Raw genomic sequence first — 144,179 nt, forward strand, 5'->3', positions numbered from 1 at the left:
CGGTGTGATTCGAACGATTTCGACAGCATGTTCGATACTCTGACTTTGCACTGCACCCCATCCATAATGACCTTCAACAGCCGTACCACCCTCCCTGGGAATCAGTACTGCTGCATGGTGTTCCATAGTTCGGTCCGATCTATGATGTTGTACGCTGTTTTGAAGTCAACCAACAGATGGTGCGTAGGGATCTGGTGCTCTCGGCGCTACTTGAGGATCTGCCGTTGAGTAAAGATTTGGTAGTTTCCGACGAAATCTGTAGCAAGGGGCGCAAGTCTGCAGAAGAGTATTCTGGACAGGGTCTTGTAGGCAGGATTCAGGAGTGCGATGGCTCGGAACTTAGTATAGTCCAGCCTGTCGCCTTTTTTGTACGCTGGGTGTATGACAACCACTCGTTTCCACTCGTCCGGTAGTTCTTCCTGGTCCCAAATCCTTACGATCAGCCGATGCCTAATGACGGCCCGGGTCTCCTGGTCCATCTCTTAGGCCAACTGGTATAAGTTGTGAAAATATTCAAATGGATGTAACTCCGTTTAAAAACAAATATTTGCATAATGATAATGAAGGTCTTTAATTGTAATTTGCAGAGTGGCAAATTTTCTACCTTTTTCCACCAGTTTTTTGTCAAACTTTGAATCACATTTGTTGACCTGTGCAAGGAGCTAAATTTAAGATTGAAGTTTTTTTAAAGGGAACGTAAATCTATGTTACAGAACAACAAACAATACATATAAGTTGTGCTGTATCGCATCGTTGTATCGCTAAACTTTATATGAATCGTTACTCGCAACGGGCAAACCAAAATGTAAAACAGTTTCACACAATTTACCCCATTTTACATCACTTTCATTACAAGCAAAATCGTGAACAAAACGATCAACTGCAAGCAATCAAAAACATGCAATAGAGCGAAAACAGAAGGAATTAAAGTTTTAATTGCTGAAGCTTCGCGGTGTGTGTGTGTGTGTATGCGAATGTATTTTTTCACTCCTTTTTTTCCTTACCTTTTCCCCCCGAAAGCTCACCGAACGGGCAACTCATTATGGGAGGGACGATTTACCGAAATCTGCAAATACCACGCAAAAGGTGAAACCGGGTGGGGATGGCCATGGCAATGGCGTAAAGAAAAACCAAAAACACAAGTGAAGTTTTTCATTTAAACTATTTCACTTTTGACTGTTACCCCTTGGTTTGCACGTTTGGCCTGCTAAAACCCCGGAACAAAGCAAAGTTTTTACCACCGAAGGCTTCTCAATCTCGTTTGTATCGTTCAGTTTTGTTCTTCCCTACTGCTGCTGCCTGTATCTGTCTCAGCACATCACTGTTTCTTTCTATTGCTTTCTCTTTTTATCTTTCACTAAAGCACACACACACACACACACACATTTACATATTCACACTCCTTTTCCCCGGCTCGGATAAGTAAAAGTTTGTGATGTTTCGTTAAGCACTGCTTAAAACCGCTTCGTCTTCAATTTCCATCGCTCCGATTATCGGCGCGGTTCCTTGGGCGATTATGTTCGAGTTCGGTACTGCAGCTGCCACTTCCGCTGTGCGTTTCATTTTGATGAGATTTTTTTTTTGTTTTCTTCGGAAGACGTAAAGTTTTCTGTGTCTAGTGTCGTAGTTTTTTTTGTTGCTCTGTTTCCTTTTCCGTTTTGCTGCGTCCCACTTCCTTTAGCCGGAATCGGGCACAGGCTGAGCGTAACTTAGAACGTTTCGGCCCGGAAAAGCTTCGTCTCAGCTTTAGCACGCGCGTGTTTTTTTTGGCTGAAGAGCAAATGGGCGACGGGCCTTTGATTTTTCCTTAGCCGCTGGACGATGTTTCGGGATTAAATGTGTCTTAATTTCTTTTCCATCGACCGGATAATGGAAACAGTTTGCCATCGTATAAAGCAATAATTAGTTTTAAGCTCATGGCTTTATGTTATCCACCACGGCGCGTAAGGCGTAAGATTTCGCATCCTGTCCCGTGATGCTATATTTGTGACAACAGCAAAAAAAACAGGGAAGACGAAGTACAACAAGGGATTTGGAAATTTGATTTATATGTACTGTGTAAGGGAGACTGATTAAATAAGCATCGTAAAATTAAAGCACCAAAGTACGATGATTTTATTTGGTATTAATTTAAGGGAGAAAAAGCGTTCGTCAATAAAAAATGATAGTTGTTTTAATAAAATTATTATTCATAATTAAACTTTTAACGTTGCTTTTTTCCATAAATCAAAGTTTTTACAGAGTTTTTCAGTTAATGCTAGAAATTAAGGGCTTATTTTCAAGTTAAAGTAAAATTTGTGTAAGTAGATGTGTGAATCTTTCTCTTATTTTGTTCAATATAAAAATGATATATTGTACATCAGATTTATCAACTGACACATAATGCATATCGGAAAGCTTTGTACAATATTGATTTGGTTTAAGTAAGCTTCGAGGAAGATTGCCGGATTCCACTCTGAAGAAACAATTCCTGTTCAACATGTTTTTTTCTTGAGAGCCAAATTTTTTTTATTTTTTTATAAATAATTCAGAGATCTGATGTTCGTTTAGTCGGGTTTTGATGGTGTACGAGCCTAAAAGCCTTGCCTTAAAAACTGAATAGTAAAATTCTAATTAAAGTAGTTAAAATGCGTATTAAATTATCTGCATATTGTCAATAACAGATCGTTGAACAATGCTTCAGTTTCGTATATACTCATTGTGCAGAATTCTTCGTTGTCTATGAGTTCTAGCTGTTGCTGTATATACTAACAAACACACTTTTTGTGCATTTTTCCTTCGATGCTCCAGATGCCAAGCAAAAGACACCGAGCAGTCGGACATATTGAGTTTGTCTTTCCAAGGCGGGATGGGTTCTATTTATTTACCCATTTCGACTGTTTGAGGGCATCATTCAAAACCAATAACAATCAGAAGTATAAAGCTTTTAAACTTGGAAGATCTCCGAATTCAGTAGATTGTCGTATTACCTAGCATCCTATTTGTTCTGTCAATTTTAAATGTATGTCTTGAAGGTTAATTTTTCGTCTAATTCTACACCAAGTTTCTTGTCAATCGTTTTACAATGCCACACATTTAATTTTACGTGGCAATTGTGCTAGAAGGAAGTTCTTTTAAACGTTGTAAGGAAATTCTAAAACACCTTTCGATTGATATTTTGTTATCGTTGTCAGATCATCACAAACGAATTATTTCTTACGTTGTAAAAAAAAAAATTCTTATGTTGTAAACATATAGCAGGCAAGAAATCATTGATATAAATAATAAAGGGTCCAAGATTACTGTCCTGTGGTACGCCTGAGTGACAATGAATTAGCGAGGAAACCGTGAATTTAACTCTGTAACGTCGGTCCACAAAGATACGATCCGGAGGAAAGGAGATAAACTGAGGTGATGTAAATCTAATTTGACAAACTTCGCTAGAAGGAGTCGATGATCTACTGTTTATGATAATGTTTCATTACATTTTTATTATGGAAATTTAAAATCAAATTACTTTTTTATGACTTTTTACCATGCTGAACAGTTTCCACGTTGAAGGTAACCAGAAGACTGACCATTAAAGCAGATATTCATGCCAATTTCAAATCATACTGTAAAAGCGCTGTAAAGTCCTCAAATCGTCTTAGGGCTTATATATAAATCTAAGAGAAAACATTGCGTGTCAAGATTTACAAATCTTGTTTTTTACTAAGATTAAGATCAATAAAAGTTAATCTTAATAATTCATTTACTCATAGTGAGGCCTGCAGGACTTCGCATCTTATGATCATTTCTTTACCATTGGAATTAATTATATTTATCTAAATTTTTTAACGGTCCGTGTAATCGTAATTTGAATATAATATTGATATTTTAAATGAAATTTTTTATGCTGGATACTTTAAATAGCATTTTACTGTAGTAGTATTATTATTTTAGTACAACATTCATTAAAGAAAATTCTTGTACATAGACGTAAGAATGATAAAACTTAAAATGTTATCTGGACATTTACGAGTGCAACTTGAAGAAAATCGAGAAATGTCGCTTTACTATCTAACTAATAAAAACACCCTTTAAATCATTGTTTCATGCAAGTTCTCATTATAGAACAACATACAATACCACGAAAACCAAAAGGGAAACAAATCCACATATGACGCAATGTTCCCCCAATGTTCCGAAACGGTTGTTTCTCCTAACAAAATTGTTGAATTTGATTTGAATAGATAAAATGGATTCATTTACCCAATATCAATATCAATTACCCATGCCCATACCAACCATTGATCAATAAATGCAATTAAATATTCGCCCATAGTATATGGTGTACAATATTTTTTCGAAAAGTAAATTAAATTTGTTTTTTGTTATAGAACGTTCGTGTGCTGTGGTCCCGTGGAGCTGGAGTCGATTTAATTGCAATATCCTGTCAGTATGAATCGAGTGCACCTGGTTCGTTTTACCACCGCTGCCAATATCGATAAATTATCCTTATGTGCGCGGTATGCAGAAACGAAACGGAGGGCAGGCCAAAAGATAGAAGAAGCATAAGAAAAAAAAGTAAGAAAAAATATATCTAAAAAGAAAATCGGAAAAATCTTGTTGCAATTTTGGGGACGTCGCTCGGGAAGCTGTGTGGTAAAAAAAAATTCTTTCGTTCAACCATCCCTTTCACTGACGGTGGTTTGGAAGTTAGCTTTAATTTAAAGATTACTGAGCACACTGCTATCGATGGTACGATGGGGTTTTCCGCGCATCGGGAAAATGTCAGGCAAAACCAGGGATAAGGACCAGACGAAGGTTTCCGGGTAGGCTGGTGTAGCTTCAAAAAGCGACATTAAGCCCCGGCAACCCATGATTAGTACTAACATTGGAAGCAAGGCGAATGTGAGTCGAAGGAACTGCAAAAAAAAAACCCCAACGCAGATGCTTCCGTGGAGAGGAAAAGTTGCGATTAATGTCAAAAGGAAATGCGCGAGCGAGGAGAATGATAAATGAAAAGCAGATAATCGAAACTGCTAGTAATAGAATGAACCACACTCTCTTGGTTGGTTGGAGGGAAGAAGGCAGTGAAGCGAATCTTCGAGAAAAGAAACCAAAAGGTACAACGTGGTACGAAATTTCGTCCCAAACTCTAGACCATAGGGTAGGGGATATTTAATTTATTGCTCCGGCTAGCAAGTGCACCCAACCCCGTTCAGTGTGCGTTTCTGGGGGGTGGGGATGGAGGTGGGGTGGGAGGTTGCTTTTTCGCCTTCGGTTATGGCTTAATTTTCCCTGCCGTGTCGTTTTATTCCACCGCTCGCTCTGTGCGTCCACAGCACCTTTTTTTTGGTGGATGCGTGTCATAGCAACCTGGTGTCGAAAGATGAACTCATCGAAGCAGGCGCAAAGGCATGGCAAAGCACGGCGAAAGCTTCTGCTCGGGTCACTATTGAAAGCGTCGGAAAAGCTTGAAGAGAGAGGAAGGTGGAAGGACAAGAGAGGTTGGGGAGGGAGATGTTTGTGAGGTGTATTCTTCGCCTCTTTCGCTTCCTTTTCTGCACCACTGACGATGGGTTGGCGTGTTTGGTGATAGTGAAAATGTAATCCCCTGATTACGGGGACCCGGGTGAAATGAATCGCATAACCGTGAATTGACGTAGGATGGTCCAAGGGGTTTGGCCAGGGAAGGCCGAAAGCCAAAGCCAAAGCTGGAAACAGCTGGAACAGTATGAACATTCAATTTAGAAAGTACGCTCCCTGTCCAGTTTTCCCAACACTGCCGGACCTTCAGCAAGTTTCGCTTCAGTTCTCGTACGGGTTTTTCAGCGCCCGCCAGAAAAACGGGTTATTTAGTGCTCGATAATTTGATTTACGATCACCGGGTCTTTGCCTCGGGCGGAACAGGTAGAAGGATGCTTGAGAGGACGATGGGAAGCCCTTCGGGTAAGCATGTTCGGTAGCTTCATGTACGCTGGAAGAAAAACAGCATCTTAAAGCTTTTCAACCTTGAAGGTGAAATTCGCAAGCCTGGTTTTCGGTTTGCTGGCCATTTTGTATGAAGAGCGGACAAGCAGCTTTACAGACAGTGTACTGTGTAGTAGCTGTTCTGATAATGTTTTCTTTTTTTTGCGTTCCGAGCTAAGTTTCATGATATGTATTAAATTATCATTATGGAAGATTAATATAGTTTTTGCGAATGGCTGTACGACGCAGTATCTGGCTGGTGGCAGTTATGTTTGGATGGTTTTTGTTCTTTTGTGTGCGGTGTACTCGAACAGTTGTGAAATATTTACATCGAGCAAAGAAATTCGATTTCAAAATTGAAGCATGTAAATAATAAATGTGTTAATAACAATATCAGACAAATTGAATTAATGAATAATGTAGTAGAAAGTTTTGATTTGATATATTTTTTTTACTGATATTTATTATATTCTGAATCGTTTATGTGTTGTAATACGCTTCGCTGCTTGAAAAAACCGCAAAGTAATTAAATAATAAGTTAAATAATAAGCTGCCCATACAAAATTTCATTTGAATTGTGTATAGCATTGATTTTCATTAATCGTTTTTATTCGCAGGAATTTCATAAAAAACGTTAAAAACAAGCGATATGAAACATGAAATTCTTTCACTTAATTAAAGATAAATATTTAAGTTTCATTAAAAAGGAAAAATGCTATCAAACTAAAAAAGTTATATCAATTTGAATAGTTTGAAAGCTACGTCAAGCAACGATAAAATAAACTCTCTCTAAATCTTCTTGGCTTAACGATCTTATACTAGACTTATTTTTACCACATAGCCGGATAATCAGTTCTTGCTAAGCACTTTGGGCAAATGTCTTCAATCAATTGACCGAGTTTTATAATGTTGACGTTTTTGGACATGTTTTTACATACTTTTCACTTCTAATCAATGTGTTGATAATATAATTTTTTCCCGCCTTAAACATTACGAAAAACCAAATGAAGTTCCTGCTATTCTCAGAAATATTGTGTTAGATAATGAAAATAATTATGTTTGCAAACTAGTTCACTCTTTTTTCATTTATCATATGAAAGACTAACATTTTTACTATATGTTTTCGTTTTAATTGGTTGCGACCATGCGCGATCGTGAAAAATATTTAAGTATTTCTGGAAAACCGAGAGCGTATTATGATTTCGACGCCATTCTCCAAACGACTAGAATTTGATTGATAATTCATTATTTTATATAAAATTTAGTAAATATTACTTATTTAGTTGTTTCTTAATAATGAATTATTTTTTTACGTTTAAAACCTTCCTTGTTTGTTCAATTTAGTGTTCCTTAATTGAAGTCAAACTCCACTAGTTTCTTTCATCATACTAGTTCCTATTTATACTAATTATTGAAAACTTTATTATTCGAGAAAAATTGTGAACAATTATATAATCACACATTTTTTAGTCATAACAAATTTATTTGATGAAAATAACCACAAGAGTTTATGAAATGAATTTTATCCCGACATGTGTATGGCCGTTGTGCACTGTGCTACTGGGGAACGGTCCGGATGGAATTTGATGCCCGTTCCTGTCGTGTGGGATCTGCGCCGTTTATCACATACCACTGGGCTGCCCCTTCCAACCACCCAAAGAACTAACATTGATGCAGTACAGCTATGTTAGCACTTTTTGGGAATGAGCTCTGTTTTATAACGGATGACGCGGTGGTTTTGAAACAAATGAAAAGAAAAATGCTTTATCATTAGAAGTAATTAAAAGATAATTTAAATGTAATTTTTGTATCACTTTTGAGTTTTAACGACTATTAGTTTCTACCCCATGGAAAGTGTTGTGATTTATTTTTCTCCTCCTATACCTAAACGTATTTAGACAAAACTAACAAACTAACTGACAACCTTTCGCCATCACCCTCTGGTTAGTGGAGAGTTGGTAGAGCTAAAGTCTGCTTTAGCTTAGATTTAAAAAAATTGAATAAAACCAAAGCATTCACTATGATTGAAATAAAATATTAATAAAAATAATGTATAGAATGCTACATTTTAATTTAAACTGTTATAATTATTGACTAAACTTGAAACATCAAGATTGAACTAGATTCGTGTATTTCTCCTCCATACGATCCATTTGTTGCACACGATTTCATTAATACCATTATAATATTGTACTACACTGTCAAAATAGATGAGTAAGCTGCATAAAGTGCCTGAAAGCTTATCATCTAGATTCACCCTACAGCTTAACTAGCCTCCTATGGGGCGGCCCTTTAATATATGTAATAAACGGCGCAGTTTACGCACGAAAGGACTGGGTATTAAATCCCATCTAAACCATGATCTCCTAGCCATGATTGACGAACTGGATATCTGGTAAAAATAAGTGTTGTAAGCCAGAAATGATCGGCATGACTCTAGAGGTCGTTAAGTTAAGAAAAGAGAAAGAGAGCTTAATTAGATGCATGATTGATCCAAAAACATCATTTTTCCCAAATATCAATTGCAAACCATCGGATACACTGCAGGTTATTAGTTTATTTGAATTGCTTAAATTTTAAACAGCAAATTGAAAAGTTAGTCAAAAAACGTTAAAGTAACACGTTTTATCTACTCCTTTAAACTTAATCAGATAATTTTTGTTTCGCTTCCATGTGTTCCTGTAATTTAATGGTTTCCTGGAATGAAGGAATTAGTTTCAGTAGTTTGCATCTTTAAAGACTATTTCTGTAAATACCGGGAAAGGATAAGGATTACACAAATCTGATCCCTTTTGCAATGCAGCCGCAGATGTTTTAACATGCTCTTCAGTTGGTCAGTATCATCGTCCATGCTTTCACATTCCATTGATTCATGCGAACAAATCGAAATTGAATGAGTAGGGTAATAAGTGGATGAACGGAAACGTTGAGCGGGAGGGGAGAGAAACAAAATCAAACACAATCCCCACAGCACAGTGGCAAACGTGAACGGAAGGCGTTGAAAGCGCACCAAAGATGAAAAGAAACTATATATGTATATTTATACAGCGCAACACAAACAAAACAAGGAGCAAGCAAGGAGAAGGTGGGAGAAAGAAGGGAGAGTCTTACAGCAAAGCGAAACGCAAATGACCGCCTCCACACGGTCAAATCACAGCTACCGATAGTCGATCCTGTCGTTTTTGGTAGGGCAATGGGCAAAAGGAAGAAACAAATACGCATTGGAATGGTAAACCCCATGAAGGGTGGGGCTGGATACGACAAGTCCAATGTGGTAGCTACCACAGTCGACACAGCATCAACGGCGGTGAATAGCGTTATTATGTTTATGGCACAGCATAAATAAACGCCTCATGTTTACTACGCGCCACGGGTACTAAGGGTCATGACCCGTTTTCCACGGACCAACCCACGGATCCCTCTTGATCCTGTTACGCGTCCATTTTTCGGCCGGCATTTCATCATTGGTTTAGTCGGTGTTCACCTGGTTCTCTGGCACCCGGATGGTTGCGGTGATGGAATGTTAAGAGCAGGGCAGAGCGACTTCAGGTTTTGCTTAGGTTTCGACACGGTAAGAAGGGAGGCAAGACACGGAAATCAACCAGTCCCGTGTAGGCATGTAACGCAATCATTTCCTTTCCCATTTCAAGCGGTTAGAAGGAAGAGAACGAAAAAAGCACACACACCCAAGCAGAGGCAGTTCTTCGGTTCCCCCCATCCGGATAAGGTTCAGGTAGGATTTTTTTCTCGCTCGATGGTTCGTTTGCATCTTTCTCGGGTGAAAATAGTAGTTTGCTCAACCTTTTGCAACTGGTGGCACCGAGTGTGGTGGCCCAAAAGTGGGTAGCCAGCTACCTACCTACCCCGTGCCACCACTGCAAAGGGTTGTTGACGGGTGCGAAGAGCAATTTCCCTTTCTTGTTATGGAAAGTGGCGCCCTAGCGAAAAGGTGTAAGTCAACCACCGCTCTTACACTTTCTCTTTTTTGAGGCAGGAACCAATATTCCTGCCCTTCATTTTGTACCAACGGGTGTAATGGGATAAATCGGGCGGGAAACCGGGGGTGGCCTCGGAGACGGAGGCAGTCGTCGTATACGTATTCGCTTTAATAAAGTTGTTTGTCGTGGCTTGTCGGTTCCGTGCTAATGAAGGCGGAAATTTGATTAAGGTATTCGTCGTTCCGAGCCGATTGAACGAATGGTGAACACATTTGTCGCGTGTGATTGAATCAATGAAATCGGGGCTCGCACACACAGACACACCGCCCGCGATCATGGCGCGTACGTCAAAGGTGAATGCAAAGAGGAAGCAAAGGAAGAAAACACACACGAAAACGGAACGGTAGATCGGAATCGGAGGTTGAATGGAACAGGGTTTCGCGTACATGGTGAGCTACCTACAGATCGATGGAAAACTGTGATGGCCCTTTTTGGCGTGGTAGGTGTAAAACGTAAAATTCCATTCTCATTACCTTCAGACGATAGGGATCTTTTGCAGCAAATACGACGCATTTCAATATGTTAAAGGTGGATTGTGCTTTTTACTTTTCCTCTTTTTTTCACCCATTTACATCACCCAATATGTGTGCGTGTGTTTGTGTGAAAACATGGGAAAAATATGAAATGATCAAACAAAGCTCTTCTCCGAGTGGTTCGGTTTTACGCATGCAAAACTATGCGATAGAATAATTCAATTTATCGAATGGATAAATTTTATTTTATTTCACTCACAACAATCAAGCCAAACACCATCGATGGTCCATCAAAGCGTACCCATCAAAGGGGGGAGGGAAACAGTTTGCGAGCGCATCAAAAAGCAAATGTAAATTAAATCATTTGATGCGGATCCAATGAAATGATGAAAAAAAGGCGGATGAATCGACGAATTATTTGTTACATGCGGTACGGTGCGTTTTAATTTTTTAAAATGATTTGCTCTGAAATTCGGTATTATATAAGTGCATAAAGCTGAGCAATAAGATAAAGTTTGCAAATAAAAGAAATGGAACAATTTTTTTTACCCAACGAAATGTACGGGCATCAGCTCTATTTTAATCTATTTAATCAGTTTCAAATAAAAAAAAAAATTGAAAGTTTTGGATTGTAGTGGTAAAACAAGTATTAACAGCACTTTTCCCATTTTTTTCTGTTGTTTATATTTGTCAAAATATATGATATTGACTTTGTATAGTGAATATCAGGTGCCGAATTACATACCGAGCAATAATGTTTAGCTTCGACTGAAATTCTTTTAATAAATATTTAAAGAAAGAGTACGCAAGGCATTTTCACACAAGAAAATGAATCTTTGTGTGAAAACTGTTTTCTAGATTGCTCTGACAAAGTGGCCCGAAAATCCTTCAAACTGTTATACCTTATTTTTCTTCAGAAAGACGTCAAGATCGTTGAAACACAAATTTAACTATTATTATTTTTATTTTTATTTTATTATTATTATTATTATTATTTTTATAGCTTTATAGACTTATATTTTATAGACTTATAGCTAAACACAGTAAAACTAATGATAACAAAAATAACAACTTAAGTAATTAGGCTTAGAAACTCTCCTGAACTGAAGATACTGTGGAAAAAAGAAAGATAAAAAAGAATCAACGAGAGGAGTGGAGACGAGCACAAAGAGATGATAGAAAAAGTGGAAATCAAAAAGGTGAGAGGAGGCATTGAGTAGATGACAAGAGGAATACATTATCCAATGAAACAAAGGATACTCGGAGTTAAATGATAGTTATTTTAATTTGGATTTTAAATTGATGATAATTTAACAGGAAACCCAGTTTAAAAGGGATAACCTATTTGATGTTAATTTCCCAGGAAATAGGAAATCTTGCATAACATTGAATTGAAAAGAAGACCTGTCCTTTAGTTCGGACACCGAAGACAGTGGAAAACAGTTGAAAATTTCATTTTAAAAATTGTTTGACGAGTTTCAGCCTACAGCAAACAATCTCTTGATGAAACTAGCTGTTTTTGGTGGTTTGGTTTCAAGCTGAAAATTGTAAGCAAATGTTTCAAAAGTATGCCTACAAGATTTTTCCAAGCATTCTTAATTCCTTCTTCACCATTCATTAAAATTATAGAACGTGCCGGAAAACTAAATAATTATTAAAAGACAGAAAGTGAATTTGGTTAGATGTGTTCCAATAATTTCTTTTTTATATCAAATTTTAGCCATTTTTAAATTTATTTCTAAATGTTACCCACGTCACTTATAACCAACTAACTCTTTAGGATGACGAGTTCAATCACAAAAACAAAATCTAAAACCTCGTGCCAGATTTTACACCGTCAGCAATCAATCCTTCGTAGCCAGTACTTGTGCATATCGATGCCAATTTTACGATAACCACTAGCCGACCGTATCCATGTGAGGTCACACAGTATACGGAGATGAAAATATTAATTAATCGCGTATAATTATTCTTTCCAATCGTCCCATATACAAGCCCAAATGGCCTGTGGGTATTTCGATGAATAAATTGACCTCAAACACGATTTACCGGTGACGATACCGAAATGTGTAATAATCGAAAAAGGCTTATTGCAATGACAGTTTTTTTTCCTTGGTTTTGTTTTGTTTTGTTTCTAGAGCGTCATGTTTTATGCAACGGTCATTGATTTGGATCAGATATTAATGGGATCAAATTACCGATTTCACCGTGCAGAATCGACCTGCAAGCAGCAGTGGTTGTGATCGAATGCAAAACGGTTTATTTATAAGCAAATGGATCACCGGGGTAGTGTTGCTAGGCAACGGATTGATTACCTTTTTGGATTTGCTATGGGAAAAATATTAAAAATTTACAAAAACTTTGTTTAAGGTAAAACAAGTTTGTTAACAGATACAGATAAACAGATACAGATAGTTTATAAAATTTGCTAAAAATGTCATGGAATCGTACCTTGCTAGGCAACGGATTGATTAGGTTTAGGCTGGGAAAAGATTTTAATAATTTTACAATTTTTTTGTTTTATTAACAAAAAAGTTATATTTTTAATATTTAAATTTATTTATGATGGAGATGCCTGGTGTTTCTTATTATTGTCATTAAAAATTTTGTCATTAGTAAAATAAAGCTTTTTACGAATTTAATTTCATATATTTACACATGTAATGAGTTTATTAAATTGCTGCAAAATGGCATGGCATCGTATCTCCAATCAAGCCTAGCAGCATAATCTGCGCTTTTGCAGCTATAATACCTTATCGGAGAAATTTTGGCCTACGCAGTGCAGGGCAATGTGGACACGGTAACGGTTGTAGCGCGTGTCATGTTGTTGCGGGATTAGGATGAAATTTAAGTAGTTTATCATTTTCCAGCCCGTTATCTCACAACAATTGGCTTGAGCGTGTAGGTTTTTCACACGGCGGTGGAGGCTTGATTGTTGAATATTAATAACCAAAAACCGGGCACGTTGTCCAGATCTCGGGTACGGGTAAATGTACGCCTTTCCACGGTATCCGCACTAGAACGAGTTGCCATCGAAAAGCTTCAACTAGCACCACCTACACAAGTGGGCTTGGTACTTTACGCTTTCACTTCAGCCAGCCTAGGCGTGAGCTGAATTCAACCTTTTCCACGAAAAATATAGTCATCCGGCTTCATCCACCCAGTGGACCAGGGTGGTCGATAAATGTGACGCGCGGCAGTGACCCCGTCGGCATAAAGTTACCGAGCTTGGGAGGTGTTGGAATGGAAGCATCTGGCCATGGAAGGAAGATGAGGTAATTTCTCTAAAATTGCGATCATAACCGGTTGGCTAGATCATAATCTAGCGAAGTGGTTCGTTTCAAACCGGGAAACCCTGCCTCCTCCTAGCCCCCTCTGGATGATGGGTGAATCTGCGTGGTGCGCAACTGAAACTTGCGTCAAAATAAATGATAAATAATTAATTAATTACGTACCCTTTGGAGCGCTATCGAGGCTGTTGCTGCTGCTGTTCGCTAAAAAGGTGTGCCGGACGTTAGTTGTATCGTGGGATAGGAAATGCGTCCAGTCGACCGTTAGGTAATGAAGCAGCTAGGGAAGACAGGTATAGAAATAGGATTATGATGAGATCTGTGGGGAATAGTTGTGTATAAAATAAATGAAAACCTGCTAAAAAGTGATTAAAGAATCCCAAAAAGTATGACAAAGTTTTTTTTGGCGCTACTAATGCAAAATGTTGAACCAATGTATTAAAAATGATGTTTAGAATCATTTTCTAAAACATTAGTTGACACAAAAAAATTATTATAGTTAATAATTATTTCAAAGTATTTTAAACCTTGAATGTAAATGATATTTTGAAACATTTTCCAATAGTTTGTACTACAACAAGAAAGCAACTTGTTTTGAGAATAAAATAAAAAGATAGATTTAGATTATAAGATTAATGTTATATAACGTTTTTTAAGTTAAAAAAGAAACTTTTTTTACGGATCTATCCATATTTTGAGACATACTTAAATAAATTTTAAATCATGATGAATGTGACTAGAGCGACAAGTTTGTGTTTCCAACATGTATAATTAAAAATTAAAAATAATTTAAGTTAAGGCACCTAGAAAAGCGGAAAAATATTTTCATTTGATCACCTGAAACTTGATTACGCTAAATTAATTCACGTTTCTCGAGATGTGCTGGATAGACTGTGAGATGAATAAAAAAAACTTCTCCATTACAGTTATTAGGAAACATTTTTATTACATTACATTACATTTACGTCGGGTTTTTAAAGTTCCCGATGCATTTGAAGCATTTTACATTGCAAGTAGGTCAATTGCTATCCTCATTTATTTTTTTCCTGTACATGTTTTGGACATAACTATCACCGAAAAATATAAGTTTAATGTTTTGTATTTTGTATGTTTATTAAATTAATTTATTTAATGTTAATGAAAGCATTTATTAATGAAAGTATTTATTACGGTTAATATAAGTATTTATTGAACAAAAAACTATTTAATAAGTGAATATCAAAACAAAATCACTAAAACTTAGCTAAAAATAACAAAATAAAAGAAATCTTGGTTCAAATTTTAGGTAACTGTTTGGCAAAGCCAGTTAAACTTAAAGTAAGTATTCAAAAATAAATATCTCCGAATCAAAATGGTTTTAAATTAAATTACCATTTTGGTAATATCTTGCTTAAGTATTATTAGTCTTTTCGATTTCTGTTTGTTACTTTTCAACTTCAACTTTTCCTTTTAATCTCATAAAGTTGGGTAACAAACCGTAGTAAACAACTTTGAGAAACTTAAACACATAAGCAAAAAAACGCAATTTAATCTGATACGGAGTTTAAATGACTGGAAAATTTGCAAACGATTCGATAAAGACAAAAAGCACGTATTCGTATCTCAGTGTAACTCATGCTGCCATAATAACCACACCCACACAGATACACTGTTACATCGAACTGCAATGTAATCTCCGTACATTCGCCTTTTTCGCCTCACTGAGAAGAGAGAAAAAAGCCGTCCCACCATAATCCTATTGTACGCATCGTATCGGCAAAAAACCGAATCTCAAGTACTTAATAGCTTCTTTCTTCTTATCAGCAGCAAGTTCCTCCCTTGCAGGGCGCGTCCCGTTCCGGTACAACCTTTAACCCGGTGTGCCAGCAAACATCGGCGGGAAAGGCGGTAGGGGTGGTTTCCAGTTTTTGTGTGTGGTTAATTATTTCGAACGTTACCATCCGCGCCGTTACCAGTTTTTACGATTCATTTTGCAATGCTGATCGGTTCGGATGAAAACACGAATCCCACAGCAGTGAAAGTTCACTTGAAAAGAATATTGCGGTGAACTGGGCTGTTGTTGTTGCGCTACTACTGTTGCCTGTAACCGCAGGCAGAACCGTATAACAAGAGTCCCAGCAATATGCCCATGGCCAATGGAGAACAGAAACCAAGAGGAAAAAAAAAACACTTCGCAACAGAAATAATACCATTTTAATGAATGAGAACCTATTTTTGCTGTCGTTTGGTTTGGGGGTTTTTTTTGGGGCTTTTGTTTTTGCCCGTGTTACAGTGTTGTTTCAAGCACCGTCTTTACAGTGTTGTCGATCATAGGCACACAGGAAAAAAACATGGTGATCCAATTTATGTATCCAGTGTCATAAAATTGCCAACACTAGTAGGGCGAGTATGGGGCGGTTTGCTTTCCAAGGCATAAAATATGGTAACAAGTGACAAATTTGCAACTCAAATTGATTTAAATCTACATCTCTTTCTTCGGTTCCTGAAACAACGAAAAAAAAAAGAAAAAAAACAAGGAATGTAGAAGAATAAACTCACCACCCGTTACTGTGTATTATGTGCTTGGAATTGAGTGAAAGTCTGGTAAGAGGTTAAGTATAGAGTGCTGGCAAAAAAAAAAACAGAAGCAAAATTGTTCCAGTGCGTGCCAGTACGGAGCAAACAAAATGAAACAATCAAAGAAAAAAAAAACGTAAAACCTAAGGCACAAAATAACGAACTCTTTACGAAACACCATCATATGGGTGGATAACCTGGTGGCAAACAAGGGCCCGTACAAAACACAGCCATCGCAGTTTGAGTATAAAAATTTCGTTCCTCAAGCTCGAGTGGTGCAAAGAAACAAAAGCGATACACCAAAAAATGAAGAAGAACAGCAACAACAACAAAAAATAGGCCCAAAGTACAAAGTAACTGCAAAATGAAAGTAGGAAAAAAGAAGCGAAGCACAAAACTGGTAAGATAAAATAAAAATCATGTACATAAAAACATTAGCTACGATAAATCATTAAATATTTATGAGTATTGCGCGTGTACGCAAGGCATGGTAAGGGGCAGCCGGGCGAGGGATGTGGGGTCAGCAATGTGGAAATCGTGGTAATATTATGTACGCACACTCCTACTACTATTACCCCGGTGCTTTTGGTGCTTACGCGTACCACCACCACTACCACCAGTTTGCTTACGGAGCGCAACAAACAAAGCGCAAGTAGCAGCACACGCAAGATGGAAGCAGCCGGCTCGAGTGATAGAAGCCCGCCAGTCGACCAAAATCAAACAGCAGAAACATAATGAAATAATGTTGTGCCAGCTTTTGGGGTGGCAGCTATTTTTTTTTTCGCGCGCGCACACCCGCTCGTTTCGGTTCCTTACATGCAACGCACAAGCGTGCTTGCGTCGTAATCGGAATCCCGTTTGCAAAAGGTTGCGCTGCACGCAAACATTGTGCGGGAGAAGAAGGTAACAGAAAAAAAACATAGCTGCATGAACAAACCACTCGGAAAAGCTCCTTTGTGTGTGTGTGTGGGAGGGAGGGAGGGAAGAGGAAGTGTTGAAGTGTTTTTGTTTCTCTCGTGTAAACGGAACGGTTTTTGGGTTGTGGAATGTCCACATGGCTACTTACCGTAAAAACCTTTTACCGAAAAGTATATCCAAATATTGAGCATTTGCTATTTCGAGTGCGTTGAATAATTACTGCCTTGGAGTGTGTGTGTGTGTCTGTATGGGTGGGGTGAGCTTTCTTATTTCAGTTTTTTTCCGTTGTCCGGCAAGCAATTAAGCGATTCCTACCAACAGTAACTCTATTTCATTAGGTACTGGATTTAGTCCAGTTTTTCTTCTATTTTATTATTTCTACTTCTACAAAAAGTAATCAACATAAGGTACCGGAAAAAAAGCTTACCAAAAACCATAACCGATGACTTCAGTTGAGGCACTGGAAAATACAATTAAATTAATTAAACCAGCAGCTTCCGTAGTCACGTGGGACACATTGAGCGCAAAATCCGGTTTTTCCGGTCGAAATTGATTTACGCGTCTTTTTTTTTCTCTCCCTCTCTATTTTCTTCTTTCCACACCGTGTTCTTACACAGCTAGAATGTAAGTGAAAGCGTCTTGGGACACGATAAGGAATGAAAAATCCCGAAACAAAGAAACAATAAAACAAAAAAAAAAGATAAAATCCTGCTCATCGCATCTTCGATCGAACAGAGAGAACGATTTCCACGAACGGTTCGGTTTCCAAGATGTGCTCCCCTTAGCACATCCGCCATCATCTCTAAGGCATGCTTTTGCGCAATTATGAAGCTTCCGGATCGATCGTTGTTGAGTTGTTGTATGAAAGCTTAACCAGCTTTAAAAGCTGGACTGCTCTTCGTTTTTTGGGGAAGCAGGGGGAGCAAAAGTTGAATGATTGGCATTTGATGGCAGCAGAAGGGTTTTTGGGGTAGAATGTTGAAGAATGAAAGCAGTTTTGCAAAATTTTCCTCAATTTTCCGCCGCCTCCAGGCTTTGGCGCGTTCCAAAAAGTGGAAGTTAAAGCCCCTCCTGTCTTGGGTCAACATTTACACGGCAATGGCAGCGGAAAAGTATGCATGGATAATGTGCGCAAGGAAATTTTAAACCTCGCTCAATTATTCAACATAAAGTTGGCGCACTCCAGTACCCGGGTTCGGTGAATGGGTCCGATCCAAACACTGGCCGACATTCGGTAATGGTCCCTTGGTTTGGCCACACTTCCGTGTTTGCTAATGTAACCGAAAGTTTCATTTTACTGCTGTAATTTACAGAAGTGACCCACGCTTTACGGAACAAACTACGGGGCACGGAACGAGATGGTCGAGCTGGATGGTAGTGAATTGTTCGATCGAATGTGTTAAATTTCACCATTTTTGGTTTGTTTTGTTTCGTTTTGTGTGTGCCCAGTATCATTTATTTAGATAATTTTTGCTCTACGTACCATGAGGAAAACTTTTAAACGAACCTTTTCAAAATTTTCAGAACATTTTAAACCCAAAGTATAAAATAACTGTGGGGTTTATAATGTAAATGAGCTAAATAGTTGAGCACTACAACGACCTACCGGCCATTTCGACTGCTAGGACATATTGAAACTTTCATTACTTATCGAGGTAAAATAATTTAAATTCTATTTTTTATTCTTCTTGGCTTAAGGACTTATTAGGTTCGTGCCTGTCAAAGCTGATTTGATAAATTTATTTCTACCATCAAGTCAAAGAGACAGTTCCGGGTCTTTGGTGGATTTGTAGTCCGGATAGGATATGGTATTTTGACAAAAAAAATTTCACACTATTGCAGTATTTTTATATTGTTGAATTAATTCGTCTGCTTTGCTTATAATGCATTGTGAAGCTAAAAAAACAGCTTATAATATAAAAGTGTTCATTAAAAATATCCTAGAAAATAGTTTCGGCAATGAATGGAAAACATTAGGATGACGGGGATGACGTACAGGGATTACAAAGAACATTTAAGGATTGTCACATCAATCACAGCATTGTTGTTTTCAACAATGTGGATGATGTAATTTGCAAACAAATGTAGGATAAGAGTCCTCTTACTTGAACTAATGTTACTTAAGACAGGTTAATTTAAAAAATAGTATATGCAAATTATCGAATTAGGGCGGTCCGGTGGTGCATGTGATAAACGGCGCCGGTCTACACGGCAGGACCGAGTTCAAATCCCATCCGGATCGTTCCCCCGTAGCAAGGACTGACTATCCGGCAACGTGATAAAATAAGTCTAGTAAGCCAGAAATGGCCGGCGTGACCTGTAAGGTCGTTATAATAGCCAAATAATTAACAGTAACTATACAGTCACTATATCTTTCGTTTGGGGCTTTTTTATATGAATTCCGTTGATTTTAAAACATGAAAACCTAATATAGTAAAAAACAAACCACCCTCTGCGAATTTGCGTATTTCTGCTAAACTGTTTGCTATCGCTTTTAACGGGAATAGCGAAATAACTAGCAAAATTTGTTTGTGATTCTCATGAATCACTGTTTTTTTTAACTTAATACAAAAATCACCTTACGAAACACAGTACGAAAATTACAATGTATGCCCTAAAACAAGCATTTTATTTAATGCTGCTCTCTATAATGTTAATTTCGTTCAAATAAATATGTAAAACGCACATTTCAGAGGGAAATTATGGAGTTCAGAAAAGATAAAATCAATGATACATTTATTAATAAAAATATAATGTAACAGAGACAACTATGTTTCATATCTAACCTTGTTCTTTCCAACGATTACCATCTTATTTATCCTATTGCTTATTGTATCTACAAGGGAGCATTCTGTGCGAGGCGTGATCCTTGGTTCATTTTCGCCTTTAGGTCTCTCTGAGCTAAGTTGTTGTGGGTCACCAGATGAAGAATAGATCTCTGTACGGATGAAAGCCGCCAAGACATGATGTTGGCCCGAACTTATCGACAGCTTATTTTTGGGAATTCTTGCTCTATCTTGGTTGTCAGGAAGCCTCTCAACTAGCCTCTCCGGCGAAGTGCTCAGGCGGTAATGTTGGAGATTGTGCCCGGGATGTATGCTGGTTGCATGACAACCTTCTTGAGACATGGATACGTCGATGGTATAGGAGTTATGAGGGGCACGACATGTGTCTCCAGACACTCCTTTTCAGCGGCATATCTGCTGGTGAGCTATATCCAGGACATGCAGGTTTAGTCCTCCACGGTTTCGGGACCATGGTAGGAGGTTCAGCGGCACACGTATGCCTCCGGATCCTTCCGGACAGGAATGGACCAATAGTCACCGACATCTTGGCTATGTCTATGACTCTGATACCACATACAGAAGCCGCATACTCTAGCTTAGGCAGAAGAAAACCATTCAGGAGGGTTATCTTCTGCACGAGGTTTAAATCTCTCATCCTTCGGACCAAACGTCGGAGTTAATTCATAATAATATCCCAGTTATGCCCCATCACTTCACGAACATTGTTGGGAAAAAGGATGCCAAGCAATCGCAATCTCTCTACTACCCTCAACCAATGTAATAGTAATGGTGTTGTGTACCTTGAGATGTCCCACGTCAAGTGCTTCGTTTTTTCCAAGTGTGGCACCGGAAAGCATCAATAGCTCCTCTGATCCGCTCGATTTTTTCGGGGGATTTAGTCACCATGGAGATATCGTTGGCATACGTATTGACCAAGTCGTCTAGATCAGTGCTCCCCAACCTTTTTAGTACGGCGGACCACTTTTTGTTCGACATAAGTATATCGTGGCCCACATGTGCTGTCTTTGAAAGGACTCGTAATGTATGTATACCGTTGTTGAGGCAATTTTTTTAAATGAAACATTAGCAAACATTATAATTGTCCACAATCTGACATATCGAGAAGCGTAGAATGATTTCGTCACATATAATTGCTTGAAATGGTAAACAAAAAGTTTAACACTTTTCCAACGGTCCAACGACCGAAAATTTCTTCCGCGAACCACTTCTCCTTAAGCCACGGATCACAAGTGGTCCGAGGACCATAGGTTGGGGACCAATGCTCTGGATCACTAGATATGCTTTCTAGTCTCGTGATGAAAGGTTGTAGGTAAAGGATTGAAAGGTGCATTTAAAGAGGATCACCCTGACGTACTGGTGGTCTGTTCAGGTTGTTCAAGTAATAAATCATAATAGAGGGTGTAGAGGGTGTAAGGGGCGGCTCGGTGGTGCATGTGATAAACGGCGCCAGTCCACACGGCCGGACCGGGTTCAAATCCCATCCGGACCGTCCCCCCGTAGCAAGGACTGACTATCCGGCTACGTGGTAAAATAAGTCTAGTAAACCAGAAATGGCCGGCGTGACCTGTGTAAGGTCGTTAAGCCAAGAAGAAGAAGAAGAAGAGGGTGTACTGATGGCTAAATTATAACAGTTTTTTTGGCTTTAAGTTTAAATAAAAATTAAGTGAAGGAATCATTCTGATACAACACAAATTTTGCTTGTTTTTTTTGCTTTTTACGGGTAGTTTTCCGATTGTTTTTAAATACTCATTGAAAATGCAAAAATTTCTTTGCATTTTTTTTAATCTGGACTTTTTAACCTCAAAAAGAAATAAAAACAAGATGTGGCTATCATTTTGGGACGCACTGTTTAAAAACCGGTTCGATTGAGTTATATTGACTAAGGTATTTACAAATTTTATTAATGTTTGACTAGAGCGCTATCTCTCAATTGGTTTCATTTTGTTTGGTTGCTAAAATACAGGCCAATTTCCAGTTAAAAGCTACCGTTTTAATTTCAAACATTTGCCATAGATCGTAATTTTTGAAATTCTATACCTCAATGTTTGAAGCATTTGCTTTCGAAATAATTTATTTATGATGACCAATGATGAAATGCCACTGTATGTATCACTTATTTTGGTGTTTTTTGTGTTGTGTGTGTGTTTTTATCATATTTTTTTATATTTTCAAATGAAAATCCAAACAAACTAGTAGTTTGATGTAGTAGGCTTATTAAAAAAGCACAAAAATGACCTTTATTCGAGCTTCTTTTGAATCTTTTAACAAAATCAACCATATTTAGATCATTTAACTAATCAATAAAACATTTAGAATGCTATTGTACATCATGCATTACATTACATTTGGAATCTATTTAACCATCTCACGCTTCATCAGTGAGGCCGATAGCCTTTTATTACTTGCGGTTCGAATTGCTTCCCTATTTGTTTGCAGCTATAGTTACCAATGCGGTTGATGAGTAGCTACGCAACCAGTATTTCCATCTGGCGGCCATTTAAAAAAAACACACGGCCATTGACCGAGTGCACCATTGAAAGTAGCTAACCTTTGCCACGACTAATACCTACCAAGAAGAAAGAAAACCCCAGATTAGTGCATAGCTCGTGAAGCAAATATTAAAGCATACAGCCGTGCATGTGGACAACAGTTGCTAGAAAAATGTACCCAAACGATACCATTTTCTCGCTTTTTGTGTGTTTGAGACAAAACACACGCACACACACAAATGCCCCAAAGCATGGTCGGGCACAATGAATGCTGGGTGGAATGAATGCTGGCCGCCCTTTTTCCGGAAGGTCGAAGCCGACCGAACCGAAGGAAGCTAATGGAGGATTCGCTTGGAATACATCAAGCATGCGAATGTTCGCTTTTCTTGCCACCGTTTCGGTAAAATAATTCTTCAACCAGCACCGCCACCACCGTTGCCCACTGGCTCCCCTCTTCACCTACCCCCCCCTCCACGCTATTTGCTGTAGCACTGTGTTTTCGATTCGTTATCCGGCACCGGAACTCATTATTTTGCATCGTGCCGCTGGAGCAAAAAAAAAAAAGGGACGCGGACGCCACGATGGAGCGAGGAAATCCGGAAAGAGCAGTGAATGGTTGTAGTGTGTGTAGGTTCATGATAATTTAAGCCCGCGCTGGCCTCGCAGCAGCATTCAGCTGCCCCATTTTGGATTAGGCACTGTCCTCTGATCCTTCAAAGCGGAGGAGCAACAGAAACGAAAGCAAAGCAAAGCAAAACAAAACAAAAAACGGCGCAGCTTTATGGCAGCTACCAAACACTTGCATGCATGGGAAACAAAAACGGAATACTTAAGGAAAACCGATCCTTCAGGATGATGTTACTAGTCTTGTTTTCCATCTCTGCAGCAGGAAGATTATCATCATCAGAGAGTCATCGGTTTCCGTGGCCTACCATCGGAGCGAATGAACATCATCCTGAACGGAATCAAACGCAACTCGCCGCCTTGTGTCGCGGCCTCCATTTGTGCCCTGGCCCAATGTGCAATGTGCCACCAGTTTCTGCCCCGTTGTACACGATTTTATCATATCACTCTCGCACACAGTAAAAGGGAATGGATGAAGAAAAAAGGGAAGCGAAAAAAGGTGAATGTTTTATTCATGGCTTACTGGTGCATTGGAAATTGCAGAGAGAAGACGAGTAAAGGGAAATGAGAAAAAAAAAAGAAAATACATACCCAACATGCACCACCCTGCTGGCTGGCTATAACGGTAGGCGGAAGTTTTCTCTTCCCTTGAATTGCCGCTGGGGTCAGGCGTGCACGTTTGTTCTTTTTTTTCTACTCATCTTTCCGTTATGCAAATCCAGCACTGGAGAGGCGAACGTTACGCCAGGCATGATTGTTACCCACGCCGGCGACCATACACAGCTTCCGGTCAAAGATGCCAAGCATTATTCGAGGTATTAAAATGTGAACAATGTGAAACACTCTTTTTTTCTTCTTTTCTCTTTGTCCCTAATGCCGCCTGACCGTCCCATTCGCACACACACACACACTCGGTGATGAATATCACATGTTTACAAAAGTGTAACGTATACGCGGGGCGGAAAAGTGCAGAAAGCGTATTAAGCTATGCAAAGTTAAACATTGTGTGTTGGTGTGTGCTACTCATATTTATACTATATGTAAACGCGGTAGAGCATGTTTGTGAAGTAATCGAAAATTTACTGCTGGTTTGTAATATTACATTTGCAATTTAGCCTACGCAAACTAGGATGCATAAAATTTAAGCACTCCTTCAGAACTCGAATGTGGTGAAAAAAAAGAAAAAAAAAAACAGGACAAAAATGTGGAAATTTTTCTCTTTCGAGTTGCGGTGCGAACGAACACACTCTTCAGCGCCGCCGACTACGGCTGGTACGCTTTGCACTACGCGAACGAGCACGAGCCGAACGGGCGCGAGTTCGTGAACGGGACGATGCACGGCTACGACTGCGACGACGCGATTGGCTTCGGGAACTTCCGGTACGACTCTTGGCAGCTGATCGTGATCGGCTTCGTCCTCGCCGTTGACGCATCGGTGAAGTTTCCGATTCCGCTTCCCGTTGTTGAGCAGCTTTGGATTGCTGCATAGCCATCCGACGTCGACGGGACTGTGAACGGGCCCTGGAACGACTCCGTCCCATTGGTTCGCTTGCATCGGTAGGTGTTTTCGTGTTCGTTCGATGGGGAGTAGTACTTCTAGCCAAATTGGTTAGCGTATCGCTCGGGAAAGAAAAGATGCTCGGTTGAACGGGAAGATGAGCCTGCACGAAACATTAGGCGTAACGGTAAGATGTTCCAATGTAATGGAGGGTTAGATACTCCGTACAAACGAAAACTTACATCCATGTCTTCGATTTCGGGATCCATGACGGTTTCAAGTGTGTAGAGAAATATTAAAAAAATATAAAGATGACTTGAAGGCTTCTTCTTCAGCTGTAGGTTCGTTGGAGTTGAACTGGGAGACACACTTACACGGTAACACTACTATTACTGAAGCAAACACGTCCGTACGAACCAAAAGCTGCCTTCGTAATAAATGGGTGTATCAACGTTTGCCGTGTTCTGGAATGCAAATGTGCACTATGATCGATACTTCGATGAAAAGCTCGGTATGCAGACTACAGCTGCTATGATATTCAATCCGGAAGACCTACTAAGATTTGTTATTAGTAGACTATTCTCGAGATTTTAGTTTTTTATTCAAAATGATTTGAAAAAAAAACATGTTTAAAATTATTTTACTAGTATTTCGCATGTTTCCACAAAATTACTTATTTCTCAACAAAAAAAATAAAATAAAATACAAAGCTCTTCCAGAACAGGAGAAGCTGATTGGGAGATTCTCCTTCATTAGTTTACCAATTTCAATGATCTTGTTAATGGTGGGTCATATCAAACAAGAAGACATGCAAATCCTTTTTGGCATGAAATTTTTTGATGCATATAACAATTTCTTGAAGAACTTTTCCTGATCTCCATCTCATATCTCCGTAATCTCAAGGAAAGATCTTGTATTGATAACATCTGAATTCTCCATAACTCCTCAAGGAAAGTACATTTCCTTTTCGCTGATCATCAAACGTCGAAGAATCCGTTTAAGAAACATGATACAAGATTCTTCGATATACAATGGAGACCAATAAGTACTCAGACCTCAAGTCAGCCGTTAATTTTGATTCTCGCAAGTACATATTTTCAAAAGTCGCAATACCTGAATGATATTCGCTGATCAGATCCGATCTGGCACGAGTAACTCTTTTGTATATCGAGGTCTATCTTATCCAGTAATGTCTTCAATATTAAAGATGAACGTTTCCCTTGATCTTCAGATTCTGCTCTCCTTGAAAATCATGTAGTTCTTCAATCTCCAATGCAGTAGATGGATAAGTTTACTCTAAATCTAAAGATCATATTACTGTAGATCAATTGGAAGATCTGATACGAACACGTCTTTACGTTCATCTTTGGATGGTTACGAATTTGTAAATAAAATTACTTTGTTCGGTCCATTTTTCTAATGAATCAGTTATTGTTTTTTTAATTTACTTACCATCTTGTTTTGAAACTTTTCTTTGCTACACTTTTGGTGCGTAAAAGCCAAAAAGTCGATTAATTAATATTCGTTTACATAGTTTATTCGAATCTGGTTTGGTTTGACCCATCGTGTACGGGTATTAATATTTACTTACATCATATTTTACAACTCACCTTCTGCCCTTCTGCCATTCTGTTGTGTTACATTGATTCACTATAGTTACGTTCGTAATTTGTTGCCAAAAACACACACGCAACATTTTGCGCTTCCGTGTACTCTCGTTTTCGTTTGCTAACCATTGTTTCATTGAATTTGTCTTAAATTTCTTGTTTACGTTTTCCGTATTTTGTTTTTGAAATATCCTATCTGTAGCCCCGTCCCTTATTTTCTTCTCCTCGGATCGAACAGGAAACACTGGGCTGGGGTATCTATGCGTGTTGCCTTTAAAAGTCTTATGCTCCCATGTCTCACGGTAGTTCTCGGTAGTTTTCGTATGACGTTGTATGGAATTGGTAACATTTTGGCTCCAGCAAACTTTGGTCGCAAGTCCAAATTTGCTGGCCATTATGTGTTCCGATGTAAGTGTTTGTTTCCCAGCTTAATGTGTAAGTTTTGAAGTAACATTGAACGCTGTGATGGGTTCATGGGCTAGTCGGTTTAGGAGCTTCGGTCCCTGTTGTATATTTAACTTTCCTTGAAGCTTCATATTTGTACAGGTATAAATCGTTTACTACCGTATCGTATCAGCATTGCTGCAACACATGTCTAACCTTTGTGAAACGAACAGCACTAGTGATGTGTACATCGTGATGGAAATAAAACATTCTTTTCACCCAACTTTTTTTTTCCATCATTACCGTTTCAGACCGTGACGATGCCGTGTTAACGATGATGGGCGACGACGGTGCCCGAATGGTCGACGCCATGAAGGTATGTATAATGGTTACCCTTGTTTTTTTTTGTTTAATCTATACTATAGTGTAAATTAACAACTGTCGTATCAATCCTGTTCGGTGCGTTTTTTTTGTTGTTGTCAAAAGCCCTACTTTTGACGTGTTGCGTGCGCATCAAGGGATGAAGTTAGTTGAAGAATTATCCTACACATTACAATGTACAACGGTTTTTGTTTGTCTGTGGTTACTGTTCTGTTTGCTCTTACCAACACTCGGTTTGAAAATGTTGTGCAAATGTTGCTCTTGCCCATTGGTCATATGTGGCAAACGCACGGTCGACGTGATTCTCTGATTCGATTTTGATTGCATGTGACTTTTTTTTATTTTTTGCTCAAACATTTTATCTCACAATCGGGAAACGGCTTTTTGTGTATTGCGTTACATATCAATGTTACACAAAGTGGATAGGAAATGGGATAGTGTTTTGTATAATGTTTCACATTATAAAGGGTGTACAAAAAAACAAAAGGTACATGTAATAAGCGCCATGTGTCGTGTGGGCGAATCAAGTGTTTGTTTCAGCTTGGTTGATTTAATCAATGTATTCAGTGTTACTATTTGATTGAAAATGAATTAGCTGCTATTTGCGATGTTGCATTGTTAGTAGCTTCCTCTGATTATGCTATTGATTGGCTTAAGTGTTTCAATTTATTGCTAGATTTTTTTTTGTAAATAAAATAAAACTTTTAACTTGTATAAATTTAAGTGAGTAAATTTTATTTAAGGAATTTAAACTAATTTCAATTATAAAAATTTAATGTCATTCATACAAAAAATTGTTTTCAACTGCCAAAAAATAAAAGAATAAAACCTTAAACAAGCTAGTTTTGAAAATAGGTAAAACTCTTTTAACCATGTCGAAGGAATTCATTGGAAAATGTAAAATGTTGACAAAATCAATTATCAATTTGTTATGCGAGAAAGCAACTACTTACGGTTTGTCTTTACATTCACTCTTCGACTGAAAATTGACATCCCGTTTGAAGAGTGTTGTGTGTGAGAGACTTTTGAAACTTTCCGTCAAATTATGTGCGGAAAAGCTTCCGCACAGTGTAGGTGTTTACGAAAAGTGACAAGTTTTAAGTGGCGAAGTTTGGAGAGCTTTCGAGGGAAGTTTAAAACGTAAATAGTTGATCGATGTGTACCATCAGTCCATCCTACAAAACACAGAAACGTAAAACTAATGCATGTGTACCATGTTATTGATTTTTGTTGTTGTTGTTTTATAAGCATATAAGTGAGTAAGTAAATAAAATAACTCAATATATAGTAGAGTTAACAAAAAAAATCAATTAGGGTAAGTAGTCGTGGCTACGGTCTGTACGGGAATTGAGCTTATGTGGCAACATATTAAAGGAAGAAAATAAAGCTTAACGCTGATTGATTGACGCGATACGCACCCACAAAGCGGTCGGTTTTTGGTGACTGGTTGATGACTGATAGGGTAAGGAATTATGTTAATCCCGCCTCCGTGACATGTATGTCGAGTTAGCGAAGTGCGTTTGGGGTTGTTTTTTTTTGGGAAACATGTGGGAGGAAGGGAGAGAGAAGGGGACATTAACGCGATCGATGATGAGCAAAAGCGTGTGAGTGAGAGTTTTTTTGTTGTGCATTTTGTCATACCGTACCACCAAAAACCCTTGGAAAGATAATGCTGGAAGAGCTAGTACCCGCGTCAAGATCAGTGTGAGCTGATCCATCTTGATCGATCCCTTTTCAGTGGCGGCATTCAGTACAACAGCATGCAAAATTGAAACCCCGGTCGGCCAGATTGTGGCCAGTTTCATACGAACCAACGGGTTTATCTGTGCCATTTTGTCGCGCACATCCGGCTATGTAGGGCATAAAATCGTTCGAACAGTGCGGGTCACTAGCGGAAAAGCCGCAAACCATCGTCTCAGACTAAATCACCGCAATCGGTATGCAATCAGACCCGCATCTCGCTCATCGCGGCATGGGGCAACTGTGGGGGACAGACGTTGTTCTTGAGATTTTGGGATTTTAATTGTGTTAGACTATCTTGATGTTGCTGCTGCTGCTGCCCGTGCTGACCGTGATGTGAATGGTGATGGGAATGGCCCGAAGCGGCCATTTGTTGCTGCTGGGAGTGCTGTGTGTGCAGGGGACGGTTTTCCGGCGAGCCGCTCGTACAGGTTTGGGACGCCCGCATGTGGATGCCGATGGCGGTCCCATTTGGTGGTAATTTAATTTGCTGCAAATCTAGAAAAGCAATCGAATAATGGGAAATGTAAAATTTTAGTTTGCCATACCACTGTTTGCCGAACGGAGGTGCGTTTGCTGTTCCGTCCACGGTTGTCCGGATGTAGGTCTGTGTGTATGGTTGTGTTTGTTTAAAGTTGTTTAAAAGTGAGATGAAGCGAATGGTTGTGGCATGGTATGAGTGCCGTGTCGTATTTGTTGTCGGATCAGATCAGATTAGTTTCGTGTTAGCGTGTGACCGCTTTTACGGTTGTTTACGCTGCGAATTAAAACCGGTGAAGAAGGCGTCAAATTCCACGTGGTTAAGTAAACCACCGCCCGTTGGGAGTAGTGGCCGCCCTTTTAAAATAATCTGCTCATCCTCCCATCCAATCTCTCCCTTTCCCGTCCTCTCCAACCGGACACGTTAGCCGAGCTGGTGACACAAATTTATAAACCATGTTCCATTGTGTTTACAAGCCGCTTCGAACTAATCCGAACGATGTAAATTGGGTTAACAATAAAAACTAACACAACCAAACAGGTGTTGAAATGTGTTTGTGTGTGTGTATCCGCACAATTGCGGAAACGATGAGTGGATACAACATGCAAAATGCGTGATAAGGGGAAACTTAATAATCTTTAATTGGTAATTATCAAATTCGATTACTCAATCGTGGGTGAAACGAACGTACGAAGCCCGTGGGTTTTTGGTGTGTTAGAACTGTACCGGCACTGTTTGCAAAACTGGTACAAACACAATCCGGTCGGGCATTGGGCTGAGCTACATAGATACAAAGCAACAGGAATGTTCGGTGCTAATTGAGCAGGACGGATGCTTATCAATAAATCAATCAAAATAATGAAGTACACTGTGGCTGTATATCGGGCAGGTTAGTGCTACAGTGGTGGGCTTAAGCACACAGCAGTTATCCCGGGATTGTCGAGGTAGAAAATAATATCAAATTAAACGAATCAATTAATTGATGCATCCAGTGCAATGACTGATGAAGATCACCGATGCTGACGTGCGGGTGCGTGTGTTTACAATTTTGCGATAAAGTAATTAATTAATGTATCAGCATGTTTTCATTCGCACTGACCCTTGGAATGATTGCCTGGATGGATGCACGTGTGCACGCTACTTGCGTTGAATGTTATTTGGTTTATGAGATCAAGCTTTCCTTTTTTTCTTTGCTTCTCATGAATACATGGTTTTAATTTAATGACGCAAATTAATTAGTTCGTAGTTTTTTTTTTTCATTAGTGGAAAACGTCTCAGATCATTTTTCTTGTTATTTACTATGTAATAAAATTATATGAAGGGAAAATTTTCGTATTTCACATAATAGAATGGTTGGTGTATCATTGAGATTTGCAAATGCTTTAAACACTACCTGATATTATGTTGCAAATATGCATCCCAGTGAAAATGATTGTTACTGCTTGTAAAAGCATTCTATTTTAAATATTTCTATCAAGCAAAACTTAAATATAAGGCATAAAAAATAGTTTTTGCATACATTTATGCATTATTCAATACGTCTGTGGAATACTTTAAGAGATATTAAAAACTTATGCTAACTACGTAATTAAAAAAATAGCAATTCATGGGAATAAAAATCATTTTCATTGGTAAAATGGTTCTAAAAACGGTCAACATGCCCAGCTTTTTATTTGTTTGAAATAAATGGAGGCGCCTGATACTTCATATAAACACGTGGCAAAACTATGAATGGAGGCGCCTGGTACTTCATATAAACACGTGGCAAAACGATGAATGGAGGCGCCTGGTACTTCATATAAACATGTGGTAAAACAAAGTTTACGAGTTTTGATAGCATTGATGTACGTAAGAATTTGTGTTGTTTTCTTTTCTTGTAAATAGAAGAGTGAACTTATTGCTTCATTGTTTGAAATTACTTATATAGCATACAATTTAAAAAACCTTAAATAATAAATAGACTGAATTGTACAACGATAAACTGATTAAAGCATTTTTCTCAGTTGTATTTACTTCTTTTGTATTTATTTCTGGCAAACTTACAGCATACACATAAAATGCTTGAAATAAAAGCATACGTTCCCAAGCCGTAAGCATCAAAGTGATTAAATTTCATAGAAATGTATTCATTTCTTTAGGTGGTTGTCGTTCATCGAAAACACAATAAAAACGTTTCGGAATCATAAATTAAGCTTTCACTCTTGCGCAAAACATTGAATTGCGGGTGACGAAATGAAGGAAACGATCGAGTAGGGAATGACATTTCCCCCAGAGATACAACGGCCCAGATACGCTCGAGTGTGTACTTGAGTTGGTTCGGCATCGAAACAAAAATCACACAAAGTACACGTCAGGTATCGTTGAAAGGTAGAAATTTGATTGTGTGTTTGGGATATGGTTTTATTTTTTTTGTTGCTCCAACCAATTTTTGCTACATCAACAAGCAAACAAGCACATACAGTTGAACTTGAAGATAAGCACAATCATTTCAAGGCGCACTTTCGCCCATCGCCAGTGCTTCACGTTTAAAGGTAACAAGTTTACCACACCGGTACAGACCATTCGTATGCTTTGCCGAATTGCCTCGAGAGTCTCGATTTTATCGCACTTGAAGTATTTAAAACAAAACAAAACAAAAATACCACCAAACCGTTTAGCATAGGCAAAAAGGTTGGGCTGGTGATGGCGGCGAGGAGTCATAATTCACCGCAAGAGAGCAAAAGCAGAGAAGAAAAAAAAACCAAACACACACACACATCGGGCGACATTCGTCGCGATCGTACACAGTACGCCAGTTTCGGCCACACCCAGAAAGAAAAAGCCCTCGAGACAAACGGCTTGCCTTGTGTGGGCTTTGCCACCCTTAATCCGGCTCCATATACAAGGGATGAGATAGGAGAACGGGAAGGCGCACGTTCTAGAGAGAGAGAGAGAGGATCGGTTAGGATATGACATTGCCAAACGTGGCGCTCGCGTGTGCCAATGTTTTAGATGGTACTGTTGTTGTTGTAGTACCGTTTTTTTTTCGTTGTTTTTATTTCTTCCTGTTAGCATCGCTTTGCTCGGAAAAGGAAATTATGTGTGCTTAAAACTGTACAAGCTAGCCGCCAAGTGCCGTAGTACACATGGGTGCTGGCCCACTGGGAAGAAGGCCACAGATGTCGGAGCAAGTGTTTTATTTTTGTTTTTGTTTTTACCCAACCAGGCACCATTAGGGGTTGCAGGGCGCGTCTCCCATATTGGGTGGGAGAAGCAACCACTTCTAAAAATTGCTGTCATGTTGTGGTAGTACGCTTCGTAACAGAAAGCGGGCAAAATGGGGCCGGTATGGGAGGTGAGATAATGGGACATCGGTACCATGGGTTGAGTGGTATAGAAAAAGGGGTAAAATATGAAGAGAGAGAGTTAGAGGGAGGGAGGATGTATTTAATTTGCCTTTTGCACGAGTTTCGTACGCTTCCGGCGTCGACGAAGCCATTCGCTAATCACTTTATCTTTCGCGGTCGCCGGAAAAGCTGCCGGAAGCGGAAGCGGCATCGTTTAAGGATTTCCTGCCCTTCATTTCCACGCTTTATCCACCCCGGCCACCCCAAATGGTTTTCTCGTTCAGCTGTTTGTGGGATGTGTTCCCGACTGGCGTGTATATGCGGACGTATGCGTGTACTGTTAGTCAATAGTACGCTCAGTGGCATTGTGTGCAACTCACGCTCCGATTATAGTGAAATAGTGATTTGAATGTGTAAAGGCACACCCGTACCGTAAGGGGGCCGTGTAATCCCTTGTGCGGAGGAATGTTTTCTTTCACAAGCCAGGCCAAGAATGCAAAACATTTGCTGTACGGTATGACGGGGTGACAACCGTACGCCTCGAGCCAAATGTATATATTATTGCGTATAATTGATACAAAATAATCGTCTTAACGAATGGCGCCCACCACCGTCCTAGTGACTCCCTCCTTGGGAGGCTTTCTCACTGTAAGTAGCGCACAGTTGCTGTAAGTCGTCTGAGAGAGAGAGAGAGAGAGAGAGAGAAAAAAAAGCGGAAAAAGCACAATGGTAACAAGCGGCACATATCATGACACTCCTGCAAGCGACAATTGTACACACGCGCCCTGCGTGTTAAGCGGTGTTTAATTTGATTCCGGCGTTCGGGGTAGATTGTTTAACACGGTTGTCCCACTAAAAGCATTCACCAGTACTGCTGCCGTTTTAATACGCTTGTAGTGCGCACAGTCGGTGAATGGTGGGTGCTGCCTTTTTGAAAAGATATTACCGTGCAATGAACGACTTCCCGCAGCGATGTGTAGCGGGCGAGACGCTGTTGTTTGAGGTTTGAAGAATTGTTAATAAATAGTTCGACACTACCCGAAAGGGAAGCAATGTGTTACGTTGTAACGTTGGAAAATAAGCGCAATGCTTGCAAAGTGGTCTCGGCCATTGTGTTTTGTGTGGGGATTGTGGGTTAATGCCTGGGACGCTGTTATTATTGTTGTTGTTTCGTCATTGCCCCAGGAGCCGGAATGGGATTATGGTAACCGAACCGGTCTCGACTTATTGACCAGAAAGATGAACATGATGGACGTACTTTACGCTACCATAAATGGGCGGGAAATGGTGTGGGGGAAAAATATGAACATGGTGTACGATAATGGTACCGCTTGTGGGCCAACAATCAATCAAGATTAAAGTAGCTGATCTCATTGAATTTCAACGGGCTCAATAATGTGTGTGTGGTTTTTCGTTTGCGTTTGCTTATTCAATAAATCATTTCCACCCTGAAGGAAAACATGCGCTTCATTAATATTAACCAAAAAAAACTTACATACAAAAATGTACATTGCTGGAGGAATGCAATAAAAATGGCTTTCCATTGTTTGGTGGAAAGTTATTGTTTAATCAGAAAGAGAGGTTGGATTTTTTTGGTTTATAATTGTCAAATTTGCTAAATTAAAAAAAATTAAATAATAAAGAGAAAAATAATTCTATCCTAAAAATATCTATCGAGTTAAAAAAAAAAATACAAAATTAAAGTACCGTGAGGCCATCCTGCCGTGTCATTTCGGAACGAGCAAAAAACTCGCAAAAAAGCGTGTAAGATTGAAACGTTTTGTCTTCGTGTTTATTTACTGATATATGTTTTTTTCCTTCCCGTATAGGTACACGGTTTCCTTAGCTTTTGTAACACGTTTTGTTCTTTTGTTTTTTATTCGACTTTTAGTTTTACAGTGCAGATCGTTTACTTTAACACATCTTCGTTCCTTATCTCCTAGTTTCGTTCCACTGCCGGTATGCTCGTTTAAACTATCCCACATACTACACATCTTAACATCTCGAAACACCCGTGTCCGTATGTGTGTGTGGGCTACAAACACAAACGCAAACGTAACGAAAACAACGAACAAATTGTGCACAACATAACGAACCTTTTTCTTGCCTTTTTTTACTCTACAATCGAATTGCACGTGTTTGCTCCAATGTTGGTGCTTGATTGGTGAGGAACCAAATAGCAAGACGAGGAGTGGAATTGGGCGCGAAACGCGAATCTTGTCTTGCACCTTTTCACTAGACGTGTAAGCACCAGGTCATCCTCACTAACAATCAATCAGATAACGGATAATGAGAAAGCATAACGAATGGAACAATGGGGGCGTCCTTTTTGCGAGCAAGCAAGTAAAGACGGACACCGGCAGACAGCGAAGGAAAACACATACAGACAGCGAACAGAACGAACGTTTCGCTTTGTCGTACCCGGCCCGGATCGGGATCCGGAGAAATGGTGCTTAGATCGTGTTCGGTCTTTTGCTATCGAGTAAGAATCATAATCGTCCTAATGTGTGTTCGGCCCCTTCCGGAACGTGTCCCTAATTGGGAACAAGCAAAAAGGAACACTAAAGCTAGTGTTCTTACGTATTGGACAATGAAATAATGAGTCGCCAGGGTGGATTGAGGTACCGATGGGCAGAGGGAATAACCTGTCTGTCTAATAGAGCAGAATTATCGGGTGGAAGTGGGCTCAGACAATTCTGAGATACTTATGCACAATTCTACCGAAAGTGGGCGAGAGAAGAAGCTTAAAGAAAACAAAACCCCGGAATAGCTGGCTGGACACGTGGAAGCTTCTTTCGGCGTTCTGATTGATAAGCGTGCTCTTCGTGGTCATGATTTGTGTGCAAAAGGTGAGATACAGTCATGGTGTTTAGTGGCGGTAGTAGTGGTAGTGGTCCGTTTTTTTTCATATCGGTGTGGTCATGAAATCTAGTCTCGGTTTACCTGCATTCGGTCCGGCGGAATTTGCACTCAGTCCGGTACCGCCAATGTTCCGCGGCAGCGTCATACATTCGTTCCGGTTGTAGCTCATCGGGATGTGTACTTGCTGGTGTTGCTGCTGCTGTTGCTGTTGATGTTGCTGTTGATGTTGCTGCTGCTGTTGCTGTGTGCTGGGCTTCGGAAGTGTCATCATGCCGCTGACAAATGTACCACCACCCGTACCAGCGCCCGTACCGATAAAGGTGGAATTTTTAATCGGGATCGCGATGTGTTCGCTTCGCGGTGGAAGCTTCGTCGTACCGTAGGAGGTGTTGTTCTGTTGCAGCGGCATCTTCGTCACGTTCGGGGCCGGTACATTACAGCTTGTGGTATCGCCACCACCACCACCACTACCAACGACACCACCACCACCGCCACCACCACCACTTCCCACATTACCACCATTTCCACGACCGTCCATACCGTGGCCAACACCACCGGGGGAACCACTCTTCATGACGCTGATTTGCATCGCGTTCGTACAGATATGTGGCGACTTTACGTCGCCCGCTAGGATGAGCGCACCGGTATCGTGGTTCTCCACGTCCACGATCACGTTCGCCGACTGCGAATGGCCCAGATGGTAGTGCGCGTGCTTGATCGGATCGAACGGACCCTGCTGATGAAGTCCACCGCCCCGCTGCTGGTACTGCTTCTGGAGGCTTTTCACCTCGAGCCGCGTCTTGTCGCGCTGGTAATAGACGCCGGCAAAGATGAGGACGTTCAGGATGAGCAAACTGCAGCCGATCGCGATGGTAACGCTGAGCGCTGTTGAGTATGCCGCATAACCGGCCGCTTCCAATCCGGCTAGTGTGTCCGTGGTAGCGTTCAGTATGGTAGCAGTGGGTACCAGCGCACTGTAGTTACCGACTGGCATGCAGGTCGTTAGTAGGACTGGTTCCGCCGTGGTCATGACGACTGTGAGAAGTAAATGGCCGGAGCCAAAATAAAAATATTTAAGGATATTGATTAATTTACTGGAAAATGTAGTAAACGATAACAATCAGATTTGGTGGTAATTGAAGGTATTGAAGCTTAGCTGTAACTTAGCGTAGTAACTAAGCAAGTAATTATTTCTTATTTTTCGAATTTCTCGTCCGAAGTTCGAAGAATAAGAACTTCGTGATTTTGTTTAACAAGTCTCGAGTTATCCGATTTGGGTGAAATCATCCAATGTTTTTTTGTATAAATTTTGGCATTTGAAAAGCTGTTTCCTAATATCTCTCTCTCGTAGAAGACTTGGCACTTTTCAGCAAATAATTGCAGTAATTAATTCTCAAAACCATTTCTGCATTGTTCTTTATCATCCCTTAGGAAATGTTGCTATTCGAGAAAAATTTTCCGGAACAGTTCTTCGAGAAAACAGTTCCGGAGTATATGGTTAGAGTCACATTAGACCTGTGAGACTTGACGTTGAATTTGTGGAACATAACGCCTAGTGATGGGAAAAACGGCTCCACAGCCGCAATCCGGCCGGTTCCAGAAAGTTTTGGAAGCCGGAACCGACTCTGGGACCGACTCCGAACCAACAGCTCCGAAGCCGGACTCCAACCAAAAGCTTCATGGGCCCAACTAGTCAATACAACATGCTTTCTCGCTCTGCCTAACTAATAATTAATCCTGCCAAAGCGAGAAAGCGATTCTGCTTCGGAACCGGCGTTCCTTCTTTTCATCTTTTGAATAGTATTGGCTGGTTCTAATCAATTGCTTTTAGTTCAAATGGTCCTCTAGAGATCTGAGTTTTAGTGTATGACATTACGGGAGCTACTTATAATAAATCTTCCAGTTCCTACCAAAATACCAATACAGAACCTTCCTGGTCGTTAGTTCTGGTGTGAGGTACATAACCGTGCTTTGATCACCGTTTGGAAAATACTTTGCACAGGAAAATTCGATCCATTCAACTTCAAATCCAACTCCAACGTTTTATGTTATATCTTAAGCTTCAGGGCGATTGAACGAATTGCAATTATTGATTTTTTGGATGGATTTTTTCTCCAGACCATTATTTCTCCGTGGTTCTTGAATAGTTCTTTAATTTCTTTTTACTACTTATCGCACCTTCTTGGCAAAGTATTCTCCATTAATACTAAACAAGTTTACGTTATATAATTTGTATAATTATATAATTACAATTCCGCAATAAATTAATTTAATATTGATTGAAATACATTGAAAAAAGATCAACTATAACATCATATAATTGGCCTATATTTAAGTAACAAATAGATCAAATGAAAAAATTTGGTTTTTTGAGATTGAGAATAATAAGAATTATTGACCAGGTTAGTCGGAAAATTTAAAATATAGTATAAAATAAAAAAAAAACAAAAAAAAATAATTTTACTTAAGTTTTGGTAACATTATTTAATTACAACAAAATGTAGAATAGTTGCTCATTAATAGCTTTGTGTATTCTAGGAATTATTTTTATATTTCAGTCAAGTGGAAAATTCTTCAACATAGTAATTTGTACAATAAATGAAAAATAAATTTCCGATACTATGAATTCTATAGAAACACATTTAAACAAACGGAGGAATTAAACAGAGATAACACGCCGTATAGAGCGTTTACCAAGAAGCAGATAGAAACACGGCGAACGTGTTTGACATAGGATATGTTCAACATTTTCAAATAAATTACACGCAAACCTTCTCTAGCGTACCATCGGTAAGCGGTATTCGCCTGTACGGCCTACGCACAATTTCATCCACTCACTGTGTTATGTGGTCAGCAAAACGTTCCTGACATACTAACACATATTGACTCTCCCGCACATACGTCCCACGTGTCCCGCGCTTCCCTCAACCCGTCCTTTCCCACCCTCAAAGGGGGAAAACCGGATGGATAAAACACTACAATGTTTGTTGTAAAAGCGTGCGAAACATTGCAAAACCTACCGTTGGCGTGCAGTGCGTGCCCTAGTTCACCGCCCGTAAGCATACCTCGCCGCTTGAGATTGTCCTCCAGGTAGTTGAGCCGACCGGCGAACGAGTCCGGTTTGACGAGTCCTTCGTACAGGTCCATGTCGTCGTGGTTTTTGAAGAGATTGTGCCTCGCTATCACGTCCTCCATGCCGGCTTTGTGCAGCTCCGGTATTAGCCGCAACCAGATCGAAAGCTGATGCGCTCGGAAGTGGTTCTTCATCCGTGGTTTCATACCTTTTGGAGAAGCAAAAGGGATGCGAGAGAGAAAGGGAAATACGTATAGGAAACATGCCGTTAATCGGAAATGCCGGCGCAGACGCTCGCCGGTTTATCAGGGACAAAAAAGCGGGGGGTTTGATGGCATTACCAATTTCGAGATATTTCTGATGCACCGGATCGTACTCCTCCCAGTTGATGCTGCGGAAGCGATTGCGTTCGCGGGACGCTGCCAGTACCGAGTCCTGCCGATGGTGCTCGTTAGGGTTGCTGGATTATGTTTGCGAAATTGGAAGGGAGAAAAGATTTAATGATGTTAATTGAGCTAATTTTCGAATGCGGACTGGAAACGGTGGGAACCTTCTGCCAAATGAACCCGTTAATGTGATTGGTACGACACGATGGATAGAGGGAAATAGAGATATTACGACGATTCTACGAATTTTTACACTTGAAAAAGGGGAATTACTCCCCGCGAAAATGCTACAGACGAACGGTACTGATGAGGATTGCCCAAACCGGAGGTGATAGGATATCCTACCTTTCCACGGCAGAATATTATCAAAGAGGTGGGTATTCATTAGGGTAAATTATTTCAACAAATTGAATTGATTTCACTCGTCTGTGATGCGATGGAATCGATTGCATCGCAGGTGCTCTTATTGGAAAGAATGCTTTTAGTCGTGTAAAACATTCGCTCTCCAAATTTTATAGCACTATGTTTTGTGTGTGTGTGATATTGAAAGTTTAATTATGAAGGAGTATTACATGGTATTTAAAGGGAATTATGATAGTTCCATTGTTAGCGGCTTGTTGAAGCCCCTTTCACAACTTACCCGGTTCGTGCAAAATTAGCCCAGTACACCATGATCGCTTCGGACAGTGCCACCTCGGACTTGGTGTAGTTTCGCGGGAAATGATTAAATCCATCGACGAGCGGTGCACCGAACACGTACGGCAAGTCTTCCCCGTGTACCGTACCCATGCGCTGTGGATAATCACCGTCCTTCGTCTGGTAGTCGAACACGTAGAAGAAACATTTCGGTCCGGACGGTTCCTGGCCGGGCAGTGGTGGTGGTGGTGCCAACATATCCCCGGTGTGTACGAGCGGTGCCACGAACTGGGCATCGGATAGGGCCGATACGGCCGCATCACGCATATTGATCGGATGCTGCACCGTACGCTCCCAGTCCGTGTACTCGTTCACCACCGTGTAGAAGATCTCGCTCAGATGGTAGGTGTATGCGTTGCGCACATACGTACGCAGTATCTTGTCACGCCGATCACCCTCGAACCCGCTCTGTATGTCGGCCGCACTAAAACGCCACAGTGCTTCCCCGGTAACGACACCGAACAGTAGATCGTACCGTCCGGCCGCACCTTGCGACCGTTTCGACGTGCCACGTACCGGCAGCTCGTCAATGTCCTGATTGGAGCGTCCGGGTCTTATCACCACACCGTCCACCGATGGTCCGAACGCACTCAGAAAGCTCGGCGGTTGAATGTCAGCCCCGAACAACTCCTCCAGCGGCACATCCCGCAGACAGTCGACGATCTGTTCATGGTTTTTGATCAGATCTTCCGGGATGGAGCAGTTCACTTCCTTGGCAAGCTTGAGCGCGTACACGACGGGATCCTCTACCAGGGCCCAGGATGAGTAGGCCGAACCGGACAGCAGGATCGCACGGTGAAACAGTCCCGGCACCATCGTTGGGGAGGTCATGAGAAAGTTAATGCAGGCGGCACCACTCCCATGGCCGGCTAATGTTACCGTTGCCGGATCACCACCGAACTTGGCAATGTTCTGTTGCACCCAGTGCAGGGCGGCCATCTGATCCATCAGGCCGTAGTTAGCGACGCGTGCCCGCAGCTGTGGACTGGGATTGGCATTTAGAAAACCTGCGGAGTATACGATCGAGTTTTGTAGGTTTGGTAGGTGGTGGCATAAGTGTGGTGAAGAATTTTCGTCCTTTTTTTTTGAAGGCAAATATTTTCATATCAGCATAATCATCTTGCTTTCAAGTCGGAAAAATCCATAACCATCCATTAGCAGAAAATTATGCCTCACAGCAATGAGTGGCAAGAAAAAGCAAAAATAGATACAAACCCAGTAAATCAGTAAAGTCGAACGAATAAGAAATGAATAATCGATTAAGTTAATGAAAGCTTCCCGATGATGGGTGGAAAACTGCAACACGCAAAACCTCATTCCTTTTGATGTTTATCAATACCATGCGCATAACGTATATTTCCCGACCTTCAGCATCGAAATGAGAAGTGGTTTGGGAATGGATTGTATTATCGTTTTTGGGATGGTGAGAGGATATTCTTCTTGCATCATCTTTTCAACACTGCCCTGCATAGGCGAAATGTGGGTAAAAAAAGGCAGCATAAAAACTTAGCCAGCGGAGTTATTCATCATTCATCTGCATGATTGATGAACGGATACATTTGCTCGGAGTGGTTTACTAATGGTTGTAGCTGTAGGTAGTGGTGGTGGAACGTTTGAAGACTCTCTAAAACTATTGGCACGCCGTGTGTGTGTGAAGTGAAACTTACCCAATATACCTAACCGATAGTTTAACGTAACTACGACTAAATCACTGTAACTGGCTAGCACGGTTCCATCGTACGGGTTGCCACTGTTCCACTCGAACGATTCTCCGTGTAAAAATACTATAACAGGCAGTTTCTTGTCACTTTGAGTGGCTGTAAAAGAGTGGAAGGTGAGTTGTGGGTAAGTTGCCATGTTGCCGAGCGTGTGTGACATTACGTTTGCAGCAGACTGCAGACCACCTACTACTTACCATGAACTGGAGCGAATACATTCAAATACAAACAGTCCTCCGATTGGTTCTGTAAAAAAGGTAGCAAACGTTTCAAGTACTCCAGTCGTCCTTTTGGCATCTTATCTAAAGCTGCTGTTTCGTTATTTACATTCGGCAGTCGCTGGGGACAGACCGGACTAAACTTATCCGCTATCCGTATACCGTCCCAGGGTGACGGCGTACGTGTTGGACTAAATCTGGAAAGAAAGGAAGGCAGACGAATGTATAAGGAGTAAGTTTTGACTGGAGCGAAAAAACGGGGGGTCACTTGTAGATAGAATGTGATGCTGTATTGAAACGTTCCGTTTCTGTTTTTTTTTCTTCGGATTCGATTGGACGGATATATCTATTTGAAAACAAGCAAAACTCGATGAAACTGTGACGGAAAACTCGGCTTCGGTAGGAAAAGCTACTATATCCAATCGAGTTCCTTTCGAGCTACGTTATAATCGGAATACCCTTCGGGGACATTGGTTCACCACTTTTCGGGCGGCGAGGAAGGGGAATATCGCACCATAAACAGAAATCACATCCACCGAAATCCCGAAATAGTAGTTTTGATTGGTTTGGAATTTGTTTCCGAACGAGCTCGTAACGAGAATGGGGCGCCGAGAATGGTTTTTCCGAGCTGTCAGAATGTGCTTTTCGAAAACAGCCTAGGCTTTGCCGTGTTGTCAAGGGCTTTAGTCTAGGTTGGATGGCACATCATTAAAAAGCTACTGTCTGGGTGTTGGGTGCTTTTGTGGGACGGAAATCTCCAGCACCACAGCTGGAAAGGTTGTTGAGGATGATTTTGGGGTGAAAATTGTCAATTCGATTCAAGCTGATCACATAATCTGTATAAAGGTTGTTTCGCCTTTTTTTTGTTAGGGTTGGAGTTAGATCTCGGAGTGTGAATGTGTTAATTTGTGATATTTTAAAAACAAATAAAATGTATAGGTATGGTACAAAAAAAAACGATAAAATTATTGATCGAAAAAGACAAATACTTATAAAGCCCACGGAGTTAGTTTGCTGTACAATGATCCTTAATCCGATGCAATTAACAACGCATTATTATTTTTAATTGATGATCCATAATTCTCTTCAAAGCATAAAGCTCTTCAATACATTTTAAGCAACACAGAAAAAATACAGGCAAACTATTTTAAAAAAGGAACAAAAAAAAGGGCGCCATCGATTCATTCGAGTTCTTTGATGTTCCGCATTCTATAATCGAATAATGACGTTCTTCGAACACGTACGATCTAATGAGATGTTGGCGCTTTGTTGTGATGTACGTGGCGGTGCAAACATAATGGAAGCCATTTTTATTTAATTATAATAGCTTGAATTATTTTCACCACGGATTGATTGAAACACACACAAGCATATATATAAAGAGCCTGAGCTTGGAATTTATTTTTCATCACACTCGCCTCCATTCCGATATTGCGACTGCGAAGGGAAAAAAGGGGCAGCCGAAATAAATTCAACTAGGCCAGCCTTGTGAATAGATACAAATCAATTGCGCTTTGTTCGGGTGTTTTTTATGGCAATGCTGTCATGCTATTAGTACGGTACATGATTGTGAGTAATTTGGTTTAACAAATTTATTTTTGCATTCAATACAAAAAAAAAGCTTTCTCACTGCATGTTGCAATGTTCGGTGATATCATGAAAAAAATAAAAAAAGTGTCATAAAATGAGAGGAATTTCAATTGATGTATATTATAGCTTTACTCGCCACACTGTATGTACATGGTGGAAAGAATGTGCTTATATTGTTCTTTATTTTTAGACGCAGAGACTATTGTTGCAATTGCATCAAAACCATTGCGAATGTGTATGTCCGGTGGTACGTAGCATTGAGTGTTTCATTGGGTGATTATAAAACGACAACATTTACGCGCAGTTGAACGATCACGCGTCACCATTGTTAACCAATCAACCAGCTGCGGCATATGTTGCCGGTTTGCGGATACAACTGCAGTCAAATTGATGGAGTGTTATGGAGTTTATGAAGCTTTTTGACATGCCTCTATATGGTTTGACTATTTTTGAATGAAAGCAAAAAAAGAAGGAGAAAAAAACCCATTGTAGAGAGAACGAAAGAAAGCAGTATCAGACAGGGCTCGCAGCCATGGAAAGCTTTGAAAAGTACAGTGAAAGCAGAAAGTATTCGTCTAACTAAATATTTTTTTTTGTATTTGCTATAATACACAAATGTTGAGATAATACCGCATTTTTAATATTTCGTCTGCAGATAAAGTCGACAATAAATTCATCGCAATGATGCAAAAAAAATGCCGTACATCCGCGTATTCGATGCAAATCATCTTGGGAGATTGCAAGATATTTGAACAGACCGAGCAATATCGCTGTCACTTTATCAGGGTGAAACTCAAATCGAAGCAGAATCAACAGTTTATTTTACCAGGAAATCATGTAAAACGTTAAGACGTTTAATTAGGATTTAAGACGTTAAGACGTTTAATAAACAATTAAGACGTTTAAGTTGATTAGTGAATTGGGAAGATGAAGAAAAAACATTTGTCACCTTACAATCCATTATTCCTTCATTTATTCGTGTAAAAATTTGGAAATTTGGCGTCTGTAAAAGTCCATCAAACAGCTCAAATCGGCCTCACAGATTCCCAATATGTACACATTTGACATTCTTTCGATGATGCTGGACTTTGCTGTCAGAAATGGCTTAGTTCTTATGAAGAATATATGAACCATGGTATACAAGAAAAGTGAGTCAAACATACATCCTGTCTGAGGGCAATTTTGGTGTACTCGACTACCCGAGGACTGGATGTAGACAAAGTTGCACACAGAACCTAGACACGGGAGAATATGCCAAAAACCTTGTAGACGAATACTTTTTGTGCATTTAAACAGTGAACTTTTGAGTTTTGATGCTCTTATTATTGGCATTGAACTAATTATCCGGAACTAAATGAACAAAAAGTACATATTGATTGTCCTGCAAAAAAAACTTCTTTAAAAAAAACCGCGTAATTCGCATTTTTGTGTAAAATATTTTGATAGACGAATACTTTTTTCGCTCACTGTATATATTGATACGATAAGTAGCATTTACATTAATATAATGTACATTAAAAAGAAAGAAAGATGCATTCGTATTTGAAAGTATGTTAAGTCAAAAAGCTATGAAAATGGCGAGATTTGTGTAATTAATCATTAATCTTCCCCAATGTCGTCTTGCAGACAAAAAGCATGTAAATATTTCTAAATCATCACCAAGTTGTATAGAAAAAAAATATAATTTTCTCTTAATTTCATATTTTATGGTATTGCACACAGTGTCTGAGTGGTTTTTTTTTTTTATGCCGTACATTGCCGGACCCAGTTTCTCGCGGGTGACAAATAATTATTTTTATATGGTTATTACCATTATGATAATACCCATCGCACAACATCGAAGGTCGCATGTCACACCGGTGGCGTCACCATCCCGGTTCCCGGTTGTACCGCGGACGAGTCACTTTTTCGACCCAGCGAGTGTTTTGTGGTTTGAGGTTAGTCGGGCTGACATGAACGGTTTTGCTGGGTAGATTTTAGCTGCATTGCCACAGACGTCGGCTGAACATCATTAGTGTTCATGCGAGTGGGCACCGGCAGCAGATATGACCGGGCGAGGAGACTTTGGCTGGTAGGGCCGGTAAGTCGGCGAAGATCATCAGCATCTGCTGACCAGCGCAAATCCGCATCCCCACAGAAGCTAAAGCCCGTGTGACACCGGCGACGAGTGTCAAAACCGGAGTGGATGTTATTTGTGAAATGACGATGTTGTGGCTGGGGATGTTTTTGGTACCATAGTGATGGGATGGTGGTTTGTTGTTATTGTTGTTAGTGCTGCTAAATGTGTCGATGTCGACCGGTAAAGTCACTTTTTATATCCATCATCAAAAACCAATCCCCCCAGCCAGGGATGTAATTTAGACCGTGCTCCATAGGCTGGTTCGATTGATGGTGGCAGCAGGCAGATGGGACAGTGTGTCGGGTAAGTGTTTTGTGATACGGGTGACACAAAACACCCCGGCATCAAAGAGAAAATTAGCGCAACAACAGAGCGCCCCGGGCACAATCTTCACCGCGGCAGCATCTTTCGTCCGGGACTGGCGGAGGCAGACGGTTGTGTTAGTGCTTGTGATTTTGGGCGGACGATGCCGTTGCTATCATCCGTGTTATGATTATGATTATGGTGAGGATTTTGCCGAAGAAAGCAGCAAACGATCCTGCCTGAAAGGTGGACTGGACGATTTTTTTTCTTCGCCAGAGTCGGCACGAATAAGCTCGTACGCAAAGAAACGGCTCTTTGCGCAAGGAGTGTTGCTTAACGCACCTTCTGTGAGTGCCGGCTGAATTGATAGATAAAAACATGTTCGAAAACACCCCTAAGGAGTCGGTGGCGCTGGTGAATGTGTACGATGTTTGGATGTGGATTTTCATTTCCTGCTTTTACGGTACAATTGGGCAATGCTGGTGGTGGGTTTTATTTTATTCTATCATCAGTTTCGTTTTCCCCATTTCGTACATTCTTGGGAAATCGACGAAACATACCGATACGTCTACCAGCTTAGGTAGGTGTTTCTGTTTTTTCTTCTTTTCTTTGCTGAAGAGTGGCACATTTGGTATTTACAAGGTTGAAGATTGAAAAGAAATGTGATTACTGACTAAACGACACGGCTCCAACCACGGCACAGGCCATAGATGGAGTCTTTTTCAAACATTATTAAGCGCTATCAGCTTACACCAGACACGGAAGATAGTCGAAATCGAAATAGCACTGACTGACAGGGACTTAAAGAGAAACAAGTCGTTTAAATAGATGCTCTGCTAATAATTACAAGAAAGAAGTCTAAGGATATGATCTGCAAATGGTAGAATATTTATAGAAACCAAACCATTCTACACAAGATGGTGAACATTTAGAATTCGTCAGAACAAAACTTACATCGCGTTATTCTATTTCGGAATATTTTTAAAAAGATATTTCATAATTCTTTTCTCACAATATTTCACAAATTTAGTTTTAAAAAATATGTAGAAGAGATGAGTTCTACACTTAGTTCTACACTTATCTTAGTTTAAATGTTTTGAACACGATTTCTAGCACTGGAAACACACAAAATTTGTACGCCATTTTAAGCGTTTATCTTTTACAAGAACGTACGAAAAATGTCATTTCGATCTGTGAGTTTAATCTTTGTTTACAATCCATTAGAGGTGTCAGTGTAGCTTCTGAATGAATTTTTTTTATACAACAAAAAAACATGATCGAATACGATTTTCCGAGCAACATTTGAAGCAATTTCGGAAGGATATATAGAATTTCCTGGGGCGATTCCTCACTATCGATGAGATTCTGAACTACTCTCATTTTTTTTAGAGAGTGACCAAAAATCCGTTAACGCGATTTGTCATCGTTTTTAGGTTCTCTCGTACTCCAGTCCCACGTTATTACGTATAACGACCCACGTTTGGTATTGGAAGGACGTCGAGTTATAGCTCAATTTTCTTTCGTCAGCGCACTTCTAGACTGGACCTACCAATTGGACTCTTTAGATCTCTTTTCGATGATCTACTTTCAACGATATTTCAACACGTTTAGTCATATGTTTGACTTCAACATTTTCCAGTATTTCTTTGAGTTTTTCTTTCGTAAATCTTTTTAAACCTCTAATATTCCAAAACTTTTCAGTAAACATTTTTTTTATAGTAAGGGTATTTACTATATCGTAAAATCTTAAGGAACAGTAGGTTATTCTGTTCTGATACGAGTCAGTGTTCGGAAGTGTTAGTTTCAGTTTTCCGGGATACAAAAGGAATTTTAGTAATAGTTTATCTCCAAACTTTTCCTCTTATTCCAACTGTTCCGGTCCTATTATGAACTGCGGGACCAATTAAAAAAAAGTTAATAAAGACTCGGTTGGGGAATATCGACGATTTGAGATTCAAATTATTGCAGCATTCATCCTATTCGTCAGTTTTAGCTCCTTCACAATTCTACGTTTAGCCAATAAATTCGTAACAGTATATATAAATACGTTTAAAACATCCATGCTATCTGCAATTGTAATATTTCATAAAATCGTAATTCAGAATGAAATCCAATTATTTTGGGCAAACTCTATTGAACATAAATAAGGGAACGATATGTTGTGCAAAAAATATGTTGCACTATTTAGAAGCCTTTTGCAGTCCATGTCTTGTATACAAGCAACGAAAGGTTGCTCGAATGTGGCGCATATTAAATTCCACGCCATTGCTTGTTAGTGTCAGCTATGCCATAAACGCACGAACAACAGCATTGGCACCGAAGAGCAAGTGCAATAAACTAAAAAAGCAAATCTCTAATTTCAGCCACAGTTGGAGGCCTGAAATTGATGATCCACACCCGAGAGACCCGGTTCCTGGGATTTAGCGTTCCTTTCCTTTTTGACTTTCTTTCTTTCCGGACAGACGACACGGGTATGAAGATGGAGAATACATGAAAGAGACATTCGAATTTCGGGAAACGATAGTTTACGACCCGTTTCGGATTCGATCTGGCACGAGTTTGGTGCGTCCCTTTTCAAGTTCTGAAGCTTGTCGGCAACCCCATTGAAGGGGAGGTTACGTACGGGATCGAATACGTTCCTGGTGTAACCTTATAGCACGGTCGAAAATAGCTGCAAGGTGACGCCCGCACTGTTGAGACGTTTTGTCGAAAGGATTAAAGAAAGACAATAACGAAGCCCAGGGAAGAGGGGAACCGGAAATGGAGTGCATGAAAATAAAGTCGAAAAAAACAAGCGAAACAAAAAATCAAAGGAAACTGCTTAACTACGCCCAAGCCGTAAATAAATGCAAAACTTGCCAAAGTCTCGCATACCGGGGTCTGTTCGAGGCCGAGGAAGTAAATAATTTTAGACCCCAGCTGGATGTGTAAATTCGGGATGTGAAATTTGTGTCGAAAATTCGAAAGCAGAACAGTCTGAGCGGGAGGGTAAAAAACTGGCAAACAAGGTAAACAATAAAACAAAAAAAAAATGCGAAAGAAATATAAAACAAAAATGTACCGAATTTTGCAAAGAAAGCAATAATTGCACTCGGCTGTTCGGGTGGATATAGATGTGGGGTAAGATAAAAAAGCAAAAACACTCTCAAATTTCAGCCTTACTCTTTGCGTAGGGACTTTGCCTGTTGTAAAGATGTGCTTTGCTTTGCATCACTGTACACTGACTGTCAGTGCTTTTATTATTTTTTTGGTTTTCGAATGGATTTTTCCTTCCTTTCCGTTCCTATCATGATCATTTTCGGGCAGCACGAACGTAAAGGGTCGACCGTAAATATGGGAGAGGGTTTTTTTGCTGTTGTTGTGTTTGCCACTTTTTGATTCTCGTCCCACGTCCCGCATTTCGCTTGGTACTTGGGAAAGAATGAGCGAAAGTTTCGTAAAATAAAATTGCCTTGACTTTGGCCAGTTTGGATGATATTTTTTGACGGAGGTATCTTTGAGCAGAACTGGAAGAAAAATGTGAACTGTGTTTTATATTTATATACATTTTGTGTCCCGCTTCTTTTACACTAAGATGGGGTATTTTGTGGCAAGATAATATCCCGCTTTGATTGGAGTTGGTAAATTCTGGACTAAATGCGGTTGCAGCTCGAAACAAAAGGGCTTTTGTTTCGAGTATTTTTCCACCGTTTCGGTGGGTAAAAAAACCTCCACTCACGTTTGTTCTGGTTTTAAAACGATTGCCACAGCAATGTGCGGAAAGTGCACAAAGACAGTGGCCGTCGTGAGTAAAGATAATCGTTGGTAGAGTTTGAAAGCGTCTCGAAGGAGAAGAAATATTTAACATAAAACTGAAGAATGAAGAAAGCGAAAAGTCAAGGCTGAAAAGCTAAAGTGGATAGCTGTTGGAGGTACGATATCAAAATCAACCCTAAATTGGAGTAAACTTTTTCGTGCTGCTACTGCTCCCGCGCTTTGTGCTCTGTTCTTGTGGCTCGTTCGTTTGGTTCGCTTCGTTGTGGGTGTTACGACCACCCAAGCGTATACTATCTCTTCATCTTCACCGCCTGTCATATGGCCCGAGGCCATAGGGAGATTGATCTTGTTTGTAAAACATATTGGGAAGCGTTTTATACATCCTTTCCACCATATGTTTATGCTTGTATGAGTGGCTCCGAAGGCCACCATCGGATTTGGAGCTGATTTGCTTGCACAAGTACTTCAAGCCCTCACCCACCCCCGGCGCCCTTTGTTTTCAACCAGGTCACGGAAAAAGCTTTCCCACTCGAAGGCGAATCACACGTGTCTTACGATGTTCGTTTGAATTGTGCATTTTCGATTTTTGCTCAATCTAACATAAGCTTCTATTTGTTTGGGCTGATATTTCGGTGTTTTGTGGACCCTTTTTTTTCGTTTTATTCAAAGTGGTAATAATGTATGTAAACGGCATAGAATGGGCACAAATAGAGAAGTAAAATGATAGCATTAAGCAGATAAAGGAATGAGATAAGAGGCCAGCCGATTTAGTGTTATCTGTAGAAAGTCTACTCAACCCGAAATATATCTCGTTTCTGGGAAATTTTGTTTAGTGCTTTCTTTATAAAGTCCACTGAATCGGAAATAAATGTCGTTTCTGCGAAAATTTTGTTTCTTTTTTTAACTATAAATCTTATTTCAAAGTTTTAAAGTTTCTTTTTTGGCTTCTTAAGAACGGGCTGGCTGTATGAAAATTTTTACCACATAGCAGTATAGTCAGTCCTTGCTACGGGTGGACGCTCTGGATGGCCTCGTTTATTACATACACCACCAAACCGCCACAAAAATTAACGTAACGAAAATTTATGGTTTTCAAAAATTTTGAATTTGCCAGGCCGTTCTACCTGAATAAAAAAAATAGAATCATTTTTTACATTTTTTTTAAAGAACGTAAGTAATATTAGAAACCCGATCGTGAGCAGGCCAAGAAGAAGCTTTATTAGAAATAACTCACATGTTTATTAAATAGTTCAAAAGTGGAAAAGGATTTTCGGGTTCAGAATGCTTTAATTCCCAAGGTGTGTTCATCAGAAGTCATATCAATCAACCATTATAAACGAAATGTGCAACAGCGAGGTTGTAGCTGTTAGATTAGAACAATAACTTCAATGTTGTTGAAACCTTCGAAATCCTTTCGTCGTGTGGACCACCCAGAACGCGGAAGAATAGGCTTAAGACACCAAATGAATGAATAGAAATTTTAACCACTTGGAAGAGAACGGGATATATGGAGTAGAACTCAATATTCACAGTGAATAATAATCCGAACTGTGCAATAACAGCTTCAAAACCGTGCAAACCACAAGGGTTCTAGATATTCAATACAATTGGTCGTTGAAAATGCATTTGAATTATATCGAGATGTAATAATAGAATTGGCAAGAACCTCTACCATTATGCACATCTAAGGGAAATTCGTCCCTTTTGACTTAGCCTGTTACTTCATAAGAACTGAGCAACCCAAACTTTAGATTCCTTTGAAATCAATTAGGAGAGTTGAGATGACCACATTGTTTGCAGAATTCCTATACATAATTAATGTTCCTTGAATAGGTTTGGATAGTTCTGAAGTGAGGTTCTAGAGCATGGCAAAATGATTCTTTTTCCAGCAAGTTACTGTAGAATTGCTTCTCTGATTTATACACAATTTAAAAATACTTCTAAAGGCTAATCGGAAGATACCGAGACATTTTCAGTGTCCAGTACAAAACTCGTCAATATGGAATCTTCTTCATGATATGGAATATTTATACCTACAACAGTCTGAAGACTCCCAATACGCGAATTACAATTCAGTAGTTTTGTATATGTATTAAACAATCTTATCTGTGGGCATTGACTACATAATAATCGCCGTTTGTATGTCATAGAAATAAACCGAAGACTTTGATATTAACTAGGACTTTCACGATATCTGATTAGTTGAAGTTTAAATAGTTGCCTAGGCTATGGATATTACGTATCATTGCGTAAATGAGGTTATTGCTGGCATATTGAATGCCTTGACGATCTTCTAAGAACATAGGACGTAGTCTGGAAGCTTGTTGAGGAACAAACGAGCTTTGGGAAGGTTAGTCGAACGGGAGAACTTTTGCCGCACGGGCTTCGAATGTGGTTGTGGTAGCAAACGCCAAGCGGTTAGGGCTTTGTTGAGCTGCGATCTAAATTTATTACGGTTTACTCGGAACAATTTCGCATAATTGAGATCTTTACTACTTATAACAAAATTTGACACTTGGTACTTTGGCGTTCTAATTGCTTCTGATCTCCAGCCTAATTCTCGCTCCGTATCGCTCCTAATAATTTTTGCGTTTTTTCCCTACTTCCTTATTAGGACATATCTTTGCGCGCTGCAATTCGTTGCGATTCTCGGCACACGAGAGTAGCACGTTGACCTCACGTTGATTTTTAGGTGATTATTTACTCGAAATGTAAAAGAGGGTCTTATTCCTCTTCTTGGTTCGAGGTGCATAAGGACGAGTTGATTATGCGGTTTGGTTTACTCCCGATTACGATTCGTGCTGCTTTCGTGCAGTTCCCAACAAAGTTCCCAAGCATCGATATTATCGTGCAGGAAATCACGAGCGTGATGTTTGCTGTGTCAATTAAAATCCCAAAGATGCATGTCACTTCCTTTTTTCAGTTAACTACATTTGACAATTGCAACAGACGAGTTGGACTAGGAAATGTTGGTTGATGGCTTTTGAAAATCACTTCAGAAGACGGAAAGCATCGTCGATTCTCAACCATCTTGGGAAACATGGTATAATATATGACAATCTCATTGCTACCTAATAGAAGGCTAAAGATAATTTAGGAATTCAAGCTTTTTTCAGAAAAACTTCAATAGACTTGAAGGCTATGAAGTGTTTGGAAATCACCCATTAATAAAAATCATGAAAAGATAAACTAACAGTTGCTAACTAATGCCAACAAAAAGCACTAAATTCCTTCACGAATTGCTGTATTAATTGAGTATCATGTTAAGCTAATCGGATTAACCGAATTATCAGTAAAGATGACTTATCACAATTGTCACGTGAAACAAGTTACAAGGAAATGGAAAGTTTTTGAAACTAATACCAATGCTTATAATGTACGTAATTTCAGCTTCAAATAACATACTATAACAAACATACTTTCCCGAGAATGAAACGGTTCTACGTACCACCGCGTTGTTACTGTATTCCAAAAATGAATAGATCCATGTACAGCAAGGAGTCAGGTTTTCAACAGTTTCGAACGATTCGTTCAACGGAACCGGGACGTGCATGGTGAATTGTTTGCACGTGCAAACAATATGGCTCATGTTAGAAATTCTAAGCAAACATCGAACGAACGAACACTTTATGCTGGCGGGAAATAGTTTCATGTTTCGTAGATACCCGCCCGCATTTAGATTCCGTGTGCTCCAGCAGTGGGGGGGGGGGGGGGGGGGCACAATAAATGATGGCATCTTGCATGCGGGTGTTTGATGGGCCGCTAGAACACACGCAGCAAAACTACCCACCACCTACAAAGAGTGGCGTACGCACCCGGTTGGAAGCTGAAGGGGCAATTTTCGGTCGAGGCACGCGTGACAGCGAAAAGATGTAATTTAGCTCATGTGTCGTAAAATGTGTGAACCGTCGGGTAGTTGCGTTGCGCGTGGTAGAAACACTATCCCATTCTCCATATCGCGTTCGCATTCGCGACACAGATGAGACAGAGTGGAATTTGCCGTTTCGCAGCGAATTGGCAAGCCTTTTGCCTTACCGTGTAGACGGCAGTTGAAACAAGCCACAAGGAATCGTGGGCGGCAAAACGTACTGCTAGAACCGAATGATGGCATTCCGTCTTGAGAATGTACACCCGAACCCACATGAGTGGTACGGGCAGCTAAATTGAAAACTTCGCATCAACGGTAAGATACGCGGTGTGAATCAGCATAAACACACGGGTTCGGTCGATGAGACGTCGAGTGACAACAGCTCGGTTACGGTTGTGTAAGCCCGGGCGCCCGTTTCATTGTTTTTGGTTGTAGCCGTGGTTTTCCTTCGTAAATGAAGAAGTAGATTCCGATGGCCTGGCGTCTCAACTTTAGCTGTGCTCATCTGATTTTATTAGATGTTGATGAACAGCAACAATGTTGCTTTGGTTGTCTGTGGCAGTAGTGAGGACATAAGACATAAGAAGCTTTGCGTTCTTTCCTCTCAATCTCCTCACTCCGCTTCGTCTGCCTGACGGATGCCGTTTTAATTGAATAACAAGTACATAGGTGCAATTATGCACAGAAGTGTATGCTTATGGTTATTGCATCTGTTCATGGCCTTCACATTGTGGTTTATTTGCAAACAAATAAAACATAACGCGTAAAACGTCACATAAGCTAATTTTATTGCATTTACAATATGGTTTAAATATTCGCTAGAAACTCTTATAATGGTTGGGAAAAGGTTTTTAAAAAAATAATTCTATACAAAGAATTCTTCGAAGGGCAGCTAAAACGTTCGATTATGGTGAGATAAAGGTCAGGCGGACGAAAAAGGTCCATGTCAAACAAACGAAAAAACACCTTCCAAGAACGCTTAATGTCATACAACAATTCTTACTGTTCGTTCGAAGAAGTTAGCAGGACTGTTCAGTTCATATTTCGAAACGGAGGTCTATTTACAGGGGTTTTGCTGCTCATTTTTTTAAGTGTTAAAATAACTTTTCATTTCGGCTAAGGAGTATTTCAATGGTGAAAATTTTATTTCTGTGGACATGGATTTTATTTTCATTAAGTTCCATCCCAACGGAAAGAACTATTATTTCGACACTTTATACATTTTGTTCATTTTTGTATGATTTTAAATTTGTTTAACAAAACATAAAAAAAATATTTTAAATTATTATTGGCGTGCCTAGACATGATTTAATCTCAATCCGGACTGCGCCCTTGTCGCAAGGACTGACTATCGGGTTACGTAGTAAAATAAGTCTAGTAAGCCAGACATGGCCGGTGTGACCTTTTAGGTCGTTAAGCCATTAAGAAGAAGTCTTGATTTACCTGTAGCCATGTAGTCAATCTTGCGTACGGGAAAAAAGATATCCTTTCGTTTAAAATATCTCAAAACTGATATTTTGAAAACGCCAACCAAACTGTGGTTTGGTAAAAATTTTCTTTCAGTCTCGATTTCATGGTTTTAGTGTAAGCATTGAAACAGAACATCTCAAAAATTAAATTTGCCGTAAATTAAGTGTCCATTGTTTGTTGGAATAGTTCTTTGAAGAATTGAATACATTTCTTGACATTTAAAAATGAGCTGTAACACCCTGTAAAAGATGTAGCAAACAAGGCGTTAAGTTAATTAAATTGAATTTTTTGAAAGATTATTTCGACTGGCATAATATTTTTTCAAATAATAATTACTTGTTTTATCACTAAACCATAGGCATATGGAACATAACAAATGAAGTTTTTTTCCAAGACTTCAGCAACATGAAGTTTCTTCTGTGGAATTCTTCCCTTTAGCTACATTACCAAACACCAACTTTGGTACCATTTTGCTTTGCTCTAACCACCGCTTGGTGCAGGAAAAATGATGTAAGCGAACCTTTCGCCTCATCGTCAACAAACGCCATCATTTCTGTTGCTCGTTTGTTCTACCACACCAAGCCATACCATTTGTGGCCGCCCGTGGAACACGATGCGGGGGAAACCGAAACAGACAGGTATTTATTAGCTTTTCACGCCCTTGGGGACTCATCAACGCGATGAGCGATGGGATGCTGATGGAAGAATGCCTAGTACATACATCAAAACCTATCCTTGGAGGACATCACACCACACAACACACACACACACACGCGCGTTTTGTTCGTTGTGTTTCTTTGATCGAGAGGTGATAGTTCTTTGCTGAAGGAATATTTAAACGAAGACACACATAGACACACATACGCGTACATAAGCCGTAAGTCAACATTCTGTAGTGTGGTGACAGGAACTGCTAGGCTTACATCATGAGACACTCGCTAGCAGGAAAGCTAGTGCCAGCCGTCCATCATGTGTTTGAAATGGGCATTTGTTCTTTTTCAGCCATTTGTTTGGTGAATAAATTGCTGCCGAGTGGTTTGCACAGCTTCACAAAAAGAGCAGTTCGTGGGGCAGGGGGAGTTAATTTTTTATTCTTTATATAGTCACAAAGAAAAAGCCGACCTTCAATCAAAATCTGTACAATGATGGAAATCGATAGAAAATAAAACACTCCAAAAAAAATTAGTCATTTATTGAAACATGTAAATTAACACAATCGATTGTTGAAGCATTCCCCAAACCATGTTTTATCAATCGTGTTTTATTTTCCGTTTCATCTAATTCACAGTCCGAAAGGTCAATACCGTACACAATTCTATTGAACCTTTTGTTGGATTTTTGGGGGTTTTTTCCACCAGCTTCCATTACGCTGCGCATCAGAAAGTGAGTCAGAACTTTCAGTAAGTCAGAGCAGTGAAAATGTGGCTGCCCTTTTTTTTGGTGGTGGAGCTTACTTTGAATTGCAAAAATTCGTGATGCATAAATAAAGAAACGTTTCATTAGCCTAAGCTTCTCCGAATTGCGACCGGTCCAAAAACGATGGTTCACTAGCGAAAGTTCGGCTGAAAATCGACTCACTCATCCTGCCTGTAAGCTGTACCGAATTCAAATTAGTTCAACAGCACTTTGGCACAACCCTCCTCCTCATCGTCCTCCTTCCATATCGATCGATCGGGGTTTTTGAGAAGTAATATGGAAATCTGTAAAGTCTGTGTGATCGGTGAGTGCAGAGGAAACAGCACACGCGGTGGTCAGCAAATTTCCCGATGGCATAAGGCTTTTCCGTTCAGTTTTCCGGGAATGATTAAATTTTCCCCCATCGATAACAATCATTTCGTCTACTCAGGCCAAGGTTACTCACCCAAATCCAATGGGATGAAAAGGCAGGGGGGGGGGGGGTTGGAGAGGGAGGAGGAAAGAAAATAATCATTTCCTCGGTGTATGACAAGCGTTTGGGAAGAAATAGGCCGGTTACGTAGGAGCTGCCATCGTAAAATCTTCTATTTTACGGTAGCTCTGAGACGGTTGTTTATGGTGTAAGATTTTTGGTTATTCCAGACGAACTCACTTAATGTTTTTTTTTGTGTCTCAACTAAAAGAAGATATTCAAAATTATTGTAAATGTTTGACATCTTAGTTTTTTTGTCTTCTCATAAATCCCAAAAGAAATTTATTCTTCCTATATAACAAGCTATTCCTGTGCTTGTAAATGTCACTCGCAGTGTAAATTTCACCGAGTGCGTTACCATAATAGCAAAAACACTTCCTATCGGGTACTATCGAGCCGTACCATAATTCATTCAACTCGTTAAACATGGCAATTGTTTCAGCACGAGCTTCGAATATGTACGAACAATTGCTTGCATTACAAACGTACCAACCAAGCAAGAAAAAAAAAACAAGTATATGTGCGTGGAACGTGCCAACCCAAGAGATTTGGTGTAATGGGAAGAACGGTAGAACTTGTGGGGTTGCCTTCCCCCCTTTTCGACAGCACGTGTCGGGATTTGCTGACACTTTACGGTACCACCGGAGTTTTCACAAATCCTGGACAAACAGGCATGTTGATCGTAATCCAGCTCTGGGTTGTGCAATAATTAATGGAACTTTACAACTCGTTCTCCAATTGAACCAAGCTCCGGGTGTGTTTGTGTGTGTCTGTGAGATTACGTTTCTAGTTCAATCACAAGACAAACGAGCGTTTTTTTTTCAAGAGCTATAATAAAAACCCTGATACGCACTGTTGGAAAGATTTAGTGTTTGTTGGGTGTAGATAAAGTAGAACAGTGATTTTGTGAACTTGCAGGATATGTGGTTGACAATAAACCAATTTTAGCAAGTTGCTATAAATACTGTACATTGACGTTATAATTAAGTAAGAAAATGACGAAAATTTTAACATGTTGTAAATCTGAAATAAAGAAACAAGGATATTTTGAGGATTTGTTGAAAAGTTTCTTTGAAATTTCTCAACACAATCTGATCGTAGGTTCTTTCCCGAATTCCAAGAAATTTGCTCACTTGAAATCATCCATCCGTTTTGCGGGCAAAACCTGCAAGCCTGGCACGGTAGGCGGGTCCATTTTCTTCGGCTTGATCGATTTAAAATTGCTCTATCGGATTGCGGTTTAATGGTTCCTATATTGAGGCGATGCCCAGTGGCCACATTCGTGTCGAGATGTTTGCGGTTTCGAGTGGAAACGAAATAAAATTCCTGCCCCAGAGAGAAGAAATCGATTGCCTGTGCGGAAGGCCGTGGTGCTGAACTTTCTGACCCGGAGGGTTGCAAGAACTCGTCGAACTTGGGTAACCTCAACCCAAACCCGAACATAATGGCATTAGAGTGAAAAGCCGTTCTCACAGAACACATCGTCGAGAGGGAAATGTTGCGGTAAAAGGAAAATGATTGGTGGTGTGGATGCGGTCGAACCTGAACAAAGGGGGTAGAGTTTGATAAATATTTATTCGAGAGGCGAGTATTGTTTGACCGTGGTTTGAAAATTGTGTTTGCCAATGTTTTTGTTTGTAAAAGATGGAAAAAGTTAAAAGTTTTATTATTATTTTAAGTTTTTTTTTTGTGGTTTGCTTTGCAGTTTTTTTTGTATTGATCAAATCATTTTTAACTTTTATGTTAAAAAAGTGAGGAAATTATATGAAAGTAAAATATATTTGATTTCTACAAAGTTTTATGAATAATTTAAAAACTATTAATTAGTTATTTTAATACTTTGCAAATGCCTGACGTACAACATGAGACTGACGTACAACATGAGACATTCCTAGCAACATGAATAGAGCATGACGTATGCATTCACGAAACGTAGATAAAATAGTAACAAGAACTTTACTTGCGCACGTACGTAGAAGTTTTTCTACGGAAACTGTGTCGATCAGACACAGTACGCATGTACCAACCATCCGGCCGAAACACGGGTGGGGGATCATAAGTTTGATGATATATTCATCACAAAGACTTACGGTGGGCTTTTGGACCACTGCACTAAAAGCCTTTGATTTGGAGGAAACGATATAGTGGAAAAGTTTCGGTCTCCTTCCCTTTTCAACCAAGAGCAGGCAATCCGGCAGCATTCATTCATGCAAAAGATTAAATGAGCATAAAGTTTTGAAAGTTTGGGCTAACGTACCTAAACGTGGATAGCGTACAGGTAGTGGAAGCAATAAGATTGATGAAAGTTCTGTTGCGAAATCGATGTACCACATTGGATGGGTTTAATGTTCAAAAGATTACAGAAAGTCATGGACCTTGTTGATAAAGATGAATGTGTGTGTGGTTATGTTGAAAAGTATCGCAAGCTGCTCTTGGATAGATAAGCGTTGTTAATGCATGAACTTTAAAATAGCATTAAACCAACGACTTCCATTGCTATAGCTAAGGTTAGGGCTACCCAAGGGGCTACCAGCTTCGTACTACAGGGAAAGTAATAATAATTTTCTTTGATCAACTTTATTGCAACATGCATAAAATACATGAAACTACTGGAATGAGGGGGCTGGATTGTCTTTAGCAGCTTTTGAATTATCTGATGCTTTTGAATACTTTCACCCATAAAGTCATACGCAATATGTGAATAAAATCCCACACACACACACTCACATATGAAATAATAATTGAACAATTCATACCACCAATTACTCTTACCGTGTTACAATCCGAATCCGTTTGTTGTGTTGGAATTATTTGTCGAAAATATGTCCCACCCCCACAAAAGTCCCACAGGCAAAATGATTTCATCCACAAAAGGGTACATATTCCGATCACGATCACCAAATTTTATTGCTCACACACAAACACACACACAGTCAAATAATTCGTGTTCTCCATTTTGCTGTGAGCATCAGCAAAAAGAGCTTTTTTTGTAGCATGAAAAGCTCTCGTAACATTCACCGCCCCCCCCCCCCCCCCCCCCCCTTTGTTCGCAGCGGTTGTGAAAATGTTACAACCCATCTGACGTTTAGCGGGAAAACGCGAAAGTCTAGTCTGGCTGTTTGTGTTCGGGAAAAGTGCGTGTGAGTTTCAGCCATTTGTTTTTTTGGTATTCGCTTTCCGATTCGTGCCGTGGGATGGCATTTTGCGATTTGTTATTCACGCAGCTACACCTACACGGAGCGTGGCAAGAATTGTTGTGTTTAATGTTGAGTGTTTACTTTGCCTGTTTGGAATGCTGCTTATTGAAAGCCAGTGTAAGGAGGCAAAAGTTTGGTTTGCTTTGCCTGTTCTAGAGAATATTGTACATTTTTTAATAAGAATTTACGCTGATATCTCTCGTGCAAAATTTTCTTACTTAGTCGGCATTTCAAGCCTTTTCAGAGAAACAATCCATTCAGATCTTCTTCGATCAACCACGACTTGTGGGTTGCGATAAGCTGTAAGCCTAGTAAAGCGAATTTATTGTACCAGCAAAGCATTTTCAAGCCAAATCCTTTCAAACAAACTCCCTTTTCCTTCCGTCTCACCCGTCCCACACAATATTTATCCAGTGCAAACCAACTGGAGGAATCTAAACTTATAACAGGCTCTGTATTCCCACACACACAAAACGTGCAGAAGGACGACTGTGCAACTGTACTAATAAATAATGATTTATGGGTGACACAATGGGGACCGCACTAGCACAAATGAACGACCACCCTATACACCACCGCCCCCCTCGGGGGCAACGTCTTGCCAAAAAACCCGTATTCGTAGTAAATAAAGGATCCGTCAGTCAAGGGTCACACGTTAGCCGACGGCTTTCTGGTACTGGCGTAAAAGTCGTACTGCATGTCGTGTTGCCGACACCGGTTAAGGTACCGTGGGACGAGGTGAATTTTTCGGTTTGCCTAATGTAGCGAATTTTAATGCTACAGTTGACACGGAGCCAGTGTGCAGTGTGCCAGCATTTTCTTCCGTCCTTGTTGTTTGTTAGGATGGTAAGGTTTTTGAGGCTTATCCCGTAACGGATGTACAAAGCACCTTTGTGTGCCTGCTGAAGTGCTGCAGCATTAATGAGTGGTTGCGTGATTCGGATGCATCGAAATGGAAGCGCAATGTTGCAGACGTGTTCTGGTTCAAGTGCTCTTAGACATTGGGCACTGTCTGATTAGTTCCAAACCAATTTTGAACGGAGCCGGTTGGAATCTTTCAACCAGGATCGGAATGTGCACAGGATGGATGTAATTATCCTGGTTCGGGAACGAGATATCTACGCCTACAAAATCGGAAACGGCAGTGCTTTTACGTACGAGTTTCAGTTTGATTGATATTGCGAACGGTAAGCTTGAATCGCAGAGGAGCGAAGGTTTTGTAAAGGAATGCCGCAAAATCCCTTGCAGGCACAGCAAAGTAGCAGGCCCAGCAGTACCATAACACATTTGTCATCATGTTAACGTGTACAAGTGCTGTAACTAGATAGGAAACTGACCGGAAGACATGAAGATGTACGCATAAATTAAAACCAGGGTCAGCCAATCGGTAACCAAGCGGGATGGACGAAGTTTGCCCGGCTTTACCCGTTTTAGCAGAATTGCAGCTTTGAATGAAAAAGGATCTTCCGTGCTGTATGTTGTACAGCTTGCATCTAAAACCAAATACCCAAACGTACACCTGGTTAAATGTGTGCTGCACCCACGTGTACGTGAAGCTTTCGATACTACCCGCCTACACGGGCCCCCTGCAATGTTGCGTATCGATCCGGTGCGAGAGAGAAAAAAAAGGTGTCGTAACCATATGGTGTACCCCGAATCTGACCAGGAAAAATGAGGAAATTAATTTTACCCGTGCAACACTGTACTCACAGTGTCGGTTCAAGCACTCCTAATTACGGTTAGCTGCCAGCACTTTCCGTTCCGTGCCTCGAACGTTTTTACAACGAAAGGCATCATCTGTTTGGGGGTTTTTGTGTCAAAACCATGCATTACCGCACGGGGCGCCCTCCAAAAAATCCTACACAGAAACCGGGCTGGTTCCTACAAACGGATTTGCCGAACTTTTGCTACGGTAGAGCATTCAGGTTTTTTGAAAAATAATTCGCATGTGAAGCTGTTGGGTTAGTGAAACGGCAAAGTTTCACTAAGTTGAGCTATCCCATGCACTGCAGAAGGAAGGGGAAGAAGAGGAAAGGGGAGAGGGAAAAGGAAACCAGGCCCAATGTAGCCAGTATAGTAAGGACGATGGCCATGAACCATAACCCTCCCAAAAAGAAAAAGAAAAAAGAAAGTAATTTACCCACACTACCCGTTTGATGTGCAGAGGCATTGTTCGGCGGAAGTTTCGGTGCTCTAGCCGTTGCGTATACTGCTGAACCGTAGACGGACTGACGTAAATGGTTTTGCGAACTGCTGAGCAGGCTGTTTTCCTGCAGTGGTTCATGTTCTAAACGTGTCTGTGCATCATGAATGACGCGCTTGCTGAATTTATAATGCAGAAAGATGCTGGCATACTATTATTATTGGGAAGGTTTGCGAAGAAGGATAAAGGATTATTATTTTGTTCGGAATTTTTCTTTTTATTCAGCATGAAAGCTAAACTATGTTTCTAAGAAAATCACTTTTTTACTGGGATAATAATATACTAAACTATCCATACTTTGCACTTAATTTCTGGTTAGCCTTTCTTAGTAAGCTTTATGAAAGAGTTTTTTTAACTAAGTGTTTTGCAAAAAACGTCTTTACATGTTGACTCGGGAGAGAAAAAAAAATTTAGTGAAAAAAATGGCTTCCCGTTAGGAGGGGGTTTTTGCCATAAAACAACTTTATGGTTATCATTATCTATGCTGATTGTGAATCATTACACTCTACGCGGTCGAAGGTCTTGCTGCACATAAGTTTGAGTAGTCGGAATATATTGCACTGTGTCGTTTATGAGCACAAAACCACCCCTTAAGCAGTCGGTAAGCTTCGGCCATGAAACCCATAAGATATCGTTCCGATAATATTTTGTCTTTTGTAGTCTTGTTTGTTATATTCCTGGAAAAATTTAATGGTCAAACCTCACCCGGCTACAGGATTTGCCCACTGTCTAGCTGCCTTCGTCTAACCTTGTGTAGCTTAATCTTCGCCTATACTACCACTAGAGCCTGTGGTTGCCTTTTACGTTAATTATCAAAACCCAAAATAGGCTACGGGTAGGTACATGTGCTACAGAGCCAGCAGTTGAGGACGAGTAATTTCTCTTTCGAGCAGGGTTTGTGGTAAAAGACGCACTACTGAAAGATGTCCAGGACGATGTTTGGTGTCCTGTGGTGGGATAACTGAGCTGAAAGGAGTTGGATGAGTTAAATAAAAACAACAACAACAACATGGTGTAACTGGACTGTTCTTTTGTGTCCCCATTTCGTGGTGGGATGGAAAATCTTTACCGAGAGCATGAAAGAGAGAATGCAGCCGGTTAGTTTTTACGAGTTACAAGTGATAAAACTCGAACGATCGTATCTCCAAGTTGTAATCCAGTGAGTGTGTGTTCAGTCGGTACGGTGCACGTTAACAAGGGTGACCGCTTGCTGCAAAGGATACTTTCTACCAGTACAGTGGGTTTGTTTCATTTTAATCATCAAAATTAAATCTATCGTTTATGCAGGGCCTTAAACAACTCAGGTGATGCAAAAGCTGGCTTTGTAGTAGGTATGCGGGTAAAGTTAGGTTTTGTGGAATTTAAACATCTGTTAAACAGAAACAAAAAGAATAAATTTTCATGCTGGTATCTCAAATTACTCAGTATCTCAATGCAATTTTCCTCTTAAAAGTACATTGAAATGTCATTAAATCGTTACAACTTCCAGAACTTACTAATTAGGTGCTACAACCGTTTTGTGGTCTTGACCTGCTGCAGGATTCGTCTAAACCGCTCACCGTCGGAAGCCGTCAGTCCTTGTGGACGACCAAACAGTACTTAACAGGCTTGGTCGTTCAGTGTAATTCACATGACATGACCTGGTATATAGTGAGTTCATCCCACAACTCATAGAGCTCGTCATTATAGTCTTTTCAAACAAAAAGGACCAAACATCGTTCTGAACATCTCCCTCATGAACGTGGCTAAGAGGGTTACATTAGTTTTCCACAAAGTCCATATCTCAGAGGCGTGTGTGAGTAGTGGAACTATAGAGATTCTATATAAACCCATTTTCAATCACCGCAACGGGTCTTTTGAGTGTAGTAGATTCATCAATGGAGCAGGGTTCTACACGACACGACCTGGTATCAAATCCATGGCCATCCAGGCTAAACTTTCGCAGGACTGAAGTAGTGAAGGGTAAATCTTCATTTTTCCCGGACATTCCGAAGTAACTCCGAAGTTTACTCCGAAGTAATTACTCCGGAGTTACTCCGAAGTAACTGACTTTCGGAAAAATTCGGTGTAACCTGCAATTGATTCCGCAGTACACTCCGGAGTTGATTCTGGAGTTAATAACAGAGTTAACTACGGAGTAAACTTCCGAGATACTTCGGAGTTAAATCCTAATTAATGTGGAGTAATTACTTTGGTGTATACTCTAGTTTTCATACATCGGAGTCGGAGTGAATTCATAAATTAACTCCGTAGGTCCCATCACTAGGCTGAATAACCGGCTACTTGTTAAAAATAACTCCAATTACTCAAAAAAAAGACCGGCAAAACCTTAGAGGTCGTTGAGTCGAGGAGGAGAAGAAGAAGTTTGGACTGTGGAAGGACCAAGCGACCGACAGTACCCTGGCAGGTATATCAACATCAATGTTATTGTTCCAACTTCTCAAACATCGATATAAACGTTTGCGGTGAGGTACGGTGTGATTCCTCGTATCTCTAAACGTTCGTATGTCAGGACAGTCGTATCTCGAGGTATTGTATTTGCAAATAAATTTTGAAAATTCGCAAAATATAGGCTTTTGATTTAAAGCATGTCTTTAATCCATGCCCATGTCGATATGAATTTATAAAAAATGAAAAATGGATGGTGATCGTACGCTTGTTGCGCTTTAACGCTTTATTGTGACAAATCGAGATGAAAAAATGTACTACCTTATGTAATATCTTGTTATCGTTTGGCTTCTTCTATCGATAGTATTTGTTTCATGTTATTTTGTGTCTCACGCTTCATATACGTATGATATATGAATAATGTTTCGTCTAACGAAACCCTGCTGAAGAAACCACCATGTTCTCCATCTGTAACGTCTAACAGTCAACCTGTCTGTATGTGTTTATTGTTTTGCTGGACGAACATGTGGTTTAATCTAAGCTTTCCTCATGTTAGATGGAGTTCCATTTGTAGTTGGATTCGTAATAGCTAATCATTGTACGATGTATTACACTCTCGGACACTACAAAAGCTCCGTCATTAGAATCATCAAACGAACATTCTCCAAGCGCTTAAAGCATTCATTTAATAGCAATTCCAATCGCATGATTACTCTATAAAAAGCAAACATTTAATCATAAAACATCATTTATTTTTCGGTGTAAAAATAGTTAAACAATTTTCCCCAATCCCCTACCACCAAATATTATTCAAACGAACCGGTAAGAGCAAAAGTAAAAAAAAAAAGCGCACAACGCCAAGCAGCAAGATAAATAGAACACTCTATTTTATGCGGTCTTAGTATCGGTCTTTACCTTTTGCCACGTTCGTTTGGCACCGGCTCTACTGGCCCCGTTTACCATTATGGTCCCTGCCTGCGTTGCTTTCTACCTCTCTGTGGGTGGCAAATGAATTTCCACGCGAAGCTTTAGTGGGTAACTAATAAAATTTTACTGCTCGCTCCCCATTCCTTCCTGTCCGTTCAGAATCCTGCCCTCTCAGGAGGTGTTTCTGCTCGGTGTTGCGACGATAAGGAGAAATGGCAAACCCGGGCAAGCAGCTCCAATCAACCGTCGTCGGCACTGCAATGGCAAAAACGTTTCGGGCAGGTGTACGCCTGCATCCTACCGTCAACCTTTGTACCGAGACGCGTTCCGAGACGATTTCCAATTCTCCGGAGTGTGAGTGTGTGTGTGCGTCGGACTGGTTGGTTATATTTTACGTTAAAACCGAGCGTGCTGGAATTTTATTCCCGCAACTTCCCGGCCAGCTGTATCAGCAGGGTTGAGGGAGACAACGATCCGTGCCTCGTACGAAACATTCTTCGTCAGGTGTTGCCACGTAAGGCTCGGTGCGGTAAGGATCTCACGGGCGCCATCTGCCGGTGGTTAGGAAGGTTTTTCCAGAATTGCTCGTTTCCAGTGGTCTGAAATGCTGAAGAATGGTCCGAACGCTATGAAGCTTGATGAAGCAATATTAAAGAAGCTAACCGGTAGGACTCGGAACGGCCCGTGGGGTGTTTTTGGGGGGTAACACGGACGATGCCACAAGCTTGTGAAATATGAAATGCAAATCAAGCGCAGCGAGCCATTTTATGTGCGACCGGAGAGTTTTTGGAAGGAACGAGCGGTGAAAGACACCGGGAAAGTTGTAGTGCAATTCCACACCAGGCACACCATTGCTTTTGCCCGCAGGGTGAGGTTTAGTAATTAATTTACGGAAATATTAATCCTATGAAATTGATTTTTCTCCCTCGTTGCGAATGGAAACGAGGTTCCCAGTGTGTACCGTCTGTTGCACCTTTTGTAATGTTTGATGTACAGTAAAAAAGTAAATGTATATATAAGGGCAAATAAAACCATTCGATTATGCGAAAGAATTGGTTCGGATGCGCATTGAATATTCAGCAAAATGCAGCTCTTGTATCTTGGGTCACGCAAAACCCATCTGCTGATGCAAAATGTACTTAAATCACGGCATACAAACACTCGGTGCACGGACGGTTACTTTGGAGTATAAATTTTTACGACCTTACCCTACATTGAACACCTGCTCTGCCTTCCAATTGACCTCTCATTAAAGCTATAAAAAGCAAATTTCGAATGCGCACTGCATCATCTTTGGGACATTCTAGGACATTCGCTGGGTGGGGGGTGCGTTTTGTGTTGCCTTTGCCCCCGTACCGAGCAGTGAGAGAAGGTCTTTTCTTATCGTTTTATGGTGACGAATGAAACTTCAACATCCATCAAACAATTTTCTCTGACGACCATTTTATTACGCACCCCCGTGTTTTTTTCTCTTCCTTCAGTTTCCTTCTCACCCTCTTATCTCGCACACAGCTCGTGTACGGGGCGCTTTCCTTCACATTGGATGCTACTGGACCGGTGCCGATTTTTATTGACCGCTAGAACGACATCGGTCGAGTGTACGCTGCACGTCAGCGCTGAAAAGGATATGGATTTTTAGTCCTTCCTTTGAAATTGCCCGAAAGGGAAAAAAGGCAGCGCGACAGAATGAGGGTTTATTCTTGCTCATGAACGACAGATTGGAAGAAAATGGCCATGACCCGGCCGAACCAGGAATGGATGGAAGGAAGAAATCGAAAGCAAAACCCTAACAAAAAAAAACAAACAAACTCGGGTGCCTGTGTTATGACCGTTTTCCATGCCATAAAATCTTGCGCACTGTCGAAGCATTTTCATCGAACCGAGGGACACAGAAAATGGGAGACATGCGTGCGTGTGTGTGTGTGTGTGGGTAAAAAATAAAGGGAAAACCCATTTCTAACCAGGAGGATGGTTCCTTTTAAGCATTCCCTGCTAGCACGTTACGTGCTGAAGGGTTGAACCTTGATCGGGAAGAGAAGAAGGAGAAGGTTTTATTTTCTCGGCCGTGCATAAAGCTGTGGCCACAGGAAAACGCACAGTCACCCTGGGAAATAACGGGCCGCAGCACGGCAAATGGCTAAGGAAATGCGAGATAACGTTCAGTCAAGCGTTGCGAGTTATTGTTTTATTCAGTTTAGTTTAGTTTCCACACTGGCCGGTTCCATCCACTGTGTTTTTCCCCATTCCACCCCCCTTTCTAAAAGGGGAAAACGCGATCCCGAGATTGCCGTTTGTATGGGAATGGTAAAAGTAAACGAGAGGAAACAGTTATAGTCGTAATGTTTATTTGGTACTTAAAATATACCGAGCAGCATTCGTCCACGTCCATGAATGTGAGTAAAGCACCGCACTGCAACAGTAGCAAACAGCAAACGAGCGGGTCATATGTTATTAAATACCTTGAAAGGTCTCACAGTTTCTTTGCACACCGATGAAAAAACCCCCAACGAAATAGAGAGCGAAAAGCAAGAAGAAAAAAAAAGAAACCAAATGTTCAACCTTCAATGAGAAGAATGGTGTTTTCCTTTCCCAGGCGATCGTGAGGTGTTCCGGCGATGCTGCGATGCTGTACCATCAAGCAAGGAAACTAAAGGGCAGCAATGAAATTAAAAAGTTGAAACGATTAAGTAAATTTATTCATCAATTACACGGCAAAACGTTTGGCAGGTTGCTGCTGCTGCTGCTGCTACTGCTGCCTGTTGGGTGTGTCCCACCCAGAAGGAGCGCATTTTATTATCACCTTCCCACCAGGGAGCTAATGCTTGCCGGTGGGGATGCGCACATCGGTACCGCAAACGGCACCGGGACATCAGCCCATAAAATAAACGTTTTGTGTGAGAATGCATCGTTCGGATGGAGTTCTTTTTTTTAAGTATTCCGCTGTTGCTTTAGGCGGTACCTCATAACCATGTTCCATCAGTCCCAGTGGGTTTCATGGTTTTTATTTATGTTGGTAATCGTTGCAAATAAATGTCGCTGACTGCAGGGGTACAATTAATTCCTTTGAAATGCAGGTTTCGGTTTTTAATTATAATCAAAAGGTATCGCTTGTTAGGCGACGTTTGGCTAATTTCTTGTTAATGAGCGTGGCATACAAAGGTACTACTGGTAATTTACTCATATTTTTTCTCAAAGAAATCTGTTACTTTAACTCTTGTTTGTATTCTTACATATTTAATATGTAGTATTTTTATCGGAAAGTACGGACATTCAAAAGTATGTTCAATTTTTTTAAACCATATGACATTGTCGTTTTAGCATAAAATATATAAAAAAAATAATAAAGTCAACAAAAATCTATTCAAAGTTTCAAAGTTTCAATGTTCAACGTTAAAGTACTAGGAAAAGTTGAAGAATATTTCAAGTCGATCAGTTCTCGATTATTTGTTGGTTTGATTCTTTCAATCAAATATTTTCGAATTTTTTGCATTTAATATGGTATGCTATTTGCTAATACTTCACACACGTATAAACAAAAGAACAGTTCAAACCTTTCCTTTATTGCCACTCTTGTTTTAGTGAAACACATTTTAGAAAAATTTAGCTTACGGCCTGGTCCGTGTATATGTTGCGGCAACAATTTTTCAAAAAAAAATGTTGGTGTATCTATCTTATAAATGAAACATTAATACGTAAAATTTGACAAAAAGTGTTTCCTTTGAAAAAAGCAGTTTAAAAACTCACCAAAAACAAATAAATTAGTTGGCATGTTATTAAATAATAGAAGATTCAGGTAGGTTCTGCTTCTTCAATAGAATGCCTGTCGGCACCAGAAGGAAGATGAGAATGTTAAAATACGTTATGAGTATATCTGAACACGAAAAACAACCCTTTGCAACAAATCAGAACAAAAATGTTTCCGCAGCACCTGTAGTTTTCATTAATGCGATTTGGGAACGATTTTTAGCACTAACAATATGAAACATGAAATGAATTCGGTTTGTCTATTAAATCAGGAACAATTCGATGTTGTTTTCGTAATGTTTCATGCAATTTAACATTGTACCATATCCATTGTTGGGGAAAACTTTTTTTTATTCAGGTAGAACGGCCTGGAATTAGGGAAAACTTGTTTTTATTTTTTTCTAATTGATACTATAGAATAAATAATTTATTAAAATGGTAAATTTATTAATTATTAAATATCATTTCGTTCCTTTGTTAACATTATGCTGAAAACAGTATATATTTTGATAAATTCACAGTTGTACCAAATTTCACTAAACTCAAAGCATTTCATTTTAAACGATGAACAGGGACATGTGATGATTAAACTACATATTACGTAACGCAAAAATTGTGAATGTTTGACCCCTCCCATCGTAACAAAAAGTAACGCTGGAATAACTATAAGCATCCTCCCTCTGTTATTTACGTAATAGTTTGGCTAACATTTCCCACCCCACACCCATGTTGTCACAAAAAATAAAAAAGGACTTTAACAGTTTTTATCATTAGCCTAATGGAACTGCTCGATACTTTTGATTTACCGTTTGCTTTTGCATGATACTTTTGATCATATTTTTCGAAATTTTGCTTAATTTTTTGTTTATAAAATAATTACTTTTGAAATAAAGATTTATAAAAAGTTTGTTTAAATAGGCCGATAAAATAAAACCTTCTCTTTCTCTTCCCGATCAGGTTCAACCCTTCTGCATGAAACGTGCTAAAAAGCAGAGAAGTTTAAAGGAACCATCCTCCTGGTTAGAATTGGTTTTCCCTTTATTTTTTACCAACCCAATTTTTTTAAAATATTTTATGGCATGGAAAAGATCTACTAGAAAAATATTTTGCTTTGACATTCTTTGTTTTGACAAGTGCTCAGTTTTATTATTCGAAATAACAAGAGAGCATCCTACCGCTCGTCTGCTTAGTGCTACCTTTCCCGTATGTTATCATTGATAGTAATTTAAGATGCTTTAGTCTTGGTCTTCATCTTGAATGATTCAGATCTTCATCTTGAAATAGATGAAGGATTCTTTCCCCTTTATGGGATATACTCATACTAACGATATTCCATAGTAGCAGATCTAGAATCATGATCAGTGGTAACATGCGAAAGAAGGAAAGTCATACGATATACTAGAATTGCTGTCGAAGAATCACTTCCGGAGGTTTTTACCGGACGATCATCGGTAAATTTACGAAACAAAAGAGTCCTTTAACTCCTACTTTACCTTACTTTAATTTTAATTCTCTACTATACTTTAATTTTCATTCTACTTACTCACTCTATCAATCATGTGTTGCATAGCTAATATTTTTCAAGCATGAATAAGAACTCCAGAATTTTAAAAGTATCAAATTTTATGTTCTGTGTCACAAATTTGAAGCCCCCTCGCTTCTGTGTAACAAACTGTAACGCAGGCAGTAACCACCCTTCTTCATTCTAGTGTTACGTAATAGTTGAATGATCCCTATTATGTTATTGAAGGCAAAAAACAGATTTACCCTTTTCGTATAACAAGTATGTTGCAAAAGCGATAAATGCTATGTAACAAATAAACCTTATGGAAAACATTATACTTCACATACGTCGAAACGTTCCACTTCATTAATGATGTACTACGGAAATAGTTTGCAACATGTGGAGGTTACGCTATTGTGCATATCACCGCAGTTGAATGTAACAGGGCTTGTAGTAATGAGAAATGTCTACCATTCAGCGGCGTAATGCTGCTGTATATTACTTTTTGTTTTCAAACCTAACAAAAAAAGAAAACCTCGCCCAGAGAGTCATCTCCTTTCACTAATTAATCCACCACATATGAGGCAGCAACAATTTTTTGTTTTACATCCCACTAGGAAAGGTGTTAGCCTTGGTAATTTATAAAACAAAAAAAAAAAACAGAAGAAGAAGATAAACAGCGACAAAATATCAGCAACAGCAAAAGTACCCTCATATGCTTTCTGCGCTACCCATATTGCAGCCAGATGGCGCAAACAAAAGATGCACTTCTCCGTACATCTGACGCATCGAGCAGAAATGCATGCTGGTGGTGGTGATGCATTTTGGCTTTGGCTTTTTTTTGTGTTGTCGTCGTTGTTCCCGTTTGTAGCGCGTGAAGGGGCAAAAATGACAAACAAAAGCATTCGTCCAAATGAATGGAAAGTTTTGCGGTGCATAGATGCCGCAACTCAAAAACCCCGAAAGCCAACATGGGCGGATTGGAACGCATTCAGGGAGGGAGGTTTTTTTTTTGTTGTTAGTATCTAAAAGTTGTGAGCAAAAGCTTCGTATACGGAAAGGGAAATATGTGAAAAGAAAGCTGAAGTGTTTGAACAAGAGAGAGAAAGAGAGAGAGAAGCAGCGAGAAATTCCTATATTTCTGAACAGCCAGCTAAAGTTTGCAGCAGATAGACAGCGTTAGAATAGAAACGAGGTCATACGATAGCTGCTATAAGGTGGTTTTGGGGCAGCAAATGGATGTTGCTAACCTTGAATGAATTGGAGCGTGGACCAAACTGGGCGAACATTGGAAGCTGCTAGATACACACATTCTCTTTCGTAACGCTTAAAGCACATTTTAAGGATGCTGCATGCTGGTTCTGTGCGCGCGTGTGTGTGTGTCTTTTTATGTTAATTCGTTCGGTGGTCGTGGAATGCTTTGCAACACTGCAATGAACTGTGCGAAATTGACAGTCGCTCTCGAGTTGCTCGGAGGATATGCGAAAGCGATGTAAGGCAACGTACTAAAGTGGAATAATCTATTGAGCAAAGCGTTCCATTCGACATGTAAGCAGCATGTTCTACTTGCTGAAGTACTATTTCTCGTACTTTCACAATATATGCGACAGGTATTCGTCTAAATGGTACATGACATTCAGGAGAAATGTATTTAAATTCAACACGAGAAATAATCGTTGCCAGTGTGTTGCCTGTGTCAATGTAACACAGTGGTTGCGAGTGCATGTGAGGTTTGAAATGAAAAGATCAGGCGTGATTTATTTTGAAAACAAATATACCTCACCATCAAGCCTTTAAAAGCTTTCTCAGCAAAGGTAAAATATTGTCTTTTCTGTAAAGGCAACTCCTCCTAACCGGTGCGTCCTGGAAACGTGACTGACACGTTTCTGGAAGTGTTGTCTAATGAAAATTTATTCCAAACGTGAAGAAATTTTAATGGTTACCTTCTAAGGGAAGCAAAAAGAAATACCTTCCCACTTGGCAATGGTTTCTTCACGAGGTGATAAACACGGGACCATTCCCCTATTTACGTTTTCATAACGTGTGAACCACAGACATCCCCACACATCCGGTCTGGTAACCCTGCTATCCTGAAACACTATGGTTCGTCAAGACGTCGACATCGGACGTGATTTTGTCCGGGCACGTGCTCACCGTGTGCAACCGAAACTCTTTCTGGGGCAAAAAAAAAGGATGTTTTTCTTTATCACTCATCAACCGATTCGGTTTTCTGCTGGGCCGTATTCCGGCGATTAGATCAGGGAAATTGGGACCAAAACCGCCCGGTGTTGTGTCCGAACGAAAATAAATCGTCGTTGACCTTTAACGTTTCGGGGCGGACAATTTGGGCGACGAAGCGTTCCGTAAGGCCCGTAACCAATCGCTGGGAAATAGAACAGCAAAAAATTCGAAGAAAAGTCCAAACAGAAATAAAGAAAACTCGCACGTACGCGTGCACGAATCACGCAAATGAAAAAAAAAAAAACTGTTGAAAGTTGAATCACTGGTCTGCGATACGGTGAAAGTGCGGATCAATTATGGAAACCACAACGTTTGATGGCTCTCTGGTGGCCATCGCGAAAACCAATGAATCTGTCCTGACACGATCGTTGCCCCGTGTGGGTACCTGTACGAAGGTTCACAAACGAAACACTCACACACACTCAAGCGTATTATGCATCTATACTGGTGCTGGTTATATTTGGTGCTGTCCGTTTCATCGGGTTTTTTTTCTTCCTTGCGGTTTCTACAATGGTGGTCGATGCCAAAGTATCATGTGTCTGATTTTGCATTCCGTTCACAGATACGCACCGTTATTGAACTGGTGCGACTGTCGGCACTGGACCGGGACAGAACGGAATCACCAAGAGGATTCCATTCAATTGTGCTAAATGCTATCGTGCGTACCATCGTCCGGTCATCGTTTTTCATAGAAAAGCGCGAAATTGTGCGACCATCGCAGGGAGTGGGACTGGTTGTTGTTTCACTGCAAAACTGTTTTGATATCTTGAACTCATTTCGATTCAAAGTTGTGCTATTCGCAAAAAAACCCGTACATGATCGATTTTTCTTTTACTCAGTATACTGTACGCTGGTGGAGGCGGCCCGGTGGTGTATGTGATTAACGGCGTCGGTCTATACGGCAGGACCGGGGATCAAATCCCATCCGGACCGTCCCCCGTAGCAAGTTTAGTAAGCCAGAAATGATCGGTGTGACTTGGAGGTCGTTAAAGCCAACAAGAGAGAGAGAGAGAAAGCGAGAGAGAGAAAGAGTGAGCGAAACAGAGAGAAAAAGATAAAGAAACGAAAGAGAAAGATGCACGCTGGTTTGTATTTACAAGTCTTGTGCGCTTGTCCCAAAATTGATGGTGTGGCGCCTACACGTTAGGCAATCGTTATATTATAGTAACATAAAATAGGCAATCGAATAGTAAAATAATATATAGACCAATTATAGTACAATTATGGTAAGCATGTTATGTACTAGGAACGAGGGTGTTTTGATTGGTAGAAGAAAAGCAGCATGGGTTAGAATAGAATTAATAAATAGTTAAAGATAAGGATAGGATAACTTAACATTAGAAGTTACAGGGGAACTAAATAAGGTAAGTTAAGATTAGGTGGTTAACGAATCGGTATAAATAGCGGTTTAAGTAGACTTCTTATTCTTTTTAGTTTAGTGAATAAACGTAATATCACAAAGGAATTGTATCGAATTTTCTACGAAGTTTTCTTCCTCTATCTCAACAATCAATTTAATCAAGAATGTGCATCGTAATATGGTTTGAAATGTCAGTCTAAAAAGACAACACGCACGACTGATGCAATTGGACGCAACCATTGTCACTTAGTAGCTGGCGGCATACACACACACACACACACATCCACATTACAGCCAACAGCAGTCAGGCTACTAATTTATTCCTCGACATGGGTTTAGGTTGCAGACAAATGGCAATGGTGTGCGCACAAAAGCGTGAAAATACGGCACTTTCATTTTACCATTTTGGCTCGTAATCAACCCCCGTTTTCGACTGCTGCCTTCAAACATTCTTCCGTTCCGGCGTTTGTCAGAAGTGTCATCCTGCGTGTACATCTAGCGGGCTATCTTCTCCTTCGTTAAAACCCGGAATGCAACTTGAGCTTTTGGGGGGGAGATGTATATTTTTTCACACTCACGCATATAGAAAACACCTCTAGGGCAACCCGAAGTTCAACAGTGCTGTGCATACATTTTCTGATACCATCATGGCCGAGAACCCCGTTAGCAACACAAGCCAAACGACTGAACGACGGGGTGTAACGTGAGCGTTCCTCTAGTCTAACGCTGATGTACATAACTTGACGATGGTGCGGTAGTACACTATTACTACCCGCATCACCAGGCCCAGATTACATGCACACCCAACATGTGTGTGTGTGTGCGAGACCGTTTTACATTTGCGAGCCTCTCTCCGTTACGGGGAAGCACCTGATTGCGTGGTTTGATCTTGTGTGCGCTTGTTGAGATCCTGACACTTTACGTGCAGTAGTGGAGTTCCCATGGTTTGTGATGAACCTTTACGAGCGGCAAGCGAACAGGGTACCGCTGTGCGGTGGGAAAATAATGATGGTTTTGGTTGAATGGAAATCACCAAATCGCTCTCCACCGAAGCGGCGGTTGATGAAGCGTACCGTTACGATGAATGTTTGATAAGCCTAGCTGTTTTGGGGTGATATGTCGAGGGCGGTATCCTTAATGAGGTTTAGCAGCGCTGTCACAGGATCCCGCACGCCGCAAAGGTAATATGGTGCCAGAGTTAATGAAGCCAAACTCTTTTGCGTGCGGTGTCTTTCCACGCGCTGATCACACGCGTTAAGAATCGATTTTGGAGCAATGAATCGGACCAGGAACCATTGACACACATGTGACGGGTTTTTGATGTGTTTATAAACTTTTGGGTTAGTTTTTCAGGGCTTTTTTTTAAACAAACTCTGAGTTATAGTTTTGATACAATCAGGCAGACGGGACGATCTTCTTGAAGTGCGAAATGAATAATTTTTGGATTTTAGAGTTATAAATAGGACCAGGAACCATGATGGGTCTTTGATGTGTTTTTGAGCTTTTGTGTTCGTTTTCAGTTTTTAAAACAATCTCTAAATCAACGATGTCAAACTAAACTTGAAAACTATCACTTCTGTGTTGTAAAACCTACCTGACTACCTACTAGAATTAAATTACAGTATCAATTGAGGCCGCCAAAATCTTTCACATTTCCCTTCAGTTGATTGTCCAGATCAGGAGCAATTTCCAAAATTCTCCCGGCTACTGTGTTTCTGGACAGGCTTAAAACCCAAATCCAGAAGCCCATGGAAAATGGGCTTTGGAGGGTTAGAACCGAATCAAACATTCAAGCTGCGTTGATTTCGGTTCCCAGAATTAATATCACACATGCTATGGCGGGTTATTCGTAGGGAGAGCACATGCGGAAAAACGGCTGATAGCTGCTCAATCCTTTTTGCGCTCAAACTCAAAAATTGTTTGGACGTCAAGAGGAATTCAAGAGCGTGTTAGTTGAGTGCAAAAAGAGTACACACACAATAAATTCAAATTGTTCCTCAATTTTCCAAGCTACGCCTCAATTAAAGCCGGATAATAATCGATGTTCACGTTATTACTTTGCGGGCAGAATTCAAAGACCTCGCTGGCCGTATGTTTGACATGTTTGCAAACGGGAAGATCTTCTTGAAGTGCGAAATTCATCTGCTTAGCTGAATAGTTTCACATCATGCACACCTGCTGCTGATGAAGCTAATCATTACGGTGGTTAGTGGGTTGATAGTATCGCTATTTGTTATTCCATTTTCACCCAAACACATCCCATTTGCAACCATCTTCTAGCGCCAAGCAAAAAAACAAGGGTCTGGAAGGAGTTAACTAGCGTTAAAACTAGGCGTTCTCTACTGTAGATAGCTTGCCATCCTCTCACGTACGCTCAGCCTAATGGAACAGAACAAACTAATGAAATACGCCGCCGGTTAGATAAGCATTACAAGGGTTTTGTTGTGCTAAAGTTTAAAATTTCCAAAAACCGGTAGAACATTTCTGCATTGTCTGTATGGCTCGGAATCAGCTTTGTAAAGCTTCGCCGGGGAAAAAGTTACCGTGCGTTGATGTACCTTTGCTTCCTAGTATCGGATGGGCAAAAAGGTGTAGAAACAAACGACTGGGAAAATATATTTGATCTTTTACGCTGGTGGTTATAGCGGGAGGAAAACAAACTGTTACCAGACACCACATAAAACACACACAGAGGAGCGCACAGTCAGGCCGTACATCATGGTAAATGTTGCACCTGGGTACAATATTTTGAGATGAGTTCCGGGACCGTGCCTATAAGCTAGACACGAAAAACCCCGGCTGAATGATGATTACGAAGCTGGAACAAATTTAGGTGAGAAAAGAGGTTTACTTTTAGCTCACGCTGCAAAGGACTGCACACAAACACAAGGGTTCGGGGCAGGGGCTGTGTGGTATCATTTCGACCCACTTTTTTTTTGCACTAGCACGAGAAGAAGTGAAAATTATGCTTAATCGCTGTTGTTCACGTTGTTGTCACTAATATGGCAAACGGTTAAACGACGTCGGTTCACCAACGTTGTTATTAATCGTTGGTAAAAAAAAGCATCCTACTCAGCCACATTCAAGCTGCGATGATGAGTGGACATAACGAGCTAGCTGCTTTTATACGAAAACCACCAGCAGTGTTAGCACACATGGACAGAGCGGCTTATGGGGCAAAGCTAATCCAAAGATATGATATTTACAGACATGCTGCAAAATACACCTTATTCGTTTTTTGGTTTCTATTTTTTTTCTGCTTCTGCTAATCCTTTTCCACCTGGAAGTTTGCTGACGAGTGAAACCTCTCCACCACTATGCGCAGGTTAAAAGTGTACGTATGTAAGAAAAAAAAACCCCACGAAGTTTACTTTGCAAAAGCATCACATTCCAGATGAGTTTTTGGGGAGAGGTTTTTTGTACCTTACGCTTTTGCTAATTGAAATGAAAGTCCGATGTGTGGACGCGAAGGTAAACGGGAAAAAGGTTCGTTCGGTTTATTTTTTTTTTTTGCTGTTGCAAGAAAAGTATTACGTGCATCGGAATTTCAGCTGCAAAATGTAAATTTTAGGCGGATGTTCCAAATCGATAAGACCAAGGATTAAGTCACCATCCGTACAACACGGATCACGGATTGACTTCACATATGGTTGGCGAAGTAAGGATAAAAGCTGAAGCAAGGTGAAGGAACACCTCCATCTGAGTGGTGCTTAATCCAGCTGAGTTTTTGTTTCTGCTGTGTTGAAGGAGAAAGTTTTTCCGACGTTTTGTTAAAACGTTTGAGTTTGTTTAACGGGGGTTTGGAATTTTGGGGGTACTGCTTTGAGATACTTTCACGACTCCCAAAAATTGATCAATGCAATCTCGATTGTTTCGTTGAAGTTTGGTTTCTGTGGTTTCGCTGTGAACAAGCAAGCTCTATAGCTAATTTTAAAATATTTGGAAAAATACTTTTACGAATAATTGGGGAAAAAACGATTCTCAAAATTGTATGTGTTGTAGGGAAAATTAAATTGTACGTAATGTAGGGAAATTATTGTAGAGAAAATTAGATTTGGATGAGTATGGTTCTAATTGAGGAATGTGAATGAATTTTTAAACTGAATGTATGAATTTAATTATCTATTTTGAAGATTCACGAATCCTTGAAAAAATCTGTTCGCTACATGAAGAACAGATTTTCTAATACAAAGAATAAGCAATCTCTAGGATTGGAGATGAAGCTTTAAAGACTCTTGAATATTTAAGAAAGCACGAATCTTAAAGATGTATGATTCTTTAGACATTTATTTCTCTCTCTCTCTCTCTTTCTCTTCCTCTTTCTTATCTTGGCCTAATGACCCTGTAGAGGTCATCACATCACCGTTTATCACATTCATAAATCGCTAATGATTCATTTGGCCCAGTGATGTTTGTATGTAGCGGCATTTCTCTTACTGGGCAGGACCAGAGATCAAATCCCACCTGAATGGGCCTACACGTATCCAGAACTGGCCTGCTGCGGGTAAAGCCTAGGAATCTAAGAAATGCTCGGCAAAGTCCTCTTGAGTACGCTGCAGTACCAAAAAAGGAAAGGAGAAATATTTCTTATTTAGCCTTTTTACACTTTATATATTTTTCCCATCTAAAAACGAAATATGAAAACGAAACGCATGTCAAGGTCGGCAAATGTCTTGCTGAATGAATAAATAAAGAAAAACTGTAAAAATTTATTACTGTAAAAATACAACCTTTTGTGCTCTGAACTAATAATATTTAGAAAATCTCTTAGACTTGAGGAAATAAAATAACTGTGTATAGTCACGTGTTTTATATTATTTGGAAATTATAATTTCATATAATTATAAAGGAACCTGCAAAATATTAAAAAAAAAATGCTTTGATTCAACAATTGCAAATAATCTGAAGGGAAATTTTTTCCCTCTAGTCCATATCAGGTGAATTTCGTTGTAATGTTATCATATGTAGTGCTTTATGATAGTGTACGGTTCTCTTGTATGTTTATATAATTTTCATTATTTTTTTCCAAAAATGGCTAAAAGAGGAGGCTGAGAGCTTCATATTAATATCATATAATTCTTATTCAGAAAATAATGATGAAGAAGATGATATACAATTTGAAGGATAAGACTAGCTGTTTTGCAACATAGCTCGATATAAAAATTGGATTTGAAGTTGTTGAAATTGAAGATTCGGTTCGAAAGAATCGACAAATAAAACTTCATTACCGACCAGTTAAGATGCTTCAGAGACTATTTTTATTTTCAACAGGATAAATAACTCATACGCTCCTCACACATTCAATGTAATTGAGTATGAGTTGTGCTTCAGAAGGTAACATTATGGTTTGGTGGAAAATCATAAATAAATATTAATTTTACTTTTCTGAGAATATTGTAATTTCTATTGGAAAGCAATACAAGAAATATCGATACAAAAAACCAAACTAGTCGCCTATTAACTTTTATGGTCTCTAGGGAAAACTTGTTTTCTTGAAATTATAAAAAACTTACACATCTCGCTAAGCCTATTATAGCCCATTAGCTATAATATTGTCATTTTTTAGTCTTAGATAGCTTATGGACCTATAAGAGTAAAAAGAACTTTAAAAAGCTGACTCATTTTTAAATGATTCGTTGCTTCAGATTCATATAAGTGACTCTTATGAGTCACTCACTCACTCATATGAATGACTCGTTGCAAAAAATTCGCAACACCAGTTACAACATAAAGTGAGTAAAGAATTCAAGTCAAACATTTTCCATGCTGTGCGGTGCGGTAAATTCTCCTTCCATTACCAAGACACTAAACAACATGGAATGTGTTCCATTACGTTGCAAACGATCAACAGCAGGTTCCGTGTGCCCGTTCGTGTACGATTATTAAACTTTAATTTATTTCCCCAAAATTAACGCGTGTGGTGCGTCCATCCAAACCAGGCAATGGCAATAATCCGAAAACCGTTTCGTCTAATACGTGAAAATGGGTTCAGCCAAAACGCGTACCCGAACCCCAGCATGATATCTAGGCTTTGCCGAAAGATGCTATCACGTAGCAATCGTACATTTGTGGCGCAGGGTGTCTACCCTCTGATAAATCGAAAACGACCACGACCTTTTCTCGATCTCGAGTGGAGCTCCGGTCGGTTCAACGGGTGATTGCGTGTCGCACAGCTTAACAGGGGCGATAATTTTCGACATATCCTACCCACAGCCGTACCCGCGTATTGGCCACTTTTGGTTGTTAGCGGTAGCGGGAAACAGATGGAGAGATGGAGCACGGATGGGTGGTGGTGGGAGCTTTCGCAGCGATAGTAGTAAAGCGCGAAGACCATTTACATACCGATGCCATTATATTTGGAGGTAGTAGACATTAGAAGTTAGCACGGTTTCTGATTGTGGGTCGTGTTCATGTGTTTCGCTGTGTGTAGTTTCGGTGTGGCCTTGCGGAATCTCGGTCTGATTCGGTATTCGGTACCTTAGGCAACCTTCCGAACAGAGTGGTTGCTCCCCGGATTGACTGTATAATTGCTAATTCTACAGTATCTCCGAGTGAAATCATTTGGGCGTTCGCTCGTTACGACTCGGGCTCACTACTATCGGTCGGTGGCTTACGCTATGCCACGGTGGTTACGGTTTTGTGGGAGGGTACGCTTCAAACAGTGCACGTTAGTAGATTCCTGAGTATGTGTGTTGTCTCACAGCACTAGTCACCTTCCTCCCGCCTCGTGCCTGGTACGCTTACGAGATTTATCGACAATGCTGAGAAGTTCGATTCCGATGGTAATTTATTTTACAGTCCAGTGTGTCCTTACCCAACCAACGAAACATTACCGACACTTTCCCTATCTCCTCTGGTCCAAAACTCCTCACCCCGTAGCAAGGAGACGAAATGGGGGGGAGGGAAGGTTTTCCCGGGTTGGAAGGGCAAACGTGGATGGATGATTGTTCGAGCTATGTGCCATGTTTACAAACACGCTCACAGTAGTCCTAATTTATGTGCAAACATGACGTTAATTATGTTTTGAACCACTGCCGAGACAGTGTCGGTTCGATTGGCAACACGTTCGGGCGGGTGTATTTGGGAGGTGAAATTTGGAAGTTGCTGTAGGACGTACTCAGCCCTACAATAGTTTGCTGTTTTGTTGAATTTTGCTTGCGGGTAGTTGGCAAGCACACTGGGTGACATGCAGATAAGAAAGTGAATTGATAAAACCCGGATCAATGTACCTCCGTGGGGAGCGTGATTAGCATGTTTGGACTGATTTTCGCCACCGAGTGGAGTTAGTTTAAGATATTCATGTAAATGAAGACATAGGCAATAATTCTTGGAAGTCTGGATGTCGCGACGTTAGAAAATAAAATTGCTTGATGAGATTATGCATTATTATTCTATGATATTTTTACTATTTTTCTCGTCTACGTGTGTCATGACTTATTACTAGAAAATGAGCCTTATTATGATTACCTTATTAAATTAAATGAGCTGAATTGTTTAATGAACACTTAAATTTACTAGAAAATATAATTTCAAAGGAAACCTTATGAAAAATTAGAAACTATTAAAAGAGATTCTTTAGAGCAAAAAAAAATAGTAATGAGAGTTGTTATCATACATTGATTTAGATCAATGATTTACATGGGTTTAAATTTTTTAAACACCAATTTATCATTCAAGAAGCTTTGAAAACAAGTTTTTCAGTTCTTTTCTATTCAAAACACTTCTTTTTATGAGTCTCTGTTGAACAATTATCATTTTTTTGAGTTCTTTTGTTTCATTTACTTGCTGAAGGTGATGTCTCATTTGATAAAAAGAAAATGAATCTCTTTTTTTAACAAGTTTGTTTATTAAACAGCTTTGTTTGTTTCAGTAGAAGCTTGAGATTTTTGTAAATTACTTTCGAACTTTTTCAACATTTGGTTTCAGTTTTATCATGGACGCTGAATCTTTATATTCAGTGAACTTTTTTTTTACTATCGAAAGTTTTCAATCAACTCGAAACATTTTAATAAAGATTACAGTTAAATAATTTTTGTAAAACTGTGTTGATTCTCAGAAAACGAAACGTATGAGAAAATTTAATTAACTTCCAGAATTTTAGAAGAAATAAAACAAGTCGTAAATGATCAGAAAACATGCTAATAATTTCCCAAGTGTGTTATAGTTTCAGCATAAAACTCAATTTTCTCTACCTATCACGCAGAGAACAAAAGCCATTGAAAGGAACAAACATTTATAAACTGTTCTAAACAAAAAGTTTTGATGCCATTGTAAGTGGAACAAAACTCCACAACAGCAAAAAAAAACAAAAAAACCCACAATCCAGCCTCAACACATCAGAAGGACTTGAGGCTAAAGTCAACTAACTTCATTGGAAAAATTCGTTCCTCTTAGCCTGCCTAGTTAACTCTTGCCAGTTCACCGAAAACCGGTCTAAATCGATTGCAGCCGACTTGATGGGATTGACGGATCCAAGAAGCGACTAGATGGAAATGGAAAAAAAACTTTCAATGCGTCAAGTTTTCGATTACCGTCAGGGTTCGTCACGTAGGTTCCGTTGCAGATTGGCCGACAAAAAAAGAAGACAAAAGTTAACAAAACCATCAGACCGTTTCTGGAGGTTTTCCGTCGTTTCCCCTAAGCTGCATTCTTTTACCTTTTCAAAATAGTGAGTTTGTTTGATTTTCACATACCTGAAAGCGAATGGGAAAATAGAAAGAGAGAGAGAGGCGGGAAAAATTGAGTTAGTGAATTTTATTTGCCGAGTGTTGTTTGATCGTGAATATTTTAATAATGTATGGGCATTGTCTAGGATTTCGTAAAGAAATTTGCCTGGAGCTACTCATACTCAGAGCTGCTTTTGTAAGGAATCCTTTACATCTTCGGAAAAATTTGTTGATATTTTTCAATACTATAAATTCAAAACTATAAATTCATTTGGATAACGAAAATAAGGGCTAAACAAATTCTTTTACGAAAAAACTATAATATGTTATTTTATACAAAAGCTCTCAATGGAAGGAGTACAATTAAAGTAATAAAAATTGGATAATAATTTTGAAAACTTCAATAAAAACTAATAACTATGAATCGTTTGAGAAGACGTTTATGTTTGGCGATGATATAAAAGACACGTTGGAAATTTTCCAACAATTCCTTTTTTAGGGGATAGAAGGAATAATATTTTTCTGAAACCAATTTTTAAATATAATTTTAGCAGTGAATTCAGCAGTTTAATTTTACAATGATATTTTATCAAGAGCATGATGCCGTTACGTATATTCAGTATATTTAGCTGATTATGAACATGTTGCTGCAGTTTTAAATTTCAAACAAATTGTAAAAAGACACACAATTCAACGTTGTGGAAACATCTGCTGAAAAAGTACACCGTTTTTGTTTGTGTCAGACTATTAAACATAATACGTTGCCCGTTTTTGCATTAATCTTCCATGAAAACTTTTGCTCGGGAAAATAAAGGCGGCAAGTAAAATGCTTTTTCTTTAAATACCTAGCAGCTTTAGTTTAGTCGGATCGAATTGAAAAGCAATCTTGTACTAAAGCGTTAGAATTAGGTATTTACTGGTGTAGTATTTTTTTTTCTAGCATTATGCTATCTTTAACCAAAAGGCAATGTATGAACCTAATAATACGTTGCTTTCCGAAGGCTTATCTTAGGTCTCGTATCAGATGTTGTGCTAGTAGGTAACAAAATCAATAACAATATAATTCCGATGTAAACATATAATGATTTGCGTGCCACAAAAAAATTAAATTTAAAATATATTTTTATAAAAGACCATGCGTCTCCATTGTGTTCCATGTATTGCAGCTTACAGTACTCGCAACGCAGTGGAGGCGCATGGTCTTTTATGAAAACATATTTTAACATATAATACAAATGCAATTATAATAACAAAATATTCGTTTAATGTTGAAATAAAAAGTAAGTACAAATGTTCCACAAAAGGATTGTTTTGATTCCGTAAAATTAATGATCCAAAACATCCATTTGTCACAGCAAAACTGCTGCTGACCTTGTGAAGTCATGTCCATCTTCTTGCCGCCGCAGTTGTTGGTTGCAGATATTGATGGGAAGAAATTGCACGGACGTAGTATGAAATGAAAAATTACTTCATTGAAACCATCCCAAAAACGGGGCCCAAAACTGCCATCCCACCCGAACAGACAGAGCACCAGAGTACAATTTGTGGGTCGAAGCGATGGAACATGATGCTGGTAGGGCACCATTACTTGGCTAAATGCTTTTTCGTCGCGTCGATATACTATTCGCCCAGAGCTCTCTGTGCCTGCCAGTGTTTACCATTACAGCAGTCCTGTTTTTCACGCAGTAAAGCCACCGGCTCGGCAAGCTTTGCGAGCTAAAAGCCTTTAGCTTTCTCGTTGCTTTCCGATTCCTTTGTTAGGTTCAGAATGTTGCCCATTTAGATGTCAGCTTGTGTGTGTGTGTATTTGGTGAAACTTAGGGCTTATTCTTGCCACTTTCATTCGTGTGATTGCCGATAGCCATTGGCGCCGTCGCTATTAAGAGTGCTTCACGGTCGATGAAATAGGCGGCATTCGAACGGCTGTGCGGGTTTCGACCGCGACCAACAACCGAGAACGGTTTGGCATTGCCTTCGGTTCGAAGATTCGTTGCGAGTTTTGTTTCTTCGGCGTGATCGAGTTTATTATGTATAATCAATATTTTTTATACTTTCTGTATACATCACATTGGATTCAATTTTCTATGTTAATTTGCACCAAACGTGAGATAGTTGATTGTGGATGGATTTAATTTTCTTAAGAATTTTTTTTGTTGATATGTAATCTACAGATGTAAGCGGTCGGATACAGCAACCAGGCACGTTCGTCTTAGAAGGAATAGGTGAGGTAAGTAAAAAAATGTCTAACCTATTCAGACCGTATGTATTTGTATATTCCATGTTAGACAACAAAGACTTATACAAATTGATATGAAACATGAAAAATTCGAAAAGTAAACAAGAAACTTTATAAAAAGCTCTAAACAAAAGTTTTTAGATTTAATTTTAATTTTAATAGGTGAAACACCACAAAAGTGAAAAATGAAATCCACAAAATGAAAATAAAAAAATAAAAATAGCTTACAATATTGCATACAATCGAAGTTCTCAAACCGCTAAACACAAAACATAAAATTGCAATGTCAATCAACAGGAAAATTGAAAAACTTGTCTTAGTGTGTAGCGGACTAACTTTCGCTAAAGCAGTGATGCATAACAAAAAACGACCCATTTTTTATTACCATTGCTTCGCGTAATTTCTGCTGCAAATCGGTTGGTTCAGTTTGCTACTTCAATTGTTCAACGCTGTCTACCAGTGGCATGATAATAACGATGGTATGTTAGCTATTTTCGTTACATGCTTCGAAAGGAGAGCGAAACAAAGAAGGGGGAAAAATGTGTTTTCTTTTTTTCCTTGTGCCACATTTGTATAAAAATAACAGCAACAAACCAAGTGAACCGTACAGAATTGAATAACAAGAGCATTGGTCCCAAGCAAACCATTACGGGGCGGAAAGTAAGGCGCCTGATTTTTTTTTCGCACAGGAACATCCATGGCAATAGCGTGAGCCTATAAATGTATAGTACCGTGGGTATGACCACACGTCCAGCTTTTGCGAGTAGCCGTTGTGGGAAACATTGGCAATAATTTGAGATCAGCTCAGGTTTTTGGCAGAGTGTTCGACGGTATGTACGTACGAGAAAATTGCTACACTTTCGTCCTTACGATGTGCTACGCTTCACGATGCATGACGTACTTTTTGTTTGTTTGTTTGTTAGCACAAACAGTGATAACAACAAACTGTTTATGGTCAAGCGAGCAATGTTTAAGTGTTTGAAAACTTTCTTCTGCCCGAATTCGAGAGACACTTGGGCACGAGTTTGTCCGGTGGGAGTTTTCGTGTGATTCAGTTAGTTATCTTTGTAAGCTTGTTAGGAACATTTGGACAGGGAAAATCTTTAAACAGCTTAAAATCGATCGCTTTGCTGAGGTTTTTGCTCACTTTGTGATTCAATTTTTAAGCTTAAAAAGCACACCTGGCCGTACTGAACGAAATGATTCTTCATGTTCATGTAGATTAAGATTTAATTTAGAACAGTAATAATTTTTTTCGTGAAGAACAGTCAAGTTCCCTTGCTATTAGGATAGAAATCAGTTCAAAACAAATTATCAAAAAAAAAATAGATCCTATTTTGTAGCATTGGGCATATGTACAATTTGTATAAAAACCCAACAATTCTTGTACTACGGTGTTTTTATATAACATTTATTTATTGATTTATTAGAAACCAGTTTTGGGTAAACCAACAAATAGGCTTTTATACCATGAAGCATGCATCGCTCGTACCTTTTCATATGAAATACAAATACAAAATACAAACTTTTTTTTATTGGATTTATATTAACGCTTCATTTCAAAGAGCTGCATGGCAAAGAGTACAAATAATAAGTGCCAATCAGCACATTTCGTAAGCGACATTTTGTCAAGCATAAAATTGAAAGTGTCCCCGTCGTACCGATTCACCAACACTCCAACGTTCCAACGAGAGAGAGAGAGAGAGAGAGAGAGATAGAGCGAGAAGGGGATAGAAGGGTGAAAAACAAAAAAACAAAAGCAACCTTTCATGCGCTGATTTTTATATATGCAAGGTGAGTGAACGTGACCGATACAAAGTGTTTTCACATTCATAGGAAAGTCAAAATACGGCCCATGTTGCGCGAAATGTCGATGCCATGTTTCGTGCGTTTGACAAATAAAAGAAACGTGCTCCATTAGCTTTATCAATGCTACCGAATGCTACGATTGATTCGCATTAGTGTGGCACCATCGGTGGGATGGGCTGCTTTCGGAAAGGGGGGAAGCAGATTAGCGCGTGCGCGGAGGTGGACTAAAGATGGGGGTGGTGCGCGGGAAAAAACGTGAATGCAAATCGATCGATGTTTGGCGGTTTTGCAGTTCTGGCACCAACATTTACATGGCATATTTTTATTTCATGCTTCATGGCACCGTCGAACGTTTGCCAATTTTGTTTTTCCCTTTTTTTTGTTTGTATGATGTGGTTGCTGTTCCATTTTGGAAAATGGGGTACTAAATCGTCAATCAAACTACTTTATGTGATATTTTATCGATTTCTATGGTTTTGATTTGGGTTATATTGGTTTGGGTTTTGTTTTGATGACATTGTATAGGGTTGAACTAATATTTTTGCTACCGAGCTGCAAGATACGCACAATCGTTTTACCTTTTGATTATAACAACTTCAAACAACAACAAAAAATCACTTTTAAATCTATATTCTAAGGGTTTTATTGAAATTGTAGCAAAAAAAAAACATTTTTTTTAAATTATGTATATTTTCATCAGTGAGTTTCAATCAAGGGTCACATATCACATCCGCTTCCGATCATAATTTAAAACTTATAGACAACTTCTCAATACCCTTCAATAGCGAGAATGCAAAAGCAATCCCATTTCAACATTGGTATAGAAGACATCTGTTTGTGAAAGTTTTAGCAGACAGCAAGACAGAATACCCATGCGTGTCTATCCCTAGAACACACAGTGTGAACAACGTCAGGGTACTATTTTACTTCCCTCTGTTAGCGAAGAAGTCTTTTGTGCCAGAAGTTTATAAATAGATTTTCTGCCGTGTTTTAACGTGAGAAAAGTCTTGGCTTTTCACATGTCAACCAGTGGAAGCTGATGGGTGTAGTGTGTAGCGTACTAGAACATCCCTAGTCTTGAAGCTTCCCATTGCTTTTCCCCATAATAAAGTTAGGTGTGTTCAGGATTTTCCCACAAATGGTCCTCAAAACGTACCGCACCGCAAAGATTCACTTGACAGTGGTATATGATTATAGTTTTTCGCTGCGGAAACATTAGCTGCAAGTAGTGCATTGATTGGATTAAACTTTTGTAAAATATTATATTTGTAACATGCTCGACAGCTGGAAAATTTTAACCGAAGGTGAGCGAAAGATGCCGTGTGTGGCTTGTCAACTTTTTGTCACTGCTAACACTTTTTAATTCTTTCTGGTTTTGCAACATAATAATGTTGGCATGGAAAACTACCACGTTTGACGGAAAGTTAGATAAAGCTTTGAAATATTTTCCAAGCAATTCCTGGGAAAATGTGTACAATCAAGAAAAGGTACGAATCGAAGTGTATCTTGTGCTGTCGGAATGAGCAAATGTTTACACAAGTTTGACTAACTTTTGACAAACTCCGGCGATGGGTGGGACAAGGTGTTACATTTGTCAGTTGATTTACTTGTGGTTTAACATGAAATAAAGTGGTGTTTATCTTTCTTGATAAATTCGCGAGAATTTTGTCGAGGTGTGTTGTGTTTATAGAGCAAAAAAGAAAAGCATGCTTTTATGTAAAAAAAATCGCTAACATCATCCACATATTGTGGAACGTTTAAACCGCGAAGTTTCTCTCATCACATTATCCTGAAACTAATTGATAATTTAACGTCCAATCAAGCGAGCTTAATTGCGGGTAGGAAAGAAAAGTTTTGGAATTCCCACTGTTTGTATGCTGTGGTAGATTAACCAAAGCATACAGCATGAAAGTACGATCATTAAAAGCGAATCAATCCAAGCAACGAAACTTACTTGCAATGACTGACAATCGAAATACAATGGATAATTTATGTGACAGCAATTCAACGTCGCAAGTTTTAATTAAAACTGTCGCTATTGGATGCACACCAAATCGACTTACCATCATGGGTGTCAGTTTTGCATAAAAATTGGGCTTTTGAAAGGATGAAATGTTCTGGCCTAATTCTTTTTATTTTTTGCTCGTTGTGGTCAACTGCACTTTTTATGGTTTTTCGCTCTGCATCAAGTGTTCGTACTTGAAGCATGCGAAAAAGGAACCGTGAATAGTGTTAATTGATAAATTACATCATTTATCACTTTTTGTTTCAGCTCCAGAGACAAAAAAAAACGAAAATTCCCTCACTAAAGCTTTTCTTCCAAAACAGTATGGTATATGTTTGATAGAGAATATGGTGAAGCTGAAAATTTGAAGAAACAAAATGGGCAACAAAAAAAAAAAAAACAAAACCGAAATCCCCACGAACGTTGTAACGAAAACCCTTTTCAATCTATGTCAAAATGGAAGTATGCTTTTTTTTCGGGGGTGGGTTTGGAAAGCAAAAGAGGCTTAGTTAAATTTAATAACAGTTTGCAAAATAAAAGTGACAGTGTCATGAAAGATTGCCAGCACCCAACAAGCGACGGAAATGTTTTTCTTTTATCTACCATAAAAAGATTCACTTTAGCAGGGTGATGTTTTATTCCGAGTGATTTAAGGTTTACTATACATTGAATACTGTATACAGTGTTTTATTGTGCTTTACTCATTTTATATTTTGTAGTATTATATCCAAAAAAACTACTTTTTTGGGAGTTCAAATCAGGGAGCTTTTAATACTCCTTTTTTAAGGTATGGAGGTACTCAATTTTTCGTTTAGCAAGTGTTTTTAGTCTTTACACCTATTTGCTTAAATTTACGTTTTATTGCTGTTGCTAAAAGAGTCTTAGCTTAAAGCTTAAAGTGTTGAAAACAAGTTTAGATTGTAGCAAAAAATAAATGTTTAGCATAGAGTACATACTAAAAACAAACTAAAAAGCAGATAACCTTTTTATAGCAACAAGGTAGGGAGATAGGGTTGGCTGGTTCATCGTGTCAGTCTTAATTTAAATGTTTTTCGTTTTGATTTAATCCCGTTTCCCGATCCCGATAAACCAGTAACAAATTGTATTGCTTCAAGGACAAGCGATAGCTGTCAAACTTCTACAAAACCACAACATTGGAAAAGACTTGTATTGATGCAAACACACACCTGAAGAAGAAAAACGAAGATATAAACCCAAAAAACAACAATATGAACAACAGGATATACCATAGTTTCAACTATGAATAGTTTCTGTTGTCACATTAATTCGGCTTCAACAAATATTCACCAATGTTATTGCAAAAATCACAACCAAGTTTACCCGAACTGAGACAAAATGCAAGTAGGAAACGTCTTGTAAATATTGTTTAAAGAGGAACCCATTCCCAAGTTGACATTAAGGCAGATATCATCTTACTGATAAAATAGCGCGAAAAACATACTCCGTTAAAATGTGTACAAATAGTCTTACTCGATATAAAACTTTTTTTTTTGCATTGTCCAAGTCGTCATTTATACATCACGCAATGGAAAACAATGGAGACGCCTGGTCATTTGTACAATTCGTCGATTATTGTTTAGTTTCATCGCTCAAGCGTTTGATACGATAAAGTTAAAAGTAAGGAGCTTAATTAAAATAGGTATAACAACTTTTTTTCTGAAAGTTGTCCAACTATTCATTTATAAAGTATGCAACGCAAAACAAATGGAGACGCCTGGTCATTTGTACAACTCGTCGATTATTGTTTAGTTTCATCGCTCAAGCGTTGTTGCGATGAAGTTAAAAGTAATGAGCTTAATTAAAATAAGTATAAAGTAAGGGCTGGTTTTACCTACCTGTTCATTTTAGTTGGCGGTGTGGCGTACGGAACACCAAGGAACGCTTCGATGGGTTTGAGAAATTTGTATCCGTCCAATGGCAGCACCAATCCCTGCAGTCGGCCGTACCGTGTCTGCACTATTCGGTTGCCGAGGCGTGAATTTTTGTACAGATCCATTGTGGCACCGTTAAGAAAGCGTACCAGCAGAAAGTAAATTATGCAGAAGTATTGAAATTTCACGAACACCATTTTACCGATATTCAGGTTCGTGATTTACGATACGATTTTGCTGCCCTTTCTTCCGCTGCTAGTATCTAATTTCACGAATGTTTTACGTTCGTGTCTACGGCGAAACTATGTACAATCGGACGGTGGCCTTCTGCGAAACGGTGTCGGGAAGTGGGTTTAGTGACGCCTGTTCTTTTGTCTTGCCGGTGCCACACGATTACTATCGCACGGTACTATTTTTCCTGCTTGTTTTTTTACGCTTGAAACATTAACTCAACTGTCAACTAACATGAGATGGCAGTTTGGCGAGTCAATTATCCGCAACGATTGTAGCGACGGTGACAGTGTTTGCACTTTAGCTAATGTTTTCGCATTTCCCAAGATATTTGTCTTTACGAAACGAATAAACATATTCGGAAGCGATTGCATGCGTACTATCGCGCAGTGGCCGGTTTTGCTGACGTTATGCACTTCAAAACACTGATTTTTTTAAAAAGATTTTTCCAGAATGGACACTCTCTGGTTAACGTTAAAATTCTGCACACTGTCTTTGCTGCTGCAACGATGTTTTTTCCCAACCTCCTATCCAACCACTCGATCGCTAATGGCATTCACTGTTCGAAACGAATATACTCTGCACTCGATCGGTGCTATTTTTTGTTTGCCCCAGGCAGGAAGTTTCTTGAGAAAACTATGCAGCACCATTGGTGCACACCATTAAAAACAACATTTTATGACGATGCTTTTGCACAGCTAAATCGTTTTCGTTCTCTCCCTGGTACCGTTTTCGTTGAAAATTCGTTTTTATTCACTTTTGCCCCACTACCCACTTAGTCTCATTGAAAAACACTTTTTCTCTGCCGTTTCATGATAGCGCACCTCACCGAAGCCCGCTGCGGTAGGTTACAGTTCCAGTTCGAGTGCATTTTTTTTGCCCTTCGCTGGTGGAATCGCAGCAATTGGCTGCAATTTATCGACTCGTCGTTATTGGTGCACTAGAACTAATTGCATCAAAGCGATTGAAGCCACAGATGCGCTGGGTTGGACCATCGCTTGATGATTGCACTGCCACACCGGAGTGGGCCAAACATTTCTGACGTGGAAATTGTGTTTGCGTTTTGCACCACAATTGTGCTAGGCGCCGTTCAACGGGGCTTCATTAAGGAAATGCACCTTTCGTTTTTCCTTCACTGTCACAGGAAAACGGGTTTTCCTCGCGCACGATAACATCACACCCACACACACATTTACACATTTGTCTCATTAGCACCGAGAGTTATGATTGTTCAACCGCACCAATAGGAAGGAAAATGGGAAAAGTTTGCGACTAAAAAGGATGATCCTAATAGCAGGAATGCCTTTCGCAACGGCCACACATTTGACCGAGTATTGATTCACACCGATCCACACTCACTGACCACATCGTGGCACCTTCAGCACGAAGGCGACCCTTTCATTTGACGCCATAACGCTGCCCTTTCCCATTACACTAGCAAAGAAATGGCTACAAATCGTCAGGCAATAATCTTTGCAAACCGTCTTTCTCCTACACACAACAGTGGAAAACATTTTGTCAACATTCAACCAGATAAGAAACGATCGACTCTTTTGCGCTGGCAATGGTAAGGAAGTGCTTCGCACGATACACTGCTGGTGTGGTGCGGCTTTTGCACAACATCCGACAACCCGTGGGTCATTCTAGCGGGATGAACTGATTGCATGAACGGATCGCACTGGCAACACAACACCGTCCTCAGCGTGTGTGTGTTTGTATGTATCATTTATCAGTCCCGACCGTCATAAACAGTGATACTTAATGATCGTTCGTCCATCGTTGCTGCTTCTACATAGTCCGGCTTGTGCGTTTGTTCAAACCAACCAGCACACACACACCGACCTTACGGTACGATTGTTTGCGTTACTATGCTACTGCCGACGACGATGACTATCGTGGCATCGATGACTTTGGTCGAACTTTTGTCTCTGCGCTGGGATTTTCCGGTTGAGCGTACTGGTGCTGTAGACTGCTTTTTTCATTTCGCACTTAATTGGGTTGCTGTTTTTCACCTCCCGGGAGTATATATGTTAGCGCGAATGGTCAATGATGCCTGGCCGGTACGGTGATGCTGGAATGATAGAGGAAAAAAACACACAACGTTACATTGTAGCAATTGCGTATGAATTTGTCCGCATGGAAAGGGTGAACAAAAAGGGTTTGACATGTTGTTAAAAAATGTACAATATGATAAAAAGATATTGGATAAAGGAATCGAGGAAAAATTTTGTGTGAAAAACAATGAACATATGCTTGTTGTAGTGCTGTTATGCATTTTCATAGAAATTTTATAACCAGAAATCCGCGTTTTAATGCTTTGAAATCAGTAAAATCTACAAAATTAATTTTAATACTCCGTGGCTCCCCTACCAGCTATTTTTTTTTAATTTATTTTATTTCTCTCTTCTTGGCTTAACGATCTCTACGGTCTTGCTGGCCATTTCTGGGTAGCTGGCCTTATTTTTACCAAGTAGCCGGAAAATCAGTCCTGCGAAAGAGGGTTTGGCCAGGATGGGATTGGATTAACACATACACCACCGGACCACTTCGGTTATTTTATTTATTTTTATTAATAATTAGGTACTTCCCATTGAACTTAAAAGCAATCCACTATAATATCTAAGCCCAATTTATAAAAAATATGAACAATTAATCAATTGCTTAAAGTTTGAACTTTATTTCGGTATATTTTTCATCGGTTCCTGATCGATCCTTGACGTGGTTCTTTAGCGATGTATAATTCCCTCGATTGCGCACACTAAATAGTTAGTCCTATAAATCTAGGATAACATCCCCATTTCTCCGATCAATCATGTAAAAACCTACTATCTCATTTCTATCTCCTTTTGGTTATCCTTGCTAGGTCGCCACTAGATGAAGCTACGTGATCGCGACTTTACGCGGATTGCCTACCTTTATAATTCATTTCCAACAAAAGGATTTTCCATGTTTTTTTCGGAAAATAGATCATTCTGTGGGACATGGACAAAGTATGCAAAAAATATTTTGAATCACTCGTAAAAAATGATTTTATGTTTAACTCGTCTGATAACGATCAAGGCTACAAACAGTTTAATTAAAATCATGGTATTCTTAATCGTTTTAAAATTGATAAAAAAATGTACATCGAAACTAGGACTTCTAGTTTACTTTAGTCCAATCGTTTCAAAATGTGATTAAACCTTTCAGTGTGTCTACCTGAGAAGCTTTTAACAGAGCTGATTTCAGTTTACGAATGGCTCACACTTGTCTGGACAGATTCGCCAACTTATTTGTCTGTGTTAATGCACTGTCAATCGTCTCAATTCCATCTGTCATTTAAGGTTTAAAAAAAATTATCAAGAGTTTTTCAAAGAGCGCTGTAAATAAGACTTTCGACTCCCTTTTGGCTGCATATTTATTTATACAAATATAATGTACTGGGAGATGGTTGAAAAGTCGTTAACTATCACTTTTCACACACTACAATCCAGAAACTAAATTTGATGATGATGTGGAGTTGTTTTTTGTGAAGAAACTTTCATTTCAAACTACATGAAAAATTTTAAATATTAATTAAGGAATTCGACCACAAACAACTATAAATTATTACCAAAAAAAAAACACTCATTAAAACTTCATCTTCATGATAGGCGTGTACCGTTTTTGCATACGAACTTCTTTGCATGAATATTCATCTTTTTACCCCTTTCATCTCGAACCATCATGGTCGAACCATACCACTCGGTGTCTGTATTTATTCAACGGCAAAAGCAAAAGAAAATCAAAACCCATAACCACCATTAGCAGAACATGTCACTGGTTGTCATTTAGTGTGGTCATTTATTTACTAAAACCCGTACCGTACACAACTAGCAGTGATTTTCAAATTTCTAGCACGCAAACTATGCCCAGACCCCAGTGCAAATATCAACCGTTACACTGACCGTGGGTAAGGATATTAATTACAAGAAATAAAGAGTGCGTTTTTACCATTCATAAATCTCTACACTCGGCACAACACGCTCAAGCAACTCATTTGCAGTAGGTCAGTCCTGTCGGCTAGCAAAACCCATGATAGTTTGCACCACCACAATGCAAGTTCGCTCCAATGGCCGTGCTCAGAGGAGGAATGCTTTTTGGTCGGGAAACCGCAGACGCCTCAGGTCGTTTAAACCACACGAGCCCAAACCGAAATGCAGCTGGGTTCCGGTTTTTCGGTTTGTTTTTCGAGACGATGTATGGTGTCGATGGTAACCGAGGCACAACTAAAACTGAATAACTGGAGCTGGAATGCTTCGTTCGGCGAGTGTACGAAATTTGTCTACGTCAAAGGTTTTGTAACACCTTGGCATGTTGTATTAATTAGTACGGATCATATTTATTTAATATGAATTTTAACAATTTCCTAGAATTTCACATTTTTTAAGCCATTCCATTGCGTAGCGCACAGAAAAGTTCAACATCGATTTCTTTTTTCCTTTAATCTTCTCATGCAAACAGACTGCGTCATAAATGATGACCATTTCGAATAAAATCATGCACCGATGAACCGTGGCTCATGTGGCGAGGAATTCGAATTTTTAATTGTCACTGTTTGGAACTCTCGCCTATGGCCTGTAGCCACCTGTCAAAGGAGGATAGGGTTGTAGTAATGAATTGATTGGGATTACATCCAAGCGATGTGTCCAGAGTTAAGTGAAATGAATAATAACCAGTGGGTTGGCAAACATTACCTTTCACCGTGCGACGGTGCCCAGTGACAGTAATGAATAATTGGTTAAAGATTGCAGTAAAAAAAAAATCCAAAATGGCCGATGTGTACTCATTCCTGTACAAAAAAATCAAAAGGAAGACCAAAAAGTTTCCCGGCCGGCTTGAAACGAACTGGTTGGATGAATGAAAGTGCATTTTGATGTAAAATGTGATGAAAACTTTGATATCAATTATTTTTGACATTATTTAAATTGAAAAAGAGCAACTAATTATATGGTGAATTAATATTTAACTTGCTTAAAAATACTTAGGTGATTATATTTAATTTTATTTTTACTTGTTGGTTGATTCGAAGACCCTTTAGGCATTAAAGCATTGTACGTGTTTTGAAACAATCCAGAACAAATCTAGCTTAAAGCTATCCTTTTGAAAATAATTGCCAACTTCGCTCAAATGATTCATCTGCAATACAGAACGGTTCATGGTCTATACCAAAACATTTTGGGTTCAAGGAAACGTGTCTAGTCCGTGCGTTCTTTGAAGTACGTTACACTGTACAGTGTCCTCAGGTGAATTTTTGAAAACAGAAATGAAAACAATAAACGTCTCGAACGTCGAATCGTTTTGCTTCACCAAAAAACACTAGAGGCATATTAAGCCTTATTGGTTTTCTGGAAAATTTAAATCCCCCATTTTGCTGTGCCTAGCTCCTCGAGCAGAAATGTAATTGAAATAGATGTAAAATGGTTTAAGCATTCCAAACACGTTGCTTGATGCGAGAAAAAGCCTTTCCTAGCATTGCAAAATCCGTTGCCCGTTGTGTTTGCTTATTCAATCTGAGTTTTTAGATACAAAATAGATTTCCTATTGGCGATAGATTTCCATGCAAAATTTAAAACGCCAACAACCGCTTGTGAGGCTGTCCTAGAGGCTGATAAATGTTTAAATTAACGGGGTGGAAACGGCTTTTACTAAAGTAAATTCCGTAACTAATCCGTCTTTGATTTGAGTACCGTTGCGGGAGATTGTTGTTTGCCGAAGGCTTATGTTTTGGTCTGCGAGAAATTTCCGAAAATGTAATTTTATTTACAATGATTCATCGTACCGGGAAGGATTTTGGCAATAGCAATGATTCACCAATTCCTGATAATGAAAGACAAATAATCGTGAATTGAACTTTTTTTTATATGTAACTTGGAAGGGGTTGATATAGATATGAAATGATTTTGATTTTGCATAATTTTCTTCTAAAACTTCTTTATTAAAATAGATCATTAGTTAAAACTTACTTTTAAAAAGGTAATCATTTTTAATTATTTCAAAACAGAATCATTTAAAAGCTTTTAAAATTCACACAACAAACTCACTATGAAGAAAAACAAAATTAGAAAATGTTTTGTTTAATATGTGTATTTTTATAGTGTGTTTTAATTTTATAAAGTTATTCAATAATTCATTTCATACAAAGATGTGTAACATCTAACACATCTTCCTCTTGTCATGTGGATGAAAAAAAAAAACTTCCATTTTTCAAGAAGAAACATTCTCTTTCATTTTTTTGTTACACGATAAACCCTCTGGTCACAGATTCTAAATATGAAAAGATAAAACAAAATTGTAACGAAACCATCCTCAAGGCAATATGAGAATACACAGGACTAACAGGAATTAGTACGTTCGGTATAAAATCGAAGATGAACATTTTCCATTGATTTTCAAAGGCATCGCAAAAATGCGACCCTTCGTAAGGGCCTAAGGCATCTGTTCGTCTTCTTGTTCTCTTCTCTTTGTACCATGTTACACAGAAAGAAAATAGGCATGTAAGAAACCATCTCATGTTGAGGGTAAGCTTTTTTTCTTCTTTCCACTGTGTTTGTTAATAATACAATACATTGAAAAGCGACCATATTTCTTACGTGTCATCGGCAGATGGGATTAGTGAACATTCTTCTCAACAAGCGAAGCGATTGATTTTGGTTCGGTAAAGATGTGAAGAGAAGAAAGAAGCTCATAAGTTCATGTTTTTTTTCGCGTCAGCATATGTGAGTTGGTTGAAAGTCTTTTTTTCCCCCATGTTTTGGCCATTTTTTTGGAAGATCAAAGCAATATTGACCCGTACGTATTAGGGTGATTGAATACGGAAAAGAGAGAATTATAAAAAATACGGTTAAAATGATAGAAAATGATTGAAAGTTGGAATTTGTAACAATGAAGCACTGAAATTAGTATAATTTTAACTAAGCTTGACAAATATAAACTAAATTTTAAATTATTTGTACAGTAAACAAATGCTATAAATTTCTTTATAGCAAACTTATTAATTGATGTGGAAAAATTAAATTGAATTCTAATCGAATAACTGAAGTTCACTCTATCTAGCTGCCACAATGTTCGTTCAAAACTGATTACACTGATCAATAGATTTAACCCGGGTATAACATAGCACCGTACGAGATTGTTCACTGTTACAGGGGTAAATACAGCTCACTACATCCAAAACCGACCCGAAGCGAGTAAGGTTCAAACCATACGGTATCGTCAATCGCGTTCATATCGTTGAAGCGAGCCACCTTTACCTTTCCCTGTACGTAAATGAAGCAGGTAAGGTTGTTCTAAAACATCTCAGAAAGTTGGCTTCCGTGCTGGGTACATCGGTACATTGGTATTGGTAGTACTCCTGTCCAAACATTCTTCCTGTCTTGTCGCTTTAACCATTTTTCTTCGTACGATCGCTTGATGCATAATTGATTGCAAGTGTTTGACACACACACGCACACACACACGAAGCAGGTCGTGAAAGTAAAGAGTCTTTGGATCGTAACATGAGCATACGAAAAACCTACATAAACCGTTGAAAAGCTGACGTACGAAAGCGTTAGCCATAGTTTGCTTTCCGGGCTCACTCACGATTTCCATATTGTCAGGCAGCAAACGGGTAACTGTCCAATGGCTTCCGGGACACGGCAGAAGCACACACACACAGTATCATCTTTAGCTCTTCCTTCACAGCGTGTTCTGCTGTACTATGGTTATGGCGTAGAACGGTGAAAAGAAGCATCCATCACCTATTCGTGGTATCTCCATCCACCGTGCACAATCTGGTGCCAGTTGCTAACCGTGTTAGGTTTGCGTATAAAAATGTGGCTGTACAGCAAAACATTATCGATATCGTAGAAAGCTGGCGGTGGATGACGGTAAAATGGGTAAAGAGAAACAGTAATTGCACAACTTCGAGGGTCTCATCATGCCGTTAGCAGTATATCAAGTCTAAAAATACAAAGAAAAGGTACACAAGTGACACGTTCTGCCTGTCTGCCAGGTAGATGATCTGTTAATAGTGATAGGAACGTTAGGCGAAACATGAAGGAAACCTGTGTGGACATTTTGTGGAAGAGCCAACATAAATGTTTAACTAGAATTTTTAGTACCATTATGAACTAATTTGTGATAAATTTTGCTTTCATTTAATAAAAATTTTCAACTAGAAATTTTTCTGTTCAAATAATTGCTAGAATTCTTTTAATATTCCTAGAATTAATACAAAACTTAACTCCAGTTTCCGAAGCAAGTGATTTGTCATTATAATTGTTAAGAATTAATTGTACTGAACCAGAAATAGTGGAGTGCTATCAAATGTTCCTAGTCTCTAATAAAAATAAATATGATAAAATATAAAAATATAACAGAACGGCGTAAAGTAGATAAATTGAGTAGATTTGTTTTGCATAATATAACTATTGCGAAAATAGTTTGATTTTATTTTATAGCTTTACAAACAACATATTTATGGACGTGTAACGGTTACTAGGTCGAGTAAATTGCCACTTTCGGAACGTATAGGCTCATATGACATTACCCTCTGTCCAAGGTTAGATAGACGTTGATGAAATACTTAGCTACATTGTTGAAGAATGTTCTTCACAAACTGCAGACAAACCAAATTGCCGTTTTGGGCCGATTCGGCCTTGTCTGAAGTGATAAATTTTCTATCATGCCGAACAAAGCCGTCTAGAGTTGGTTGAATTTCTAGCAACAAAAAACAAAGAACGAAACAAAAAACTGTCTTCTCATCACTTTAATCAGATGCTTCGGAAACAGTATAACTATAACGAACCCAGCACAAGTACAGACATATGCTTTTCTGGTCCCGTATCTGCCTACACTTGAGAAAAGCATCTTCCACCATATCGGTACATCGCTCAATGTGTTGAGGGATTTTGCTGAGTGTGGGTGTGGGAAGGAAAAATCGGAACTAGAACTAGTCAGTATTGAACGGAATTCTTGCTCATTTAAGACACAACAGCACAACTGCTCTGATTACGGATAAGAATCACTCATAAACAAGATAATCCAATTACTCAAAGAGACACATAAAGGCCGGACTTTGTCGGATGGTTCTGCATCGATTGCAAGGAATGACGAAGGATAGAGAAAGTGAACTAGGGGATAGTTTTACTAACGATTGACGTTTTGATGTGCCGTGGGGAAATGGGAAATGTACAACTGCCGCTTATCGGTACTGTGTTATTGAGCTGACTGACTGGTAATGAATTTACGAACATATTGGCCAGTCTAATGAAAGATTGTTCCTATCACCTTTATGTCATCGGTGCTTGTAAATGGCCGTCCTTATGGTTTTCCGACATCAAAAAGATTTAATTGCCAGTAAAGTTAGATAATATACTTATTGCCCTATACGGTTTGAAAACTTGGACAAAACTTTGAATATAACTTATTTTATGACCAGGAACATCCTTTTAACAATACAATAAGGAGTCCTTTTGACCTAATTCGAATAATGATCTATGTCATTTGTACCATTTGCTAGTTGTGTGTTGTAAATAAGAAAGCGTCGTTGTGTGCGTTTATGAGAGATAGATGAAGAATCAAACTTTATAGCAAGTTAAGTATAAGTGCTCTTCATATATGAGCTTAAGACGGAACACTATGACAGAAGTCGACATAATAGAGCGCGGGAAAACAGTATAAATAGGGAAGACAGGCGCGCTTTCGGACCTCTCTCATGTAAAAATTACAGGGAAATAAAGACCAATAATATTGTGACTTCTTTCGCTATAGGAGACCAACAATATCTCTGAGTTGTTTTCTTCACCACAGTCTGGTTTAGCTAAGTAGCAAAATTCATATTTATTTATCTCCTTATTAAATGATTTTTGATGGAAAAGAGCTCTATTTGCGAAGAGTGCATTATTCAGAAACTTTCGAGTGGAATTTTTTGTCTGCTTAACCTGGCACAATTGGGAACCTGAAATGCAATATTTTTCCTTGAACTCCTTTGTAAAGATAGGATTATGGGTGATAGGATTTAGGTGTGTAAGATTAGGGAGAATACTAACTAACTCACTCAAACTCAATTTATTTATTTTATTTATTTTCGTGTAGAACAAGCCTTCTTCATTCAAAATTGCCGTAACTGATATTGAAGTGAAAGTTAAGCGATTTATTTCTCCTCGCATTGTTAGTTAATTTTCATTCCAGAACAAATGCTATGCAGAACAAATGTTGTACTTTCAATGGTATCAGATCTGTGAATAAATGCCACTGTTCAATCATTCTGTCTGTGGGCAGGAAATACGCGGTAAATTAATGTCTTAATTTCGTGATCTGAGCAGATTTTCGCGTTTGATAAATGCGTTTTTTCCGCTATCGCACTTAACGACCAGAAGCAAGCATCAGATGGTACGGGATGTGTAAGCTGGTAGGAATAAAACAGTCCAAATAAAAAAAAAACAAGCTATAATTGTTGTTAATACTTATACTGATGAAATATTTCGTACAAAACATGAGTGCCAAAAACATGTATTCCATAAAGAAAGAATTTACTAGCCGACACATGAAGCGAAACCTTTAAATACACATTTTGACTGGATGTGCAAAAGTAGATTATGAATTTAAAGGGAAAAAGTATCCCTCAAAAAGAAACCCTTCCAGCGAGAAACATGAGAAAAAGACGTGTAAAAGCTTTATCTCAACACAGAAAACAACAAAATATTCAACCGTTCTTGGTCGAGACCGTGATGAATGAATGAATAACGGGATGAGGAAAAAAAGGAGAAGGACTTTTTCCGAGTGAAATTGAATGATGGTAATAATAGGGTTCACGTGATTATGCTTTGCTACATCAGATGATGTGCCAACTCATTCGCCCGGTCGTTACGGATGAAAACGGATGAACCGACCATACAGACCCGGCCAGATGAATAGAGCTGATTTCCTTATTCTATGTCTGTGTGCGTGTTTGTGTCCGCATGTAGTATTTCTCTATTCCCGTTTACGTTTACATCACGGTATACGGGAAGGCGTCACGCGCGAAACGTCAGTTTAATCCTTCCCCCGGGACTGTTCAGAATGTGAAGTGATCCTTAATTCTGCCTGCGATGGGCTAGAATGAAGCACTTTCCGCTATTTTCTTACTCGCTCGCTATTCGCACTTCCGATCCAGCTCGTAGAAAGACGCATAACACACATCCTCCCCCAAAGGTCCTTTTCTGGGCGCTTAGTTCTGTCGCCCTGCAATGTTGTTGTCTGGTACGTTTTTGGTGTTGTATTTTATATGCAAAAAAAATGCAAACAACAAAAAAGCACCCTTTTTGCCTTTGCAATATCCCGGGGGTATTTCACTGATCCTGTTTAGAGTGTCCCGGGCAGTTTCGGTTTCCCGCTCCGCATTATCTGTGTCTACCGTCTCGAGGGCTTTTTCCCCATCAACCCCCGGGAAAGGATCTACGGATTTTGTTGTCACAGGACCGGGGTCCACTACGCCGACTGCATGAGAAGAAGGAGTGCACCGTTCGGATCCGTTGTAAAACCAAAGCAAACCAACGGATTTAAAGTATTGTCCCTTTGCGTGTATGAACATCATCACGAGCATCATCATACCGACCGGGGACACAATACAAGCGAAGGGAATCAATTTGTCGTACCGTACTAAACTGTCCTACTACCTCTGACTGTTGGTTTTACTTCAAGTTCAACGTTTTCTGTAACAATGTGTGCATTAAATGTGTGTGTGTTTTTTTAGCTAAACCAAAAACGTGAAGGATCGGTCAGTGTTTGGTTTTGCGAGCAGTTTATTTTTCATTCATTACTACTTGCACAGTAATAGTAAGCATTGTTTAACTTACCCTGTTCCATCTAGTCTCGAATGTACATAAAGTTTGGTTATTATTGTAGTTTATTTTTTTTGGTAAAATATTCTATACTATATTGAGATAAACAAACCTGTCCTGTACATTATGCTGTCGTTATACTCAGACCTAACACAATCCTTCAAAAGCGTTTGAAGTCACCTAACGGCTGAACGGGAACGAACGAAAACAACCAGAACCAAAACCCTTCGGAAGGATCGCAATGGGATTTTGGACCTTTTTTTTTCGTTGGCGATTGTCTCTGCCTTATCCGGACGTTGATGCCACGCACCATCGTAAAGGATCATCTAGATGATTCACGTGAATGCTTTGAAGTATTTCGATGTGGGGATTAATTTTTCATTCGCAAAGCTGTTCAAACGGAAACAGAACCAAATGGGTTGTTAAACAGGATCATAATACATTTTATTTTGCCCCACATTTTGCTTTAAGCGTTTCATTTTTTTAAATATAAAACAGTGTATTTAAGTTTTAAAACGCGTACAAGATTCAAGCTCATGTTACTTTGATAAGATCAAATAATGTGGCAATTATTTCAAAACTTTTACATTTATCTATATTCATGTTCTACATGTTGATACTTGTAAGATCTCTCTCAATCTTCACAGTACGTTGTATAGCCAAACAACTTAGTAGATATCTTAGACATCTCACTAACTTATCTTTAATATTCACAATAGTTAGATCACTGTTACAGAAACGAACAGCTGCAAGTCCGATCCTATTTAAAGCTTCTACAACAAATACCGTCTAATGTTTGGTAAATCTGATTCAGAATCATGAATCTGGATGAACTTTTGAATTGAATGAATGACTCTGAATCTCTGTTATGAAGATTCGTGAATCCTCATGGAATCATGAGCCCGAACAGTTTCGGGACAGCCCGATGGTTTATGTAGTAGCGGCGCCGGTCTCAGACTAAATAATCGGGTATCTAATCCCATCCGGACCGATAGAAAGCTAGAAAAGACTCCTCCCCCGAGAACCAATCCTCTCCCCACGAAAACGAAAAGTCTTTTGGCAATGAATCATTTGAGATTCATGAATCTTTTTGGATTCGTTTGAAATCTTGAGAATTCGTTCAAACATCATCTCAAACGAAAATTAAGAGCTCAAACTTTAAATTTTAAATACAGTAGAACGTCGATTATACGGGGGCGGATTACCCGGCGGGTGGATTAACCGCGCGACAAAAGGTGACAGCTTTTCAACCGTGGTGAACGTTTGTACTGAAGTCAGGCTGGTTAAAACTATTAAAATCATCACCAAACGTTATTTTTGAAATGATTCTATTTTACGTTCTAAACTTTAATTGTTATTTGATAATAATTGGCTTGATCCAGAATCTTTTTTTAGGATCAAAAGGATCACCATAGTATAGTATATAGACGCTGTATACGCTTTGTATAGATATGTAAATGGCCTTGATATTTAAGGGAATATTATACGTGGAAATCGATTAACCGGCATCAGTCCGGTCCCGAGCACCCCGGATAATCGACGTTCTACTGTAATAATTATTACAAAACACCAGGCGCCTCCATAGAAATTACGGAGGTACAGGAAAGTTAGATACTGAGTGCTTTTCGTAAAAAAAGAAAAAAAACATTAAACCTGTATTATTTTGCTATTTATTACGTATGATTTTCTAAACAAAAATCACACCCGATCTAACCTAAACACTAATTAAAACTTTAATACCTTTTGCCTTATGCATCTTTCTTAGGGATATGGAATAACACGAATTTGCTCAAGATTTATTTCTCTTGAATTAAATCGTACCTTATTACATCACAAAACGATTTTGTACTGAAAATCTTTATTCTTTTAAAACACATTCCATCTACATTTGATGTGGATTTTTCCCTATTACTATTCATTTGAGATTTTCAATTCAATGTAATATGTAAAATACAATTAATTATAACTGTTAACTAGAAATTGTTCGATGTACGAATATGGCTATTTTCAGCATCAAAAATCTTAATTATGTACAACTTTAACAATTATCAATTCCTCCTTGTACTTAGCCTTATCCGGAACATCCTTGTTTGTAGATGATATGGATGTGTTGTATAAATTATGAACATTATTTTATTATACAGGTTATAGTCATTTCTATATTGATTTTACTTTCTGTTTGAGTTATATGTGATAATAACAGTATATATTATTTAATCTAAAAATACATAAACCATTCTATTCCGTAAAGTAAAATACAGAAAAGTCTTCAAAATGCATAAATGGATAGATATGAAATAATCTTCAAACACTCGGTCATTAATTTTCATTCCTATCGCAAATTTAACGATACTGTCAGTTAATCTTTCTAGCTCATTACATCGGTAAACCTTACCTCCACAGTGTGCCAGCGACCAATACAACACCGAAGCGTGCTGTCTAATGGCACAATAACAGTAAAAATAATTTTTCACCCAAAACCCACATTCAATGTAAATTGTAATTTAAGTCTTAAGAAATTGCTAAAGCAAATCTCCACAGCGACCACATCGTTGGCAACCGGATTCCGGCGTTGTTTGATAAGACGACGACAGAAACGTACATATTTAAGTATAAACACTTCTTCACATCTACATGGCGCAAAGTGTGTTTGTGTTTCGTGTATTGCGGCGAGTGAAAAATATCCATATTATCGTTAAAGTTAACAGGGATCTGATAAAACCAAAACCCCCCCTCGAAAAAGCCAATTGTATCTTCATCAGGACAGGTAAATTGAGTTTTGTGGGTGTGTAGATGTGGTTTGCGTTTTTCGTTCGGTCACGTTGCCTGGTAAAATGGGTGATAATGTTGTTTTTTCTTTCGTGTTGTGTTTTTGCGGTTACCATTTTCAAAAATCAACACTGTTTTAGAACACTCTCTACCATAAACGAATAAGGTTACAGCTAGAAAAAATGCTCAAGGATTTGTTCAAAGATTTGTTCCAAGATTTTAACCTATAAAATTGCTCTCTAGTATGCAAGCAACTGTGTTGCCTTATGTTTCTCTAATATGGCATCAAACCATTTTCAAACACTACATCATGGCATAATGATATATTTTTTACATGCGGCATACATACAAATCGCTAGACTTCCTTCCAGTTAAGCTGATTAAAACTTGAAAATGGTCCCGCTTTCGAACGCAACCCGGAATTTATGGTACATTCGTGCGCATAAATCTGTCGCTTTAAGCGAGATAAGTGGAATTTATTAAAGTAATCTTGTCCGTGCTGCATGCTGCAGAGAGAGAGCACGCTTCCTTCACGACATATGGTTGTTTTGTAAACATCTTATCGCGTATTCAGATGCTAACAAAACGAATTCATTTTCGATCAAACCGGGTTAAGGGGGTAATAAAATTGGGTTCTTTTTGTGGAGCCTAATTTGCTTGATAAAAAAAAGTATGGTAAAGATTGTAGAAATTCTTCGTCCGTGCACTACCAACACTTTTACATATTTTGATAGGTTAACCACACATCAACCGTTTGCAAACATTGCCACAGGTCAAAAACAGTCGTAAACCGTACCATTACAACGACATTTATCACTTCCCCCAGAAGGTAGCTCATTCAACTGCGAACCAAAAACCATGATCCTTTTGGGGATCATCCTGTGCGAACGCTTGAAAAGTCACAGCTCGGTTGGGAGCATCGTGGCCACGCTCCACGTCATTATCAAACCATCAGCGTTCAGTTCATCGCGGTTGTAAATGAAGCATAATGAGCACTTGGTTGTAGGCTTCCATGAATTGATGGAATTAACATTTCATGGTTTTTCCCCTTTCCCTTCGTGCTTACCGTCCTACCCATCCATTATGTGCAGGTATCGAAGTGAAAGGTGTGCGCTTGATGACGTACCTTTATCTTTCCGCCACTCTCGATTGGTTTTCACATAATGATTGCCGAAAATGCCCGGGATTAGATGAACCGTGGCGATGGTTTGGGAAAGGTATTACGGTTGACGGAAACCAGTTTTTCCGGTACGTACGGTGAGCAGTGAGGGCTAGCGGGCGGCATAGGGATTAAGCCATATTGGGGAGGCGTTTGCGTACGGTGTAGCAAATCAGTTGTCACTTTTCTGATCATTTTCAATACTGATCGATTTGTTACGGTGGAGAAATGGAAAATGGGGTAAGATGGGAAAAGGTTTGAGCGTTAGAGCCGTTTTTTTGGATGGTAATTATTTACAACTACAAAAGGAAGAATTGATTGAAACAAAGTTCTTATTTGATTGGAAAATTTTATTGGAAATTTCAATTTTAAAATTTTTTTTAAAATTTATCGGAATTTGTAAAAAAAGTAAAATAATTAATTTTTTTTGTGCAATGTGGTATGAGTTGAATCATTATACAGTTATTAATTAAAAAAAATAATATTACATAATCAGCTTGTGCTAGCTTCTGATACCTACAATTAGATTTTCGATTCATCGATTTACTGAATATGTTTATATAAATATTATTTAATTACTGATATTTGAGTAAATCAGCTCAACTCAAAGGGAATCTTCACTTTTGCTGTGCATTAATACGACAGTAAATGTGAGTGTAAAATCTTTAATAAAACACTACCTTTTCGTGATTTTCAGTTTTTGTGTTAATGTAGTATAGAACAGGCTTAATATGTTACAATAGAAAATTGAGAGTTTAGGGGCTGCACGACTGGGGATCAAATCCCATCCGGACCGTCTCCCCGTAGCAGGTACGGACAATCCTGCAACGTGGTAAAAAAAAGTCTTGATACGGCCAGGCCGTTCTTAAGATATACAAAAAATGGAGAGTTTAATATATCACATAAAACATTTTAATCTCACCTTTTATGCACCATGTTTCATTCCAATATTTTTTCATCTTTCTTTTATAATACACCAACCACTATAAACATGAAACACTTTGTCAGTAATTTTTACTATAACTGAAATTAACAACATTAACAAAAAAACGTTACGATTAACACGACAGATTTACTAAACAATATTTTAACACTTAAAACGGCAATAAAAAAAATCTTCCGTCCAACAGGAACAGCTTATATCACTTGGACAGTAAAACACTATAAACATGATAAGACTTTATTACACACTATTCAGTAAAACTTTACACTAGCACACTTTTTTATGTATTTCTGTAAAATACATAGAGCCATAGCTCAATCTTCCGCATAGCGTACAGGCGGAATATTAAACACGTCACTCGTCTAGAGTGGTGAGATAATATTAAAGCTCACGTCGAGTATGATCTCATCACATAAAAAGCAGCAATTAACACTTGATTACACCATTGCAGCCATTTGTTTTCACGTTTCCACTTCATTTGACATCCAATCCAAGGTGATATCATTGAACACATTGTAAACAATTATGCCAACAAGGCAAGGTCGATCCGATCCGGGTTCATGGTTGCAAATGCACGATGTGCAAGTTTTCCACCATTGGCACTGTTTGTAATCGTACACGCAGTTTCATCCTTAAACTTCTCGCTTCTTTGTGTGCGGAAAAAACTTTTAAAAAAAAACCTCACACAAACGATTTATTACTCGAACACTAGCGAAAGATGCACTGGCTTGACTGGTGATAGTGATGATGCTACGGGCGAAAACTCAAGTGTGCTTTCCGTTCTCTTTACATCCCTTGGAAATGTCACATTTTAGCTTATGCTGCCAGTACAGCGTTGCTTACCAGCGCCCTCTCGTGTCGGGTTGCACACCACCACGCAACACAACACGCTGAGCGTCCTTCAATAGGCGAGAAGGAGTGAATGCAACACAGCATACACTTGCATTACCAGGGAAACAGAGAGAACACCCCACAGGATACTCTTTGGATGCTCTCTCGCTCTTTCGGGAAGCTTTTTTTTGTTGTTGTCGTTGCTTGATTCGATTCATTGGTACTTTTCCACGTCTTACACATTTGCTTACACTGGGAAAATGTGATCCGCTCCCATTTTCAATAATTCACTCATTTTCCGCTTGATTTTTACAGATCAATATGGCAAAAAAAGCTTTACCAAGTACACTTTAGGCCACTATCCAGTATGTTGCAGTAGCACTAGGGATATCACACCAGAATTGAAGGTATTTCGTTCCTGTTGGGCTGCTCATCTGCCTTCCAGTAGTGCAAATACACTTACACAGACAACCTCTCCACACATACAGACGCACGCACTGAGGTGTGTCAAACGCAGATACCTTCACGCATGTTGTCATTTTCATCTGACATTTCCACATACCGACACAACCAATTTGACAAATGGTTTATTTGCAGCAGAACCACATTTGCACTGCACACGTAAAAAGGCACAGTTGTATTCCAATCACACGCATTATATTGCACAAATCCTTACACCATTTTCTTAAGGTAAAAACCATTTCGGTATATGATGCGTCAAGGAAACTACGTGTAGATGGAAGTATCAAACACACATCTGCTACATCCACCACAACTCATGTTCCACCGGTACCGACGAATTTCCTTCCTTACCCATCAAACCCCCTAAATCCTTGTGTGTGTGTGTATATGTATTTTGGAGGGGTTGCAGAGACCAAGGGGGTTGTAATTGAGGGGGATAGTATTTTATATTGGTTCAAAAACCCGGAACAGAAACACTCACGGACTGAAACTACCATGCAGGAAGCACGAACACCCGAAGACTGACAGGCGAGCTGCCAGCACCATCGGTAGCAACGGTCGAGGCCAGCTCGTGCACCGTCTGCTTCCTGTCGGGCGATACGATTGGTGGGGGGAATTCGAACCGAGCCCGGAATGCGCCGACGCACATGCCCAGCGGGGAAACATGATGGGAAACCATCCGAAGCGTGGTAGTAACTGTTTTCTACCACATGTGTTCACAGGTGAGAGAACTAGAAACAACAGTAGCAAAAAAAATCCTCCGCGACTAGGGAGAACGGTTTTTGGGGAGAAATCATCAAATGTTTAGGACACACTGTATTTGTTACCTTCGTAACTCAAACTGCTGTTCATGAGCTTTGGTTCATTTCCTAGAGGATCTCATATTTGGAAATTCTTATAAGATAACTGAAGCTTACACTTTTTGTTTTTCCAACTAAATTAGAAAGTTTTAAATTTTAAATATTTGTAGCTACTAGAAGAGAAGAATTTTCTTATTTAAATTCAAAAACTTTTCAAAACATGTTCAGTTAAATTTAATAAATAATTTATTTTAATAAAGAGCAACATTTAAAATAAAGCTTTGAACGCAATAATCCTGTCAGAAGTTTATTAATAACTAAATAAAACTAAAACATAAAAAAAACAGGAGATAACTGATAGTACAAAACAGTGAAGAAGAGATGTGTGACTAGCTTAGAGAAGAGTTACGAAAATATTTGATTATATAAGCATTACTCCATCGATATAACTTACAGGTCACCGGCAGTGGTGTTACTTTTTCCCTTTTATATGATTTAAGGTAAGTGACCCACGGTACCATGGCATTTTAACTTTTAAATGCACATTCAGCCGTAAGTGAATCAATTCGAGCGAACTCTCGATGTTCTCGAACCCTCGTCAAACGAACCCGCTCACGAAAGGTACAACAAAAGAAAAGTTAACTTCACTCATCAATCACGTAAGGCTTGGGAGGATAAAGCTACAACAGATTGAACAAACAAACAAACAAATAAAAAACAACAACAGATCAGCAATAGTAAACAATTTATCAATCATCAACTCTGCTCTGCTTGTTGAAACCGGGTGCCATTAACCTTACAGTCCTTGAGAATAATAAAATAAGAATGTGTTTTCCACACTGTTGACCACATTAGGTATGTTGAATCAGATGTTGCATTCTAGTAAATAAATATTTTAAAAAAATTGTAAAAGAACGGAAGATCAATATTTCTACGACATCGGAAGAACGATGGCTGTACGGTGGTAATTTGTTGCGTGTCATAATACGGTGGCAAAGAACACAGTTGTTTCCTCAACAAAAGATAGCTTTAAAAAGATAAGTAGCGTTTTGATCGCGAGACATACAATCCATCACGGGAAGGTCGTTTCGTGCGCACAGGTGCCAGACAAAGATTATTTTGGTGTGAAGCTCTACGGTTAAACGATTACAGTAAAATCCATCAACGAAGAGATCTGTATTAAGCAGATGATTTAGAGGATGATTAAGGTTGTTAAATACCAGCTGTAGCTTCAGCCAGGAAGAAGCACACGGGTCTAGATTAATGCTGCAGAGAGCTGTACATACTGTAAAGCATGTGCAAAAGTTTGGCTGTAAGAGAAAAATAGTGAATTTTGCAGGTGGCAAAAACAATTCTTTTTTTTAAACATCGATTCTAACTCCTGGTAGTAACTGCACCAACAAATAAAGCAATCAACGGCTTCAATTGTTTGTTAAATTATGTTCAAAATCATGTTGGTCTTAAACTTGCATCAACATTTACCCGGTAGACGTGATCTCGTAAAGACATTAAAAAGAAATAAGCTTTTTTCAGCGTTTAATGACTCTAAACACAAGCAATCTTCAATCCATCTTCACAACGATAAACTTTACCATCGAAAGGCAGAAGAGCATACTTGTGGGGAGAAAAAAATCCACGCAACAAGAAATCGCTTACAATTGCAAAACATAATTCAAGTCTCTTGAGTGAAAATTGTATACGTTGAATTAATTGCTTTCGTTTTAGAATTTTTTTTCTCTCACTCAAGCTGAATGCAAAAAGTCGACATCCAAACCCGGTGGAAAAGACTATCAGCAGCGTCATCATCTAAGCGAATCTAAGAAGCAACAAAGGTAATAAATAACTTTACAGCACATTCGATCACATTGTGCGGTTTCAGGCGCACCTGGAAGAATGTAATGAATATCTTCCACATAAATCTTCGCCCCGTGAAAGCATTCTGATGATGTTGCAGAAAATGAAATGGTTTGAGTGATTGTTCGAGGCGCACTTATTTGCTTGGGGTACAATTAAGTAAAATGAGCTATAATATTGGTGGAACATGGTGTTTGATGCACGGTGAGATTAATGAAATTGAACTGTATTAATTCACTAACTTACAATACTATCGTTTTTGGTTGTAGTTTACATTCTAAGAAGCCATTTCTTGCTAAAAAAACGTTTTCTTGCTTTATCATAACATAAATATGTTGTTGAAACGTTTTAAACGATTTCATTTTCATCTCACGTTTATTATGGAAACTTTTATAGCAACTGTTCCATAATTAACTTGGATAAAGTCGAATCTACCATCGGAGATAAGAATTTACAATACAAACCACTTCCATTACTACCGTAATCGTGTCTTGCGCATAATGAAAATTGTTCTTGAACACGTAGATAATTATACAAATCTTGCGCAAATTTGAAGTACTCGATGAAATGGTACTCAATTGTACAGGAAATTTGCTGAAATTGAATTATAACGAGCGTTATTGCGATGCTGTAGACACTTTCTGCATACCAATCAATGGTGCTTTCGTAGCATTTTCTTGCAGTTTAGATTCTCGAAAGCGTTTTTTTTTTCTTGTTTATTTTACCAGTACAGATTAACTGGTTCTGTTCTGTTTTAGTTAAAGTACAGAGATACAGAGTAAGCTTTTTTGGCTGCTTTTTTATCATGTATTCATATTCATTAACCTTTTAAATATTTTATTGATAATTTAAAAACAGAACAGTGATGTAAATTTCTAACATGGTATTTTGTTGTGTTCGATTACATTTAAGTAGAAATGTTGAAATGCTGAAACATTGAAATGCTAAAAACAACTAATTTAATGTCTCCATTTAAAAAACAAGAGACAGTTTTAAATAAACAAACATACTATTTACAACATATAGTATTTAGGAAACTAACAGTTACACATTTTTACAGATCATTTATTGGAAATTTTAACTGAAACACTAAACACGTTTCCTTGTCAAGTTGGATTTCCATTTCTTTTCAATAATTTTAATTTAAATTTAAATAGAATTTAATGGCAAAAATAACAATTCAAAATGGCGAAACATTGGAAGCAGAAAGAGAAACGTGTCTATGTTTTGTATTAAAAATAAAAATATCAGATTTAAAACAAAATCGTTTAAAAAGTGCTAATGAATTGTTTAACTTGATAAAAATGTCAAGTCAATCGGTGCACAAGTCTTTCTGGGTATTTATTTATAAAAGATTTAAAAAAACCGTTAATGGTCGTTATACTGAATTAAGTTATTTATCGCAAACCTGAATCCTTAAGCTTCGAGAAAATACAATAAAAGAAAATCGATGATAACGTCCATGGTGAAAATGCATTCCTCGCCTTGAAACCGAGGTTTCTCGTACATCTCTGTTTTACGTTCTTTCTCAACAACATATCACAATATATCCTTTGTTAAAACAAAAGGGAGTTACAAGGGATTTTCACGTACCTAAAACAAGATGTGATCGTGTGGCTAGTTGCTAACAAACAAACAGCAATAAAACAACCCCACCGCCAATTGTCACCTGTTACCCGATTGTGTCTGCGTTCCCCGGCCACCATTTTTGTTCGATCGTGGATGACGAAATGTTCGCACAAATATTCACCGGGGACGAATTCGAAGCACAAACAAGTGGTTTACGACCATACTGGCAAAACATTTTCTCGTACACATTCCTCCGAAGGGATTAGTTATTTGGTGCGAGATGGCAATGCTCGTGTTCCATAAAGCATTCCGGTGTTCTCTGCATCCAACCCGTAAGCTGCTGTCTAAATATTAAGTAACAAATGTTTCATAAACACATCCGGCGCGTTTTGGGACGTTCGGTTTTTGGATTTGGAACGAACGAATCGTGGGACTGGTTGGGTTATTGTATCGTATGGGACTGGTACACCATGACCAGAGATGGAAATTTGTGTTTAAATGGTGTAATTTGCAGCCCCGCAATGCTGTTCATGGAAATCAAAAGAAATTATCGAAAATTATATCCCCGATGTATGTAATAAATACGTCAGTAAAAGCGATTTTTTGCTTTCGTTTCTGTTCTTTCGAGCAAGCAATTTTTTATTTTGATAGAAAAATGTTTTAGAAAGCTTCAACTATTTATAGTATGTAACACTCGATACCTTTGCTTACAGTTTCCAAGAATAAAAAATCAAAAGAATTTTTTAATTTTAACATGTAAATATTTATGCAAAAACTACGATGCAAAACGTCCATACAAAGCTCCTCCATGAGTCTGTGAAATTTTTATCCCTCTCGTGCGACTTTATAGTTTTGTCCTTTGTTCAAATGTGGAAGTAAAATCTCATTGGATTTGACATCAAAAATGCACGCTAGACGGATTGTACCATATTACATTCCTGGTCATGTATACACATTTTCACGTTTTAAATAATTATTATACCTCCCACGGCAACAATACTTTTCCTGCGGAACGTTTTCCCCCATTTTTTGTAGATTTTTTTCTCCTTTTTTCCACCCTTGTCAACTGTAAAGCGCACATGAGAAATGTTTAATGTTAATGCAGTTGCAGGTAAATTAGATTTGGTTGTGAAATAGTCGAAAGGAAAACATAATAGATTTTTTATAATCCACGAGTGCACGTCACTTACAGTTGTGTAGAGTTTATATTGTTTTTTATTTAATTAAAATAAAATAATTATTTAAAAATAATATTTCTTTTTAATTTTTGAAATATAGATATTATTCTAAATAAAATATACTGCTCGAAATAGATCTAGTTAAGGTATAATAAAATGCAACAATGTTGACTAATCAACGTTGGCGCATAAAAAATACAGCAAAACTCAGTCAAATGCTCAATGAAAATGCAACCCGCCCGACGCCATGCACCGTGCTTGCAATATCCGATCGTGCCTCGTTTAGTTTAGAGAGAACGATATTTCATTTATGGTTCGACATGAATGAAGCTAAAGTCGATTGCAGACTTGATGAAGCCTGAAAAAAGTCAATGGAAAAGCTGCGAAAGTGTGCCGAAGTTTTTTTTGTTTTTTTTTTGTTCCTTCTACCTTTCGGTTTTGTTGGCATCCGTGCAACAAGGGAGGGGCGGTGGAAAACTTGAATGGATCGATTTTTCACTAAGCTAGTTTCCTAAACCAGCCAAAAACCTGGCCGCATTTTCTAGTGCATATTGATGTTGTACCGGCACACTCGTTCGGCGTTGCCATTCGACGTGCATTGGTTTTTAGTTTTGGCACGCCGGTCGATAAGAAGTGGAAGCTTAGCGAGTGGTGAATGTTTTATTCAATGCGGCTTTTGGAAGCATCTCGCAACCCTCCGCGGACGTATAAAGTGTCGGCGTATGTATGCGATGTGTGCCGCGAGTACCACTGTTCCGCTCGTCAAAGTATGTTTTAACGGTTGACTTTTAAAAAAGGTATGAAAATGGCATGGTTTGGCAATGCTTTCGAGTTTCTGTTTCAGATATACCAGGTTAGAAGCAGTGAGAATTGAGATGAAACTTTGAAGCAAATATGAATACGATACGAATTTCACACTAAATTGTGCACATCCTGGTGCTCATCAATAAACGCTATCTGCACGTGGCAGAAATGTTAAAGTTTGTTGCTTTTGTTTTGCATGCTCATGATCGATATGGGGCGAACATTCCATTTGCAATAACCGATCCGTTATATTAATCCCTATCCCGTAACGAAAGATCAACATTATCCGGATGACAGGGTAATATTGAAAAAAAAGCTCACGGTTCAAGTGAGGCATTCTATCGCATAAAATCTTTAAATCAATTATTGACTTGTGCAGAATGTGCAGCACAACTGGTAGGAAGTATTTCAATTACTTGTGCTTTGATAAACACAATGCAAATGCTTATCGAGGTTGCCCGTATGCATCGTTCCTGCTGGCAAAAGAGGAAACCAACTGGCACAAGCAGGATGAGAGAACAATTGTTTGCATATCTTCGTAAAGAAGCGCCAGACGGTGGAATGCCATCTCTAGGGGAGGTTGCACAGTACACTTTATATGTGTGTACTTTATCGAGCACCCCCACACACACACACACACACATACGCACTACAGCTCTTGAATGGTTCGTACGATTCATTCGCCTTGAAAGCTCTGCTCAATGCATCACAATCAGGAGTGATGGAAGTTGCATTCAATTTGTGTAGAATGAGATACGGATTCATTTTACAAAGGAAATTTATACTCTTTTTACTTTAACTTTGTTTCTACCACTAAATTTAAATGAACATTCTTTTTCGGAAATGGTGAGCTTTTGGGTAATTGTTTAATGATTGTAAAGGTTATAAATTTCATAGTCTATGATAATGATTCCAGATTCCAATGTCTAGAGATAAAACATTTACTCAATTCATGAAAAATGTTTAAATTATGTGGAAAAAAAATTAAGAAAACCGATAAACCGAGTTTTCCATAATACTTTTTGAAAAATTTATCTTTATATCAAGCTTTATTGGATTGAATTTCTATTTTGAGTTTTGCCTATTGGTTGTAAAATGAAAAAAGAATCATTTTATTGTAAATACGATTTTTGGTCATAGTCTTTTTTTTCATTGTTAATAAGAATAGCACCTCTTCATTTGGGTTTGTAAAATCGATCTTTGTTCTAGCATATTATTTTTATTTTTCTCTTCACTCAACGTACTTTTCATTATAGAATTTATATTCTACGACTTTAGCTTCAAATTAATCTCTTTTATCTGAACTGGATCACTGGAACACCGGTGGTGTATGTGGTAAATGGCGCCCGTCCACACGGCAGGACCGGGTTCAAATCCCATCCGGACAGTCCCCCCGTAGCAAGGACTAAACATTAAACCCTCCACTGGGTGAACAGATGCCCAAGGTACCCTAGACCCGGTTATCATAATTCGTAGTATTATTGAGTAACAACACAGAAAAACCAATAAAAATCTAATAGTAAAATTAAAACATGATTTTTCTTCTTGTTGGTAATCTCGATGCTTGAGGTTTCTTGCAGCTCGGTTCCCGGTGGCTGTGTAATCCGATCATAAAATGATCCTTTTCTGTATTTCATCTTTTTAAAACATATAGTTACATGATTGGGTATCATGAGTCACCAGCACTATTGATCAACCCCAGCGCCGTGAGAATCTCCTTGGAAACACCTTTGCACGTCGAGAGGGATAATGTTTGGATGCGAACCCCTTTTCCATCTTAAGCTAATCCGCGATAACAGCACTCCCTCAACATCGCGATCACCCCTAAAGGAAGATACTGTTGTAGAATGTAGAGACATCCCTAGAAAGTACAGGTTTCCCTCATCATCGCGAACACCCCAAAGGAAGTAACCGCCGTGGAATGCCTGGAATCGGCTAGGGCTATAAAGGCAGAGGTTAGCAACAAACTGCGGCTTATTCCACAATTGTATTTCGTTGTTTTTTTTTTTGCTGTTGAGACGAACCGCGTAATTATGTGGTTTCCATTAAGGAAATATTTCTCGTTTAAAATTTGGTAACATATGAACATTGTTTTCTTTCGTCAATATGGTCTAAATTCCACTGTAACTTTGTCTTACATACCATTGCATAACATTGCGCTACAAATTCATGGTATCGAACTATTTGTTACAGTACATTATTGTTATATTGATGTACGAATTGGATTTGACAGCCCTGGTAGGATATACAAAACAAGAAAAGGAGTATAAAAGGAGCAGTTGTGAATTTCGGAACAAAATAATACCTTTAAACACTCAAAATAAATGCCGTTCTAATGCTGGAAGCGATTCAGCTTGAAGATGAAATTTGCTAGAATTTAACTTTCTTCTCCGCCAAAAACGTACACCTTGGGACCACTTTAGTGCGTAGTGTGCATCGATCGATGTATCATCGACGTATCATATCTGTCAGCCCGTGGCATGATGGATAATCATGGTTCACTAATAGGATATCATGGTTCACAAGGGACGATAATGCTCCTGTCAGCCATTTTACTCACACCAGCGCAGCTGACGATATTTCAAGGCACTGTTCGCCACCGGTAAGGACTGTAAGGAAAATGAATATTCACCTGTCATCAGCATTCCGGTGTCGGTGGCTAAGACAAGGTGGAAGAAGTGACACTCGAATACCTGCGTACCAGTAACAAATGCATGTATCAACATAATATTAACTGTCTTTACTTACGGCTATGGAATGATGCGAATGAACTTTCTGTAAAGCAAAAATAAAAAAGGTGATTGTCCAATTGGCATAGAATAGATATACGTATAATAAGAAAACAATCACTGAATGTTTCCCTTACTGACATGTTGTACAGTTGAAAAATGTTTCCATTATTTCTCACCATAAGCCCACCAAGTGCATCGGGTATTCGAGATACATGGTGCTCCGCTCTGGGAGCTTTTTTTGTTGTTGTTTCGTTCCCAAAAAGCAATATTTCTTATCATTTTATTCATGAAGTGTGCAGCGTTTATTTTGTAGCACAAAACCCGTTGTACAATCGAAGAAATTGTGTTTTATGGGTACTTCGGCGTGTGCAAACAACAAAAAAACAGGCAGTACGATGGCCTTAGCTAAGGGAAGGAAATAAACACCAGAAAGCTTTCTTCCGCCTTTTCAGTACGCACATACACACACAAACACAAAGGGGTGTTTTAAAACAAGCAAAACATACATGTGCTGCACGGCACATGTTACATAGGTTTGCAAACACTGTCCGTGTGTGTTTCGTATTGATTTACCGAAACGCCAAGAGTCTGAGAGCCGCCTTACTCGGGTGTCGAAAGGGTAAGATTTATATGCGCAAATAGCGGAAACTGTGCAACGAATCCTTTGCCAAAAAGCGTGGACTTTGCAACACATACACACACGGCCAATGGTAACGATAGCACATACAGACTCCTGTGAAAAGTGCGCTGTGATGAAGGGATTTCGTTACGATGGAAAACAAAACCTAGAAATTGTCTACGGTATTCGATCAATTTGGTTGGTAAATGGAATCAAGGCGGGTTCGTACAAGGCGGGATCGGTGGAAAAACGGTACCTGTAGTTTGGGAGGTAAAATAACTTCAAATTTTATTCGGGAAGATGACACGGAAACAGTGTCAAAAGTAAACAAATTTCAATAGAATCTTCAAGGCATACAAGGCTCACAAAGAAATGTTGGTTTTGGTTACTTAATTTTGTGTTTAAAATATGGTTTAAATGGGATTATTATGCTGCCTATTATTATTTGGATATAATTAAATCACACAAACGTAACGAAAAAGCTTCATTCTTTTATTCCGCCTAAAACCACCCTCGGAAAAACCAATTCCGACGATATGTGCGACTTTCGTCTTTCGACCAGCCCCGAATAAGCATTGACCGCCGGAGAGAAAGAAAGCAATATAAAAGCATGGCCCATTTAAAGCAGCCGGAGGATAAAAACTTTTTGATTTATCACAGTGCGGCCACGTTTACACGCGTCCCAGTCACTTGTCGTCGGGTGTAAGTTTTGCAACGCCCAATTCATAGACGATAATGTGGTGGTGGTGTTTTCCACAATCGAGACGATTGTGTGTACTGCACCGTTACTGGCACATTAACGAGTTTCGGCAAAGTTAGTTAGCGATGGTCAAATTTATGCCCACCGCTCAACATACGTGGACCTTATTGCCCCAAAAACTTTCATCATCTAATTTATAGCCGTTTTTTGGCTCCGCCGGCCCACACAGGCTTCCCACACACACACACGCACACGTTGGGCGTTGGGAATATAGGCCCCCTCCCATTTTGGTTAGGAATATGTGGAACGTTAGCAAATGCCATTTTGCTGAGGTTCAACCACCCGGGTGAGGGATAAGTAGCTAGAATTATTGGATACGGTACGCATTGACACTGGTGGTCTTTTCCAATGTCCCGCTGTTAACTGCGAACATTTGTCATGTGGGAACATGTTCCAGTTGGTACATTCGTTATCGGCATCATCAGCATGATGACGATGGTCATGAATATTAACTGAATGGCTGGCAGTGCATCATTATCGGTTGTTGGGTAGCTAATAGTACGGTGTTGCCTATTTGTTATACTGAAGGGTTTGCTATTTCAGTTCTGGAGTTCCTTTGGCAAACAGATTTGTTTGCGGGTTGATCGTTAAATTATCTTTTCTTATTAATTGTGTATTTCTTTCTTCTGCACGAAAAAATACACACTTTACGAGCTTTATGGATGTATCAAAAATAATACTGAAAATTCATTCTAGAGGCTTGAGTTCGCCTCTGGGCGGAGAACTAAGGGAAAAAAGATATCAGCGTATAAACCGTGCACATTCGTAACATGATCTTATTACTTATTAGGCTTCAAATAAGTGCCGACAGACGTTGGTGTATTTCAATCATTAAAAGTTCTCCAGGTCTCATGCTTTAAAAAGATCTTCGATCAAATCTCATCTCCAACGGCTCCATGTAGGTAGAACCCCCTAACCCAGGGGGTGCGGGCAACATGCGGTCCTCAAGGTGGTTTTATGCGGCCCGCGAATCTAGTTTCAAAGTATCAAACCAATAGCTCCATTATATAAAATGTTCATAAGAACTAAAAGTGCAATATACCCAGTTAATACAATACTGAAAAATAATTAAAAAATCCTTTTAAATCCTAATTCAGTCAACCAGTTTTTGATGTTGAATGTGGCCCGCAGCTCTAAAAGGTTGCTCAACCCTGCCCTAACCGAGTGTTCTTCTATCGGCTTCGATTGGTTCACCATATCATTGGAAAGAGAATTATCAATAAATCCTACAGTCTATTTGAACGATAACGTAAATGTCAGGAGTAAAGGTTACGATACGAAAATACGATAAAGTTTGTATTGCCTGAAAGCGAAGTTGTTTAAGATTTTAATCAGCAGACGTATGTGTGTATAATTAACGGCATACCTAACTAAAAACCTTGTCCACCTGACAGCAATGCAAAGTTCAGGTTGCACAGAGAGGAAAGCTCGTCCTAGATTGATCTCTTCACCTCCAGAACTGATGGAATAAAGACGTGTTTTAATAGCAAGGGAGAACCACGACTTATTATTATATGTTCAGTATTTTTTATTTCAATTTCAGAAAAAGAATTTGAAAAATATATTCTACTGCATTATAGACTAGTTTCTAATGAGTTTATAAACGAGCTTTACAATAAAAGTAAATTGTATTTAAAAATATGTGATTGTACAGAATGGATATCTGGAAAAGCTTAAGTGACTTTTGGAGTAACAACTAGAGACAGGCACAGTACACACCTTTACGACAGACTCAGCACAAGGGGTTCTTGGCAAATATTACCTTTAAAGGCCCGAACAGTCGAATTAGTGCAAACGGTCGTCTTTCAGTATATATTTTTTAAACTTTGTCGCTATGTGCGTGAATGACAGACTTGGGCTGAATCAGACTTTACAGCTAGTTACGAATAAATACTCGCCTCGTACATGAACCTGAGACGGGAGTCGAAATAATGGGAAAACAGCGGAAAAACAGTACAAATAAGGGCGAAAGGCGCGCTTTCAGCCTCTTTCTCTTGTAAAACGACCAGGAAATAAAGACCATTTTGTGGCTTCTTTCCTAATAGGAGACCAAACAAATCTTTTAGCCGTTTTCTTCACAACAATTTGCTTCGTGAGTTGTTGGTTTGCGTTAAAAACGCTTTCTTTTACAAACTTCAAACAGCCAGGTGATGTTTTGATGTTTTACTTGGCCTACTTACAGAAACATGGCCCACTGCAGGAGTTCTCTAAATCGCTCATGATCGAGTGTAGTCTATCGCCATTTTGCTATCCCGACTTTTCAGGCGAAAATCATTTTTAATCAACGACATTGCTCCATATCGTTTTGGACCTACCGTACATCTATGTGGATGACCTGCAAGGGCTTTATGAGATGAGTCGTCCGGTACCAGTCCAATGACAAGAGCAGCCCACTGGAGACTAATTCACTGTATGTTAGTTCATCGTACAGCTCATAGAGCTTCATTGTTCTTCACGTACGCGAGGCAAGAATGCTTCTTACCATCTTCCTATCGAACGCGACTGAGATAGTTTCGTGTTTTTGGGGAAAGCAAAATCACAAAGTTATTGTCTTAGTGGTATACCTGAGAACTGGAACTATATAAACCTAGCTTAGATCGTCGCGAAGTTTGCTCAGATTGTAGAAAGACTGAAAGACTGTAGGCAGCCAGTACCCTAGGGTATATGTTAACCTCAATGTTCTTTTCGGAACTGACCTTTGACCCAAGATAGGTGAAGATAGGTCTTGGATGGCTTTAAAACTGCGGTCACCTATCTGTACGTCACCCCTGCATAAGTCAGGACTTGATAGCAGGGCCACGGGTGGTGCTACCATCAATTTGGTTTTTCTTCGTTAATCTCCAATCCGATGCTTTTGCCACCTGCTCGATCCTTTAATAAGCGTCCGCTACATAGGAGAGTCGTAAACCAATGATGTCTATATCATCGGCGTATGCCTGAATCTGGACTGACTTATAAAAGCTGGTCCCCGAAGTTTCCACCTCTCAGTAGCGGATGGCCTTCTCTAGCGCTAGGTTGAATAGCGCTAGGTGGTAGCATCCATGTGACATGTGACGTTGGTCATTGTCATTTAAAAAATTGTTATAGAAAAGACATGAAACTGGCCTTCAGAAATGACTGGTGTACTCATTTGTTAGTTTTGATCAGATTCAGAATTGCGAATTGATTGATATTTAGAATCTAAATTACTTTAAATTAATTAAAATAGAGTCGAAATCTTTGTTCAAATGAAAAAGGTCAAAATAGTAATACTTCTATATGTATTATATGCCTACTAACTGTACATTTCAGTTATAATAAATTTGGTACATAAGCTGTATCTGCAACAGTGCAACGTGTTTCGAGAATTAATTGAGAAGGAAATTTAACCACCAAAAGCACTACCTGTGCAAAGCAATCCCAAATGATACAGACATTTATTTTACGCTTTCAAAATTCATTCCCACACAGCACAATTGAGAAGGTGATTGCATTCAGCTGGGAATTGCTTTTTTTGTGGTTGCTCTTGTTTCAAAACACACCAATGACAAATGTACATGCCACAGCAGTAGTACGATGGCAAACGTTTCATTCACCCACCCTCATACTGCCAATCGATGAGTTCCGGTGAAACGTGCACTAAATCAACACCCGCTTTAGAAAACCCCGTCGAATGGGTCATCGTGGTGTGCCATCGAATCGTACAGCACACCTCTTATCTTGTGCGCTTGTCATCGTTTTGACCGAAGTGATTTTCCTTCCATCTTGTCTTGTCCGGCGGGTATATATGGGCGTTGTGGAGTGAATGAGCGATACTTCAACGGTGCCTGCTTTTGCTTATTTTTCTGTCACACAGTTTTATCTTTCATTTTCCAATAACGTCTGCACTAGGGAAGCACGTCGATCGAAACAATAATGGAAGCTATTGGATCGATCAAAAACACTCGACTCGACTGCGCTTCGGTTCACTTAAGGACGTGCGACCAGTCGCGGCGAACATACTTGTGTGCCGGGGGAAACTTAAAGCCAACGTGCCGATGAGTAAACTGGGAAAGATTCATCTCGGATGCTGTAGGAATGTTTATGACGAGTTTAGTATGGGGATGAGAATGTTAAATTGATTAAAGAAAAAACAATTTGTAAAAATGATTTTAATTTTCTCACATTATGTTTCAAATAAAATATTCCACAATCCAAAAATAACTCATTTTCACCAAATTTTTATCCAGAATTGCTTAAAACACTCAAAATATTAGTAGCGAGCAGCATCTTTACAATACATCAAACGAACTTCCAGCAGTTTATTGACCGTTTCTTCATCAGCGTACAACGGTGATTGGACTTTTGATTAGGTTTTTCACAATTCCAAGAAATAATTGAGCGTGTTAACTCCCACAAATCATGGCTCTGCATCACATTCAGCAATACTTTTACATTTTTCTTTCCATCCACACTATACACCTTTACCGATGGTTTCTGGAACGCCGAATCGAAAGCCTGTTATGTCAAGTATGAATTAGCTAATGTATTTCATCTGTTCGCTGTCGTCACGGATCACCGAAATAGTTCACCGGTTCGTGTGTTTCACAAGGCCCCGGCATGGCAGTTACAGCGGTTGCGGTTGAATGATGAATTGGGGAAAATTTAGCACAGGCCTGCCAATAACCGCCCAGACGCTACCGGCCGTGAATAAGGGCGATCCGGCATTCTTTACGGGGGTTTTCACCCACCCCACCCGCATTGTCACCCCGCTTTGTTTTGCCATATGTTTTGCGTTGTGTTTTTTTTGTGTTTTGCGTTACGTTCTTGTTCGCCCTAATTTCATCGTTTCTTTTCCCCCCTGTCAATCAATGGAGGATTGATGAAATTGGACCGAATAATTTATTGTTTTTCCGCTCTGCATGATGATTTGGTTTGATGGTGCTAGGAAAATGGGCAAAGCACCAGCAAAGGATAAAATGCACGCTCCACATCGGGTGGTGAAAAAAGAAGGAGAGAGAGAGAGCGAGAGAAGGTAAAAAGAAAACCAAGCGCTTAGAGAGCAATTCTTCTTATCGGTGAGAATGAAGGTGAAATGAAGAGAAAATCTTGGGCAAATAGGTTTCGCCGTCGTCAAAAAGCGTTACGCCGAAGGTGTGTTGAGCAAAAGCAAAATAAAAGAAAACAAAAAAGTTGGTCATCGTCAACTTATTTCTAATCGAACGGCGGGTAATCGATCACGACGGGTATGAGAACAGTGTTGAACCGCCTCGGTTAGCACAATCTAACGATCTTTAGCTGTGGTCGATGTGATTGGGATGTAATTTGTGGCGACAATTTAATAGAGATGACAATTTGTTCGGGAGCTTTTATGCTCAAAAGCCGAATGCTTTTGTGTTCATTTATTATGATTTCGGCATTTGATTGCTATCTGTTTAAATAAAACACATACTTTGAGTAATTTAGTTAAAAATAAGCTTTAAATGATTTTTATTGCTAAAAGGATTAACGATCAAATTTAATAAATCTCTTTCTGTTGAATTTATAACGCGTTCACGTCAATTTTGCTATAAAAATAATACATATTCTACTGAATTTATAATGCGTTTATTTTAATCCTGCTATAAAAATAATGTGTTACAATGAATAATCAACACAAAGCAACAAAACAAAAATCACTTGGACACCCCATATAGTGAATAAAATCAAAGAAAAATGCATCACATGTTCTCCGTATTTGGCTTTATGTTTTAATTCCACCCTCTTGCTTTCATTTTAATTCCACCCACAGATACGTTGTTTCGAATTTAAGTCCTTCGGTTTCAAAGAAGCTTTAAATTTCGCGCTACGAACATTCGCTCGCTGCACCCAAAACAGATACACTTTACGCTCACTGAAAATAGCTTTCAGTTGAAAAACCTGAAATCCTAAACCAATTGTTTGAATCACGTCCATGGCTAACGGTTGGCGTGTTCATAATCTCGTTAAAGTTCAGCGAAAGCTCTTGGAAAAACAGATTGAGGTTGTGATCGAAAACCACACAAAGAATCATGTACCCATCTGAAATCTCTCTTATGTATTTTGCTTCACTTTTGTAAGATTGATAAGTTTTGTGATAAGAACAATAAACACAAAAGACATAATAAAGATGCCATTGTACGTAATATTCACGTTGACAGAAAAGTTCATGGTTCGAAGTACAGTCAACCCGCTTAGGATAATTATGATTCGTTTAGTAGTTCGTTGTACTTTAGGTGATTTATTGTAGCAAATTTATTTAAAACATTTAATAATCCAATACTTATCAAATAAGTGTTTATTCAAAGGGTTCATAATTGTTAATATATTTTATTATTAATTGCCAAAATAAGAAAAACAAAACTAAAATGCATTAACTCCTTCATTTCGTAATCGTTGTCATTAGCTCAATTGCATGGATAGTTAGTATGGATAATTTCAAAATGAGCTTTTTTTCCCTTAATTGAAATATGATTTCTTCTTCTATTGCAGAAACTTTATCCTTAACATCAGCTTTTTGTAACTCCAGAATTGCTGTGCCGAAAGGAGTTTTCCTGATATTCCATTAGAAGTTCGTCACGGTGATTGCTTTCAATTTTACATCTTAAACAATTGACCAACGTCACGAATTCATTGACGGTTGGTTCTATATTCATAATTATTTGTACTGATTCTGAACATTTTATTTTTAAGGAATCAAAAATATGTTGTTCGTCGAGTATATTATTTTTGAAATATTTAAAATTTGCTCGAAATTCGAAAATATTTACAAAGGGGTTAACCGTGCGACAGACACGTATCGAATATGATTATCATTGCTGCATCTGAAATCATGCCAGTGTTACTATGCCTAACCATTTTTAGTGCATTACATTACGCAACAATACACCCCTGGGTGCTTAACTGATGAGTATTAACAGCTGACTTTCTGGCAAATAGCATCAGCATCTTTGGGAGGAACCTTCAAAGAGGAAAGTTGAAGCAATCAAAAACTTTTGTCATTTCATTTTCTTACTCTCCTAGGCATCAGCGCTTCCTATCCGTCAACGCAACTGTCCCTCACAGTTTTCCATCTTTTTGGGAGTCGACATTCTTGTGGTAGCATCCTGTAATTTGAACAAAACGAGCCAAAAGAAAATCAATGTTGCCTCCCCCACCGCGACACCCCTCCGTACCTTCTACTACGGCATTCTTGTGATTTTTTTTTGTTTTGGGGTGGAGCAGGTAAGAGCAATACAGGCCGAAAAAAAACGAAGAAAAAAAGTAATAATACAAAAAAAGTCCACGAGCCGAAACTCTTTGAAATTAAATTTTGAGCTTTGCACGACTTACCGTAACATTGTTTCGAATTTTCATACCTGGCTGAGTTTTTGGTTTGTCGGCGCTACTGATGGGAAGCAATTTTCTAACGACTGCACGAAAAAGTGGGCCAGCCATGATTTCGGAAGAATGTAATTAGAGACTGGACGCAATGAATGCCGTTGGTCATTATGTAAATGAAGGCAAAGGTATTTACGCTGAACGGTGAAAATTCGGCACGTAAGATCTGTACCCGTGTACTGGGGAGTAATAATAAGCTTCCATTTTATGTTGCTTGAACGGTTGGTCGCTTTGGTCGTACAAATGCTTTTAATGTGGATTGCATGTTTCGGTTGACAATGGATTAGTATGATGAAATTTTTTAAATTATGACCAAATTATGCGTAGCGCAAGTTGTACTTTCCGATCGGGCTATTACTTTTTTAAAGCTTAATAAATATATTTGCATGACAGGTGAATTCAACACGTCGGTCAACGAAATGTAAAGCGTTCGTTTTATTACTCAATCACCTCAATATTTTCAGTTTAGAAAAGTTTTCAGTCGCAGTAAGAAAAAGTAATTGAAATATTGCATTTAAACCACAATTTACACAAAGTAAATTCCATTCTTTTTTCTATCGAAGTACAAAGTTTATGTGAAAAACTTCAAACACTTCTACCTATATGATCGGCCGAGAAGTTTCATAAATCACTATTACGCTTCTGGCCTGAATAGCCCACTTGTGTGAAGCGCACAGGCTCACTCGCTCTCAAAGGTACATCATGTTTAAGGTGTTATTCTTTCTGCTAGAAGCATCAACAACACTAAAACTATGAAGGTACAATAACATTTCCGAGAGAAATCCGAACCTAATTGTTTTTCTTTTCTACTTTTTTTTCTTTGCCGTAGTTGTTCCATACTTGAAACTTCGCTCAAAGCCCTAAAGCCAGATGTGCTGAGCTTGACAGAGTGATGATGAATTTGGGGACTTGTACACGTAAAGCAAACTGTTTTTGTTGCAACGCGTTTACTGGATAGAAGTTTGATGTTAAGACATTGTGGTTGGAACTACCATTTAACGACAGAGAACAGAAATAGCTAGATGTTGAAGGTTTATTCTACTAATAATAGCAAACAAATGAGATAATTGTTAAGAATACTAATTTTTCAAACACATTCAATAGTATCAAATTATGTTTTGCCATCTTATCATTAACCCAACTTATTTTGAGCTTGTTTACCATCGACGTTTTACAAAACACCATGAGCCTCCATCGGAATGAAGAGAAAACGTATCGGACAATCGTGCAAGTCTTCATATGTAATAGTTGATCTTTTGCAAAATTCTAAGTAAAATTAAAAAGTTGTGTACTGGTTCCATTTCATTAACACCTTCTGCGCCGCCTGTTTTGCATGGAAAATGTGTAGTGATCCATCAACTTTGCTTAAAAATTGGAACAATAAGACTGATTTGTAAAGAACTGATAAAATCAATACACGATAAATTCGAATTGAAAAATGGAAAAAGTTTTAAGATTGCACTGCGTTTTAAAACTGTTACAATTAATCAACAATAAACAAATTGATCCAATTTTTCAACAAAAATAGACCCAGGCCCAAGGATGATTAATCATCGTCCTGTGGCCGATTGCATGCAACAAAACTTTGCTGTGCCATTGTTATCGCTGCCCTTGGGCCAGTTTAGAATAAAGAAATGTAAAGTAAACGAGAGAGAAAGAGCAAGGCTTTGGGTGTATTTCATACTCAAAGGTAAATGGGTAAATGAAAAGTTTAAAATTAAAAATTCACAAAAATGGATCAATTTCTGGCGAAAGTTAATTGAATCATTTCATTTGAAATGTTTACCATTTCTAATAACTTTAATAACCAGTAATGAAGAACAATAAGGAAACGCTTACATTTACTTTTAAAGAGTATATTGTTTTATCAGATTGTGTTAGTATAAGCCTTAATTATCTTTTTTTTTGTTTCCCAAGTTCATGTAGAAAGTTATTTTTTAACGTATTCGACAGAGTTACTGATAAAATCAATCATTCGTCGATATATTTTACGCATAGAATGAATATTACGAAATTTTTCAAATTTGAACAATATTTGTGCAATATTTATAGCACGGATGCAGCTCCTAGGCATAGTCATAGTCAATGCATGCATCGAACCAATACAATTAATCCATTAATCCAACCATTTCATGCTTTAAGCCCGTTTTAGTATCCACTAGCGTTTCAACGCTTCTTCATTGCTCTCGACACATAACACTTGGATGTAAGTTTTTCACCCTAAAAAGTTGCACCATTAAGCTTTGAACTATATTTCCATGAATCGTCTACGCACGACCAGGCAAGATAATACCTGCTCAGCTTTTGTACAATATAGGACATACCGTACATACCGTACACCGCATGCAATTTCCCCATTCTGGGACTCGTTCACCGATGGGCACTACAAAGAAGACGTGACCTAGACCTGTCTGCAAGTGTGTCTAATGAAAATTTATTCCGAACGTGGTAGAATTTTAATGAACGACAGAAGGAAAATCCTTTTCAATGGCGACTCCTTCCTATGCTTCGGCGTACGTTGTCACTGGGCGGGTGAAAATTCATTCTCACATTCGCAAAACCCCTACGAACGTGACAGCGTGAAGCACCGGGCCGAGTGTATGTGCCGTGTGTGGGGTGATTTTTTATTTCGGTTGTTTAGACCCCGACCTGTGTACACTATTACGAAAATACTGCAATGCTTTCAAACTCATCGGTTTGCTCTAAAATACGTGATTTTGTGTGGGCACGTGCTCGCCAAACGGTTTGCGCCAAAAGATTTTTCCCTTCATATTAATCTCCCACTTTCTCGAGCACATTTCTTGATTTTCGGATAGCTCCAACCGATTAGATTGGGGAAATTGGGACCTTTCACAAAAACCTCGCAAAAATATATCATCACTGACCGGTGTACGTCAACGAAATTCCCTCAAGAGGGTAGGGCACAGTTAGATGAAAGGTAGGAACAACGAATAAGAAGCATTTTCCACGAACAAGAAACAATAGAAATTGCTAGAACTGGGTGCCGAGACCGTTTTGGGAATATGCAGATCAATTATGATACCGGAACGTTTGATGGCTCTCCTGTGGTTCAAGAAACCGATGACCAATCGGCATGGACTAATCCACTGCAATGTTTTTGCTCCGTTTGAGGTATAACTTCACAGGAAAGTAATAAATGCCTACGCGATGAAAACGGTTGTAGCAATAATATCAAGTGGAATAAGGATACTATTCAGATCACGCCTTTGTTAAACTTGAAGCAATATTTTGCACGATTGCCAGGAACAGGTACCAGGAGAATTATGTTTATTTCCGTCCGATTTGTTGAGGAACAACGCCAAGTTATTTTATGAGATTTATTTCAAGAGTGTTTCAGTATTTGACGAACAACTAACTGTTTTTTTTTAAGTTCATAAATATTTGCTAAGATGAAAGAAATTCTTTTTTATTTATTTTAATTTTATACTAAAGCTAAAATATTCGTATACTTAAAGTTACATTTTTTGGTTTTGTATGTATACATAATTTAGAATGAAATATGAAATTATGATTAGTATAATTAGACCTTCAAAAACTACGATAATCTAAATTAACATCATAAATTAATAACAAAATACGCATCCATTCGATAACGGCTTTCATTGCTACGCTTCACGTAACGTAACGCAAATGAGCTACTCTGTCCATACATAACGTATCCATAACGGTGGGGGCGGGCAGTTTTGATATGATCCATAGAATAACGCTTAAATCGAGATCAGAAATAAAGACAACAAGCCGTAAAGAGACAGTAGCTGCCGAAGAAGTTGGTCTTCTAAATGCTTCCGAAAGTGAATTACCTGTTAATGGCAATGAAGAGCGATATTGATATAGCCGGGAGACTTTGCTGGATGATCCCATGGTACAGTGCCGTAAGATTAGCGCGAAAGGGCATTCCCGCTATAGCAGTAAGTTGTAACAGGGCGTTACCAGCCTAGCAGAAAGTGAGCTTAGAAGATGATATCGTAAGTGGCAGATGCTTGGCAGAAACTTCGTGATGTCCCAATTCAACCTCACCACCGGGACGGAAATTGAACCCATGTTTTAGGATTAACGGTGAGTGCTTTTCATTAGCTTAACTCTTAACATATTGTTGATGCGAACCTCCGGCCCCCCGGGGAGCCAAAACTTTAATACCGTGTTTTAGATACGCTGCTTTCCGTTTTTGGTTCAGAACTTGGGCGTAATGGTAATGTCGTGGGACATATTCTTGGTTAATATGCGCATAGATCTTTCGGTTTATACCGCAAGCAGGGTATTAAATTTCATTCACCAGATGAATATATGTATGTTTAATTTTCCACCAACAAATACTTTATATGCAACGCAATCGTCCGAGTGGTGTAAGGTTATTGTACGTCGTTGTATACGAAAGCATCCCTTTTCAACAAATCCCTTTTTGCATTCGCCATATACATCCCAACGGTGTGTAAAACGTGACGAAATTTAACGCCCCAGTAAATCACTTTAATAAATCAATTAATGCATCTGCGTTTTTCTGCTACCTTCGTCCGCTACCCACTGTAAATAACAGTGAACAATTGAAAATTATTATGCAAGAGTTGTTCAACCTTTGATTCTACCCGGCATGAGACACGTCGTCGAAAGTGAATGTTTGACGAAGGTTTTGTGGAAAGTTTTTTTTTTGTGTTTTTGCATCATCGTTATCACAATTTGTTGTTCCAGCTTTAAGCATGAAGGTGAAAATTTTTGCGGAACGAACAAAAAATGATTAAATTAGCGCCACAATCTCCGCTTAACGCAAGAGTGACAAAAAGGGACTAATTATTGGGTTTGACTGGGTTTGTTGGGAGAGACCTTTACTTCAATCCGTTGCGTATCGCATGAAACAGGATGTGAAACAAAAAACCAAGGTTGATGGTTAAAGATAACCCGCTAACAACTCATCTACTTGAATGGGGATCTACTGGGATTTACTTTAACTTGTTTCACTTTAGTTTTTTGTGTTAAATTGAATTTTTCAATCATCTGCAGGTTCTTTTTTATAGGTTGTCTTTTTTGTTGGTCTGTAAGCATATTTTATGAACATTGCGTAATATAATATGTACTGTGGAACGCCGATCATCCAGTTGTCGGAACTTAACTCTTGCCGGATAAGGATAATAGGCACAAATCTTTTTATTAAAAAACATTAGTGTTTAGTGTGTAATGGGTGGACTTTTTTCTAAAGCTAAATGTTTAAATTCGTAGGTGTATTTGGTTGAACTTGAGCAAATAGTATAATTGCCTATTGAGGCTTTTATTTCTTGCCATCACCGATTTGCAGTTAATATGTCAATTCGCTTTTGGAACTGTTATTTCCGAGCGGCACGGATAATGGGACAACCGGATAAAAGGAACCCGGGTAATCAGCGCTATATATTATTTTAAATTATTTTAAGATATATATTATTTTAAGATTTGAAGTTAGGTGTATATTAAAACATTATCTAAATAATTTCTTTAAATAAATATAAATTAAATGTTCGCCTTTACTCAATTCAATCCATTGTCGGAGTCAAAGTTCATAGTTGTTTCGAATAACTTCACTTCACAACTCCACTACTTCGAACGAATAAATTCAACCGTATCATAAAAGTGCACCACCACGTGAATAAGCTGTCAGTAATCTCACCCCGTGCCCCGACCACGGGACAACTGAACACAAGTAATGTTGTGCCGCTTCTCGTTTAAGCCTCACTTTTCACCTAGATTGTAACATATTCTGAACGGGTTAGACAACTACAGCAAACAAAAAAAAAAAAGATGCTGCCTTTCCGAACGATTGCCCCAGCAAATGGATTGAAAAATCGACCGCAAGCACGAGTGCAATAACGTGTACCTAGGTCGACAACATCTATAAGTTTTCGCTATTTCCTACCACATGTCGTGTTATCTTCATTCATTCAGTACATCGTGTGCACCTTTACTGCATCGTTAAGCTTGTGCGCTTTGTGGTGGCGATGCGCGGTACACGATGTCATTTTTTGGCGAAGTCATTTGGAAGCATTCCATTACCCGCAATGTATGTAGTCCATATGTTGAGATTACATTACGATCTTCTGTTAAATCTTCTATTAGTAAGAGGATATTTGATAGCAATACGGCCAAGCCATTCTTCACGCATAAGAAAAAGATGATGCTTGACGCTTTAAAAGACAAAATTTAATAAATACATTTTTATCGATTCTAATAGATTTCTTGAGTGATTCTAAAGAGAGGGAGTGCTTGTAAGTTGGTTTCCAGCATATCGCTAGTGCTGGAAACCCACCGAACCTCTCGGGCATCCCGACAACGTACCCATGTTTAAGAGCAGTGATTCAGGAGATGGCGTATATTCCGCTAGTTCCGTGTGAACCCTGCTCAACAAAACAGATCATATATAGACAGATCCAGAGATTCGCAGACGCCAAAATCGTGAGGACAACACCTTACGTTGAGTGCAGGAAAGTCTGGAGAAACATACACAATAAACAGCTGAACTCACTACAACGTTCCACTCTTTACCTATTGGTAAATGGAAAGGTTCCCCATGAGGAGCTTTATAGTAGCTGGAACTCACCTTACACGAACACTTGCGAGACATGCAACGCTCTGGACAGTCTCGAACACAAATTCGCGACGTGTCGAAGAGTAAACGGAGCTTGGACAAGTCTTCTCCAAAAACTAAATCGCCACATTCCTGAACTCGTCGACCCGTCCTTCAATGTGCTGCGCTTTCGTCCTTGATGTAGTTCTGTCCAACCCGTAAATGTATGTTGTGTATATATGTATACACATTACCTGTTTAAAACTTTTCGTTTTTTTCTCCTTAATGTTACAATGTTTGTTAATTGTATGTATATATGTATGCTAATAAAAGTTTTATAAAAAAAAAATTGATCGTTCGGCATCATAAAGCGCATTGCTTATGATTTTTCTGATCCGTTGTGTTGGAAAGCACTGTTCTGCTCGCTGGTTAGGTCGTTGCTGGAGTATTGCTCTGCACTATGGACCCCGACTGCTCGAATTCATATTGAACGCATAGGGCGAGTGCAGAGATGCTCTAACAAGTTTTAGAGTTCGCAAATTTCTGGATGGTTCCTCTGCTTCCCTGCCCAATTATGAGTCCAGGTGTCGGCTCCTAGGTATTGACTCCTTCAAGAACCACCGCTCTCAGAAATAATACTTATTTCTTGCTTCCCTCTTGCTCGATTGTGTTGATTCTCCAATGTTCCTCTCTTCGATTCCGCTCTATGTTCCCAATCGTTCACTCTGTATTCGCCCTTTCTTAATTATCCCAGGACGTCGCACTACAGCAGGTCGTTCGGACACATTGTTGTTTGCTCTGCGATCGTTTAAGTCCTATTCCCACTTATTTGACTTCCACCTCTCTTTATGCTCCCGATCTATAGTTATAAACGCGCACGCTGAACTCGTAGAGCGTGTGACGTAAACGGGTTAAGAGCCAAAGAACTCAAAGGGTTAATGAAATTAGGAGTTCACTTACATGCAAAGATTCTAAGAACACGGGGTTTCTATTGTTTCGTAAAAACTTTGCATTTTGGGAATTTGAGATACAGTGTTCTACACTACATTTATCATTAACTTCCCGTCTTGTTTTAGTTTTAATTTTATAGTTATACTACGTACGTTATTTTAGTTACATTAAGTATTCTATCTGCAGCCTTACGCCAGACATACCGGAATGAAGAAATGAAATGAAATTAAATGAAATTTAATGCAATAAATAATAATATTTATATTATAATAACATGTAATCAACAATGTTAAATTTTAACATACAAAAATTTATTCGACAACTGAAGAGGTCGTTCAAACGATTATATGAACAAGAAAAACTAGTTGTAAGTAACCATTTAAGCTGCAAGAAATGTTTTACCGTAGATGCTATTAGTAAGATTTTTTATAATTTTGTTTCTAAATTAAATGTCACACTGCTAGGTGCAAAATATTTCCCGTCCCGTCGGTAAGAGGCTTATGCTTGAAACTTAAATACATTGCATCTGAAAGGAAACAACAAATCACCATCCATAGCTCCTTCAGATTTTACATATTTTACTGAGCAAACTTGTTTGCAAACAACACTCCAAACGAACAATTCAGTCGTATGGATGTACTCCAGTGGATCTGATTCTACTTAACAAGATTAAATGATACTCAAAGAGCTTGTTGCAGTAATGCAAAGTGCTCGTAAGAGCGCTTCCCAATTTAGCCGTAGTTCTGTGTCACCCGTTTTGCACTACGGAAACTACTTTGCTCCTCGCTTACGGCGTGGCGTTTATCAGAGCAGTCCGAGACTTTGCCCTGCTGGGTGCTGCATAGATACATTCATTTGAATAAATTAATAATTAAGGACAAAAGTACAAAAACTTTCCGGTTTTTGTGGTTATGCTAAAAATAGATATTTCATTACATGTCAAAAGCAGTTTTGCTGGCTTTCGACCGGAAAAAGAAGAACAGTACCGGAACAGTACAACGAGATACAGTCATCTGCACACACACATGAGGGCAGGCAATAATTTGCATTTATTTTTCTGATTCATTTTCCATGTGCTCTTATATGTTTGGCTCTTTTGTGGGAGCGTTTATTTGAATAAGATGTATACACAGCACATAAAGTGGGGTTTTGCAGAATAAATTGTTCTTTTATGTAATTGAAATAGTTTGAACCCTTTCCTATTATCATACAATTTATAGAAATAAAAAAAATCTAATTTGTATTATTTAATTATGCTGTTCATGAGACAGTAAGACAGCATATACAATAGTATAACTAATTTTAATATATTTTATTTGGTGACAGGACCTGCTTTCTAATATTCCATTTGAGAAATTCAAAATATTTTAATGGAACATAAAGTAATTTTATATTTCTTAAGTAATTTTAAATTCCTTCAACAAGTGTTGCGGAAAATTGTTAGCAAAAAATTAATTCTCAAGCATTTAAACATCTCTTCTACGCCAGCGAGATTACATACCAAACCGTTCAAATGTTTTACCATAAAACTTTTACTTTCGTTTTAGTTCCATTTTAACCTTAACGACATTCTATTCAGAAAGAGACTCGTTCTTTGCTTCATCTTTGTATAGGCAACCGTACGACAGTTTCTTTGAAGCACCTATTTGTTCATCACCTTCCTCACCATTATCTCCGTAGTCGACGGGAAAAAAGTGGTCCATTATTTTATAGGTGATAGCACGGTCTAGCCTGACCGTCTAGCTAACCCGTTAGCGGCAAGCGATTATTTGGTGCGATATGAAACACTTTCCTATCTGACACCTTTGCGCCCCACCGAAGCAACCGTATCCGTGGAGCTTTGGATAATTAGGACGTACTTAAGCCGCCGAAAGAGTGCAAAATAGAGAATCGTTAGGGAGATAATTATCCTCATTAGGACTCTCACAGAATAGCGACTGCTCCATACCTTTAGGTTATGTTTTCTACCTCCAAGCGCTGTACAGATGGTTTGAACGAAAGGGGCGTAAAAAAGGACGCAACTATGATAGAAACACACGGCAATTATCTTGCCCAAAAGGGAAAAACGTGATTTAGAATATGAAGTAGTTCTGGTCAGCATTCCTGGGAGATTAAGGTACAATGGATTTTTTTTTGTACTGGTTTGAAGAGACAACAACACGATTGAGTGTAATCACATGTATAATTATTATAACTAAGTTTAACCATAAAGTATTAAAATAAAAAATGATTACTTTTTACTAGAGTATTAATCAATTAAATTGTAAACTCAGGAATCCTAATCAGAAAAAAAATTTCCTCAAGCGTTTTTAAAAGTCTCTGGAAGATATGAGCTAAGTGTTAAGCAACAGCAAAACTTAGCAGCTCTAATTTTAAAAGTTCAAGATATTTTTAAAAAATTCTTTCAAGTGTCATTGTGGTAATGACCATGGTCTAACATTTTTCCTTGATCATTCTACTCAATTTCATATACTGCACACACTTTCGTTACATCATGCATGCAGCAAAATGGAAATAAAAAAATGACGAGTAGACTCATGAGCACGTACGACGAGTTCAACTGAAATGCAATAATCTTAACTTACAATGCTCACACTCAAGAATTCCTACCAGAAACACAAACAAAAGTGACAAAAAAAAACACAACGCAAACACCATACAATAAAGCCTTCCCACAGTCTGCTAATCCTATCTCTACCGAGACCTCGTCACTGGGCACGTGTATTGTTTCAAACTTCCAGTGACCTGCTTCATGCAGCCGCAACTAATGAAAATGTGTTTCAATAGTGGTTGTGGCAGCTAACGGGAATGACCGGTGCCTTGACGCAGGGTGCAGAAAGAATGAAATCCATCAAATACCCGGGAGCAATACCTCTGGTTGCTGCACTTCAGACAGAGCACCACTTCAACCGTGCTGCACTTGTCTTTTGTCATGCACGTAGCGAAGAATGTAAATCTGTAAAAGTATGTACACTGGTGCGGACAAAAACAATGCCACCGTTTCCATTCAATGACACAATTCTATTTTCATGATAGTGTTATTGACAACGGCCAGAGTATGTTATGCTTGAGAAAATAATTGAAAACTGTCCACTACAAGTGAGCTTTTGCCAAGCAAGCATCCTTCGTTATAAATTAACTTTGTTTCTTGTATCGGAAGCAAAAGCATCTGTAAAGGCAATGGAAATGTAGAATATGAGTCTGTCTTGTAAAGAAAAAAAGAAATTTTAGAAACCGGAAAACATAATTTTTGCGTGCAATAGAGTGAAACATGAACCGAATTTCTGCAATTGATGTATTTCCTTGATTTTTCTCTCATTAAAGTCTCGAGCCATCGTGGAAGAAATTTCTCGTAATAGATTTTTAGGATTTTTTTATGTTATCGATCTTCTCTGATGGATTTTTAATCATGAATGCATTAACAACTTCTCAACCTAATTCTTTAAATTTTGGACGAAACACAACAGATTTTTATGGCTTGTTGACAACTTGATGGAACACAACAATTCTCCTGTTGATAAATTCTGGTCGTTCCTAGACAATCGCCTCAAAAGTTTCCGTTATTTAAAACAGAATAATAAGCAACTCATAGTAGAGAATTCCCTTTCAGTCCCAACAAATACAAAAAATAGCCTTTTCTTGGTATGTGATAAACGGCGCCGGTTACACACGACTGGACCGCGTACCAAATCCCATCTGGACCGTTTCTCGTAACAAGGACTGACTTTCCGGATACATGGTAAAAATAAGTCTAGTAATCCAGAAATGGCCGGCGTGACCTGTAAAATCGTTCAACCAAGAAGAAGAAGAAGAAGATCAATATTCTAGTTTGGCACCATGAATTAGATAATTTTTTAAATTTCAGTTAGGACGGCCAGGCCGTATTACTGGACATGAATTAGATTATTAAATTCTTCGAAAAAGAACGCTGCTACTATAAGTTATGGAAAAACATTTTTTGCTGTTCATAAACGCACATATTGCTTTAAATTACAAAACAAACACTTTAGTTACAAATATCGTCAAATGCTTTACAAATACTAAACATTATTTTCTTATTGTTATCAAGATGTACAGCAGCTATAGAAATAAATCATGTAGCATTTCAGAGAGACTAGAAAGATGTAATGCGGCATTTTCTCCGAATAATAAATAAACTATTTCTTCAATATGGATAATCTGTCTGAACGATAAATATAATTTCAACGTACTTCTCTCAAGGTACAATTCAAGTTCTAGACAAAAACATACTAACGATCATTTGCTGATAAACAGAGAAATTGTCAGTTCCTTCCCCGTGCACGTCCACAGGTTGGTATGTTTACCGTGTGCAAATAAAGTCATCTGCAGGGTAAAGCAGGCTGGCCAGATTTACGGTCCGCTACCATAAGCCTCGGGGCCAATTTATTGACCGTATTGATTTCCAATGCAATGGTAATTTATCGCACCGAACCCACTGCCATTCGTACGTACACGATGCATATGTTTAGCCTGTGGTAAGTGTCCTGTTTACACGCTACTGTCTCTAATTTATGTGCAAACACTTGGATAATTTATATGGGTTTGCCCCAATCACCGATCACCCGGGCTGGATGTAGATTAATATTTATTTCTCTCCAACGCATGACCCACACTCACCGGGCCGAGCTTTTGATGATACAGATTTGAACGGAAGGAAACCAACACGTAGCATTTTGAGACAGATTGGCATATCAAATTCCTTTGATGTGTTTTACGGTGAGGGATTCAATCTGGAATGTCTTTGACCACCAACAGTTCGTTTTAAGAAACAAATCGATTGCCTCGGTACATATTATTATGGTTCAGTCTGTAATCGAGAAAAGTATGTCTTTAAATTTTGTGATAAATAAATAAATAAGTAAATAGATGAATAAATAAATAAGAAAACAATTATTTTTAAAATTTGATTATAAAAATTGAAAATTAAACTTAAATATGCTTCGCTAGCTGTCATCGGTTTAGGTAAAACAAAAAATCCATTTTTTATTTGTAACAAAAAATTATGCAAAGTAATAAATACACAATTTTTGTTTATCGCAAGATTAAAAAAGTCGGTAATAAAAGCACTACCATGAATAAATGATCAATCAATTTGCCGACGTGTATTTCATTTTTGTTCAATTTCATCCCAACTATCCCCCTCCTGTCCGGCACTATCTCTCTTCAACCATCATAACATTTCCCGTCACGAGATACCGAACGATATCCCATTCTGCTATCGACCTTAAATCCATTATGTGACAGATCCTGCACGAAATTGTGATGCCCTTATGGATTGCTCCATGATACAAGCAGGACACTACACTGTCTCCTACTCGTCATATCCTCCCAGAAACGAGAATATAATCTCAAATTACATTTTATTATGTGCCCCCGCGTTCGCTTCCGCATGCCCCTTCATCAAAGCTTCCGAAAATTGCGTTTTCTTACCTTTTTGCAAGTATAACGCTATCTACTGGAGCTGAAAACATTTCGTTTCCAGTGTCGCAGATAAAATGGCATTCCACATACCCATAACACTGGCACGAAATGGCAGATCAGATCACCGAGCGCGCTGTACCGCTTATCGGGAATGGCCGATCATTTTATATTTCTACCGAAACTTTTCCGATGAAAATCACCGCCGGCTAAAGTATTATTCACTTTTCTTCCGTTTGCTTGAAAATACCGGCAATTTTCTTTACAACATTGTGTTCCAAAAAAAAAATTGATATTTCCCATTGAGCTCGATTTGATGGGCGGCAGTGTACTGAGCTTCATACCATTCGTCTCATCTCATGGTGGGCTCTAGAACACCACCTAAGAGATTGTATTTTGGTAGATTTTCTTTTTTCCGGCTGACGATCTGAATGGTTTCGTTTTTAATACCCTTTCTCCTTGATACGAGAAAGTTAAGTTGATGCGAAAATGCTTTGCAATGCTTTTTGTCGAACCTTTAAGCAAAAAGCAACGCTTACACACGCAAGCACACAGCACTGGAGCACCGGAACATCACTCGGACCCGGGGTGATTTTTTTTTTTGCATACAGCACCACCTCAAAGTGGGGTAACACTAAAGTGCTTTTCTCGTCTGGACAAAGTGGCCCTGGCATGACGAATGTCGGCACAAACTGATGGGGGTGATCGATATTGCTTCGATGATTCAATGATTTTCATTGCCCTGTACCGGTCGGTACAGGAATTTTTGGTCCCACCGGTATCGTTCGTTGATCGGTTTCTCCTTCTTCGTGTGACATTGTTAACGTACGGTAGCCGGATATCCCAAAATTGGTTGCTCGCGAACGAGCCAAGTATGCAAGGAATGTGTCATGTATTGGTTAACCGGGCCCAGTCTCTATACACCATGCAGCCCGACCCTACTTTTCTTCGACAACACGTCAAACAAGGGTCATATTTCATCCGATCTCCCCAAAGAAAGCATGTGTGGAATAGAAATTATACGTAGTTTTTTTTTTATTTTTTGGTTTCTGGTTACTGGTCTTATTCTTTCCCCATTTCATGTTCTTTGCTTTTATCTATGAAAAACAAAGGATCTAGACATCTCATGTTACCCCTTCGGGGGGTACGTTTGTACTGTAATTTCGTCCATCGACAGGACGACGGTAATCTGACTGAGCTGAACATCGAGCGATACCCCGTTCAATCTTACCGTACGGATCTGCGATGATGCTAGCAAAACATCACCCGGGGAATGATTGAAAGAACATGTTCGCTCCATTGCACTGCTATCGATGCGTAATGAATCGATTATGAGCTTAACAGGTTGGTGATGGGCAAAACACGAAACTGACAGGTCAAAGAAATGTTTCTCAAGGTGAAGCGATGAAAAAATGTACCCGCAGAAGGAGAATAAAATGTGATGCTGCTGTGTGAGAATAGAGAAAGAAAGAATTTATTACCCTACCAGTTCCACGTTTACTCCATCAATGGTTTGTATCGTAAATGTGGTGTTGTGGTATTAAAGAATTATTTCTTTTATGATTTCTTCAGTTCAGATGATGACATTTACGTAAAGTATGTAAAGGCAGGGGTACAATACCCTTTTACTTATATATCAGACATGCTATCGTTCCATTAGATGGCCAACAAATTTTTATATTTGAAATACTATGACGCAATGACATGCTAGACATTCGCATTCAATAAAAAAATAAAAAAAATCATAAAAAATAATCAATTTTGGCGAATTAATTAATGTTTACTAACTCGACAATTTTTTTTTTGTTCATTAAAAATGGTTGTTGCTAACGATAATTATAAGAATACAAAAAGGTTCACATTGGAAGAAAGATAGCGTTCCGAAATAGCAAAAAGAAATACACGACCGAACGAAAGCCATAAACTAGGGATCGACATATAGAAATAACATATGATATGGCGCTAGGATCGGTCATGAAGTATCAATCCTTAACGTTCAATTCTTATTAGTTTAGCGGAAACGGATCATAAAACCTAGATGCATGCAACGCGATCGCCGGCATCGACGAATACACAAGAAAAAGCAAGGTCCGTAAGATCGTTAGAATAACAGTCGAACCAGGAAATGCTCCGCTTGTAACTAAGGTCCAATGGCAGGACTTAAGACAAATTTTGTTTTAGGATAAAACCAAGAAAATTGTAAGAGAGAAATCCTGATGATCATAACTAATACAGGCAAAGCATACACACACCAATACATTGTAAGATATTTAGTAGCAATAAACAGCTTTTACATTTCAACTTCGGAAACGAACAGTGCTGTTGAGTTCATTTCGAGAATTACACTATCTTTCTCCGACTTTCCTTCGGATGCTGGCATCTTGGACCACGTGTATTGTACCACCCGGATGAACGAATTAGGAAGAATCTTCCAGCCAGTGTGCCAGTCCACTGTCAGGTACTAGATGACTAGCATGTCGGTCTGATTTAAACAAAAACTGTTTTGTTACCCCGCAGCGTAACAATGGTCGTACTGGGTAGAAATGTTGGTAAATTTTAAACTGACTGGAATACAAATTCTTTCTTAGAAACATGAACAATTAGGCTTAACCTGAGCATATTTGGTTCGTAAAACATGTTTTGAAAAACAATCAAAATTCATTATACACGTACGCCGAACGGTCGAGCCAAAAACTTTTGCGGATTAATTTTCACCGTTTCGAAAGAACAATTTAACACAACGTAGGGAAACACATATAATCATCACTTAACACAAAATAGACGAATCCTAACATAATAGCAGTAATGCCAACTTTATTATAGGAATTTAAATAAGGATTAAGATTAATTAGCGTAGGACAATAGGGCAATCGGTGGGACGAAAGGAGGATAACGAGAGGAGAGTTCAAAAATATCAATTAAATGTATGAACTGCACCGAGCAGAGCTTCTTTACGTTCAACTGCAGTGTGACGTTTAGAGATGGCTAACGAGGGTAGTGGAGTGTAGACGAGCTAACACCAAGGATCTTGCATGGTGCACACCTGATAAAAGACCTCTGCACTTGCTCGATTCATCTATATGGGTCCTAGCCATGGGAGACCGAACTACTGAACAATACTCCACTAGATATGTAGATAGGTCCAATAGATCTCACAAGTGAGCAATGAAAAGACCTGACGCATAGGGAATCAAAAAACATCTACAACAGATCGTTTGACAACTCCAAGAGTCTTTCGACCTCTGGTCGAGGGCTCAATGTATCATCCACAATTACCCCAAAATATTTATTTTCTTAATTCGCAGTAATTTGTACTTCGTCTAATCTAATAGCCTGCTGTGTATCTATTTGTCTTCGTGTCATAATTAATATCTTTGTTTTACCTCCTTTTTTGCAACATCTTTATTATGCTTTGCTGCAATGCCCTTTACCGTTCTGTCATAGGCAAAAATAACTGTGTTAACTACTAAGATATTAATTTCACAATGTATTCAATTTTTTTTAATGCAATTCAAACAAAATACAAAAAGAATAGATACAAAAACACTTCCTTGAGGTATTCCTATCTTATTTTCTATAGGGTTGGAAGTAACATATTTAGATAATGTCTTTTGAGTGATTTAGCTAAGGTAATCTTCAAACCATTTTTACAACTGTGGCATGAAACCCAATTTGTTGTAAAGTTTTTAAATCTTAAAACTTAATGTGAGCGTAACCTTTCTATTAAATCTATACTTGTTTTCCGTATGGCTTCAACAACCAGGAGAGTCATTCAGATATAACGTTTAGTAACTCATTAGCAAATGTCATTGTGGCAATCGCGGATCACTCAAGTGTTGCCATTCACTTTTTCTCCGAATCATATGTAATCAATGATAATAACTATTTTGTAATTTCATAATAAATTAGTATACCGAATAATAACGTTGTTCCGCGAAATTTATCCAAGCTCCATTTTCTATTCCATCCACAAGCTGCACTAGTCTAAAAGCGTTAAAAATAATCGATTTGCATACTTCATTATTGAACATCACTCAAAACTGGTATATGCAGTAGTAACGTAACAACAACAGCTCAAATATGTAGAATGATTTCCCAACACCCCCTAGCATTAATCTTCAAAAGCCTTCCAATCAACCTTGGGTCTGAATTCTTCCCGTTCGCTTCTTATCTGCTAACAAAAGGATGCAGTACACTTAAGCCCATTATCCAATCACGAGCCTCAAAAGCCACAACTAGTGCGGAAGTATTTCAATTAGTCGTGCTAAGATAAACACACAGCACTGCAACGTGTATCGGGTACCGTTTCGTCTACGTCGGGTTTACTTTTCCCACCAAGCACGGCACAAACGTAAGCAGGCACAAATGGGTGAGAACGATTATTTGCATATTCCCATGATAAAAGACACACGAATGGCCACATCTTGGGAAGTGTTATGCGCATCGGTACGAGCATTCGGAGAATTTTGCCATGCAGACGGCGCCCTGCAATTGATATTTTGATCGATTTTACCTCCCCACCGTTCAACGAGAGAGTAGCGCACTAACGTACAGAGCAATCGATGCATAGTTCCTTAAACTTCCTTTATTTTATGAATCAATGGGTTATGCATGAGCTTCACCGGTCTGGTCGTGCAGTAAAAGTATGAATTTCAATTTAACCTTCGTAGACCTCCTCATCGCAATCGTGGCTTTGGAGAGTGTATTTTTAATAGCGTTCAT

At 38.9% G+C, this 144,179-nt stretch overlaps 2 protein-coding genes across 7 annotated transcripts; both read right to left on the bottom strand.

Moving 5' to 3' along the window:
- Window positions 1-24,148: 24,148 nt before the first annotated feature.
- LOC125760581 (serine/arginine-rich splicing factor 2-like) lies at window positions 24,149-25,058 on the bottom strand. The gene is made up of 2 exons (XM_049420841.1): window positions 24,830-25,058; window positions 24,149-24,750 (listed from the first exon to the last, which is right to left on the bottom strand). Exons 1-2 carry the CDS (start codon window positions 24,854-24,856, stop codon window positions 24,340-24,342), a joined length of 438 nt encoding a protein of 145 aa, XP_049276798.1. The 5' UTR covers window positions 24,857-25,058; the 3' UTR covers window positions 24,149-24,339.
- A 1,044-nt stretch (window positions 25,059-26,102) lies between these two features.
- On the bottom strand, window positions 26,103-109,751 carry LOC125760550 (neuroligin-3). Of its 6 annotated transcripts, XM_049420787.1 has the most exons (11): window positions 109,327-109,373; window positions 107,797-107,842; window positions 107,532-107,632; window positions 90,590-92,927; window positions 41,439-41,656; window positions 41,191-41,340; window positions 39,468-40,530; window positions 38,783-38,901; window positions 38,389-38,649; window positions 35,450-36,403; window positions 26,103-29,197 (listed from the first exon to the last, which is right to left on the bottom strand). In XM_049420787.1, the coding sequence occupies exons 4-11, from the start codon at window positions 90,820-90,822 to the stop codon at window positions 28,905-28,907; spliced, it is 3,291 nt and encodes a 1,096-aa protein (XP_049276744.1). In that variant the 5' UTR covers window positions 90,823-92,927; window positions 107,532-107,632; window positions 107,797-107,842; window positions 109,327-109,373; the 3' UTR covers window positions 26,103-28,904. The 6 variants fall into 6 exon arrangements, with proteins under 6 accessions (XP_049276744.1, XP_049276746.1, XP_049276741.1 ...); XM_049420789.1 differs by lacking the exon at window positions 107,797-107,842 and having other exon boundaries at window positions 38,434-38,649; window positions 109,197-109,751; XM_049420784.1 differs by lacking the exon at window positions 107,797-107,842 and having other exon boundaries at window positions 109,197-109,746.
- Between the last annotated feature and the right edge of the window lie 34,428 nt (window positions 109,752-144,179).

Source organism: Anopheles funestus, chromosome 2RL, assembly GCF_943734845.2.
Source record: "Anopheles funestus chromosome 2RL, idAnoFuneDA-416_04, whole genome shotgun sequence".
NCBI classification, from domain to species: Eukaryota; Metazoa; Arthropoda; class Insecta; order Diptera; family Culicidae; genus Anopheles; species Anopheles funestus.

What these genes read in the sequence shown, in the direction of transcription:
- LOC125760550 (XM_049420784.1), bottom strand. Translation starts at nt 90,822, where the DNA reads ATGGTGTTCGTGAAATTTCAATACTTCTGCATAATTTACTTTCTGCTG. An exon ending in CCGCCAACTAAAATGAACAG is followed by an intron (nt 41,657 to 90,589) that starts GTAGGTAAAACC and finishes CTTTCTTTCCAG; the next exon opens with ATTTAGTCCAACACGTACGC. An exon ending in CTATCGGTTAGGTATATTGG is followed by an intron (nt 40,531 to 41,190) that starts GTAAGTTTCACT and finishes TATACTCCGCAG; the next exon opens with GTTTTCTAAATGCCAATCCC.
- LOC125760581 (XM_049420841.1), bottom strand. Translation starts at nt 24,856, where the DNA reads ATGGATCCCGAAATCGAAGACATGGAT. An exon ending in CCGAAATCGAAGACATGGAT is followed by an intron (nt 24,751 to 24,829) that starts GTAAGTTTTCGT and finishes TGTTTCGTGCAG; the next exon opens with GCTCATCTTCCCGTTCAACC.